The 133,011-nt window shown below is 54.6% G+C and overlaps 4 protein-coding genes and 1 long non-coding RNA gene across 35 annotated transcripts; 2 read left to right on the top strand and 3 right to left on the bottom strand.

The window, feature by feature from the left end:
• Window positions 1–11,802: 11,802 nt before the first annotated feature.
• On the bottom strand, window positions 11,803–46,966 carry BRD1 (bromodomain containing 1). Of its 13 annotated transcripts, none has more exons than XM_089921480.1 (13): window positions 46,817–46,961; window positions 42,469–43,846; window positions 34,318–34,474; window positions 29,323–29,454; window positions 28,844–28,972; window positions 28,193–28,505; window positions 26,507–26,710; window positions 21,212–21,706; window positions 15,178–15,313; window positions 14,652–14,779; window positions 14,226–14,335; window positions 13,885–14,039; window positions 11,803–13,243 (listed from the first exon to the last, which is right to left on the bottom strand). In XM_089921480.1, exons 2-13 carry the CDS (start codon window positions 43,830–43,832, stop codon window positions 13,060–13,062), a joined length of 3,507 nt encoding a protein of 1,168 aa, XP_089777606.1. In that variant the 5' UTR covers window positions 43,833–43,846; window positions 46,817–46,961; the 3' UTR covers window positions 11,803–13,059. The 13 variants fall into 13 exon arrangements, 11 of the variants coding, with proteins under 11 accessions (XP_089777606.1, XP_022452240.1, XP_089777608.1 ...); XM_022596532.2 differs by having other exon boundaries at window positions 26,450–26,710; window positions 46,817–46,960; XM_089921482.1 differs by having other exon boundaries at window positions 21,212–21,316; window positions 46,817–46,959.
• Window positions 46,967–48,022: 1,056 nt separating this feature from the next.
• LOC115802345 (uncharacterized) lies at window positions 48,023–70,456 on the bottom strand. Its single transcript, XR_004022796.2, has 3 exons — window positions 70,239–70,456; window positions 65,893–65,971; window positions 48,023–53,073 (listed from the first exon to the last, which is right to left on the bottom strand). It is a non-coding gene; the product is annotated as an uncharacterized LOC115802345 (long non-coding RNA).
• Window positions 70,457–70,803: 347 nt separating this feature from the next.
• Window positions 70,804–98,127, top strand: ZBED4 (zinc finger BED-type containing 4). 12 transcript variants are annotated; one of them, XM_089921489.1, is made up of 5 exons: window positions 70,804–70,924; window positions 72,870–72,948; window positions 78,236–78,316; window positions 80,237–81,014; window positions 92,989–98,127. In XM_089921489.1, the coding sequence occupies exon 5, from the start codon at window positions 93,329–93,331 to the stop codon at window positions 96,854–96,856; it is 3,528 nt and encodes a 1,175-aa protein (XP_089777615.1). In that variant the 5' UTR covers window positions 70,804–70,924; window positions 72,870–72,948; window positions 78,236–78,316; window positions 80,237–81,014; window positions 92,989–93,328; the 3' UTR covers window positions 96,857–98,127. The 12 variants fall into 12 exon arrangements, with proteins under 12 accessions (XP_089777615.1, XP_089777617.1, XP_089777616.1 ...); XM_089921491.1 differs by having other exon boundaries at window positions 80,871–81,014; XM_089921490.1 differs by having other exon boundaries at window positions 78,236–78,308.
• A 9,157-nt stretch (window positions 98,128–107,284) lies between these two features.
• On the bottom strand, window positions 107,285–121,448 carry ALG12 (ALG12 alpha-1,6-mannosyltransferase). Of its 4 annotated transcripts, XM_022596669.3 has the most exons (10): window positions 121,209–121,443; window positions 118,521–118,858; window positions 118,315–118,447; window positions 116,779–116,952; window positions 115,982–116,176; window positions 115,412–115,515; window positions 114,621–114,844; window positions 113,955–114,124; window positions 113,791–113,866; window positions 107,285–113,714 (listed from the first exon to the last, which is right to left on the bottom strand). In XM_022596669.3, exons 2-10 carry the CDS (start codon window positions 118,686–118,688, stop codon window positions 113,483–113,485), a joined length of 1,476 nt encoding a protein of 491 aa, XP_022452377.2. In that variant the 5' UTR covers window positions 118,689–118,858; window positions 121,209–121,443; the 3' UTR covers window positions 107,285–113,482. The 4 variants fall into 4 exon arrangements, with proteins under 4 accessions (XP_022452377.2, XP_089777618.1, XP_089777620.1 ...); XM_089921492.1 differs by having other exon boundaries at window positions 107,285–113,866; window positions 121,209–121,448; XM_089921494.1 differs by having other exon boundaries at window positions 107,285–113,866; window positions 118,521–119,145; window positions 121,209–121,448.
• A 101-nt stretch (window positions 121,449–121,549) lies between these two features.
• On the top strand, window positions 121,550–129,796 carry CRELD2 (CRELD disulfide isomerase 2). 5 transcript variants are annotated; one of them, XM_089921495.1, is made up of 10 exons: window positions 121,552–121,855; window positions 122,175–122,257; window positions 122,797–122,907; window positions 123,213–123,304; window positions 123,940–124,116; window positions 125,484–125,579; window positions 126,477–126,602; window positions 127,616–127,711; window positions 128,135–128,281; window positions 129,518–129,796. In XM_089921495.1, exons 1-10 carry the CDS (start codon window positions 121,733–121,735, stop codon window positions 129,565–129,567), a joined length of 1,101 nt encoding a protein of 366 aa, XP_089777621.1. In that variant the 5' UTR covers window positions 121,552–121,732; the 3' UTR covers window positions 129,568–129,796. The 5 variants fall into 5 exon arrangements, with proteins under 5 accessions (XP_089777623.1, XP_089777622.1, XP_089777621.1 ...); XM_022596670.2 differs by having other exon boundaries at window positions 121,554–121,855; window positions 126,519–126,602; XM_089921497.1 differs by lacking the exon at window positions 123,940–124,116 and having other exon boundaries at window positions 121,550–121,855.
• The last annotated feature ends 3,215 nt before the right edge of the window (window positions 129,797–133,011 follow it).

Raw genomic sequence — 133,011 nt, forward strand, 5'->3', positions numbered from 1 at the left:
GGCTTTTAGCCTGACAGGTAGCATTGGCTTCCGACTAGCAACGGAGATGATGGGTGGTGATCAGGGCTCCAGAAGGAAACCGTCCATAAAGCTGGTGCCCAAGGAGCCTTGCCGGCGTCCTCCACCATGCGTACCCCACGCGGGCCGGGCACAAACACGGACCCCGTAGCTGAGTGGGCAGGAGGTCCTTGGAGGAGCGGATGGGACTCGGGCACTCAAGCGCTCCTCAGCTTTTGCCCCAAAGCTCACCTGGTGGGTTTCACACCGAGAAGCAGAAGAATCGAGACCAAGTCCTCAGGTGAAGCCGCAACCTCTGAACCCGAAAGGGCTGCCCCTGGGGTGCGGAGGGGCTCCACACGGTGCCCCTGGCCCAGAGGTGGCTAACTGGCTTGCACCCCAGATCAACCCCAGAACACGGAAAGCACAGGCACAGAGCATACCTGGCACACGTGAAGGCAGCTAAGATGCTGGGAATGTTAGGACCAGCTGGCTGCCTGGGTCCTGGGTGGTGGACGGCTGGGTACTCAGGAAGACGGGAGGGACATGACCAGGAGGCAGCAGCCAGCCAGCAAGCCTGGTGGCCCTGGTGGGAGGAGGGTCGATCCAGACAGCTGGCACCTCAGGCAGACCTCACGGTCTGCCAGTGTCAGGATGGGGGTCAGAGAATGGACGCTCTAAGGATCCTCCCTGTGTCCAGCTTGGCTCCCCCAAGAAGGGGCCCTATTTCTGACCAGCCAGGCTCCGTGTGGCCCAGAGGAGGGTCTCCGTAGCTCAGGAGGGTAACCATAGGCCAGCGTGCCCCTCTGTCTCCAACCAGCCACAGCTGGACACCACGATCCTGGTCTGAGCTGCAGCAGAAGCAAAGTAAGCAGACCGCACTGCTGCTTTGCGTCTTCTGGTGATAAACTCTCTCGGGTTTGTACGTCCGGGAGTCTTTACTTTGCCTTCAATTTTGAAAGATATTTTCACTGTAGAGTTCTCAGTTCCAGTATTTTATTCCAATACTTTAACAATGTTGACCCACCGCCTCCTGGCTTGCATTGTTTCTGAGGCTAAACCGGCTATCGTTTTTATCTTTGTTCCTCTGCCTGCATTTAGGATTTTCTCTTAGCACTTGTTTTAAGCAACGTACCTGGTGTCATTTTCTTCACGTGCTTGGAGTTTACTGAGCTTCTTAGACATGTGGATGGACGGATGGATGGATGGATGGAGAGTGGGTGGGTCGGTAGATGGATGGGTAAATGGATGGACAAACGGAGGGATAGATAGTTGACAGTCAACATCGCCAGAGATTGCCCAGAGCTCATTATGACCCTGCTGAGTTCTAAGCCTGCTCTAGCCTGGCAGGTGGGCCATAAACACTCCCAAGTAACTGCTCACTCACCTCTGAGAACTCACTCTAAGAGTCGATCACCAGCTCCCTGAGGTGTGGTCCCACCCACCTGTCCATCACACACAGTTGCCCACACAGTGGAGGTGACAGCCACTGGGGACCGGCTGTCAGTCACTGGCCTGGATTCTGCACATACCTCAGCGATCAATCACGCTCTCAGTCACCCACCCCACACCCGTCGACCAACTTCTGAACTGTGCCCCTAACCCAGATTCGGCTCCTCCCTCCAAAAGCTCCTTGAGTGATGGCCGTCACTGCAGAATTTACTCACCCCACTTGTGTTGTTTCATCCTGGCTTCAGCTCACCCATGCAGCCCCTCGGCCAGACTTGGGAACAGTGAGCCTTCCCTCAAGGAGCTCACAGGTAGAGGAGCAGCAGACACGTGGAGGGGCAAGTCGAGATTGCACCAGGAGCTGTGGACCCCAGAGAAGAGGCCCCTCACTCAGGAGAGGGAGGGAGGAGTCCAGAAGGCTGCCTGGAGGAGGTGCCTCTTCACTGAGCCATCAAAAATGAGTGGGAAAGCATCTAGTGTTTCACCATTGAGTATCATGTTCCCTGCAAGGGTTTTTGTAGATGTTCAAGTTGAAGAAGTTCCCCTCTATTCCTATTTTGCTGAGAACTGTTATCAGGAACGGGTGTTGTATTTTATCGAATGCTTTTTTTTGCATCTATTGATATAATTGTGTGATTTTTGTTCTTTAGCCTGTTGATGTGATGGGTTACATTAATTGATTTTTTAATGTTGAGCCAACACTGCATACCTGAAACAAATCCCACTTGTTCGTAGTCCCAGTGTATCCTTTTTATACGCTGTTGGATTCAACTTGCTAATGTTTTGTTGAGAATTTTTGCATCTTATGTTCACGGGGAATATTGGTCTATAGTTTCCTTTCCTGGTAATTAATATCTTTGTCTTGGTATTAGAGTGACACAGCTTCATAGAATGAGTTACGAGATGTTCCCTCTGTTTCTATTTTCTGGAACAGCTTGTAGAGAATTGGTATAATTTCTCCCTTCAGTGTTTGGTAGAATTCACCAGTGAAGCCATCTGGGCCTGGTGCTCTCTGTTTGGGAAGGTTATTAACTGTTAATTCGATTTCTTTAATAGGTATTTAATTTGCTCTTCTTTTTCTAGTTTCCTAAAGTGAGAGCTTAATTATCGGTTCCAGATTTTTCTTCTTTTCTAATGTAGGCATTCTTCTGTAAATTTCCCTGTAAGCACGACTTTCACTGCATCCTACCAATTTTGATAACTTATATTTTCATTTTCATTTAATTCATAATATTTTTCTATTTCTTTTGAGATTTTTCTTTGACCTGTGCATTGTTTCTTCTCCAGATATTTTGCAACCATCCAGCTATCTTTCTCTTATTGATTTCTAGTTTAATTCCACTGTGGTCTGAGAGCATACTGTATCTGATTACCAGGCTTTTGAATTTGTTAAGGTGTGTTTTATGGCCCAGAATGTGGTCTATCTTGGTGAACGTTCCATGTGAGCTTGAGAAGAATGTGTATCCCGCTTTGTTGGATGGAGCGGTCTGTAGGTGTCAATTAGATGCAGTCGATGGATGGCGCTGTTGAGCTCAGCTCTATCTTTATAATTGTCCGCCGGCCGGAGCTGCCCACTGCTGACAGGAGCCCAATGTCCTACCATCACATCTGTGGATGTGGCCATTTCTCCTTGCATTTCTATTGATTTTTGCCGCACCGTTTTGATGCTCTGTTGTTGGGTGCAGACACGTCTGCCTTTGCCCAGGTGGTCAGGGACAAGGAGGGGAGGGCAAAGGCCCAGGGAGTCTGGGAGGTCAGGGAGAAGGGGCCCGACAGAGGGGAGGGAGGCGAGGTCCAGGCCAGTTTGGCAAACCCCGCGAGGGGTGCCTAGACTTCTCTTCCCCAGGAAGCACGCACAGCATGTGCTGTGGGGCTCAGACCCCTGGGGAGTCTCGGCCGACAGCCGCTGGCTGGTCCTGGGCCTCCCACATCCAGGTGTCCACGCTTTGCGTGGCCCCTCCCCGTGAGTGTGGGCGGGACCCGTGACTTGCTTCCGAGCAGGAGCACATGATATGAATGAGGGCGCCCATGACCACGGGCACATGACTTCCTTACGTGGGACGGTAATCCCGTCTTGATGGATCAGGGGGGAAAGCAGCCGCATTAGGACCACCGCACACCAGGACCCAAGGGTGGCCTCTGGCCAACAGCCAGCAGGAAAGGAAGCCACAGTCCCACAGCCAGAAAAGAAGCTGGACGGTGCCAACTGCTTGACTGGCGTGAAGCACTGCGGCCGCGCAGGCCCTGAGCCGAGTGCCCAGCCGTGCCAACCTCTTCCTGCACAAACTGTGGATGACAATAAATGTGTGGGGTCTGAGCTGTGGTGGTTTGCTCCACAGCAGGGGACAATAGCACGACAGCTGGCACAGCTGGCCCCCAGGCCGGGGCTCTAATGCCCAGGAGCCCAGGGGACAACATCACCAGTGGCACCGTGCCCACAGCACTGAGGGCCGAGCTCGGTTCTGAGACCTCTTGGGAAGGAAGTGGGTCAGGACCATCCTCGTGAGCAGAGCGACAGGCATGGGTGGGCAGCAGGGCCAGTGGGGGTCCCGCGAGGCTGGGGTGCATGGCCCCCGCCCCAGCCGGCCAATGGCTCCAGCTCCAGGCTCCCAGTCTGATTTCCTGGGGACGGTCAGTATAAGTGGAAAAGCAAATGGCACGGTAATGAGTTGTGATGACAACGGACCCCGGAACTGGCAGTGTTGGAGAGGGGCAGTGCCTCGCAGCCCAGGTATTAATACTCATAATGCACGCGGTTTGGTGAGAATTACCATGTTTTTCACGTGCCTTCAAACTTTCATTTTCCCTCTACCGTCTCCAAGTTTCTCCAGCCCCATTGCTGGAGCATTGTTCCAGCTAAATCTGCCTTTTCTCATCAAAAGAAAAGATCATGCATTTTATTTTCAATTAACTTTCAGGAATCTATCAGGAGCAAGCCAGCGGAACCTCATCATTCACAATCCAATTTCTCAAAATGCCAGGAGCTGCCCGGGGTCATCAAGGGTGGGCCTGGCCTCCTGCCCGCCTGCCCAGGTCAGCCGAGGGGCCGCACCAACCCCACTGTCTGGGTCGGGGCTGCTGTGGGCACAGGAGGGTCCCCATCACCACGTCTAACCAAGGTCCACGAGGCGCTCGTGGACCTCCCTGGCAGGGCACGGGCCCTGGCCGCCCACACAGGAGGGCCAGCTCTCAGAACGCAGGCGGTGCTCTCAGGCAGGTCTCTGGCCTCCCGGCCCCCCAGCAAGACCGGAAGCAAAGCAGTCTGAGGGGCCAGCGGTCCCGTGGCTCCTGACCCCACGTCCCAGGGACATTCGATGGGGGCCTGCGGTGGGCTGTTGCTTCCCGTGGCCTGTCCCCGGGTCCCTCTGGACAAGACCTTCCCTGTGCCCCAGGTCCCCTCTGATCTCGCACCTGCGCTCAGCGCGGCCACAGAAGACTGACCGGCTCTCAGAGGCCGCCCTGTGCACCCCTCGGGTGCAGCCGCCCTGGGCACCCCAAGCCCCTGCCCTTTAGAGCCGTAGCCCCTGGGGCTCCACATAACTCGGATGATGTCGCCCCACTGGGTGACATCCCAGTTCTTGGAGCACGGACGCCCAGCACCTCCCCCTCTTCATCTGCCCCAGCCCCACGGCCCCTTGCCAGGTGCCCAGGTCTCTGCACTTGCCTGACCTCCACCGAGGACTGGCCACGTAACATGCAGAGCCTGCAAGACGGAAAGGCCCCTTGTTCAGAAACAACAAAGGCTTCGGGACGCCTGCCCCGCCCCGCCCCGCGTGTCCTCTGAGCCCCTGTGCCCGGGAAGCCCATGGGGCAGGACTGTGTCCGCAGCCCGGTGCCTCAGACTGGCCTCCTCTACAGCTCAGTTCAGCCACGTCACGGCCTCCGCTTCACCTGACATGCACAACTGCCCGGCCGGCACGGTGGCCCGCCTGCCTGTCCAGGTGGCCTTCCCGCCCTGCTGGGACTCTCTGAGGGGTTCCCCCACCCACCCCAGCCCCTCCACCCCCCTTGACCTGGTCCATTTCCTGACCCCTCCCTGCCATGCACCCAGGAGCGCCCCGTCCTGGGAGGTGCTATGAGACACCTCCTCCAGGCAGCCTGCCCAGCATACCTGTGACTCCTCACCCTTGTTCTGGGCACTGCCCAGCTCCTGCCTTGGGGATGGGGGGTGGGCGGGAGTCAGCAGGCTCTCACCCATGTCTTGTCCGACACAGAGCCTGGCACACAGCAGGTCCTAGGAAACATCTGTGGACCCAGGCGGATGCATGAAGGAAGGCCCTAGGGAATGGACGGCACTGAGGAGGGGAGGGGAGGGGAGGCAGCCAGGGAGCTCGAGAAAGAGCCAGAGGTGGAGGCTGAAGGGAGAAGGGAGGCAAAGCAAGGAGGCCAGTGAGGCTTCCCCAGGGGGCCCTGCCAGGCACACAGCCCAGGGGTCTGCGAAGGGACATGGGGAGGGCATGGCTGGCAGGCAGGAGTGGAGGGGCAGCTGGGTGGCGCCCAGCAGGGCTGCTGACGCCCAGCGGCGCCCGACCGGGGACGTGCAGTGAGGTCTGTCTCTGGGGGAAGGACAGAGGAGGTCTGGTGGCAGGCCTGAGGGGACCATGGTGGGGCCCCTAGCGCCTGCAAGCCAGACGCATCTCCCTCCCAGAAGGCCACCGGCTCCCCAGGGCCCCCTCCTCCCAGCACTGTCCACAGAGCCCGTCCATCTTGCCCTGCGGAGCCCTCCTGGCCAGGCGTCCCTGCGGGCGGCAGGTGTGGGGCTCGCAGCCCTCTGGGGAGGCCCCGGTGGGGGAGGACTTGCTCAGGGGGCACCCGGGGCCTGGGGCACAGGCGCACGTCAGGCTCCCAACGGGGGTGGGAAGCCAAGCAGGGAACCAGCAGCTGCTCCCCAGCCCACGGTGCCAAGCCCCCGGGTCCACAGCAGCCCCCAGCCCCGGGGAGCCCAGCTCCGGCGGGCGCACCCACAGCTCGGAGCACCTTCCTGGCTCCGGCCTGTTTAATATGCACAGAGGCCGCGATTCACCGGGTGAGCCAGCGAGGTCGGAGCATCTGCTACGTATAAATTAAAACAAATCTGCTGCTTCTCTAAGGACGCTCGGCTGTAATAGGCATGGCCAGCACATCATACATGGTGATTTATGTGCAGAAAGCTTCACACCGAGCGCAGAGTCGTCAGCAAACGCCAGGAAGACGCCACTGCCCGGGAGCCACGGGCCAGGCTGCCCCTCACCAGCGGTGCCAACTGGGCGCAGAGGTCCGTCCTGCAGTCGCCACCCCAGGGCCGCAGCCTCAGCCCTGCCGACAGAGCTGAGCAGAAGCCCAGACGCCAGGCTCAAGTTCACCCACCCACACACACACCCACCCACACACACACAGTCAACACTGGTGTGCGTATATATTTATGTTTATATGTGACTATTATTTATTCATCAAACCATCACTTAAAGGCCAGAAATGCTCTCCTCGAGGGAGACAGGCAGCTTCGCCTGCTGAGCCGAGCGCGGCGCGGAGGTGCCTCGACTCCTGGCTTGACTCTAGGGGCTGAGCGGTCAGCACGGACCGGCCTGTCCACAGACCTTGTCCGTCACCCGACGGAGACCCCACACCCACCGCAGGGACAGGTCACGGAGGCCGGGGGGTCACAGAGCCAGCGTGGAGGCGGAGGGGCAGGGGGAGGGGTGCAGCGCCACTTTCCCACTTGGGCTGTTTTGTTAATACCGGCAGGAGGGCCTGGGCCTCCCGCCCCCGCCAGCCCCTCCCCCGGCCCAGGGCCCTTTGCACAGGGTCCCCCCACCACCCTGGACGTAGCCACAGACCTCGGACCTCTGTCTCCCTCCACCCTGGGGGGCCTCTTCTGGTCGACCAAGTGGAGGGAGGTATGTGGGCCTGGCGCGTCTGGGGCTTCAGGTTGGGAGCTGGTACCACAAGAGATGCTCTTCACGTGCAACAGAAGTATTGTAATGAAATAAGGTAACAGAACCCCGTTAAAAGTGACAAGAAGAACATTTTAAGCGCATAACGGCCCCGTATCTGTCCACACCAGCCAGCAGGCAGCCAGGAGCCGGGGCACCCGCTTCCTGCTTGGGGCCTGAAGCATCACTCTTTGTCCTGGGAACGGGAGCCCAGCCCTCCCAGGTGCCTGGTCGCAGTCAGATGGATTTCCCAGGGAGCCTCTCTCTGTAGTTTCTCCCCAAACCTGCAGCAAAGGGCCAAGTCCCCCACCCAAGCTTGACAAATCACCACTTGTGTCTCGGAGAGCCACAGATGGAGTCTCAGAGCACTGATGAATTTTAAATTTTCAATATCTTTGTGTATATTGCTTTTTAAGACCAAAGAAAATAACTCCACCAGGATATCAAAGCATTTATTTTTAAATACAAGTCTCGTGTGTGAACTGGCGGAGATAACCATGAAATTGTGCCCACGCTGAGCCCTGTAACTCAGCAGCAATCAAGTGTTTTGACCACACCACAGCCGAGTTTTTTATTGAAATGATGCATTTTTAAAGTGAGCGTCTGGGTTATAAACAGCTGGTGTGGGAGAGTAGAGGAGGCAACATGATGTGCCCCGAGGAGTTCCCCCCACCCACCCAGTCAGCCCAGGCCCCTCCGGGCCATCCCAGTGTCCCCCGACCCGAGGCCGATTCCCTGCAGCCCCTGCTGCCCAGCCATCCAGGGGAGCACGTCTGTCCATTCGGCATCCCCATCCTTTTACACGGAGACCAGGCGCGGCTGCGCGACAGCCTTCATGGGACCCCAGGCTGGGTCCCGCCAGCCTCACTTGGAGGGACCCTCTCAGCCACCTGGCTCTGGACACACTCAGTTCCCACAGATGCAAGCAAGTCCCCTCTTCGGCACAAACAGCGGCATAGCCTGCCCATTCTTCCCCGCTCTGCTTCTTACGCTTTATTTCGAAGATTTTCCACATCAGTACATACAGCCCTTCCTCTCTTTGCAACAGCTGCCGAGGACTCCGCCACGCGGCGTGTCTCCGTTGATCTTGGCAATCCCCTGTGGACAGACATTTAGGTTGTTTCTAACCTTTTGCTTTTACCGAAATGCTGCCACCTGACAGAGTCATGTCACGCTGGTGAGAATATAACTGAAGGATAAATGCTCAGAGGTAGAAGCACTGGGTTAAAGGGCGTTAGTCTGAGGACTGGTGTGGATTCCTCCCCAGGGGGATCAGCTCAGCCGCTCACCCACCAGCAGCGTCTGAGAAGGCTCATCCCCCTCCCTTGGACAGTTCCTGTGGTTTTGTTTTCTTTGCCAACCTGACAATTTAAAAATGGCCTCTAGGGAGCAGTTTTACTTTGCATTTCTATTACTATGAGTGAAATGAAGCATTTTTTAATATGTTTAGAATCATTTGTATTCACTTTTCTGGGAAATGAGTCCATTGTTGGCCCATTTTTTTCTATCCTTATTGGTGGTCTTTTTAAAACTGATTTGTAGGACTTTTATTTCTTAAGGAAATGAGCCCTCTTTCTGTGGTTTGAGTTGCAAATATTCTTCCGAATCGGTCTTTTGACCTTGTGAGTGATGGGATGTTTTTGACCACGCCCACAGGAACTTTCTAAGTTTACATTGTTAAATACGCTGATACTTTCTTTTGTGATTTCTGGAGGCTGTGTCATATTTTAAAAGATCATCTTCACTCCATGGTAGTAAATAATCACTCCACGATTTTTTCTGGAATTTTAATGATTTCATTTTGACCGATGTGAGATTTACCTGCTCTAAAGAAAACAGCTGTGGCTTTAAAAGGTAATGTTCCTATCACATAAAAAAATCTTCAGGCCTGGTAGTGTCGACAAAAAAGTTAATCAGTCGAGGGCTTCCTTGGTGGCGCAGTGGATAAGAATCCGCCTGCCAATGCAAGGGACGCAGGCTCGGTCCCTGGTCGGGGAACTAAGATCCCACATGCCGCGGGGCAACTGAGCCCGCACGCCACAACTACTGAGCTCGCGCGCCACAACAAGAGAGCCCACGTGCCACAACTGCAGAGCCCATGCAACCTGGAGCCCACGCGCTGCAACTAGAGAGAAGCCCGCGCATCACCGCGAAGAGCCCCGCGCGCCACAATGAAAAGATCCCGCCTGCCTCAGTGAAGATCCTGCGTGCCGCAACTAAGACACAATGCAGCCAAAATTAAATTAAATTAAATTAAAAGTAAATAAAGAAAAATTAATCGGTCGATCTACAAAAGAAATGGAACATTTTATTCGAGCCAAATTTGAGGATTATAACCTGGGGAAGAGCATCTCAGAAAGCTCTGAGAACTGTTCCACCCACCAGAAGTCAAGGCACAGTTATATAAGGTTTTTGAGACAGAGGGCTGTACATCAAATGACGTATTATTGACAATTTACACAATCCCGATCTAAGCGTCATCGGGCCCTTAGGAGATTTATCTTTAAGGAGTTGTCTTGTTGATGCTGGGAGAATACTGCTCTTTATGGTTGAGCAGGCATTTCTGCCAGTGGGGAAGGTGTGGTCGATGCAACATGCAGATACACAGCAAGGGGGAGAGAGGGGGCCAAAGGGCAGAAAAAAATTGTTTAAATTTTTTTTGTCTTGCCATAAAATATGAATTGCATTTCATAACAGGAAAGCTCTGTGCTTACATCAAAGGCCCAAGCTCCATCAAGCCTGTGGCTCTGCCGCTTTCCACATGGTCCAAAATGGCTGCTCCAGTTCCAGCCACCACATCCACATTCCAGCCAGCAGGAGGAAACTCCTCCCACATGGAGGACATTTCCTGGAAGTGATGCTCCCAGTTACTTCCCATTGATCTTGTCTCCTGGCCTCACCTCACTGCAAGGGAGCTCCCCTGGGGGTCCCAGGAGGGGCCGGGGTCCGAGCAAGGGTGGCAAGATCTGACCCCACAAGTCTGTGGGGTGCAGGGGTGTGTGGACAGTCCCTCCCCAGCCTGGGGTCAGCCCCTGGTTTGGGGGGAAGGGTTTGGGGGAGACCTCTGCCCCCCATCCCCCAAGAAGCCAAACCCACCTGGCCCAGGAGTGGGGAGTCTGCCCTACCCGCAGAGCACGCCTGGAAGGGGGACACCGAGAGGACACGTCTGGGGTGGGGGACCCCAGAGAGGGCTTGTTGGGGGTACGTGAGGATCCCTGTCTGCTTCGGGGAAACCCTGAGTGCCGCCCACAGAACTGGGGAGGAGGCCACACCGCGTGGTTGGGCCCTGCCTGGGGGGACAGGGCCGGGAGCCCCGGTCACACGATGAGCACCGTCCACACTGCCTTGGACACGAAACGCCCCAGCGCCGGGCTGTAGCTCTGCCCCTGCGCTGGGAGCCAGATGCCGGGCCACGCAGGCCTGCCACGTGGGCACTCCGGAGGCTTGGGCCCCACTGCTCAGACCACAAAGACCCCAGTGTCCCCCAGAGTCCCCAGCCCTGCGTCCTCAAGTCTGCAGGGCCAGGGCCCCAGGCAGCGGGTCACACGGGACTAACTGCAGGTCTCGAGGAGAGACCACCCGCCTCCCGGGGGGCTGGGCTCCGGCCTGAGGCGCCCCAGTGCCCCTACTGGGTCCTCGCCCCCAGCTGCCCTTACAGACCCCCCTGCGCTCTGAAGCTGCCACTTCTGCCCACCTGCCCAGAGGCCCTCCAAGAAAGAAGGAAGCCACAGCCAGGAGCCCCAGGGCCCCCGGGGCTGGATCCAAGAGGGCAGTGGGACCCAGGAGGTCCTGCTAAGGACACGGGGCGCCCTCAGCCCCACCTGCCAGGGGCCCCTGCTCGGGGTTGGGGCCGCGGCACAGCCACGCCCTGGGTGGGGTCGGACGGCCAGTGCTGGGTCGAGTGAGCTTCTGAGACGGGGGATCCTTGGGGCTGCCCCGGACTGGCAGGGGCCCCAGGTACGGGTGAGGAGCTCCCGAGACACTGACTTCGGTGCTGACACCACAAAGCCCCAGGGGAACGGGGACAGGCTGGACGCCCGCCCAGTGGGCCCGACCGGCGGCAAGGGCCAGCTCCAGCGGGGCTGAGCTGAGCGCGCAGGAGGCCCCACCACGAGCCCGGACACATCCTGGCGGCTAGGATGGCGGGGCTCCGTGGAAACCACAGCAGCAGGACTCAGCGCCAGCGGACGCCGCCAGCAGAGCTCAGGCCGCGGCAGCCCCTCGCGCCCTTCGGCGTGACCGTGACTTGGGACAGTGGGGGCAGAGGAGGCCACGGGTGCAGCTCCAGGCTCCGGCGTGAAGACCCCGTCCCTCCATCCCTCCCGTCCCTTCTCCGACCACAGCCGGGGGCCTCGCCCGCGGTGACGTGGCCCCAACAGGCCTTCCTCGAGGACCCCAGAACCACAGCAGAGAGAAAGCGTCCGTCAGACACGGGACAAAACTATCAAAGGAAGATGTTTTATTTTCAAGTTTCTATGGAGATGTTACAAACGATGCAGACTTAAAAGAAAAAAAAACATTTAAAAATTTTAAACTACCATTTTAAAATAAAAATATGATTAGGTAAAATAATAAATAATGACATCCCGTGACACTTTTTGAGATGAAGGTGTGTCGCGTGCCTCGGCTGCAGGGACCCTCTCGCCCCAGCCCCGGCCCGGCCGCCAGGCTGCACGCCCACTCGGCATTCTAATGATGTAGGAATGAAAGGGACACACCGTCCAAATCTTGACTTTATTTTTTAATATAAAAAATGCCATTTTGGAAACCCACCCTACCTTTTCCCCTAACATAATGCTTTACCTCTTAAAAATAAAAAATAAAGTACTAATTCTATATACATCACGTGTACCATACAAAAATGTATCCAAAGTTTCTATTGCTACCAAAGTGTTCTAAATTAAAACAAGTTACAGAAAGCCCCTCATTGTAAACAAAAGATTACAAGTTACAAAATCAAAGAACACAGCCAGAGTCATTTGTACAACAACCAACACATCCTGCTCCCGAAGCAAGTTGAATTTTTATGTGCCTGTATAAAAATGCATATCAATATACTTCTGCCAATTTCTCTCTCATTATAAAGCAAATGATACACTTTCTACAATAAATAATCCGCTGGGAGGCACACCCGTGGGAGGCTGGAGCGGACAGGCGGAGGCTGGCGAGTGGTCGAGGCTGGCGAGGCCCAGAGGAGGCGCCTGCCCAGCCCTCACGGGGGCGGCGGAGTGTTTTTGGTGATTTGCAAGTGATGCGCGCGGCATAAATTTATTCTCCACCTCTTTCCACAAAGTACCATTCAAAATAATGTCATTTTCTTTCTTAAAATACACATTTGTCATTGTAAATTTACATCCCATCTATTAAATAAGTGGTACTCTGTGTAAAGAGCCTGATTTACAAAATTATTAAACATTCAAAAGTCTTTAAAAAAAAAAACAAAAACAGCTACAGATCAAAGGAAGCGACGCTGGCAGCGCCCTCTGGAGTGACCCGTGAGGGGCACAGAGCTGCACTCGGGGGACGCGCCCACGCCATTCACAGCGCGCCCAGGCGGGGATGATTTCGTAGAAAACTGGGAAATAAAACCTCCCCCTCCCTGGGAGAAAGAATTAAACTACACCTAAAAATCAGAATAAGTTAAGTGGTGAATATACAGTATGTACAGCGTATCAACACTATGGACAAGGCCACAGCCGCGTCAGTCTATGTCGCTGAGGTCACTGGCCGGCTCCCCGTGCACGCGGCTCAGGTGGTTCATGGCGCGGTCGAAGGCGATCCTCACCGCCTTCCGGATGCTGGAGTTCCTCCCCTCCATCATCTTCAACTTGTCTATCGTCTCGTCAATGCCAAGGGGAACCATCTTGGACTTCGGGAGCCACTGCCTTTGAAGGAAGAGAATGCACTGTGAGGCTGCGCCAGTGTCAACCTGCCCCTCGGCCACCGCACACACACCCAGCCTCCACGCCGTCGGGCACTTCAGGCCAAGTGGCATCTCGGAAAGCGCCCGAGCACGGAATCAGTGGTCACCTCCTCTACTCGGCGTCACTTCCCGGGGGGCCGCTGCAGCCCTCGGCCGTCCACGCCATACCTGAGTGGCCACCAAGGGGCACGCACACGCGCCAACGGGCACAGACACACGCACGACACGTGCACTCACACGGCAAGGAGTGGAGGGCAGGGCCACGGGTCCGGAAGACCCACTGAGCCACAGGGAACGCAGCAGGGGGGTTGCCCGGGTCAGGGGGCAGCAAGACACACAAGCCCAATGGAGCCGCACGGGACACTGCGGCCGGCTCCCCACCGAGCAGCCTCGGGCACAGAAAGGGCCACAGTGCAGAGGACAGACGAGCCTGGCGCCAGAAGGGCGGGGGGGCAGTTCCCGTGAGCACTCAGGTCAGGGTCTGGACCGCGGCCCGTCGGGGGCCAAGGCAGGGGCATCCGCTGGCAGAGCACAGGGGTCTGGGAGCCCGTGGGAGGCCCGTCGGGACCACACAGACCCACCCAGGGCCCGGCGGGCACTCACCAGCTTCTCTTGTTGTCGAAGAACAGGACGAGGAAGAGCTTTTCGTCCGCCTTGGTCTGCATGTGCTCGCCGACCTTCAGCACGTCCAGCGGCGGCGCCGGGATGGTGACCCCGTTGTGGTGGCCAGGCACACGCGGCATCTTGGGGTCGATGATCTGCCGAGGGAGGACACGGGGTCGCGGCGGAGCCCTCGCACCCCGTGCCCTGAAGCAGGCCAGGGTCCGACGAGAGGGGGGTCTCAAGGAACTCCGCCCACACCCCGACACCCCCGTGTGCGTCTCCCGGCAAGTGGTCACAGGACGCCTGTCCCCAGGGCCCGGGGACACGGCCACGTGGCTCACCAGGGCCGGGTACGAGGGGTAGCCGCTGCACTTGGCCCACACGACCTTCAGGGGCTCGAGGACGGAGGCCGCAGCGTCAGTTGAAATCCACATGCTGTTCTGACCAACTTCTGAGGAGAAGAGGGAGAGAAAGGAGTCAGAAGGGCAGGGCCCCCGGGACCCAACACGCTGCACAGCTGAGGCCGCCCCAGGGTGGCAAGACGGGCCTTGGGGGTGCGACCGGCCCGGCCTGAGGGCGCGAGAGCCCGGGGGAGGCAGAAGGCCGGCCCAGCGCCCACAGTGGTGCTTAGGGCCTCCGCACCCGCCCTCAAGCCGCGACACCGAGTCGCCCTGCACCCCACCCCTCCCCCAGCTCTAAGGCCTCCGGCCCCCAGGTCCCCAGCATCTCCCACTCCGCGCACAAGGCGGTGGCGGGCGTGGACGCACCGGCCGCGATCCGGGCTGCCTTGGCGTAGTTCCCGTTCTCGATGCAGGAGATCAGCGCGCTGCGGTCCTCCAGCGTGTGCCTGCGGACCAGGGCGGGCTTGCCCCGGCCGCACGGGGGCGCGCTAAAGCTTCAGGAGGGAAAGAGGGGCCCATCAGAGCCCGGCCGCGGGCCCTGCACGAGGGGAGGCGGGGAGGGGTCAGGAGGGAAGGGAGACGGCAGGGCCGTGCTGGCCACCTTTTTTCTTTGGGCCCCACTGTGTGGGATCTTAATTCCCCGACCAGGGATCAATCCCGGGCCCGGGAGTGAGAGTCCTAACCACTGGACCACCAGGGAATTCCCAGCCACCAACTTGGTAAAGGCAAGACTCAGCAGGAAAACACCAAGTATAGACGTAACTCAAGTTAGACTTCTATGGGGTTTGCCTTCCCACTTCTGGTGAAATTCTACAAAGCAGATCACTGCGGAAGAGACACTGCCCCCGAGGGAGGGAGGGAGGGTGGGCGGGCAGCTCGGGGCGGGGCCCACCTGGAGTCGCAGAGCGGGCTGCTGCTGGAGGAGACGCTGGACTCGGAGGCGCAGCGGCGGCGGGGCGCGGCCGTTCTCCCCGGGGCGCCGCCCAGCTCCTGCTCGCCCCTCGCGGCCCCAAAGCCATTGGTGAGCCCTGCAACACAGGCGCACGCGGCCCTGAGCTCAGCTCCCCGCGGCAGGTGCCCGCACCACCACCCTCTCTAAACCGGGGACAACGCCAGACAATCGCGCCCTGCCCACCCCAGCACCCAGCACGCTCAGAACACGGGGACAGGGGCACAGGGGGCACCGAACGGAGATGACAAGCCACGGCGAAGTCAGGGCACACTGGTCTCCAGAAGGTGCTCTTAAAAACAAGCCCCACAAAGGCAAGGAGGGCCTCCCGCGACTCCTTCCTGAACGGTCAACGCCCGCCGACAGAGGCCCCAAGTCTGGGGGGGGGGCGCCCGGGGGGTGGGGGGAGGGGAGCCACGGGCTTCTGGGGGATCAGCACGTCCATGTCTAAGGAAAACCTTCTTTCAAAACAAAGCACTAGCAGGACCCCCCAAAAACGCTCACGACCTCCTGAAATCCAAGATAGGCGTCTCGCTCACGTGGGCGCCCTGTGTCCAGACGCCACCGAGACCAGCAGCACCAAGGCACACGGGTGAGGACGCGCCACCAGGGGGCCAGAACCCCCAAGCAGCCCAACAAGCCAACGGCTTCACCTTAGCACCTGCGAAATGTTTTAATCGAGGCAAATCTCAAAGCCAAACCACACATCCTGCCCCCGAAAAGTCTGACGCCAGCAGGAGGCAGGAAGGACACCCCAGGTCAGAAGGGGCCGCGAGCTGCCGCCTGTGTCCAGCGCTGCCAGGCCCAGCCCGGCCCCTCTGGGTGCGGCGGCTGCAGGGAAGGCGTGTTTTTTCGCCAGAAAAGAATCCCACTCCTCGTGCTTCAAAATTTTTTAAATCCATTTTTTCAAAAAATGTTTGAAGTAGTTAAGCCAGATTACAGAGGTTCTCATCTGCTCCACGTTACTTTCCTGTGAACAAAGGGAGGTGAGCAAACCTAGACAGACAGCCGCTGGCAAATACAAATGCAGGAACCGAGCGCGCTCTGCTGCACCCGAGGAGAACGAAGCCCCCGACTCTCCTTAAGCGAGCCAGTCAGACGTCCTACTCCATCTCCGTCAGACTTGACACCACTGGCTACAGGAGAAGCTCAGCGTTTCCGTTTCAACCCTAACTCACATTTATAAGTAGTACCTGCAGGCAGCGGCGGGTGCTGCACTCATTTTCGGAACCGGACCAAACCACCTCAGGAAGGCAGGCCCATGAAACAGGGCGGCTGGGCCACGGCCGCTTCTGGTGGTCCCAGCCCGTGGGGCCCAGGTCCACCAGGAGGCGCCGCGCTCACGCAGGCGCAAGCCCAACACCAGCGCTGCTACAAGATCCCACCTGTACCCCCCGGGGAGGGCCCAGGACAGCACCCGACACTGGGCCAGGTCCAGACGCACCGTGTGGCGACAGCCCAGGGGTCAAGGTCACGCAGCCACCAAGCTGCTCCAAGCACAGCCAGCGTGGACAGCCTCCCCCTGCGCCCAACCTCCCGCTGGCAAAGCAGGCTGCCCATCCGCCTGTCCTGGCAGAGCAGGAAGAGGGACCCTAGAAGGTGACGGGGAGTCTCACCACCTGTGACAGGTACCCGGCGCCTGGGAAGAGCTGGGGCGAGCAGTGCATGGGGCCTGCCATCCGCGACCCCCCCCATCCCAAGACAGGAGGCGGCAGCCAGGAAGGGCAAGAGGAAGGGCAGGGCGCCCGTCACAGGACACGCGTGGTGAAGGTCAGACGAAGAACAGGCCTCCTGACTGCGGAGAAAGGAGAGGGGAGAGCGGCCCCGGCTCCAGGGCACCGAGCAAGCCTGCACTCGTGTCGTCCCCGGGAGGCGGCACAGACATCACCCACATGGCACGCATAGTGACAAGTGACACCAGGGGAGAAGACCCAGAAGTGGGGAGTCCTCAGCTGGGAAACAAGAGGACACACGCCCCCCCAGGGTGACCAGCTAGTCACGTATGGTTTTCCCCGTGTCATGCACTGAGCAGCAGACAAGCCCAAGGGCACGAGGCCGCGTGGCCAGAGCAGGGCCAGCCTCTGCAAGCCACCCCACGCCACCCAGAGACCTGCAGGGACCTGAAATGCCACTCAGTAAGGCAGGGTCACAGGTCTGCACAGAAGTGGGCCCAGAACCACAGGCAGACACAGGTGCCCCCGCAGTGCCTCCGAGAGCCAGGTTAGCGCCCGGTGAAAAGTGCCTTCAGGGACCGGCCAACGCCCCCTAGACATGAGCTGCACCCCCAGAGCCCCTGGGGATCAGGGCTGACGCCTCGGGCGATAGAAGAGGCACCCCGGAGTCTAAACTCCCTTCTCTGCCCCAAAAGAGGACATGCCGAGCGGGGAGCCCCGGCCCAGCTGCAGCTCAAGGCCGTCCAGGTGCCCCCAGGCCTCCCGAAACGCGGGTCGTTAGTGGCTACAGCGACCTCCATCCTGAACGCCTCGCACCTGCCGGGTGGCAAGAAGCCTCCAGGTGCTCCCACAGGGGTGCCGGGCACCCGAGGTCCACCCCGCCACGCCCTCGCCGGGCAGTGAAGACCTCCTGGACGGCAGCCCAGCAAGAGGCACAGCGACAGGAGCGGCTGCGCCCCCTGCCACCACACGGTGTGGACGCAAGGGGTCCCCTCACACGACACAGTGCCAGGGCCAGTGGGCACAGGGACTGCAGCCAGCCTGTCGGAGCAGGGGGCATGCCTGTTATTTTGGCTCCAAGATTTTATTTTTACTGTTGGCAACAGAATTGCATTTTTTATGCGTTTTTCCACTTTTCAATAAAAACACAGAAGCACATCAAGTAAGATCCCAACACCCTGCTTTTGCCCAGACCGGCTCCAAGAAGACGCAGCAGCGTGCAAGGCTCGCCAGGACGCCCAGCATGGGACGCCCCCAGGCCCGCAGCCAAGACGTCCGCTCGTGGCGACCAGAAACAGAACTGTGCCTCCCCGAGAGCCCCGGGACGAGCGGGAGAAGTAGCCAGAGGAGAGACAAGCGAGGGCGGGCGGGCCCGGCGGGAGCCAGGAGGTGCTAACAGCACACAGCGAGGGGAGGCGGGGCTGATGCCACGTGGTCCGGCACCGTGTGTGGCCTGCACAGTCCTTCCCGAGCCCAGCGCCCAACCCAGGGCCCCTGGTCATCTCAGACCGGTCCTGTGCCGGCCGAGGGCGGGTCAGAAGCTCTATCCACGCGAGTCATCTGTGGACGCAGCACGCTCTCCAGGCACCTCGGCCCAAGGCTTCCTTCTGCATCGTCACCCTATCCACAGGGAGGCCGAGCGACATCCCAGCCAGGTCCCAGACAGCTGGAGGGCGGGCACCGGCCCCGGCACCTGCGGGCGTCTGGCTGACTTACAGAGAGGCGGGGGGGGGGGGGGCGGGGGGCCGGGGGGCGGCACGGCTCCTCCGAGGGCTGCTGTTTGTGTTTGGAGGGCGGCTGAACGGATGCTTCCAATGTCATCCACAAGAACTGGGTGAAACGCAAGGGTGCAGGAATCCTTCTGCGTTCCAAAATGACCGCGTAGCAGAACTCCAGTCCAAGGTAAGAGAAAATAATTAGGATTCAAAAAGTGAACTACCCAGCGTGTTAGTAAGTAGTTAAAACGAGAACCTGAAAACCAGCGAAAAAGCCGTTCAGTCGGAGCGCAGGCCCCGCAGAGCAGCCTCCTGCCCGAGCAGCCTGCAGACACGGCGACAGACGCAAGCGCACACGACCCGCCACGCGCACGACGGGAGCCGCGTGCAGGCATCTCAGGCGAGGAGACGGGCAGCACGGTGTCCTGGCCTGGGGCCCACGAGCCAGCGGTCACAGAAGGAAGCCGGGAAACCACGCAGGGCCTGGCGGCACGGCTCCAGGAGCAGCAGCCAGCGTGCCGACGCCGCCCGCGGGCGCTTCCGAAGAGAGGCCTGAGTGCCCGGAAGGAACAAGGCGGGGTTCACCCTAACCTGGAGGCCTTGCAGCACACTGTGGACACCCGCAGGCTCCCTATGAGGCAGAGCACGCAGACGGACCCTTGGAAAACAGAAGGTTCGGAATACCCCAAGTCCCGAGACTGCAGAGACTGCCGCTCGGGGCAAGGGACCCGGCCGCGGAGCCCACGAGACGCCCGGGCGACGGGCCAGCCGAGGGTCGAGCAGACCCTGAGGACTCACCGCACACCACTGCAGGCACCGCCGTTCTGGAATGGGAAGCAAAGGGCTCCGTCTGAGCCAGGCCGTAGGGGTCGACGCCTCGGACGCACCCCGGCCCTCATGCAAAGCCTGCGGGAAACCCCCGGCCTCAACCATGACCACTGAACACCTGCAAGATCCTCGGCTCAGCCGCGGAAACCGGAAGGAGCGGACGTGATTTTCTACACACGGAAACCGGAAGGAGCGGACGTGATTTTCTACACACGGAAACCGGAAGGAGCGGACGTGATTTCCTACACACGGAAACCTGAAGGAGCAGACGTGATTTTCTACACACGGAAACCGGAAGGAGCGGACGTGATTTTCTACAAGGGACCTTTGGTGAGGGAGTCCAAGAGGGCCCCGAAAGCCCGGCGGTTGAAGGCCCACGGCGGGGGGGCGGGCAACGGTTCCAGAAGAACGGCCGGGCGGCGAGGGCCACGTCGGGGCCTGGCAGCCCACCCCCCCGGACACCAGCTTCGCCAGGGACCCCTGACCGCAGTGCCCTGCGCACGCTGCACCAGAACACTACGCCCTGACTCGCCTCCCGGTGCAGATGCCGGGACCCTCCAGTGCGCTTGAAAACCAAGCCGAGGCTCTTTCGCTAAATTCGGCCGAGAAAGGCCCCAGGCTAGTTAAGGAGCCCCGAGCACTGACACAGGCTCCACTGTATCTGTACCCTGGACACACTCAAGCAGCTGGCAGCACTCAGAAATAAAGTTTTAACAAATTATCAAAAAACACCAACTTGATATTGATCCATCGAACTAAAAGCACAAAATGTAACGTTTCAATAACCCTAATCACGTGTGCAAAAGTTTACTGTGGAAGGACAGCCAGCCAGGCGACACACCTCCCCGCACGCCGGGCTGCAGCCGCCCGCCCCTCCAGGGTGGACGCCCGGGACCGAGGCACCCAGCCGGCCCCACGAACCCGTGGCTCAAACTGAGTCAAGCGCCGGAGGAGGAGACGCACTTCTCTGTCTGGATGCGGCAGACAGAGCACCAGCAGACACGAGCCGGCTCTGGTCCACGTCCGGGACCAAAGGGAGCTCAGACGGCCCCCAGGAGACAGCCCCGCGGACCCGCCGCCGTGGAGGGGCGCGGATGGCAACCGGCTAGGCGACCAGCACAGACACCCCTCGCCTCCCGGCGGGAAGGCTGGAAACTGGCTCTGAAAGAGCAGGAAGGTGCCTCCTGCAAACAAAGCTGGAGGGAAATTCCTGACGGAGCGCCAGCACAGGGATGTCTGGGTGAGTTAATTAGACGAGCTTAAGCCATAAAAGCTTAGTAGTAAATGAGAAACTTTCAAGTGTTACCTCAGCAGGAGATAACCCATCGTGGGGTGTACCAACCAAGCCACACAGGACAGCGAGAAAATGTCAAAGTACGCTTTAAGCAAGTGGGTGACACGCCGCATTTAGCCCAGACCCTGTGGACCTCAGAAGGGAGGCCTGTGGGACGCCCCCCGTCACCTGCTGCACCTGGACCCGCCCACACGGACAGCACAGCCAAGCACCAGCCACGCTCGGAAGCCGGCCTGGGTCCAGACTCTCCAAGGGGAGGGACGAGCAGGGCCCCCAGCCCCCAGGCCCCCCAAGGTGGTGCCACCTCAGACTTATGATTCAGGGCTTCTCAAAGAAAAACACCATCTGTCTTCTTACGTGGACAACAAAGTGCAAAACACCGAAGCTGCTGGCACACCCCACCCCCCCACCCCCGCCCCCCACTCCCACCCCGCCCCGAGACAGAACGCGGCCGGCGCGGCATTTACCTGTGTCCAGGCGCTTTCCCGGGGACCCCTCCTCCACCTCGGAGTCGCCGCAGGTGCTTCGCGACCTTTTTCTTGGCTGCAGAAGAGTCTCCAACCTCGGAAGGACTACAGACAAAAAGGTTTTGGTCCCTAGCTGAGGAGAAGTTGGCTGGGTCTCAGTGTTCTTGGCAGACTTTGGGGGGCTTACACTTTTCGATTTGCAGAAGAGGACAGAAGTGCGTCTGTTTACATCGCTTGATGGCTCCGCCACCGCGGAGGCCGCCGCCGGCGCATCGCCACTACTGGCGAGGGTGGGCTCTGGAGGGTGTCCGATTACCAGTGCGCTCTGAGTGCAAGTGCTATGTGATTCATTACCAAATGTGACTCTTTTGAATAGTTTACTCTGCTCTGGGTTGAGTTCTACTGGTTTGAGGGTTGGTGGTTCTGAATTAGTCTCCGAGTTTGAAGGAAGAGGTAATGCATCTGATGGTTCAAGTTTAGGGGGAGATTTATCTCCTGAAAAAATTATAAATAAAGTGATTTTTGAAAACTGATAATTATAAAATCTATTATAAAACTTACTATAAATGTGAAGTCCACCAAAATACTAATTCAATTAAGGAAACACAGCATCACACATAACTGTCTGCAAGCAGCCGCGGGTTACCATGTGTGCGCTTCCCTAACACCGAGGCCGCGGCGCCTGGCGCCCAGGTGTCCAGAGTTACCCTCTGAAGACAACCCTGAAGACCACCGCACGTGCGCCAGCATCAAGTCATCATTCGAGTTCATGACAGTTTCTGCAATCAACATCCACTTACCTTGAGGAAGAAAAATATTTCACGTAACTAAGGGGCTCTAAGCGGGCATTCCCACAGTCCTGACCTGGTCCACAAGGTTAGCAGACAGAGGAAACAGCACGTAGACCTGACTTCTGACCAGGGCACTCTAAGTCGTGTCAAAACCAGGGAGTGGTTGGTGAGTGGCTGCGAACGATCCAGGAGAGCAGGAACACTTCCCACTCTGTTCTCAGATACACTAACTTCTGTGCCACCTCCAGAGACATTACAACCTAAGTTCTTTCTTCTAAGTCTGACTTTAAATATAAAAACACAACCTCTGGACAAAGACTGCTTTAACCTTTTAAGAAAAAGGCTTTAAAAGTTACTAACATGGAAATAAGACGCCTGAGAGCCGGCCTGTCAGCCCCGGGCCCCGAGAGGCTGGAGAAGCCTCTCCAGGGAGGACGGGGCTGGCAGGGGCGGGCACACCCTCTGGGATAAAAGCCACCGAGGTTTCTCTCCAGGCAAGGCTGATACTGGCTTCAGGATGTATGACATAAAACCAGAAGGACACTAAGTAGTACGTATCATCACAAAGTACAGTTTCTATTTTATGAAACCTGCACATCTCCCCAAAACCGTCTAGAACACATAAGGTTAATATTTTAAATCCAAAGTCATTCTGAAAATGAAAAGCTACACAACTTCTCAGGTTCGTTTACGTCTCTGAGCAAACGTTTCGAGAATTCTCCCAACTTATGGTGAGGAGAGCCAGCCAGGCTCGGAGCCCAGGAGGGTGGCACGGAACTGCAGGAGCGCTCTGCCCAGGCAGCTGTGGTCAGGCTCTGCCCCAGAGGGGCCTTCGCTTTCAAACGCCACTCAAAGCCTGTTAAAGCACGTGACAGCGACTCAGAAAATGAGCAGAGAGCCTCTCCTGGACCAAAAGCTGTTAGAAGCTTTCAGAAGCAGACACTGACTCATCTCGCGCATGTGTGCAAACGCTAGGGCCTGAGGCCCACTGCCGTCATGTCACGAGGCTGGTGAGGAACCTCCCCCGCCCGCTGCTCGTGACCACGTGGGGAACACTGACCAGGTGGGAACTAGGGACATGCAGAGTGACCGCTGAGAGGCTTCCTGTCACTCACTAGGAACGCCAAGGGCATCTTCCCAGGGGCGGGGCCCTCCTCCCTCCCTTTCCCGCACCCGCCCCCAGACCCACAGGGGCTCTCCTGCTGACCTGACACCAAGGTGTCAGCACCTGCCGCAGCCTCGGCAGGCAGGGGGACGCAGGGGTGGCAGTGCCGCCCCCCGCCAGGCCCCCCCACTCAGCAAGCGGGCTAGGCGGCCTCAGGCCCCACCCCCAGGCTTGGCCGCTCCTGCTGGGGCAGCCGCCGCCCCGCAGCCCCCCGCAGGCGCCCACGGCCCTGGCCGCCCGCACACGAGGCCCGGGACCACGTGGTCCACGGCGGACTGCGCCCACACCCAGCCTGTGCCAGCCGCGGGGAACGGGGGGGCTCTTCAGAGGGGCCACCCGACCCTCCCCCTCCCTGAAGGCTACGCTACAGCACAGGGCCCTGCAGTCTGCCGGGGCGGCTCACAGAGGCATGTCCCAGGCCTCTGGGGGCCGCGCAGATGCAGAGTGGGCGTCAAGGACAGAAGCTGCTCAGGCGACCCGGTGCAAACCACCCCCACCACCAGCTGCGGGACCCTCGCAGGCCACTGGCCCCAAGCCTCCGTTACCTCGTCCGTCAGACAAGGACAGACAGCACAGTGACCAATGACCCTGCCGCGCTCACCACGCTCAGAGCAGGTCCAAGCAGGGCCCTGGGGGGGCCATGGGGGGTGCACACGGAGCCGACACGAGAGCGCAAGTCCCTGTACAGTCACTGGCTGCGAACAGTCACACGCCGCTTAAACGCTCGTGAAAAACGCTCGATTAACTTCCAGAACCAACGCTCTTCGTTCGTGGCATAAACGAAGAATGCAGAGCACCTGAAATCCTGTTCACAGGAGCTCATCACACACAGAACAGCCCGGCGGCTCCACTCGGGGCACCCCACCTGCCCCACTGCTTCGGGGCGTCTGCAGGGCAGCTTCTCCACCGTCCAAACCCGTGGCGCCAACCCGCCCAAGAGACGCTTCCAAACCAAAGCCACAAACGGCCTGGGGACCCAGCGAGGCACCTGTCTGGACGCCGTGCCACCGACCCTCCCGAGTCAGGGGCCCCTGTCCTCACTCGAGCATGACTGCGCCGTCCAGCCTCCGGCTGACCCTGGCAGCCCCTCTGGAGCCTCCAGGGAGAGAGACGGGCGCAGTCTTAAAACAGCGGGGACAGGGCTCGAGCCCGACACTGGGCCGAAGCCCCGACAGCTAGAGGCAGAGGCCCCTCAGCGACCCAGGCCCACGGCCTCGGCCACGCCGTCCTCACTGCCCTGCCCCCCCCCCCCCCCCCACTGCTCGACGGAAACCTCACCGTGTGTGAAACCGACGACCCGGGCACGAGGCTCCCCGGCTGACAGCCCCAGACCAGCACCGCACAGACCGCGGGCAGAGTCCGCGGGCACCCGCCCCAAGGTGCGCGGAGCCCCACGCCCGCCGCCCCTGCCTGGCGCCTGACGCCAGCGTCTCCTCCCTGCTCAGGTTTCCAACGGAAACCCGTGAACATTAAATCACAACTAAGACCGCGTTTGATGTTAAGAAATCACCACTCTTTCAAGCGTGACGGATTGATATTGTGGTCCTGAGTCTTTCAGAAGATTCTTGAGTTTTGCCCCGGGACGGTGATCCCAAGTACACGTTTCTACACTCGCTCACAAACGGCTGCTTCCGCCGCCTCCGCCAACCTCTGTGTCATCCACACGACCCCAGCCCCAATGTCTGGAGGCCATGCCGCTTCTTCACGGGGGGCGCCCCCCCACCCTCCCTGACAAGCCCGGCTGTTTCTCCTCTCCACCCACACCTCTCCTTCCACGTGTCGCTCCTAACCAGCACGGCTCCAGGCCTCCCTGCTCATATCTGCCGCGCCTCCACCTGCTTCCTCCGATGTGGGCCAGCCCCACGGAACAGCGAGAGGGGCCGCCGGGGACGCCCGCCCAGCAGGAGAGCTCAGAAGCTGATGGCGGACCAACCTGTCGACACATTCTCCCCCCAACCCACTCTTTTGCACAAGAAGAGAAACGCATGCCCTCAGCCAGAGGGGCAGCTCAGGCAGCGGGAAGGGGCCAGCTGGCAGGCAAGCAGGTGCCCATGCCGGAACCCACGCTCCAGGCCCACCCTGCACCCCGAGGACCCCTGAAGGCACAGAAGAGGGCACAGCCCGGGAACCCAGGTAGGCCCGGCTGTCGAAGGTCCCCTTGGGCAAGAGCTCCTCAGAACCAGAACCCCAAGAGGCAGGGCCGGCGCAGGTGGTGGCAGGGAGGCTCCCCCAGACTCTACGGACCTAACGTAACTCCCAGAACCCAGGAGAAGCTGCAGAGCCTGCAGCTGACAGCGCAGCCATGCACACAGAGAGGCCATCGCGAGGAAAAGTCTGCAGGAGCGACTCAGGGTCGCTCTCTAAGGGAAGAGAGAGCTCAGGGTTCCAGGTCCTTCCTGCCCCACTGCTGCCTCAGGCAACTGGATAATACAGGAGGGGGACACGCAGGACACTGCTCCGCCAGGGGGAGGCCCAGCGCCAGCCCACGGGTGCCCATGCAGAGGCACACGCGGCCACTGCCAGGACGCTGCAGGCCCGCAAGGCTGGCACCCGTCCGCAGCACACCACAGCTCTTTTAAGAAGATAAGCTGTAGAACAACTTGGCGTCTGGTTTGATCAACGTCTTTGTTATTCTTATCTGGACGCGGTGGGGAAAAAAATCAGAAAGACCGTAAAACAGCTGCCAACTGCTGTGTTGGCAGGGAGTCTGACTCCACGGCCTGTGTCGCTGCCTGAAACGCGCTGACCCTCAGGTGAGGCAAGGAGAGCATGAGGGGGGGCCCTCGGCCCGCCCTAGAGCTCCAGCCCCCGGAGGGCACCTCCCAGAGCCCAGGCTGAACTGGCGTCCACGGCCCGTCCTGCCAGGGAGGGGGCTCCTCTGGGCGTGCGTCCGGCCCAGCCCTGTGCCCCACACGCTCGGCCCACGACGGAGCACGGGAGGGACCTTCGCACCCCCCAGGCCCTCCGCCCTCCCAGAAGCGAGCCAGTGAGGGCTGAGCGCACCCCGCGCAGGTCACCAGGCACCCGGTGCAACGACTCTGCTCCACTCTCCTGACCCGACACACAGTCGTGCCCCCGTCACTCTCCAACTACCCTGGCAAGGCTGCGGACGACATAGACGGTGCTCCTGAAATAGTTTTCCGGAACCAAGCTGAGAAAAAAGTCTCATTCCACGCCCCAGACTCTCGTTAGTGCCCAAACGCGGCGCGGACGGCACGGACGGACCGGCGTGTGCCCGGAGGTTTCCGAGCACTCCTGGCCCGCGCCCCCGAGCGTGCTTACCTTCCTCCCCGGTCTCCTGCCCCAGCTGAGCACCGTCCTCTTCAAAGCCTGCAGTACCTGACTCGGCGGCCGGGGGCTGGCTGTGCTGCTGGCTCAGCTGGCTCCGAAGAGCGGCAATCTCCTTCTTCAGCAACTTGGCCCGCTTGCTCCGCGACCCGCTGGACTTCATGGAGCACGTGAGGTCCAGCATGTCCAGCAGCTCCCGCAGCTGCTCCTCCAGGACCATGTGGGCCCTACTGGCCGGGCTCAGCAACCTGTCCACTGGAAGCAGAGGCACGGCCATCAGAAGCCTCAGACCACCCGGCCGGCCCCGCCGGGGAGCCCCGGGCCCCCATCTGCGCGTGGCGCCCACGAGGGCCGCCGCCAGGGGCGTACACGGGAGCAGGGGCGGCGCCCAGGGACGCCGAGCCCTCCTGCTGAGGCCAGCCGCCCAGGCCGAGCGAGGACTCCGAGAAAGGGCCCAAGGGAGGTGTGGACTCCCTGAGGGCGCCAGCGTGGGGCGTCTGCGCATCGCGACTGGTGTCTGACCTCAAGTCTCGGGCCCAGGCTGCCGTCTGGCTTTTCTAAAACTGGGCTGCAAAATTCACAGATAATTTGGAGTTTGGGGCACATTTACTACAAAAACCGCTAGCAATTTCCATTTCAGCCAAACACCAAAATTCATAAAGCACAGATTATCTTAAATCAGTGAGAAGCGGGCAAGAAACAAAACGAGTCTACAGAAGCCCCTGCAGATAAAAACTAGGACAAAAACGGCAGTGCGCGGCCATCCAGACAAAGGAACACACCTCCCCCCACAGGCAAACCTTTTACTAAAGCACCACCTCGTCCATGAAGGGAACGAGATGACGGTATAGGGAAACACAGCAGAAAGCATCCTGACAAAAGCCCGCACATAAGAAGGTTCACGGAAACAGAAGGCACGTCGCTTGAGGAGCCTCACCACAGCGTCTGGTCCGCCCTCGTGCCACCCCAATGCTGAAGGAGGAGCGGATTAGACTTTGCATCCCTAATTCTATCCTCAGTGAAACCTGGGTGCAGAGGCATACGCAAGCACTTGTGGTGGCTCGCCCGGCTGTTTCCTGCAAGGCCCGACCTCCGCAGTCCCGCGCCCCTGCCCGCCCAGGGCTCCTGTGGGGGCAGAGCCGTGCAGCAAGGCAGCAGCTTCCAAGGGTCGGACGAGTCAGCGGACGGCAGGCCCCCCCAAGGCCACGGCGCAAGGAGTGCACCGCCGGGGAGAGGGCCCCGTGCCTGTGCCCTGCTAACTTCCAAGCACAGCGACAGCCTTGCTCTGGCCACAGACGCCCTCCCAAGTCCGTAAGGGCCCACATGGGCCCAAGGCCCCGGCTACACTGCTTCCTGGTCTGTATCAGGCCGACCTAGGCCGTCCTGCTCGGGGCCACAGGCCACGCGTCTCTCTCAAGTGGGACCCTGAAACGTGGCTGCCCTGAACAGAGATGCACTGACTGTAAAATACACACTACGTGGCAAAGAGGAAATGAGAAGCCAGTGGACGCAACCCTCCGCAATCTTTATGTCGTTTACACGTTAAATTCGCCACATGAGACACGGTGGGTTAAAAACACATCACTAAAATAAGTTTCGCCTGTTTCCCGCTTTTTCACGAGGCTACTAGGAAGCCTCAAGTCAGTGTGTGGCTCCCACCCGCTTTCTCCTGGGCCTACCCGCACGGCGTCTGTGGGGGGAGCACCCTCCCGCCTGTTCCCGGACAGCCGCGCTTACCGTCGTCCCAGGAGAAAGGCCGCCGGGGGGCCGCGGGGGGCCGCTCGGGCAGGTGCATCCCTGAGGCCTCCTCGAAGCCGACGCTGTCGGCCTGGCGCCTGGCCTGCCTGAGCACCACGCCACCCTGGTCACGCAGCCGCACGGCCGCCCGGTAGAACACCGTGTCCTTGGCGTTGTACTTCATGCAGTTGTCCACGATGAGGTCAAAGTCCTCCTCCAACTCCCTGAGAGTCCGGTACCCTTGCGCTTCTAACCGTTTCCGCATCGTGGCAAAGTCCATAGGGTGTTTAATGTGATCCAGATAATCCGGAACCTGATTCCAGGGAAGAAAACAGCCGTTTACAGACAAAACAGGATTCATTCGTGCTACATAACCAGCACAGCTGCCACGTAGGGCAGCCACACGTGCACATACACATATGAACACACGCACACACACAATGCTCACACAGTACCGAGTGGCAGCAGTGAGACACACCAAACTGAAGCCTGGGTCCTTCCAAGGACCCTCCCAGCCAAGGCCCCTAAAGCACAAACGCAGGAACCCGTCCCCTGGCCGGGCAGACACGCACTGGGAAGGGCTCTTTCTTCGTCCCTTTGGTCACCGCAGACGTGAGGAAGGACGGGGAACGCGAGGGCGAGGACACCCACCTCCTTCAGGCTCACTGGCTGGGCAAATATCCGGGCCGGGTCCTTCTCCTGCAGCTGGTCCAGCACGGAGCGCAGCAACACGGTGAGCGGGGTCAGCCGCAGCTCCAGGGCCACCTGCTCCAGCTTCACCTGGGGGCCAGCGCACGCGGTCTCAGGGCCCGAGGGGACCCTCCCGCTGAGAAGCCACTTCCTGCCTCAAGCGCTCAACACCGCCCTGTGGCCGACGGGGCCCACTTTACGGGCACACACGGTGCCCCTTCCTGCCCGTGCTTCCCGGGACCGCAATGGACACCACACCACCCCAGGCCAGCCAGCCTCCTTCAAGACAGGTCAGGGCCACCCGGCCTGCACCCCTCACCAGGGAGGACGGCTTGGAGGAGGCAGGGGGCGAGGACTGCGGGCCCAGGGGACAAGCAGCTGCACGCCCCGCCCCACCCCCGGACGCCCCGCCCCCGGACGCCCCTCCCCCGCGGCCTCACCTGCTCCCTCTTGAGCTTCTCGCGCTTGCGCAGGAGCTCAATGAGCAGGCGCGCGCGCTCCAGGTCGTGCCGCAGCCGCTGCCAGTACTTCAGCTTCTCTTTGGCAGCTTGAATCTCCTCGTCGTTTTCTCTCTGAGGAGAGGAATGGAGTCGGCCTCGTCCCCCCGCACAGACCCGCCGAGCAAGGGCTCCAAGGCCCAGGCGCCACCTCCCCAGCGTCTCGGCCCCGCGCACGTCTTTCCTGGGGACACGCGTGCGCACCCTGCCAGCCCATCTCCAGGCCAGCGCTGGCGGGGAGGGATGGGGCTGAGCAGCGAGGGCTGGGGACCAGGGCACGCCGGTGGAGAGACCTGGCCGCCCGGGCGGCGCGCCCTCCGAGCAGCCTCGGCTAGGCGCTCCCAAGACCCTCGCCCAGCCAGGCCGCCCAGCCCCCCCACGCGCACGTCCTCACTTCCTTCCCGCCCCAGCGCTGCGCAGGCGCTCGGGCCCTCAGCGCGCTCCTCCCGGAGGGTCAGGACTGCTGCCCGTCCCCAGCCCCAGGCGCCCACCCTCTACCGCCTGCGCCCGACACCACCAGGAAGCCCACGTGCCCAGGCTCAGCCCACCCTGTGCCGGCATCTCAGCTGAAGGCTTGCCTGACCACAGCTCCGGGAGGAAGGGGCAGTCGGGCTCCTCACCTTCCCACACCAGCCCCGCTAAGGCTCCCAGCGGGTGTCTGGGGCCCTCCCGATTACAGCAGTCCCAAAGCCAAGTCCGACTTTATGCACGGGGCTCCCCTTCCCTGTTGCCGTCGTGGACACACGCACCTCCAGCCTCAGCTAAGACAGCAGCGCCGGCACTGTTGCCAGAACACTGTTGCCGGCACAACTCTCAGGCCCTCTTCTCTCCCCGGTCCCTTCTGCCCCTCGGGTTTCCACCCCCCATCCAGACGGAGCGGAAACAGCACAGCCAGCAGGCGGGGTCCGGCCCCCGACGCTTATCGCAGTCCTATCCCAGTCCGAAGCCTGAACCTGGCAGCACGGGGCGCTCTGCCCCGAGGGCGGAAACGGTGAGGATCAACCCTGAGGCCACCACACAGGGGCTGACACTGCCCTCTAGGACCTTGGCGTCTGAAGGCAAAGAACCAATGACGAGCTGCAAGGCACCTCTCTTCTCGCTCTACGGGGAAACGCAGCAGAGCGAGGCCCAGGAGGCCGGGTGCGGGGACATGGGCTGGCCCTGGGCCTCCTCTCCGCCAGGCGTCCTCCAGGCTCCACCAGATTCCAATCACTGGGCTTGTTTTTACGTTATCTGAAATTCTCAGGCATCAACCAGGAGTTAACAGTAACATCGGCTGTATGAACAAAGCCAGTAAATAAATACACTGAAAGGTGGGCTTAGAAAACCAAATTCCCCAAGAGCATCTGAAAATCACCTTGTCCGTTAGTCTGAAATAGACACTGAAAATATCAGCTAACAGGATGTTTAGCTGATAATGAGGGAGAGGAAGGCAGGTAAGCCCCAACAAGCCCCTGGTGCCCGTCTGCTGTGCGCACTGCCCGCTACCACCCGCTGCAGGACTGAAGGGCCGCCAAGGGCGGCTCTCCCCGCATACAACGGCCCCACCACGCAGGAACCTGCTGGCAGGACCTGACTGAGGCCCACGCCTCTTCTGCACAAAAGGGCCTGAGTTTCTGACTCTGCTCAAGTGGTCTTACTTCACCTAAAACCAACCCTGGGAAGTTCCATAAGCTGGGGCAGTAATGAAGCCATTTCTGGTTCCAAAAAACTCTCAGGAAAGAGGATCTTAAGAGGACGGCTTGCAATCGAGCCGAGGTCCACCCAACAAAGGAGGGGAGGACACCCACTGCCTGGAAGGGAGACGGCCAGGACCCCCCCCCCCACCAGGGTCAGGACCACCTAGGTCGGATCAAAACCCTGTGCTGGAGGCACAGGGCAGGCCAGCTCTGCGGGGTGAGGCCCTGGCACACGCACTCGACTCCCCAGACATCACCAAGGGCCTAAAGACCCTGAGGGACAGCCACCCCGGCCCCTGAAGCTGACGCCAGCGGCAGCAAGGCAGAGAGCCGAGTGGCCCTGCCCCAGCAGAGCAGGACAACCGTGTTGTCCCAAAGCCACCAGACAGCGGGCAGGGGACGCTCTCCCGCCAGGGGGCGCATAGGGGTGAGGGGGCGGGCATGCTCGCTCAAAGGCAGGACAGGAGGGACGGGAGCCACACCCCACCCCAGCACTCGCTGCAGGCCCTCACCCCCAGCAGGCTCTGCAGGATGGCGGAGGACAGGCTCCAGGGAGGGTCACCGCCAAGGGGACCCGCTCTGAACACACCACCGAGGAGGCAGCATCCAACAACCCGAGGCGTCTCGTCTGCCCCAGGCCAGCTCATTCCATCTGTCTGTCTGTCCCCAACCAGAAGGCGGCCACGGGAGGGAAGGGCTGCACCTGCCCTCTTCCAGGGCCCGGCTCAGGGCTAAATGAGTCAGCTTAACTTCTAATACCAAGTAATTTTAACGTTTCAAAGAACATCGAAAATCACACCAAGCCTTGAACGTCCCGTGTGGGACGTTAATGTTTCGGACGTCCGCACAAGTCAACCTTTGCTCGAACGCGATGGAAGAAGGAGCTGGGTGCCGCCCTTCCACCCGTCCGCCTCCTGACCTTCCCACGAAGCGGGAGCTCACGCCCCCAGCGTGGCGGGTGGCAGGCCGCCCCGCGTCCGTGTCCCTGCCCACACAGGCCACACAGCTGGGCTCTATACGACCCAGTCAGAGCCCTCTCCTGGCCAAGCCAAGGTACACATCAGGGCTCAGTGTAAGTCATAAGGACCCAGATCTCTGTGGTTCCTCCCAATTCCTTCTGCCAAGAGAGCTGACGCTTCCCTTTCCCGTTTCCTGTGGGTGAATCCTCCCATCGTTACAAATCTACCTCGTGTGGGGCAGGATGGGAATACAACACGACTGGCCTCGAACCCTCGTGCCGGCCTCCTGAGAGCACATGCTCCACCAGGAGTGACCCCCCACCCCGCTCCCGAGGTGCAGGCAGGCCCCTCGCGTGCACACGCCAACCCCCCAGCTTCCTGCCCCCAAACCCAGCCCAGGTCCCACCGGCAACCACATAGGCCCCGGGCCGCCACTCCCAGCGCGGTTCACCCCGCGCCCCCCCCAGGGCCCCGAGACGAGACTCCTGGGGCTGCATTCTCCACGTCTCCCATTTCTCTGCCGTCACCCAGGCGAGGACGAAGCCCTCCGTCCTGCCTCGCTGCCCCGATCTTGCGACGCCTGCTTACCTGCCACCCCAGAGGCCTGCAGACTCTGGGCCCCCGCCCCCCTTTCCTGGAACTCCCGAGACAGCACCCAAGCAAACCAGCCGACCTCAGTCCCCATGGTTCCAGCCCTGCGGCCTCCTGAACGGCCCCCAGCCCACAGCTGGCCCTCCCGGCCCACGGGCACGTGTTCCGACACAGCCCTGACCGAGACCCGAACTCCGGGCCCGATGCGGAGGAGGGAGGAGCGCGCAGGGCGCCACTAACTAAGGCCCGGGTCTGACGGAAGGCTGAGGGTGAGCCCCAGGGGCCAGGCCCCCACCGGTGAGCACGGGCGCCCCCGGCCCGCAGGGTCGGCAGCACGACCAACACAAGCAGTCAGCGGTCCCGACGCTGGATGGAGCGGGCAGGCGGGCGCGGGACAGCTGAGCACCCGGCAGGCCAGCAGGGCTCAGGACGCGGCACCTCCCGGCCCCTCTGTGCGCACGTCCACCGTAGCCGCAGCCCAGGGTTCAGGGAGCCGCTTGGTGTGCAAGGTCCACCAGAGCAAACAAGGGCAGCAGCACTGTGTCTGCACAGAGGCCTGTGCCACGTCTCGGGGGAGGGGACTCAGATGGCACTGCGGGCACCAGGACCCCCAGGGGAGAGACGGCCCCAACAGCACACCCTCGGGGGCAGCGGGTCTGAGAAGCACACCCTGTAGCCTTGCGGTGCCTCCTTTCCTGGGGATGAAGGAGGGTCGGGGACACAGCCCACCCCACAGAGGCCCAGGATCTTAACGGTTCCTCTGGATTCCAGAAAGCCTTAAGAAGACGTCAAACTGAGCGTCTAAGTGTGTTAGTAACGTTCAATGACCTACGCTGTCAGCACGACAGAACTGGGAAGATCGAGAGAAGGGGCTCCCTAGCAAGGACGTCGCCGCTGGCGAGGTGCAGAGGGCAGCGCTCAGCCCGGGCCTCACGCCGGGACCAAGGAGAAGCGACAGCAGAGTCGGGAAGCAGCAACTCCCGGAACACCGGGATGAAAACAGCGGCTGATTCCCTCGACGTGGGGACCCCAGGGATGGGGACCCTCACAGCTGCCAGGCAGCCCTGCCCCGGCCAGAACTCAGCGGAGGGAGCTCCCTTCACGCCAGGAACCCAGATGCCGGACGCAGCGCCCGGGCCGCTCTGAGTGATGATCCACAGGGACAGACGGCAGAGCCTTCAGGGTGCGGCGGGAGCCACGGCGATCCAACAGGAACCGGTCGGGAGGGCCCCCGCTGTGCGCCCGAGTCTAGGAGGCTGCGCCCCTCAGCACACACGGGCAGACGACTCTTGCTTGTTTTGGGGCATCGCAGGGTCGACCCCTTCCTTTCTAAATCCATCCTTTCAGAGAAACGCTCTACAACACCAGATGGGTCTATGAACGCAGATCAACCGCTAAGACGTAAGCGCTAGTCTGGTTTTGTTCTTTGCTCCCCCCCTCACTTGTCTTGGCCCTCGTCGCCCTCGGCATGGCCCCCAAGTTACATCGCTCCCACACGGCGCCCCCTGTCCCCTGCCGCTCCACCCCCGGCAGGCATCCCCGCGTGCAGGGTTGGGAAAGAGGCAGACGAAGGCACTGCCTGCACCCCCCGGGCTAACGCCAGCACGCGGTCCCCTGGCCCGAGAGGCCGGCCACACACCTGAGCCTGCATCCTCCGAGCTCCTCGGAGGCACTGGAGGCTGAGGGACACCGGGGGCGTGGGCACGTACCTGCTGCGTGTTTCTGTGGGACTGCAGGCTGGACTGGAGTCTGCGCAGCAGGGGGGCTCCGTTCCTCGACAGCCTTTTGAGGAGCCAGTAGCTGTGGGCGCGCTCAACAAACTGCTTCTTCCGCTGAATGGCCACCTGATTCGCAATCCTATTTAATCTAGAACACGGAAAAACTCAGAGTTTAGCTGTAAAGCAAGACATGGGTGCGCTCTCATCATGGAAACGAGAAACCACAGCGTTACTGTTAACACACCGCGTGCATCCCACCGCACCTCTCAGCGGCGGTGCCCTCACGGCCACCACCGCCTCCCTGGTTCTCCGCCTACCCGCAGGCTGCGTCCACCCGTGGTCACTCCAGCGGCCCTTGGAGCACACATCTAAGAAGAAAAACGGGTGGAGCCCTGGGTGTTTCCGCTTTCTCTGAGTCGGGCATCCACACGCACCGACCTCCACCAGGTGTGGCCGACCCTGAAGAGTCACCCACTCTCACGGGGTTCAGGGCCGTGGCGCCCTGGTCCCCTCAAGAGGGAAAGCAATGGCATAAATGGAGGCAGAAGCAGCGGAGGGGGACAGCTACCCTTCACCAAAACGACCGTGAGCGTCCCCAAGCCGCCTGCGAAACTCCACCCTTTCAAGGACTGCAAAGCGTGAAGGATTTGTAACAACACTTGCACGAGGGGACGCGAAAACGGCGTAAAACCCTTGGAGACCAGCAGGACAGCTTCCCGGTCCCTGCCGTCACCCCTGCTGCTGAAACATGCCTCAGGAAGACGAGCGAGGCAGCCGAGAACTAAACCTCGACAGGACAAGGAGGCTTCCCCACTGTGCACCAAACATCAACATTTCAGGTCAGAAATTAAGGAATTTCAAGAGCACATTTTTTGAAAAGCACGACCCTGAGCTGCACAGAACTGTGCCGACACCCTCGGCTCTGCCGCATCCAGACCCACGACGGTCCTCCTCCTTAGAGCAGTGGATGCGGCTCGAGCCTCGGTGCCGAAGGCCACGCGCCACACAGGGCAGCCCTGCCCAGGGTGCCCGGGGGAGACCCACCAAAGGGGCAGCTCCACACCAAGCACAGGCCAGGGGTCAGCGAGAGCAGCCAGGCAGACGCAGAGCCCAAGCCCCAGCGTGCCCACAGGCCCACCCGCTCGGGACACCTGGTCACGCGTTGCTACCAGAGGCAAGGCTGGAACGCCTGCCAGCAGCGGCCAGAGCATCTCCGCTGTCCCATGATGGCTCCAGCAGAGGGCACCAGGGACCCCAGGGCTCCTCGTCTGCGGACGGGGCTGTGTTCACCTTGGGCACCCCGGAGTCGCCCTTCTGTTGGGGGCTGTTTTCACCTTTTTGACAGCGGCTTGACGGAGGGGCAGCAAAGTGCATGCATCTTAATGCACAGAGCTCGGGGGTCTCTACACACGCAGACGTGTGTTCGAACACGCACTCAGTTATTGCAACAGTCAAATGGGGCAGCACAGATACAAGGCTGACTCGTCATGTGCTGAGCACCCCACTGAAGAAGTCAGGAAAAGACAAGACAGGAAGGTCCCAGGACCGCACGCAGGTGGCGGCAACTGCCCCAAGGCCGCGCAGCGCCCTGGAAAGCCGCTGAGGGGAGCTTCCATTTTCTCCCCACCACAGCAACAGTACGGCAGGTGAAGGATGAGCGAACCGACCTCATCCTGCCAACACTACAACGTATAAGTGATTCGAATCATCGCACTTACAATGTTATGTGTCAATTAAATCTCAATAAAGCGAAGGAAAACAAGACAAAGAGCAAAAAATCATGAAACGGGAAACAACACACAAGAAAATCTCAACAAGACCAGAACCGTGCTCTCTAAAAAGACTAGTAAAGAAACAAATGGGGGGCTTCCCTGGTGGCACAGTGGCTAGGAATCCGCCTGCCAGTGCAGGGGACACGGGTTCGAGCCCTGGTCCGGGAAGATGCCACATGCCACAGAGCAACTAGGCCCGTGTGCCACAGCTACTGAGCCTACGCTCTAGAGCCTGTGAGCCACAACTACTGAGCCCACGTGCCACAACTACTGAAGCCCACACGCCTAGAGCCTGTGCTCTACAACAAGTGAAGCCACCACAGTGAGAAGCCTGCGCACTGCAACGAAGAGTAGCCCCCGCTTGCCACAACTAGAGAAAACCTGCGCGCAGCAACGAAGACCCAACGCAGCCAAAAATAAAATAAATAAAAAATAAATTAATTTTTTAAAAAAACAAACAAATGGGACTTCCCTGGTGGTGCAGTGGTTAAGAATCCGCCTGTCAATGCAGGGGACATGGGTTCGAGCCCTGGTTCGGGAAGATCCCACGTGACACAAAGCAACTAGGCCCGTGCGCCACAACTACTGAACCTGCGCTCTAGAGCCCGTGCTCTGCAACAAGAGAAGCCACCGCAGTGAGAAGCCCGCACACTGCAACGAAGAGTAGCCCCCGCTCGCCGCAACTAGAGAAAGCCTGTGCAGCAATGAAGACCCAACACAGCCAAAAAAAAAAAAAAGAGAAGATAAGCTGAGGAAAAACACGTGATGAGCACAACCAAACAACCTGCCACCCACAAGCTGAGCCCGGGAAGAGAGAGACCCAAGAGAGAGACCCACCACCGGGAGAGCTGGGACTGACTCTGGTGTGCTGGCACTGCATCCAAGGGCATCGCCCAAGCCCACACCAGACTGCAAGCCGCCCAGGGCAGGAAAACCAGAGGAACCCACCCCCATTTACAAAGAGTGGTTGCTGTGACTGACGAGTGGTGGGCTGATGTGACAGGAGGGGTCCCAAAAGCGAGTGGTCATTTAACGTTTGTTTCTTTTTTTTTTTTTTTTGCTACATTTGATAAACGATGTTACTATCTTAGTTTTTTGTTTTTAAAGTTTTTATATAAAAGTCACGACAAACAGGCACAAATGGCATTAAGAGCCATCCCCACCTGACATGCAGACACGAGAGGAGCACCTGGGCCACCCGGCCGGCGTCTGCAGGGAGCGGGGCCCACCCTCCCTTCTCAACACCTGACATGCAGACACTGGAGGAGCACCTGGGCCACCCCGCCGGCGTCTGCAGGAAGCAGGGTCCACCCTCCCTGCTCAGCCAGCTGGGAGGTCGGGGTACGTGAGTGAAGTCCACCCGCCAGACACGAGGAGCCCCGAGTCGGCCTCTGGAGGGAAGCGGTTCTGGGCCACACTGGCTCCGGGGTGCCCCCGGCCCGACCGCATGGACCATAGGCAGGAGCCCCAGGACCACATCCACACCTCCCAGCCAGACCTCACCAGCACCCATGGCCACGGCCACAGCCACACAGCCAAGGCCAGGCGGCTGACCGCCCCGGAGGCCCTCCCCTCGACCACTAAGCAGGTTGACAGTGACAGTCAGCTGGGCAGAGCCTCCTTTCCTGAGAAACCCCTCTCGAGCTGCCCACCTCAGTGCCCGGACCCACAGGACAGACCCCTCTGACACCCACACCTCCCAGTCCACGCCGGCGGGGAGAGAAGGACCCCGCTGAGGGGGATGCTCCCTTCCAGCCCTCGCGGGGAGGAAGGCCAGGAAGAAAAGAGCGACAGGCCACGTGGAGAGGAGCCGTCGCCTCCAGGGGCCCCCGGATCCGACGCCAGAAAAATCAAGAGCAGAAATCATCTGGTAGAGGCACTGGTGACACCTCGGTCACCAAGGAGCAGGGGACGTCACTCCCTTCAGGTGGGGACGCAGGGGCCCCGCAGTCCCAGGCACACCTCTGTGAGCCGCGAAGGCCTGTCGCAGGGGACACAGAGGTCTGGGGATGCCCAAATCAAAGGAGGCTCAGTGGGACTGATCCCGACTGGAGGCAGGAAGGCTCCAGGGGAGGCCGGCCCCACCCTGGGAGACACGCAGGGGCGCGTGGAAACCACCCCCAAGAGGGTAAACGGGTTATTGGCAAGAGGGGACTCTGGGTAAAGAGCGTTTGGGTGGGGTTTTTTTTCGACTTTTGCAACATTTTATAAATTTGAAGTTATTTCTGAACAAAAAACTGAAACTGAAATGAAGACAAGACGAGATGCAACGCCGGTCTCTGTGCCTTGGAGGGGGAGGGTGCCCAAAGCGCCAAGGTCCATCCCGCCATCCACTCCAGGCAGCGACTCCAAGTGCTAGGATGAAAGAAAACTTCAATGCATGTCCGCCCCATCTCTGCGGAAGCAGATACAGTGAACGCGACCAGAAACTGCCGTTTCCCACAACCTCGGCAGACCCTCCCCGTGGGCCCGGGATGCCCGGCTGCGGGACGTGTGAGCACAGCAGGCCTGCTGAGCGGGGGTGACGCCAGGGCCGGGCCCAGCAGAGACCACCAGGAGGAGGGGGGCGGGGGTAAAGCGAGCAGGACACCAGCCAGGGGGCCGCACGCCCGAGGGACACGGGGCGTGGCCCACGGCACCGCGCCCAGCGCTCGCTTCAGTCCTACGCACACAGGAATCCCCGAGACTGACACGCGGCAGGAGAGCCCGCAACGCAGCGGAGACACGTGGCGAAGCATCCAGAGTCCTCCCCTGCGCTCCCACGCTCCCTGCCCCGCCCCAGGAGGGCCCTCGCAGGTGCAGAGCCCAGAGCTGGCAGCCGGGACGGGGCACCTGCCCGGGGAGACGCCAGTCCCCCAGCCCCCAGTTCAAAACCAAGGAAAGCAGCGAAGCCACAGGAGGGTCGGAACTAGAACACTCAGAGCAGCTCTGGGGAGACACACTGCTCGGCCCCACATCAGGCGGCAAGAGCCGCCAAGGCCGCCTCCGCTGGGCTCGCCCGACGTGACCGGGAGGGACACCTGGAGGGACACCTGCAGGAGCGGGACACGCGGCCCGGCTTCTCCACACCGCGTGCGTTTCACGACCCGCACTTCTGACTTCTGGCTGGGTTTGTAGGGCTTCTCTCCAGGAGTCGCTCCTTAAACAGTCCTTCCCCGAGGACCCGGGCAGGCGGGCGGGAGGGCTGCCCGGCGGCGCCCACAGAGCAGACGTGGCACCCACATGCACGGGGCGCCCAGAGCCAGGCTCCCACCTGCAGAGGCTGACAGGCTTCTCCCATTTCCCCAGGCCACAACCCATGAGAACTTCCATAACACGTAATAAACTTAACTGCCAGAAACATGAAAAAAGACATACAAAACTCAAGTGCAAACTTCTTGCTGTTAAGTTCAACAGGCATTAAATTTGTCTGCCCAATGGCTCCCAAGCACCCGCTCTCCAGCCGCCCTCACCTGGTGTCCCAGCGGCGCCCTCAAGGGGACAGAGCCGTGACCCGGATCCTCCATCCCCATCACGCACTTCCGGTTACAGCTCATTACGTGTGCAGGAACACGCGTATCACCGAGGCCAGGCCAGGCCGGATGCTCCTCCCTCGAGGCCCCTCCTCCCCAGATACACTGGGACACCCATAGCGCAACCAGAGAGAGCAGAGTGACCAGGTTAATTACCCCAAGGGACCCAGGAGGCTCCAACTCCACGAGTCTCTTCACCTGGCCTGGCCCCTCCCCGGTGCCCACCTCCACTGGCCCCGCCCTTCCCCTCACGAAGCAGACGAAATGGACGAAGAAGCAGAGAGGATCCAATCAGAAGAGCGGCTACTCAAGGAAAAGGCAACACTTAACAAAGAAAGAGCACAGCACCAGCGCAGGCCAGAAAACGGAGAACACACGCCTGTTCTCCCTTCTTCAGCCCTGGCTTTTCATATCTCCCCCAACTTTAAATATGCTGCTTCTGGGCTGGGAAAAGCATTATTCTGGTTTGAGAACAGGTGCAGGAGGAGAGACACAGACAGGCGGGCACAGCTCCACGCCACTGGGACAACTGCTCAGGAGCAGCTCATCCTCGCTGAAGGCTGAACCCTCACAGGCAAAGGGACCGAGCGGCCGCGAGGACCCCGCCGGACCCAACCCACCCACCCAGGGCAGAGCACAGCATCCCATCAACGCGCCCGCGCCACTCCTGGCCATGCGGCAGCCTGCAAGGCCTCGACCGCCCCAGCCAGCCGGCCTGACCACAGGCTCGGAGTCCTCGAACTGGTGGGCGAAGCCTCAAAACACCCGCATCTTTGTTCCAGAGTCTATTACTGAGAGACAAGAAAAGTAATCTTTGTAGCTCAGAAACACTAAACAATAAAACAAATTAAACCAACCATCTCCCTCTTGTTGAGAAGACTATGATCTCAAAATTAGTTGGTCTGAGTTATCTTTCTTACTTGAAAGCTTTTAAACCCCTCAAGTCACAAAAGCACTTACAGTTCCTGCCACACCCCCAGCCTTCTCACAGCCAACCCTCCTTCCTCTCTGCAGAGAATAAGGGGGATCCTCCTCTTCTTAGATCTCCAGAGCCCCTCTTCCAGCCCCCCTGCCCCGGGCCGGCTCCCAAGCTCGCTCAGAACGCCCACCACCCTGGTGGCAGCTCTAGACGGGTCCTGAGCCAGAGGCCGTGGAGAGCATGGAGCTTTACTCCCATCTACACGCCACTGTGCCGGGGTCCTAAGAACGGGACCAGCAGCCCAGCCGCAGCTCAGGCCACAGCTTCGGGACGAGAGCAGTGGCTGTGAGCCTGGGCCTCCCAGCACCTGCCCCGACACGCCACAGGGTGGTCTGATGTCAGGGTCTCCCGGAAACTCTGGGCAACACTGACAGCAAAGCCTGTGGCCGCGAGCACTCATCCAGGTGCGTCGTTTACGTCTGCTCCAAACCGAAGTCACAGTTTGTTCCTAAATTAGGAAAGGACAAGACGGAGCATGGCCCAGCTACTCCTCCAGCACATGGATCAGCTCCGTCACCTGAGCTTAAGTGTTTACTCCAAAGCAAGTCGTCCTCTCCACCAGACCGGGTCATCTCAGACTCCAGGTGCCCACGTTTCCCAACCGCAGGTGCTTTCTCCTGCGGACGGGCTGGCAGACCCTGGGGCCGGGAACCAGGCAGGGCTGGACAGACAAGGCAGCACCTCAGACTTCTGGGTTTTCAATTTACTAGATCACATTTTTTGTTTCATTTACTTCAATTTCAGTAAAGCTGAAAATTTCGGGCTCTTAAGATAGAAGCTCTTGATACAAATCCTATACTTTTTGACCTACAGGTAGAAATCCAAGTGAAACTGTCTTTTAAAAGCGAGACTGGCTTATTTGCAAACAGACACCTTGATTTTAACAGAAGGCTTCTCTGGATAAGAGGGATTATAAGCACTTTGTATTCGCTTTGAATTTACTGATTCTGTAACAGAGGTACTGTTCCGTAAAGACAAAAAAATGTCATCCTGGGAAAAAGGTCACACTTCTTCAGTAGCAGTTCCCACCACATCTCACGACCTGACAACATCCCAGAACCGCTCTCGGGAGCAGACACCCACTTACGTCTTCCCTTCATCATCCTGATGCTTTGTTTTCTTAACCAGACTGTTCTAGAGACCCGTGCCCTCCCATACAGGGCTTCACTTCCTCAAAGCTCAAGCAAGTGTCTGCGTCTCTCCCAAACCACACCCGGAGAGAAGTTCATCAAGCCACTTACCTCGTACTCCAAACAAGAGCGTTCTCAGGCACAACAAGTCAGTACCAAGGAGAACCAGCAGAGGAGGAAACAAGTCCAGGGATGGGGGTGGCCAGCGGGGTCCTGACCCCACCACCGCGCACGGCTCTAGGCAAAGAACCCAACACTGACCAGGCAATGCCGATACCACGAGAGAACAATCAGGAAAACCAGAAAGCCTGTCCCACGACAGGAGGGAGACCAGCACCTCCCGCCTCACGGCTCCTGTCGCCCCACTCTGATCTTTGCCCCAGGGTCAGCCTTACCCAGCCATGCTGCTTAAGTTTCCAGCAAATTTAAAAATCCCACAAGATTCCCAAATTTTAGGGAGGGAGCAGGGTGAGGAACGGTGTTCTGTCGCGTCAATGACAACAACTCCTGGGGCGCCGCGGGGCCCCAGGCCGGGGTGGCTGCAGTCGGTGTGGCCGCGGGCCCGCGCGGGCATCGAGGAAACCAGACAGACTTCCCCGTCTCACAGACTCAAGTCTTTTGCAACATCCATGCTCCCATGAAGCGGAGACTGAAGGAGGCCACCTTGGAGAGGACCGTCAGGGCCGCACAGACAGCACGCGGTCAGACCCTGCGCGCCCTCCCAGCAGGCCCGGGCCCGCCACGCTTACCTCTGAGGGGGAATGTAGGGCGCACACACAGGCGGCAGGGCCGCACAGGGCTCGCGGAGCGTCTTCTTGGCCTTCTTCGCTTTCTTCCTGACCTTGGACGTGGACCTGACCGTTTTGGCTGAGCTCTCCTTCCGGCAGACGCCGTTTTTCACCTCGACGTCCCCGTAAATGTTCAGGGGCCTCCGGGTGCAGCCCGGGGGCGTGTGGACGTCACAGTACGCGGTCTTCCTGACGGAGAAGGTGGCCGCGCCGCCGGCCAGCTCCTTCACGGGCTCCATCTTCATGTAGAGGCCGGCCCGCTGGGCGCACGTCACGTGGAAGGCGGTGTAGCAGTTGGCCTTGTGGCACTGGATGCAGGCGCCCACGCCCTTCTGCTTGCAGAGGTAGCACGTCAGCTTCCAGCGGGCGGGGGGAATGTTCCGCACGCCGTCAATGGGCTCGATGAACACCGTGTTGGCGAAGCCGACCTCGGGGATCCACAGGGCACACACCACGTGGCCCCAGCGGTCATCGTCCGTCTTCTTGAAGGCGCCGCCCTTGTTGGGGCACAGCACGCAGTCAGCCGGCCGGGCCCGGGACTGCAGGCAGTGGCGGCAGAGCCACTGGCCCTCGGGGATATAGGGCACGCCGTAGCACTCCTGGTGCACCGCCAGGTTGCACATGTCGCAGAAGAGGATGGCGTTGCTGTTCTGGCACTCGCCGTCCATGCACACGCAGCACACGGCATCCTCGTCGATCAGGCACTGCTGCTCCCCTTGCTTCTGCTTCTCGCAGTGCGACGCCTTCTCGAAGCGGTCCATCAGGAACTCGAACGCGCCCTGCGACACAGCCGCCACGCAGTCGCCCCTGCGCTTCTCGTTGACGATCTCCAGCCAGGCGTAGTCCTCCTCGTCCATGTCGTACTCCACCTCGTCGTCCAGCTCCTCGGCTGACTTCTCCACGAACTTGTAGTACACGGGGGGCCGCCGGGGCGCCGCCGGGGGGCTGTACTCCACCACGCGCACCTTGGGCTCGGGGAGCGCGCTGGCCGGGGTGGGGGCGCCGTGCGCGCTGGGCGGGGCTTCGCTTTTCTTCTTGACCCTGTTGTTCTTGTGCCGCTTAGTTCTCAGGCACACGGGCGGCCTCTCGCTGTTTTCTTTGTTGCTGTTGCACTCGCTCATCTCCTGAGCAGTGAGGTCATCTTCTAATATGATCTCCAGAGGGTCGAAAATACTGATCCTGTGCAGGCGGCCCTCGATCTCGATCTCCACCATCCTCTGCGCTTGCGCGTAGGTCAGCGTCTCTCGCGTGGGGGAGTGCTTAGTGCTGCCGGGGGAGGAAGGGTGCCTCGCTGCAGCGCGATGACCTCGGCCTTTCCTCCTCATTTGGTACTGACTCCCTGAAACGGACGCAGAGGACACGTTAACTCCACACAGAGGACACGAGAGGCGAAAGCCACCAGGTACGCTTGGGCAAACAAAACTCCCGGCAAACCTATCTCTGAGGTTTCCAGAATCACTCATCCCGGGACTCACAATGGTATCTCAACAACCTCCAACAGCCCGTTGCCCCGAGGCTGCCCCTCCCCAGGGACGCCCGGGACCAGAGGAGAGGGCAGGCGGTGAAGAGGGGCTCCCAGAGGCACACGCGATGACAAGTCCTTCCAGGATGCTGACGCCCACTGCTCGCGGGTCACCTTCTTGGATCCACAGGTCACCGAGCCGACTGCCACATCCCTCACAAGCAGGGGTCGCAGCCCTGAGCTCAGGACAGCGCACACACAGGGCTGGACCCCGGCAGGCTCTGGCCCCTGGCTCCCCGCCTACTGCTGCCCAGGAGAGAGCCCTGAGCCCCGAAGTGGAGGTCCCGTCAGCACCCCTAGGGAGCCTGGAAGCCTCAGCAGCCTGACCACAGCCCCGTCCACCCTCTCGACGAACGCGTCCTCCACAACCGTGTTAGGGCACAGGGCCACCAACCACTCCGGGGCTCAAGAGGGAAGCCCCGTACTGGCCTGGGGGCAGGCTTCACCCCTGGAAGGCCTCCACCCAGCCTCTACAGTGCTCAGGAGTGGCCACCACGAAAAGCCCCCACGGGCCAGCCACCTGCCCTGCCCCTCAGAGCACTTCTCAGCTGCTGGCTTGACCACGGTGCCGGGCCCGCCTCCTGCCACAGCAAGGGCCACCCCAAGACCCCCTGCGCCGCCCGCAGAGGCGCCCCCAGCCCCCCCATTCTCAGGTGCCAGCACAGGCTCAGGTGCCCGAAATCTGGGCCACAGAGACTTATGAGCATTTGCTCTTTTCAGACGTCTGCCGTCTGTCACCAACCGCATCTACTACAGGTCTCACTCGTGTGATGACTCCTGACTCTGGACCACTGCGCGCCAAGCAGGGTGGCACCTCGGGAACTGATGACAAGGACCCCTCCTCCCTCCAAACGACCACACTTTACTAACAGGAAGCAGAGTAACATTTAAGAGACTGGCTGACAACATTCCAAGGTGGAGCCCAAGGCCCACCACGGGATGGGGCCCCGCGGAGCCGGCACGGGGCGCCTCCGCACAGCGACCCACCTGGCCTCCAGGAAAAGTCCTCCCAGGGCCAGCTTCGCCATCTCAAACCCGAGCGGAAACCCCAGCGGACCCTAAAAATGCACTTTTTAAGAGAGACCCTTCCGATTGTGGTTTTCTCTTCTGTCAAACAGAAATCCACGTTTTACGTGCAATTTCACAGGCACGGAAAACAGCACGAGCAGCCGACCCGCCGCTCACCTGCATCTCGGGGGTCTCCAGGGGCCCACGCAGCCCTGGACTCCTGTTGTGCGGTCAGCCAAGCCGCTGCCCAGCTAGCCCTGGCCCCGCCATCCCTTCTGGGGGAGAGGGGCACGGCCCCCCCACTGTCAGCACCGCAGCCTGCACGGAGGGGACGCCGGTGCGCCAGGGCACAGCGCACAGCTTCAGGGGTCCTTACTGGGGTGGGGCAGAAGCGACAGTCGGTTACTCGGCAGATGCAAAGCGAACGTGTAATTTTCTCCTCGGAAGCAGAGAACCAACAGTACTATGCAAAATCGGCCCTTCAAAACCCACGCTCTCCCAGAGGGCACTGAAGCCCTGGACACTTAGTACCCGGAGAACAGCACTTAACGGTCGTGCAGCTCCGCAACTTGAAAGCTAGATGGTGACAGGGAAAGGAGGCGTGGGTCACTCTGCAGACCACCTCACCCGGCCATCACTTCCCGATCTCTGGCCCTCGGGCTCCACCCACACTTGACCCTTCCGCGCGGGGACAAGCGTACCCACGAGGAGGCGATCAGCAGCCTCTCCAGACCCTACTGATAAATGCACCTTGAAAAGCCATGTGGCCGTAAGAGACGCAGTCGGCACCCAGGGCCGGCTCACCTTCTCAACCAGTGCCTTTCCCGCCTGGCTTTGGACAAACCACTTACACCCTCGTGCAGGGACGGGACTGCAGGCAGGTGAGTGCACGCAGCGCCCTCCACCCACGACCCTTCCCGGGCGGTGGGCGCCTTCTCCACGGAGGCGCGGCCTTTCGTCAGAACTCCACTGCGCACCCGCAGCGCGCGCGTCCTCCGTAAATTACGCCTCAATCAAGTTACTTCTTCCAAAGGGCCCCGGAGGCCGCCGAGTCCAGCACCGGCTCTCAGCGCGGGGTGGTGGGAGGAGGGGTCGGCGGCCCGGGTCCGCGCGCCCCTCGAGTCTTTCAAACGCGGCCCTGGAACGGGGAGTTTCCCGTCCGGGCTCAACGTGCCCAGAGCGTCCGTTACATAACGCGACCCTCGGGCAAACGCTCGGCCGGCGGACCCGAGACCCAGGCCCGCTCCCTTCTCGCCGGGCGGCCGGGCGGAAGGCGCGGCGGGCGGGACGGGCCCCAGCGCCCAGACAGCCCGCACTCCCTCCCCGTCCGGCTTCCCGCCTGCCGGCCTAGCCTCCCTCCCCGTCGGCCTCCCCGGCCGCCCAGCCTCCCGGTCCGGCCTCCCTCCCCGGCCTTCCAGCCTCCCTGCCCGGCCTCCAGGCCTCCGCACCCGCCGGCCTCCCTCCTTCCCGGCCGCCCAGCCTCCCAACCCGACCCGGCCGCCCGGCCCGGCCTTCCAGCCTCCCGGTCCGGCCTCCCCGCCTCGACAGTCCGGCCTCCCCTTCGGCCGGCCTCTCTCCTTTCCGGTTCCCCGGCCTCCCCGCCGCCGCCCTGACACCGCGGCCTCCCTCGGCCCCGCCACCCGCCGCCCGCGGACAATGCGCCGCCACGGCGGCCGCCAAACATGGCGGCGGCACCAGCACCGAGAGGCCGGCGGCGGCGGCCCGCGGGAGAGGCGGGCAAGGCGGCGGCCCCGGCCCCGGCCCGTCCGGCGCACTCACCTTCGGGGCCGCGGCCGCAGGAGCCGGGCGGCGGGCGCGGGGGCCGGCGCGGCCGAGGCGGCGCTAATGGCGCCCGCGGCTCCTCCGCCAACGGCCGCGCAGGCCCGGCCCGCCGCCGCTCTGGGCGCGGGCTCCTGGCGGCGGCGGCCCGGCCCGGCTCGGCTCGGCGGCCGCAGGCTCTCGGGCGGCGGCTCGCGCGGGCGGTGGGGCCGGACGGAGGCCCGGCGCGGGGGCCCGGCCGGCGGGCGGCGGCGGCGACGACGGCGACGGCGACGGGGCGCTGGCGCGGGGCTGCTCGGACGCCCGGGCCGGCTCGCTTGCTCCCCAGCGAAGCAAACAATGCGGCGAGCGCTCCGCCCGGCGCGCTGCGTGCGAAACGCGCCCCGCCCGCCGCCGCCATGACGCGCGGCCGCCGCCGGGGCCGGGGGGAGGGGACGGGAGCGGAGGGGAGCAGAGCGGAGGGGAGGGGAGGGGAGCTGAGGGGAGCGGAGGGGGGAGGGCCTGGGGGGAGGGGCGCACGGGCAGAGGTGGGGAGGAGCGACCGGCCAGAGGGGCCACCGGCCGGGCGATGGGGCGCCGGACCCCGGGGCTGGGGGATCATCGGAGGTGGCGCGGGGTTCAAGGGAGAGGGGCGCCGGGCGGGCGATGGGTTCGCCGGCACCGAGGCTGGGGGGGTCATCTAAGGGGGCGCCGGACACGGGGGCTTGGAGGCCTGAGGGGGCGCGGCGTTCAAGGGAGAGGGCAGCTGGCGCTGGGCAGAGGGGCTGGGACGCGCCTGAGGGGGCGCGGGATTTGAGGGAGGGGTGCCGCACACCGGGTCTGGAGGCATCTGAGGGGGTGCCAGGCGGGGGAGGGGCGTGAGGGGAGGGCCCTGGGGAGGGGATGAAGAGGTGGGGGCCAGAGCGGGAGAAGAGGGCACTGGATGGGTCAGGCCCGGCTGAGTGTTCGGGGGACCTGGGGGAGTGCCGGGCGTGGGGCAAAGGGAGCCCAGACCACAGCGTGGTGGAGACCCGAGTGGGCGCCCCATGGGGTCGGGCTGGGCCAGGCAGGGGATTGGGGGGAGCCTGAGGGGCCCGTGCTGGGCAGGATTATTCGCTGGTGGAGAGGAAGCGGGTGCTGGTAGGGGTGGGGGAAGCAGCGGGGCGCACTGGGGAATGGGGGCTGCAGGGCGGCTCAGCTGGCCCTCCTTCAGGAGTTACAGGCCTGGCATGGGGCCTATAGGTCCGGACCACCCGCTTGGGCTCCAGGTAGAACAGAAAGGGCCCCTGTGCAGCAGTAGTTTAGAGACCTGAGTCTTGGTCGCTGCCACTGGCTGCTTCCACTGTGGCCTTTGCTTCAACGCCAAAATTCAGAGGTTTCATGACAGTTTTCATCCCGAGATTAGTCCCGAAGGGCTTTGGGAGGAGGGAGAAACCTAGATGTTTCCTTGGTTTCCGTGAGGATTTGAGGTTAGTGCAGTGGCCGTGAAGGAGCCCAGCCCTGGGGAAAAGGAGCAGCAGGTGCCCCCCTCCCCGACAAGCAGGGGAGGCCCCTCAGTAGGAGAAGGAACATGCCCCCCAGGCAGAGGCTGGGTCCTTCTGAGCCGGTGAGACCTTACCCCGCGTGGGCAGGCAGGGCGGGCTCCGCTGCTTAGGCTCTTCCAGCAAACGCGCTATCGAGAGCAGGCTGGCCATGTCCACCCAAGTGTCCTAGCTGGGGGCCCTTTGCTGACCAGAACTTGTGCCCCATTGCATCCAGTGTACAAGTAGGAAAGTGAAGGCTTGGAGGGTCACTCAGCCAAGGTCACCCAGTGGTCAAGTTCCTGAGCAAGGTCCCACCTCCAGACACATCCTTGAGCCAAGGTGAGGCAGGCCCAGCAGTGGGCCCCGACTACGTCTGCACCAGAGGCAGGAGCCGCAAGTATGTCCTCCGCTCTTCCAGATGTCTGCTATCTGAGTCAGTGGAGAGCAAGCACACGGGGCCTGCACCCTTCTCCACCCCAGGCAAGGCAGATGCAAACCAGGAAGCTGGAGGCCGTGTTGTGAAAGAAAAGAGACAGGAAACAGGAGAGAGGCGGAGAGGATGGCTTCTCCACCAACCGAAGTGACGCCCAGCAGGAGTGAAGGCATGTCATAGTGGCCTTCTGGAATTCCAAGGATGAAGAGACTAGCCTAAAAACCGTCAGAGGGCGACTTCTCTGGTGGTCCAGTGGGTAAGACTCTGCACTGCCATGCAGGGGGCCAGGGTTTAATCCCACATGCATGCTGCAACTGGAAAAAAAAAAAAGATCCTACACGCTGCAACTAAGACCTGGTGCAGCCAAATAAATGAATAAATTTTGTAATTAAAAAAATTAAATTGGAAAGAAGAATAAAGTTATTTTCTAAAAACCCTTCAGAGAGGAAGGATCTTCTTTAATCAGACTGAACCTGATTGTCAGTTGGCAAAGGGGTGAAACTGTCAAAATCCTAAGAGAATTTTTTTTGTTGTTGTTGTTTGTGTTGGGTCTTCATTGCTGCGCTGGCTTTCTCTAGTTGCGGTGAGCGGGGGCTACTCTTCGTTGCAGTGCACGGGCTTCTAATTGCAGTGACTTCTCTTGTTGCGGAGCACGGGCTCTAGGCACACGGGCTTCAGTAGTTGTGGCACGTGGACTCAGTAGTTGTGGCTTGCGGGCTCTAGAGTGCAGGCTCAGTAGTTATGGCTTACGGGCTTAGTTGCTCCGCTGCATGTGGGATCTTCCTGGACCAGGGCTCGAACCCATGTCCCCTGCATTGGCAGGTGGATTCCTAACCACTGCGCCACCAGGGAAGCCCATCCTAAAAGAATTGAACCTACAATTCCATACACAGTGAAACTAGCATTCAAGTGAGACAGCAAAATAAAGGTGTCTTCACAACCTGAAAATATCCATACACTAAGTCTCAAAAAGGACTGAAAGACATTCCCAAGCAAAATGAGACGTGAACCCAAGAGAAAGACCTGGACGCCAACAAAGAAACTAGCTTAGACTGCTCAAAGAAAGTCAAATAACAACTTGAGAGAAAATCCCGCATGAGCTCAACATTGCATATGGCAAGGGGAAGGAGGAGCAGGAAGGAAAGGTGCACGGAAGTTCTTGTATAGCTAGAGGATTTTAGAATCGATAGAAAAAAAGTCTGAAATACCCAAGTTTCCATGAGAAAAATGGATACAGAATTTACAGATTTCAAAACAGCTGGGAGAAAACTGAAATGAAGAAAAATTGACAGTGCCAACAAAAAGCAGAAAAGAGAGAAAGAAAAATACATGATAAATGAAGAACACAGCATGAGGTGACAGGAGTAAATTCAAACGTTTGAGTAATCAGAGACATGATGGAATTAAAAATTCATCTATTAAAAGCAGAGACTCGGTCTTCCTTGGTGACGCAGTGGTTGAGAGTCCGCCTGCCGATGCAGGGGACGTGGGTTCGTGCCCCGGTCCGGGAAGATCCCACATGCCGCGGAGCGGCTGGGCCCGTGAGCCATGGCCACTGAGCCTGTGCGTCCTGAGCCTGTGCTCTGCAACAGGAGAGGCCACAACAGTGAGAGGCCCACATACCACAAAAAAAAAAAAAAAAAAGAAAAAGACAGAGACTCTCTAATTAGAATGTAAATACTGTTAAATACGAGAAACAAACCTAAAACTGTGGATGGAAAGTATGTGTCATACAACTTATGTTCCTCGGAAGACCATAAAGAGAATGAAGAACCAAAAGCTAGGAAGTATTTGCAACACATACACCTTGTAAGTGATTAGTATCCAGGATATATAAAGAACCCTTCCAAATCCATTGGAAAAAGAAAAACATGCCAAAAGAATGATGGACAAATCCTGTGATCAGTCTCCTTGCAGAGAAGAACGTGGAAAGGGCCAATAACCTCACTAGCAGTTTTGGAAATGCAAACTAAAACCACACTGAATGAGCACAACCGTTAAAGTTGGACACATACCCTGCTAGCCAGAGCATCAGGCGGTACAATTATCTTGTAAACAATATGGCATTCTCCAAAGAAATCGGGTGTGTGCATCAGTTAGCTGTTGCTGCATAACAAACCACCCCCCAAACTTTGTAGCTCGAAACCACAACAATCGCTTCTTTCACTCATGGATCTGCTATTTGGGGAAGATTCAGCAGCACAGCTGGTCTACTCCACGCTGCAACCGCTGGGGCATCTCCACTGGGGGCTGGACAGGCCACATCCAAGATGGTGCACCCATGTGGCTGGCAAGCTGGTTCAGGCTGTGGGCTAAGGGCCTGGGGGACGTCCTCGAGGGAGGGTGGCCAGGTTCCAAGAGCAAGAGTCCCAAGAGAACCAGGTGGGCCCAGTATGACTTTTTATATCATAGCCTCAGACATCATGTAGCATCACTTGTGCACAAACCTGTCCAGATTCAGTAGATAGGGGGACAACAACCCCTAGTTCCTGTGGAAAGAAGTGTCAGAGTCACATTTTAAGAGGAGCACGTGGCAGGGAGAAGTGACTGTGGCCGTTTGGGAAGATGCAAGCTGCCTCGATGTGCACACCTGTTCCCAGCTCTAGGGTTAAGCCAACATACATTCCTAGGTACATCCTCTGCCTAGCTGCATGCCAGAGAAACCTGCACTGACCCATCAGGAGACCCGTCAACATTCAAAGCAGCACTGTTTTTAATAGCAAAACTACTGGGGGGGAACCCTTAAGTGTATGTGGACAATAAAATGAATAAAGTGAGATACGTCTACACAATGGACTAGCATGCAGCGATTGAAATGAATGAATTGCACCACTTGGATCCACGTGGCTGAATCTCAGACGCGTGATGCTGAACAGGAGAAATATAATGTCATAATGATAATACAAAGTGTGATTCCATTTGCACTCAGCAGAGAGAGCTTGGAGTGTGTAAGTGTGTGCACACGCAAACACACACCTGTATCTTTTCCGATATCTATAAACAAGCCTTGAGCTCATACTGATAGCTTCAGTTCTAACATGACAGATCTCATTCTGTCCTTCCCCCTTTCTATGTTTATAACTCAACAGGGAGAAGCCTCTATGCTTTCACCTGGTGGCTCCAGCCCGATTGTCTGTCGGGCTATAGCAGCCAGACAGTTGGCCCCAGACGCATCAAGCAACACGGCCCTCAGTTAGATGCATCAGCCCAGAGCTCAGCTCTGGGGACGTCCCTGCCTCCTCTGGCTCTGTAGCCCTCCCACCCCCACCCCATTATATCTGCAGCGGAAAGCTTGGGCCCGACAAAGGCAAGGACACAGGTATTGGTGCTTTTTCGTAAGTTTCTATTTTCTGGCAGAAGTAAGATAAAATCCTTCTTCTTTCTTCTATCTCTAACCTTACATTTAGTAGACTGTGCTTTTGCAAACAAATGAAACTTTTTTTTTTTTTTTGCAGTTCTGTTATTTATTTATTTATGGCTGTGTTGGGTCTTCGTTTCTGTGCGAGGGCTTTCTCTTGTGGCGGCAAGTAAGGGCCACTCATCATCGCGGTGGGCGGGCCTCTCACTATCGCGGCTTCTCTTGTTGCAGAGCACAGGCTCCAGACACGCAGGCTCAGTAATTGGGGCTCACGGGCCTAGTTGCTCCGCGGCATGTGGGATCTTCCCAGACCAGGGCTCAAACCCGTGTCCCCCGCATTGGCAGGCAGATTCTCAACCACTGCGCCACCAGGGAAGCCCAAATGAAACATTTTTTAAATGGTATTTTCCTACGTCGGAATTCAGGAAAAATCGTTTTTACTGACTATTCAATTTTAATAGAAATCTAGTTATTTGCATAGGTTCAATAGAAATCAGTCCTCTTTTTTACCAGTATATAATTAGACAAAATGATTGTGCCGCTGCGGCCTTAAGCGGGTGTCGTATTTGAGAGCACGTCTCCTGTGATTCAGGGTGACACACCCACCTTCGGAACAAGGATCGTAACCTCTGCGTTGACCCAGTGCCCACAGACCCACACCAGTGCCCGAACGACGTTGTATCAGGTCTCAGCTTCACAAGTAGTCAGGCAGACAGGAACTGTGGCAGACACCTAGGTCCTTGTGAAAAGAGAAACTCACCTACACGCACAGGTGCTGCAGGCAAGACCAATGTGAACCTCAGACATGCTAGCGGCTCAGCCGTACATTCCTCATGATGATGTCTCCAGACAGAAGTGGATTTTGCGGCCTTGGTCCTTGGGAAACCCCACGTGGCTTAGTTGTACCAGCCCAACAAGGAGGCTCAGATGTGCTAATCGCCACTTCTTTCAGCACCTGTGGGGACTAATAAAAATTTTCCAAAACGTGAATGGGTAAGAGGATGGCGGTGGGTCCTTTCGGTGGGAGGCTGAGTGTGGTCCAGCAGACCCACCACGGGTACTTTTTGATTCTCTAGGGTGTGCATCTGTTTTACTGCCTACTTACTATTGATTATGATTTTTAATAACACGGTAAGGGTAGATTTTAACTTGTAGAAAATGGATGGCTAGGCAATGTGATTCTTGTCTGATAGCAATGCAAATGAACTTTGCCCAGCGGTAAGTGACAAAAATTATTTCTGTAGAAAAGATTAGTTGGAAGAGGTTGCAGTTTTACGGCCCTGTAGAACATTAACCAGCTTTTAATCTACATTGGTGAACTTACTCAAGCAAGCTTTTCTTCAGCCACTACAAATCCTTCCCTCTCCCCAATGTTTTCAACCAGCTTCACCATTATGCTGGTTTCCTTGTTAATGATTTAAATAAACCTTGGACACATCCTCACTTTAGAGCCGTAGAGCCATATTTTTAACTTTTGAAAATCATGCTTTGGCAGCTCCTGCATCTTGCTGCCTCCTCAGCGTCTCCGCTGTGATGGCTGACGGACATCCCAAACTTAACATGCCTGATGCTCAGCTCTTGGCCTCCATCCCCAAACTGCCCCCCTGTTGTCTTCCCCATCTGTTACGGGTTGAATTGTGTCCCCCCCAAAAAAAGACAGGTTGGCATCCTAATCCCCGGTACCTGTGAACGTGACCCTACTTGGAAATAGAGTCCCTGCAGGTGAGCAGGTTAAGAACTCACTGGAGTGGGCCCTGACCCAATGGCTGGTGTCCCTATAAGTAGAGGGAACTTCAGACACAGGCTCCAGGGAGAAGGCCATGTGACAAACAGAGGCAGAGGCTGGAGGAACGCCAAGAGTGACAGCCACCAGAGCCAGAAGAGGCAGGAAGGATGCTCCCCGACAGGCTTCAGGGGGAGGCAGCCCTGCCGACACCTTGATCTCAGACATCCAGCCTCCAGGACTGGGAGACAACGCGCCTCTGGGGTTGAAGCCGCCGGGTCTGTGGCGCTTTGTCACGGCTCCCAGGGTACTAATCCACCTTCTCAGCTAATGGTGATGCCATGCTTCCTGAGTGAGAGGCAGTCCTACTGTTCACATCTGATCCATCAGCAAAGCCTGATAGCTCCCCCTTCAAAACATGTCCAGAACCAGCCCTCTGTCACCACCTCCTGTTACTACCCCAGGGCCAATCACTGTCATCCCTCACCTAGATTATCTAGGTGTCCAGACTGGTCTGTCTGCTTCCCCCTGGCATCTCTGTAACTTTTCTCTGCAGAGCAACCCACGTGATACTATCACTCCTGCGCTTGGAATCTCCCAATGGCTCCCCATCTCTCTCAGAATAAAAGCCAAAGTCCTCAACTCAATAACCAAAAAATAACCAAATTAAAGAATGGGCAAAGGACTTGAATAAACACTTCTCCAGAGAAGACATACAGATGGCCAATAAGCACGGGAAAAGATGCCCGACATCATTAGCCATCGTGGAAATGCAAATCAAAACCACAGTGAGATATCACCTCACACCCTCTAGGATGCCTACAATCAAAAAGTCAGGGGAATTCCCTGGCGGTCCAGTGGTTAGGACTCCAATGCTGGGGTGTGGGTTCGATCCCTGGTCAGGGAACTAGGATCTTGCAAGGCAAGTGGTGCAGCCAAAAACAAAACAAAACAAAACAAAAAAAGTCAGATAATAACAAGTATTGGTGAGGATGTAGAGAAATTGGAACTTGCTTGCATTGCTGGTGAGAATGAAAAATGGTACAGCTGCTTCAGAAAACAGTTGAACAGTCCCTCAAAATGCAAACCACGTGACCCAGCAATTCCACTCCTAGATATGTGCCCGAGAGAAAGGAAAACACACGTCCACACAGAACTTGTACATGAACATTCATAGCAGTATTGCTCATAATAGCCAAGAGGTGAAAACAAACCAAATGTCCATCGACTGATCAATGGATAAATAAAATGTGGTCTATTCATAAATGGAATATTATTTGGCAATAAAAAGAAATGAAGTACTGAAATGTGCTACAACAGGGATGAATCTTGAAAAACGTCCTGCAAAGTGAAGGAGACAAAGGTCACATATCATATGATGCCATTTATATGAAATGCCCATAACAGGAAAATCCATGGAGACAGAAAGCAGGTTAGTGGTTGCCAGGGCCTGGGGCAGCAGGAGGGAATGCGGAGCGACTGCAAGTGGGTGCGGGGTTTCTTGGGGGATGATGAAAATGTTCTAAAATTGACTGTGGTAAGAGTTGCACAACCCTGTGAATATACTAAAAACTATTGAATTTTAGTTTTTGTTTGTTTGTTTGTTTGTTTGGCCACACCACATGGCTTGTGGCATCTTAGTTCCTTGACCAGGGATTGAACCCAGGCCACAGCAGGGAAAGCACTGAGTCCTAGAAACTGGACCGCCAGGGTCCCTTGAATTGCACATTTTAAATGAGTGTACTGTAGGGTATGTGAGTTATATCTCATTAAATCTGTTTTAAAAATACATTGAATAAATAATTACATACATTAAAAAATTAAAAATAACACCAGAGAGTAGATAATGTAGACTCATCTCTTCCTGCTCCTCCAATTAAATATAACTTTAAAAACAGGGAAATAATACAAGAGACCAATTATAGACCTCTGGTAGGAAGAGAAAGGTAGGCTGGCTGAAGACCTCGGATTGAGGAAAAAAGACTGCAGCCTGGAGTCTCCCATCCCCCCACCCCCCAGTAGTATAAGGCTGCCCAGGTCCAGCAACTCCTGGCCAACCAGTGGCAGAAAGCAGCCCAGGCCCAGTGTCTCCCCACCCTCCCACCCAGCAGCTAGGAGAAGTCCATCTATCCTCCCATGCGGAAGTCAACAGAGATTGAGCAGGAACCCTGGAGGTACCAGGTCTCAGAAGCATCCTCTATCCCATGGGTGCAACCTCTCCCACTCCCCACCCACTGGCTCTAGGCAGCCTGGAGAATCTCTGTTCCCACAGGCAGCACCAGCCGAATTAAGTGGAAGCTCCAGTGGCACAGATGAACAGAACATACCAGAACAGAAATGCAAGGGCTCTGAAAACTAAATTATCATTGGAACCACAACCCACAAAAGTAGGCCAGGATGTGCTGCACCTGAACACAAGCAGGATGACTGCCTGCTAAAACAGAATGTTTCAATAGGATCCAGAGGCTCCCAACATAATTTCCAAACTGTTTAGATTACAATTTTGAAAACCACTCGTCAAACCAAGAATTTCAATGAGAGGAAAAGCTACCAACAGATGCCAATGGTGAGATGAATCAGATATTGGAATTATCTGACAGGGACTGTGAAGCAGCCACCACAAAAATGTCTCAACAACCAGTTACAAATTATCTTGAAACATCAGAAAAATAGAAAATCTTAGTGCATAGAAAGAAGTTATTTAAAAAAACAAATGGAAATTATAGAACTGAAAAATACACCAACATTTAAAACTCAATGAATGGGCTCAATAACACGGTGAATATGACAGAAGAAGGAGTCCATGAACTAGAGGACAGAAGAGTAGAAATTACCCAATCCGAACAACCAAAAGAAAGTAGACTGAAGGAAACAAATAAACAAACAAACAAAGCTTCAGGGACCTGTGGGAGTATAAAAAAAAATCAAATAAATCTAACGTTTGTGGAATTGGATCTCAGAAGGAGAGGAGTAAGAGCAGCAGGCTGAAAACAATATTTGAAGAACTTATGGCAGAAACTTCCCAAATTTATAGAATAGATAACCAACAAGGACCTACTGTAGAGCACAAGGAACTGTGCTCAATATTCTGTAATAACCTATAATGGAAAATAATCTGAAAAAATATATATATATGTATGTACAACTGAATCACTTTGCTAACACAACATTGAAAATCAACTATACTTCAACTTAAAAAAAAAAGAAACTTTCCAAATTTAGCAAAAGACATAAACCTACACATTCAAGGAATTGAGTGAACCCCAAATTAGATAAATCCAAAGAAAACTATACCACACACATGATTAAACTTCTAAAAACTAGTGGCCAAAAAAAAAAAAAAAAACCTCTTGAAAGCAGACAGAGAGAAATAACACATTGCCTATAAGGGAAAAACAATTGGAATAACATTGGATTTTTTATCAGAAACCACAGAGGCCAGAAGGAAGTGGCACATTTTTCAAAGCTGAAAGGAAAGGACTGTCAACCATGAATTGTATATCTAGTGAAAATATGCTTCAAGTATGAAGGGGAGGGAATTCCCTGGTGGTCAAGTGGTTAGGGCTCTGTGCTTTCACTACTGAGGGCACAGGTTCAATCCCTGGTTCAGGAACTGGGATCCCACAAGCCACGCACGGCCAAAAAAAAAAAAAAAAAAAAAAAAAAAAAAATGAAGGGGAAATGAAAACATCCACAGACAAAGAAAACTAAAAGAATCTGTCACTAGCAGAGCTGCCCTTAAAGAGTGGCTAAAGGAAGTCCTTCAAACAGAAAAGAAATGATAACAGAAGGCTCAGAGCTTCAGAAAGGAAAGAAAAGCAATGGAATGGGTAAGATAGAGGCAAATATAATAATTACCCTTCTCATCACCAGTTTCTTATGTATGTTGGGTGACTGAAGTAAAACTTGTAACACTGTCTGATGTGGTGTTAAATGTATGTGTAAGAAATATTTTAGACAGTTATATTTTGTAAATGGGGGTGGTAAAGGGAGTTAAATGGAAGTAAGGTTTCTACACGTCACTCAAAGTGCTAAAATTATATCAATAGACTCTGATACCTTAGGTATGTATAGTGTAATACCCAGAGAGTCATTGGGAAAACTATACAAAATGTTATACTCAAAAACACTATAAAAAATCAAAATGGAATTCTAAACAATGTTCAGTATCCCATAAGAAGGCAAGAAAAGAGAAAGAAAGGAATGATTAAGAGGGGAAACAAACAGAAAACAAATAATAAAAGGGCAGACTTGAGCCCTTATATATCAAAATTGTAAATGTAAATGCTCTAAATACAGTGAACAAAACACACAGATTGTTAGAACGAATTAATAAAAAATCACAACCCAACTATATGCCATCTACAGATGGCAAACATAATGACATACGTAGGGTAAAAATAAAAGAATGAAAAAATATTTATAATTCAAATATTAGCCAAAAATGTAGGAGTGGCCATAGTATATTATTTTTTACATATTATTATATACATTATGTATTATTTATTATATATTAAAATCAGATAAAGTAGATTACAAAGCAAAGAAAATTACTAGGAACAAAGAGGAACATTACATAATGATAAAAGGATCAATCCACTTGGAAGACATAATGATCTTAATTATTTGTGCACCAAATAACAGAGTTAAAAATATATAAAGCAAAAAATGATAGAGCTGAAAGAAGAAATAGACAAATCTAAAATTACAGTTAGGGATTTCCACATCCCACTCTCAGCAACTGATAGAACTTCTAGACAGAAAGTCAACAAAGATCTAGAAGAACATGACACCATCATCGAGCAACAGGATCTAAATGACATTTACAGAACATTCCACCAAACAACAGGAGAATGAACATCATTTTCAAGCACGCATGGAGACCATATCCTGGGTCATAGGACAAACTTCAACAAATTTAAAAGGATTGAAATCATATAGAACGTGTTCTCTGATCATAACAGAATCAAACTAGAAGTCAATAGCAGAATACCACAGGAAGATATCCAAATACTTAGAAACAAAATTAAATAAACTTCTAAATAATCCATGGGTCAAAGAGCATTCATTGTTCAAGGAGATTTTAAAAATATTGAACTGAATAAAACAGAAATACACTATATAAAAATTTCTGGGACACAACTAAAACAGTGCTGAGAGGGAAATCTGTAGCACTAAATACATATTTGAGGAATGAGGGAAAGTCTCAAATCAATAATCTGAGCTCCCACCTAAGAACCTACGCTTGCACACACCAAAAAGAGCAAAATAAGCGTAAAGCAAGCAGAAGGAAGAAAATAACTAAATAAGAGTAGAAATCAGGACTTCCCTGGTGGTGCAGTGGATAGGACTCCATGCTCCCAATGCAGGGGGCCTGGATTCGATTCCTGGTCCAGGAACTAGATACCACATGCGTGCTGCAACTAGGAGTTCACATGCTGCAACTAAGGAGCCCACGTGCTGCAACCGAGACCTGGCGCAACCTAATTAATTAATTATTTTTTTAAGAAAAGTAGAAATCAATGGAATTGAAAACTGAAAAACAAGAGAAAAATATTTTTTTTAAAAATCTGGTTCTTTGAAAATATCAATAAAATTGTCAAATCTCAATCAAGACTGACAAAGAAGTTAAAAAAAGGGAAGACAAATTACCAATATCAAGAATGAAATAGGAAGGACTTCCCTGGTGGTCCAGTGTTTAAGACTCCACGCTCCCAACGCAGGGGGCATGGGTTCGATCCCTGGTCAGGAACTAAGATCCCACATGCCACACAGCGTGGCCAAAAAAAAAAAAAAAGGGATGAAACAGGAGATATCACTCCAGACCCTACAGATGTACAGTAACAAGAGAGATGTGATGGTTAATTTTATGTGTCAACTTGACTGGGCCACAGTGCCCAGATATTTGCTCAAACATTATTCTGGAGGTTACTGTGAGGGTGTTTTTGGATGAGATTTAAATTCAGATCAGTAGATTCTGAGTAAAGCAGATGGCCCCCATAATGTAGGTGGGCCTCATCCAATCAGTAGAAGACCTGAATAGAACAAAAGGCTGCCCCATACAAGAGGGACTTCTTCAGGAGACTGACTGCCTTCTGATTTCATCTGCAACATCAGCTTTTCCTGGTTCTATGGTGGACTACCTTTGGACTTGAACTTTAACTCCTTCTTGAGTCTCCAGCCTCCCTCATCAGATGTTGGGCTCACCAAGCCTCTACAATCTCATAAGCCAGTTGCTTAAAATAAATAAATAAACACACACACACACACACACACACACACACATCCTATCAGTTCTGTTTCTCTGGAGAACCCTCATACAAAGAAGAAGAAAAAAAGAAAGACAAATTAACAATATTAGGAAGAAAATAGGGGATGTCACTATGCGCCCTCATGCAGTAAAAAGATAATAAGCAAATACTATGAACAACTCTACAGACATAAATTTGACAACTGAGATGAAATGAACTAATCTCTTAAAAAACACGAACTACCACTATTCACCCAAAATAAAAGATAATTTAAAGAGCCATATAACTATTAATGAAGTTGAATTCATAATTTAAAGCTCAGAAAAGAAAAGAAATCTCCAGCCCAGATGGTTTCAGTGGAGACTTTTCCCAAATGTTTAAACAAGAATTGACACCAATTCTACACAATCCCTTCCAGAAAATAGAAGAAAAGGGAATACTTCCAAATTCATTTTATGAAGCTAGTATTATCCTGATACCAAAACCAAATGAAGACAGTATCAAAAACGAAAACTACGGACCAAAGTCCCTCATGAATATAGACACAAAAATCCTCAACAAAATACTAGTAAATATAATTCAGCAATGTGTGAAAAAAAACTATACACCATGACCAAGTGGGGTTTATTCCAAGGCTGCAAAGATGGTTCAATATTCAAAAATAAATTAACGTGATCCATCATGTTAACAGTCTAAAGTAGAAAAATTACACAACATCAATCAAATATATTTGATGGATAAGAAAAGGCAATTCAGGGCTTCCCTGGTGGCGCAGTGGCTGAGAGTCTGCCTGCCGATGCAGGGGACACGGGTTCGTGCCCCGGTCCGGGAAGATCCCACGTGCCGCGGAGCGGCTAGGCCCGTGAGCCGTGGCCGCTGAGCCTGCGCCTCCGGAGCCTGTGCTCCACAACGGGAGAGGCCACAACAGTGAGAGGCCCGCGTACCATAAAATAAATAAATAAATAAAAATTAAATAAATAAATAAACTATAGCTAACATATGTCATGGTGAAAGACTGAATGGTTTTCTCCTAAGATCAGGGATAAGGTACGTATGTTGCTCTCACTACTTTTAATCAATCACAATCATGCTGGAAGTATCATCCAGTGCAACATGACAAGAAAAGGAAAAAAATGCGTTTATCTCTGAAATGAAGAAATAAAACCACCTCTATTTTATTTGCAGATGACATGATTATCTACATAGAATATCCCAAGGAATCTACCAATAAAACTCCTAGAAATAATAAGTGAGTTCAGGGAGGTCTCAGAAGACAATATAAACATTTTTAAAGAATCATTTGGGGACTTCTGTGGTGGCACAGTGGTTGGGAGTCTGTCTGCCAATGCAGGGGACACAGGTTTGAGCCCTGATCCCAGAAGATCCCACATGCTTCAGAGCAACTAGGTCCATGCACCACAACTACTGAGCCTGCACTCTAAAGCCCGTGTGTCACAACTGCTGAGCCCACGTGCCACAACTACTGAAGCCCGTGTGCCTAGAGCCCGTGCTCTGCAACAAGAGAAGCCACCGCAACGAGAAGCCCGTGCACCACAACGAAGAGTAGCCCCCGCTCGCCGCAACTAGAGAAAAGCCCACGCGCAGCAACGCAGACCCAACACAGCCCAAAATAAATAAATAAATATTTTCAAAAAATCATTTGTATTTTTACATACTAGCAATGAACACAAGGACACTGCAATTAAAAATATAAGGCCATTAACAGTGTTTCAAAATAAAATTAAAATGCTGAAAATGATAAAATCCTGATTTGAAAAATCACAGATCTAAATAAATGGAGAGACATATCACTTTCATGGTTAGCAGACTAACACTAGTGAAAATGCCAGTTCTCTCCAAACTGATAGACAAGTTAACACAATTCCTATCAAAATCCTAGCAAGGTTTTTTGTAGATACAGACAAGATTATCCTCAGACGTACATGGACTGGCAAAGGAGCTATAATCGCCCAAAAATTTTTGAAAAGAAGAAAAAAGTGGGGGGACTCAGTCTAACCAATTTCAAGACTTATTATCGCTATGGTAATCAAGACGGTGGTAATTGCAGAGGGATAGACACACAGATCAATAGAACAAAATAGAAAACCCAGAAATAGACCCACATAAATGTGTCCAACGATTTCTGACAAATGGGTAAAAGCATGTCAGTGAAGGAAGGATAGCCTTTGCAACAAATTGTGCTGGAGCAATTCGACATGCATAGGCAGGGAGGAAGAGGGGCCGGGGTGGGAAGGAGAGGAGGGGAGGAAGAGAGGAAGGAAACCCAAGGGTTTCACAACTTATACAAAACTCAAAATGGATCATGAACTTCAATGTAAAGTTATAAAACATTTAGGGAAAAATGTAGGAGAAAATCTTTGGGATCTCGGGCCAGGCAAAAAGTTCTTAACTTGACACCAAAGGCAAAAGACGTAAATGAAAATATTGATAAAGTAGATCTCACAGAAATTTAAAACTTGCTCTGTGAAAACCCTCTCAGGAGGAAAAGACAATCTGCAGACTGAGAAAAAAATATTTGCAAGCTGCCTATCTGACAAAGGACTAGGAGATAGAATGTATAAAAACTCAGCAGTAAAAAAATAAGTAATCCAACTTTAAAAATCAGCAAGAGATATGAAGAGACATTTCAAGGGAGAACATATACAGATGTCAGTTAAGCATATGCAGGAATTCCCTGGCGGTCCAGTGGTTAGGACGCCACGCTGCCACTGCATGGGGCACGGGTTCAGTCCCTGGTCGGGGAACTAAGATCCCGCATGTCGCATTAGCCTCTAAAACGCGATGAGATATCACACCTATTACAATGACAAAGTAAAAAGTTATGACCACAAGTGACGCTGGCAAGGATGTAGAGAAACTGGATCACTGATACATGCTAGTAGGGATGTGAAAAGGTAGAGCTTGCAGTTTCCTCAGGAAGTAAACATGCAACTACCGTATGACCCAGTTGTTGCCCTCTGGGCACCTATCCCACAGAAACGAAGACTTCTGTCCTCACCAAAACCTGTACACAAATGTTCATAGAATCTTTATTTGTACTAGACCAAAACTGGAATCAACCCAGATGTCCTCCAGCAGGTGATGGTTGAACCAACGGTGATCCATCCACATCACAGAATACAACGGAGCATCGCAAAGGGACGGGTATTGACACCCACACGACGCGGATGAGTCTCCGCGGAATTATGCTGAGCAAAGTAGCCAATCCCAAAAGGTTACTTACTATCTGATTCCATCTATGGAACACTAAAATGACACAGTTTTAGGAAGGGAGGACACGTTAGTGGTTGCCAGGGATTAGTGACAAGGCCAGGCAGGAGGGAGGTGGGTGTGGTTATAAAAGGACAAAATAACAAACCTTGTTGGAACTCTTCAGTATCCTGATTGAGATTTCACAAACCAACCTGGCTGATAAAATTGTACAGAATTTAATACACACACACACACACACACACACACACACACAAGTAAAACTAGGGAAACTGGAATAATATCAGTGGATTGTATCAGCACCACTCTCCTGGGTGTTAGCTGCCACTGGGGAAACCTGGCTAAGGTGTCCAAGGGCTCCTTTGTATTATTTGTGAGAATTGCATGTGAACCTCTAATTATCTCTGTAAAATTTTCAATAAAAAAAAATTCCTAGGGCTTCCCTGGTGGCGCAGTGGTTAAGGGTCCGCCTGCCGATGCAGGGGACGCGGGTTCGTGCCCCGGTCTGGGAAGACCCCACATGCCGCGGAGTGGCTGGGCCCGTGAGCCATGGCCGCTGAGCCTGTGCATCCGGAGCCTGTGCTCCGCAACGGGAGAGGCCACAACAGTGAGAGGCCCGCGTACCGCAAAAAAAAAAAAAAAAACCTATTGCTAGTAATGTTTTCTGAAGAAATAACCAACTGGCAAAGAGCATAAGAGCATCGTGCTCCTCTGAGAACTGTTGATGCCGGGGTACAGGGCACAGCTGGCATCCTCCCGCAGAGTCGTGTGCTCGCCGTTAAAAATGACCCCATGCGTGGCCATAATCAGTGTGTCTACGTGTAAGGAGCTATTTTGTTAAGTGAAAACAGTAGCCTCAAAAAGAGTACATATAGTAAAATCTTTTTTTTTTTTTTTAATCAACAGCCTTGTATATAAAACCTGGGCAAGATATAGTCTAGTTGTTTTCAAAGTTATCTTGTCCGGGGTATGATCATAGTTAGTTCTCCAGTTTGCTTTATTTTGGTGTTGGCGGGACTGTTAATAGGGGACAGCATTCCTGTTATGATTAGGCTTGCTAGATGAAATACAGTATATCTGGTTACTTTTTTTTTTTTTTTTTTTTGGCTGCGTTGGGTCTTCGTTGCTGCGCGCGGGCTTTCTCTAGTTGCGGCGAGCGGGAGCTACTCTTCGTTGCTGTGCACGGGCTTCTCATTGCGGTGGCTTCTCTTGTTGCGGAGCACAGGCTCTAGGTGCGCGGGCTCAGTAGTTATGGCTTGCGGGCTCTAGAGCGCAGGCTCAGTAGTTGTGGCGCACGGGCTTAGTTGCTCCGTGGCATGTGGGATCCTCCCGGAGCAGGGCTTGAACCCGTGTACCCTGCCTGCATTGGCAGGTGGATTCTTAACCACTGAGCCACCAGGGAAGTTCCCTGGTTACATTTTTAAATCAAGACAAACAACAGTTTTTTCATATGAGGATGTCCCAGGCAATACTTGCACTTCTACCTGCTAATTCTGGCACTCCTAGTTATGATCATAAACTGAGTCATTTCCATCTTGGAAAATAAAACACAACTAGCCATCACGGACTGGTGGCCTCCATGCCTGACGTCTGGGGGCCAGGGTGTGAGCTTTCCTGAACCCTCTGCCTCAGTCAGGGCCTGCTCCCACCTGGGCATCCCCTTCCCAAGCCCTGAGTCCCACGTGCTCTCCCCAAGGACGCCTCCTGGGATTCCCTCGGCTCTCTCCAGCAGCCTCTCTCCCACGAGGTCATCCTGTCTCCATCTCTTGCCCTCCCTGGACCCCAGGGCCCTTGGTCCTCAAGTCCTCCAAGCCCCTCCTTGATCTGGCCCTTTCCTACCCGGCTCACCGTCCCACCATTCACACGGATGTCTCCCCTGCCCCAGGGCCTTTGCACCTCAGCACTCTGCATGCGCCCTCCAGCACCCATCCCAGCCACACTGCCCCTCTTTCCCCTGACTGGTGGTACTTACTGCTGTTATGTTTCCCTGCCGCCTCCCCTCAAAAAGGTAAGTGAAGCTCTGTTCCCACGCACTCCTGTCCCACCGGGGGTCATCACCACTTGCTAGGCATCCCACCTGCAACTTCTCTCCAGATCAGTGCCTTACTGAACCCTGCCACTTTCTCTCCAACGCTCTCTGGAGTGCCTCCTGCAGGGACTATGGTCCGCACCTCACTGCCACCCCAGTCCTTCAAGTCCCCTCCTCTGCACCCCAGGAAGGGGCCAAACTCCAGCTGAGCACCCCGGGATCTGTCCCACCGCCACTCCCGCGTCCTCACCTTCTGAGCCGGCTGGGTGGTTCCACCCTTGGGCCCCGACCTGGGCGGGCTCTCCCCATCCTCTGCGAGGGGGCACCGGTCTGGAGGAGCAGGACACCTGGCAGATGCGGCTCTCCCCCCCCACCTCTCACTGTCCTCCTCTACCCCATCCGGAGGTGGTGGTACTACCATCATTCCCACTTCTCAGGTGGGGGAGCGGGGCCCCCAGAGATCCTGGCTGCAGGGTCGACCGGGGGCCCGGTGGGGGGCCCGTCACGCCATCAGTAAGGGCTCGGGGTCACTGTTCCTTGCATACCTACCCTGTGCCGGGGTCCCTGGATCGCCTGTTTCCGGTCTTCACTCCCCAAGCTGGCAGCACCATGACATCAGCAGCACCTCCTGCGTGGAGACAAGGACCGTCTGGTGCCGCTGTGAGGTCCCAGGGCCGGAGGAGTTAAGTGCAGGCCCTGCAGCTCCTCAGCCCCAAGGGAGGAAGGCCACGCCCGGCCCTGCGCTCCCTCCGCCCCAGAGAAAAGCCACCGGGACACGTCACACGTCTACTGCAAGGGCTGGAGCTCTCCTGCCTCCCACAGCACAGCACGAAGTGACGATGAAACCGGCTCAACAGTGGAAGCCGCAGAGGCACTTCCTCTCTGCTGGGCCCGGGGGCCTGGAGCCCCACTCTAGGCCCCGCCCACCCCAGGAGGCCGGAGGGGTGCTGAGGTGATACCTGGATGCAGGGGTACCTGCGTGGGGATGGTACGGAGCCTTGCCCCCTCCCCGGCTCTCCGGCTGGCTTACTGGGGCGTGGAGCCTGGAGCAGGGTGGGAGTGAGGCCATGGGAAGGCAGGTGGGCCAGTGGGGGGGCAGGAGTGAGTCTGTGGCCTTGGCGTCCTCCCTCCCATCCCCTCAGTCCCTCCCGTAGCCCGGACCCAAGCCTAGGGGGGCTCACTCTCCCCCCGTCCCTCTTCCACCCCGCCCCCCCACTCCAACCTTGCAGCCCTCCAAACCCTGAGGGCATCATCCCAACTGGACTGGGCGGCCACAGAGCACCCAGGGAAAACTTCTCCTCCCCAACCCAGGCTGCCCAAGGCCCCCTTGGGCTCCAACACCCCCGCACCCTTCCTTCCAACCTGCCAATGCCCCAGCTCCTGGGAGGCCTAGGGTGGGCGCAGGGTGGGGAGGGCAAGCCTGGCCTTGAAGGGCCCGCCCCCAGGTGAGGAGCTGGGGTCAGTGTTGCAGAATGACTCAGGGGTTCCGTTCAGAAGAGCCTTGTGGAGGGCCCCCCAGGGGACCCCGCTGATGCCTGCGTGGCACAGGTGGTCCTTGCAGGGGTTCCCAAGCCCCTGCCCACCTGGACCCAGAGTCACACCCGAGACCGCGGACGAACTCGCGAGCTCGCCCGTGGCTGGGGCTGTTCTGTTCCCGCTGTCCCTATTCCACACCAACTTCAGGGAGACGCTTCAGAACCTCCCCTTGGGGCCCCAGCATGGTGCCCCAGACCTCGTATGAACCAGCTCCGCCCCTGCCGGCTCTGTGACCTCGGGGAAGCCCTCACCCCCCTCCAGCTCGGGGTCCTCTTCCCTGACGTGAGCAATGACACTGCCTTCTGTGTGGGGTGGGGGGTCCCACGGACAACGGGGACAACGTGGTGAGGGCCTGGTACGTGCTTGGCACCCTGGAGCCCCCTCCTGCAGCCTGATGGCTTCCCTTCCACCTGGACCCACCTGGGGTGTTCCCCACATGGCCTGCTGGCAAAGCTGTCCCCCTCCTGCACGCACACACACACACACATTCTTGCTGCCCTGAGGGAAAGGCAGGGGCGTGTGCTGAGGACAACAGAGGTGGACCCCTTTCACGGTCCCGGAACCACAAAGCCCCGCACTCCAGGAGGAGGTCCATGGACTCTGAGTTCTCAGCTGCAGGGCTGCCCACGGCACCCGCAGCAGGAGACAGGCAGGTGTCCACCCCCAAACCACGGCGCTCCATGGTGCAGCTGCCCTCACTTCAGGCCTGGCCCTCAGGACCCTAGATGCGGTCACCAGGGCCAGGGGGCCCAGCTGCTTCCACACGTGACACCATCAACCTCACGGTCCCCGAGCTGGGCTTGCAATCTCAATTCACATTTGAGAAACTTGCCCAAGGTCACGTGACGGGAAGCTGAGCATGGGGTGAACCCCCTCCAAGGACCACAGTGCGGCCCACACGGACAGAGAGCCATCAGGGCCACCAAGGGTGCTGCAGGTCAGTCCTCTGCCTCGGTGGCCTCAGTGACCTCAGAGCAGGTGGTCAGTCACTCTTTATTCCCCATGTTGCCTGAGCGTGGACTACACATCGCGCCCAGTACCAGGCAGGGCACAAACCCCTCCCTCTTTCCCGGGGCTCCAAGTTGGTGCTCAAACTTGGATAAAATCCAGGAGGTCACACTTTTGTTCAGTTTAAATTAAAAATAAGATCCAGCATCTTGGGCACACAGAAAGTGCTCATCGAGGATTTGATACATGAATGCCCCGCAGCTGCTGACAAGGCCACACGTCGTCCTGACTCACTGGAACGGTCCAGTTTATGTTGGTGCCAGTCTCATGAGTGTAGCGCCCCATTTCATGCCCCCAGTGCCCCATTTGGGCATTAAGTTATATGGCCACCCTGGGTTCAGAACAAAAATCCTTCCTAGGTGAGGTCAGAGCAGGCCACACCTGACCGAACTGCAGGATGTGAAAGGTACATGTGGATGAAGGACAGAGGGTGGGCCTGGTGAGTCCCTCGGGGAAGAGCTGTCGCCATTCTGCCAGGAGAATCTTTTATGTCCACGTCAGATTAGTGCCGGGCAATGGTGGGGACTCAACCAACCCATCCCGCCAAGACTAAGGGGGTGTTCCCTCTTCTCAGCGCTGGGCATCGTACATCGCACGGGAAGAGAAGGCCCTGCTCTCCTGGAGCGTTCATTCTACTCAGGGAGGCTGACCATGAACAAGTCAACGTCAGAGAAGAATGAGGCTGGGTGGGGCACTGCTTTACAGGGAAAGAGCAGGGAGAGCCCCCCGCCCCAGGACAGTGACGTGTGGGCAAAGATCTGAAGAGGTAAGGGGTGAGATGGGCAGACATCTGGGGAGGAGCATTCCAGCGGGGACACAGCCAGTGCAAAGTCCCTGAGGTGGGACCCAGAAGAGGACGGTGTGGCTGGAGCAGAGTCAACGAGGGCCGGGCAGTGCCAGGGCAGTAGGAGTCAGGCAGTGTGGGCCTGGCCACCATGGCTGTAAGAACTCTGGCTTTGACTCTGAGACAGGGACCCCCTTGAGAGAGTCAGTGGAGGAATGACCAGCGGGGGAACCAGGTAAGAGGCTGCTCGTTCATCTAGCGCAGGAGTTGGCAACTTTTTCTGTAAAGGGCTGGATAGCAAATATTGCTAGCTTTGCCAGTCATAGGGCCTCTACTGCAGCTCCTCAACGTGGCCTGCATGGCAAAAGCAGCTAGGTGGTCCGTGAATGGGTGGGCACGCCCGTGTTCCAGGAAACCTCGAGCGAGCACACCGACATTTGCATTTCACAGAATTTTCATGTCATGAAATATTATTATTTTTTCCCCCAGCCATTAAAGACTGAGAAGACATTCTTAGCCCGGAGTCTGAACCAAAACAGGTGGCGGCAGGATCTGGGCTGTGGCCATAGTCCGCTTCCCCCTGAGCTTTACAACAAACACCCACCACTGCCCTGGGCCAGGCAGCGCCAGCAGGCAGCGCCAGCAGTGAGAACAAAAGAGCAAAACCCTGATGCCGCTGAGATTTGTAATAAATAAGTGAATTAGAGAGGGTGTGAGAGGTCCTACGTTCTCCCCTGCCTGGCTCAGGCACAGAGGTCAGGTCCCTGAGGCTGGGGTACAACCAGTGGCCAAGGAGGCAGCCAGAGTTGGGAGCGGGTGGTGGTCGCGGAGGCCGCGGGAGGGTGGCGAGGGGAGCCGAGCCACGGAGGAGAGGGAGTCATGGAGGCCGCGGGAGGGTGGCGAGGCGAGCCACGGAGCGGGGGGTCACGGAGGCCGCGGGAGGGTGGCGAGGGGAGAAGGGCTCTGGGGAGAAGGGCCCCTTACACGCCCGACTCACCCCTCTGAACTAGGCCAATAATTGTTGAAAGACTTCCTAATCATTACAATAAGACTTAAGAGATGAACATATTTGTCTCGTTTTCATACAAAATAAGCTGTAGTCTAAAACAGGGTGACAAAGGAGAGGCCTCTGGGCCAAAATCACTCTGCAGAATTTATTTGGTCTGCGCATAAATTTGTATTAGGAAACTGTACGTGAAATGTCCGGATCTTACAAAAACCGAAAGCGAGCCCGAGTTCCGTGTGTTCAGCACCTGCTGCGCTGGGCCTCTCCCGAGCGGCTGCTCGGAAGCCCCAGCCCGCCGGCCCGAGGCCCCTCCGGCGCCGGCCACTTCAGAGGAAGGGGCTCTGTTCCCCCAGCCCCCACAGGGGTTAAGTTTTAATCCCTGTTCTCCGGCGAACGAGGCCGCGCATGGCAGCACCTTATCGCCTTAGACTTAAGGGCTTAAGTGCACCCAGCACGTCGCGCAGAGCCCTTCGGAGCCCCTCTGCGGGAAGGACGCTCGGCGCTGTTCCGGGGTAAGCCGAGCTCAGGGCTCCCGCACAGATGGGCTCCCCGCCCTCTCACCTCCCGAGGCTCCGCGGCCGGCCGCTCTGGGGGTCGCGCCCCGCGCACCTGCCGGCACCTGCGCGCACCTGCAGGCAGAACCGGGCGCCCGTCACGCCGCAGCCCTCGGCGCCCCGGCACGTATGCGTCCGGTCCGCCGCCAACGGCCGAAATACCAGCAGCACCGCAGGAACCCAACCCGCCGACGACTCCAAACCCGCAGCCGCCCGGCTGGCCCGACCCGGGGGCGGAGCCCGGCGCGCTGGAACTGCGCCTGCGCGATCGGCCCGCACGGGCCGTGGGATGGGATTGCGCCTGCGTGGTTGACCCGCACCGGCCAGGGGGCGGGACTACGCCTGCGCAGTCAGCAGCAATTCGGCCCCTCGAGCGGCGGGACTGCGCCTGCCCCGTCAGCACCGCCTCGGCCCCTGGAGCGGCCGGACCGGCCGGGCCCCAGGGAGGGACAGGCATATGGGCACTGCGCCTGCGCGCGCTGGTCCCGCCCCCTTCCCCGCCCCGCGCCGCGCGGGGCCCTGGGAGGGGTGCAGCGTCCGGCGGCGTCGCGGGCGGGCGGGCGGGCGGTGGTGGCGGCGGCGGCGGGAGGGGCGCGGGGGCAGACAAAGCCGCGGCTAATGAATGGGAGTGAGTCCGCCTGCGCGGCCGTCGTCCGCAGCCGGGTGGGAGCCGCCCCACGCCCGGCGCCCGCGGTGAGTGCGCGGCCGGCGCCGACTCTGCCTCAGCCGCGAGCTCGCGACCCGGGCCCGGCCGTTCTGGCGCGTCGTCGGGCCGGGGCCGGGGTCGCGGGGGTCGGGGCCGGGAGTCCGGCTGGGGGCCGGAGGTCGCGGGGGTCGGGGAGCCGGGCCGGGGCCGCGGCCGCGGCCGGGGTCGCCGCGATGTCGCCTGAGCCGGGCCGGGGGTTGGGGGGCGGGGGCGCGGCCTCCCGTCGCCGGGACCCCGCCCGGGCCGCTCGACTCGACCACGGTGCCCGAGCGCCGGGCCCGCGCTCCCGGCCCGGCTGACAGCTGGCGCGCGGTGGGCCCGCGGACGGTCGCACCCGGGGCGCGTGTTCCGGGCTGCAGGGTTTGGTGGAGGAAACACCTGAAGTGGTGGAAAGTTGGTGCGGACACCCGGCCCGGCCGCAGCCGCGGGGATGGGATAGACGGGGCACGGGCCCAGGGACTCGGGAGAACGCGGGGGCAGAAGTGCCCGGCCGGTGTGAAGTTTACGCGCTGACCACGCGGGCGCCTGTGCGCGCGGGGCGGGACCGGGCGCCGCAGTCGTGGGGGAAGCCCGGTGCTGGGATGGGGGGCGCCGGACGGCGGCCGGGCAGCTCCGCGCAGCAGCAGACAGGTGCTCTTTGGGCGTCTTGCCTGAAGTCCTTTGCCCTCCGCCACTACAGCGAATCGCCTTACAAGTTACGTTTTTAGGATTTTCCTCTAGATACAGTATTTTATTTTCAGTGCACTTCCAGGAAGAGGCACCCAGGGGCCTTATTTACGTATGTCTTAGGAAGCAAATGAGACCTTCCTTATTACTACATGCTTCTGATGCTTTTTAGCTATTGTACGTGTTTCTGGGTAGGACCATTCAAGTTTAAGTAGTGAAAATATGAATCAAATTGCAAAGCATAATTTCAAGTGTTTTTTCCAATTGCGGTTGTTTTTCTAGACCGAAGTGAAGGTGGAGTCATTTGTGTATCTTCTTTTGTGTTTTTTCTGTGACCCACACCATCCCTGTTACTTAAGAGAATTGCCAGCCCCCTTGACTCTCCTTGTATTTTGGGCGAATTTCAGTAGACAAATACATGCACCTCTCTGGAAGCAAGTCCCTGCCAAGCTGAGCCATCAGGAGAAACTTCTGTTGGCATTCTCATGTTCCTAAAAAAGGGAAGTTATTTGCTTTGAAGTTAACTCTGATCAGATCAGTCCATAGGTTTTTTTTTCTTCCAGCTTTAAGATCAAGTCCATAGTTTTGAAGAAGCCACTTTAGATTTTCATGAGACGAGTGTGATAACGCACCATGATAATGGCGCATCCTTGTGACTTTTTATATTAATTTTTTATGTTTTCTCTATATCATGGTGATAAAATTAGGAGACGATGAAGGATTTAGTTGGAGTTTTTAGAAAGTGCTCTGAATAAGACAAATTTCAATTATGAATTAATTTCCATACAAAGTTATCTTGTGAGAGGAAACCGTACTCAGGGTTTTCCAATGGGCTGTCCATGCAGGGATGCACACTTCCTGTAATCCTTAAACAGATTATATCTGCTCATCATGATTTACATTTTCTCAGGAAAAGATCTAGAAATCTTAAGAGAGAGTCTGTGACTCTTCAAGAAGGTAACCTCCTATCTTGGAAGAAAGCTCAGACTTGCGTTCACTTCACAGGTGTTTGCTTGACACCCCTTCCTCCTCCACTGTTCTGGCTAATTCCTGATGTTTTTGGACATGAAAACTCTGCCCTGTTTTTCAGTGTCACCACACAGAGGAGGAGGTTTGTGAGTAACTCAAGCTGTGCAAAGAATGTTCCTAACGCATTGGGAAAGGTTTTAAGTGAATTATTAGGGTCACCGATTGAATTCTGTGTCTGCGCAAAGGAGCCGATGCGGCATTTACGTAGCAAAGGAAACGTGTGTACCTGTATTTCAGATCCCTGTCTGGCGAGGAGTTTGGAGCGTGGCCAGCACCGGGCAGTGGAGCTGTTGCGGCATGAAGAGCGGTGACGGCGGTCAGTGCTGTCCTTCCCTCTGTGTGTGTGTTTCTCTTTGCCTGGCTTCCGCTCCTTCACCATCTGAACTCTGGTCTGATCTCCTCCTTCAGTGTGAGGACTGCCTGGCGAGGGGAGGGGGGCAGGTGAGCGACTCTGGGGCACAGTGAGGAGCCTCTGATGGTTGGTTGGGGGCCCCCGTGACTCTCCCTCACCAGCATTGTGTTTCCTTCTGAGCTTCTCTGCACAAGGCTTGCGACTGAGAGACAGCGACTGTTATTCTTCTAGGTACTGTTTGATATTTAAGGTGCTGTTTACATCTCAGGACTTGACATAAGCTGTAGGAACCATCATTCGTATATACGTTTTGTGTTGGATGAATTTAGCTGCATAAAAAGGCACAGTTTGCCTCTAGCCCCGACCGTCCTGCAGCCTCTCGGTCAGGCCTCCCTTCAGTGTCTGGGTCACAGCGGATTTCTTGTCAGTCACCTTCCAGGTGCTCAGCCCTTTCCACAGCCCTGTCTCTCCTGCCCTTCTCCCTCACCCTACTTGTCATTGCCTGACTTTGCATCATTCTGGAATAGTTCACATCACTTCCTAGCTAATTGTTTGATGTGTGCTTTTGGTAGTTCAAATCCTGGAAGGCGTTGTTAGGAATAAAATAAAGTCTTTTCTTCTCACGCCCCCTATTTCTGAGGTAGAGGGGACCAGGAGAGACAGAGGCGCCGGACTCCGCATGAGGTTTTCTCACCTCTCTACTCTGCACCTGGCGCTGTTCTACCTGCTGGGGGCAATGGTGGTTTTTAAAAGAAGGCCCTGCCATAGGAGAACTTAACATAGTGATGGTGGGATGGACTCAAACCAGAGAAGGGTACTCCAGGAAGAGCACAGGCAGGCGGGGGCGGGGGTGATGGCAGTGTGAGAAGCATGCTCCAGGAAGACCTCTTTTAGGGGGAGAGGACCTTTGAGCCCCGCCCTGCAGGGTCTGGGGGTGATGGAATGGAGGCCCTGAGTAAGAAGCAGCAGGGCCTCCACTGCTGTGGGAGAGGTTGGCCCCTCCGTTTGAGCCCATGTCCTGTCGTAAAGCCCCCTTCCCAGCCTTGATCAGGTGCCTGCTCTGCTTGGTTTCTGCTCGCATTCAGGTGAAGGCCTTCCAACCGCCGGGCCCCGCCCTTTCCCCCCCGCAAAGTCTGTGTCGTAGAAACCACTGATGCTGGGCTGGGCTGGGGTGTCCCCTGTTGACCCACCCGGGTGCTCTGTGTGATGGCTCTTTGATCTGTGTGGCCTGCACGCCGCCCCCACAGATGTAAACCAAGGGACTGCGTTTTCATCCAGGGCCACGGCTAACTGAGCCTTACCTTGTGGCTCTCGTGCCACAGAGGCAGCAGCGGAGGGAGCTGTGTGCTGTTTGGTGAGAGCTCCGGTTACTCTGCCGCAGGCCATGTGCCACATCTTGGAAGTAAAAGGACTCTCAACACTCTTCCAGCAGCTTCCAGCCACAGCAGCAATTTCAAACCTGTCACTGGTGGGACTGCCCTGTACGCCGGGGGAAAAGGTGCTGGTATTGGGTAAAGGGACCCTCAAAAAGACAGAGCGGAGCCCCAGATAGCCCTGGTCTGTGACCCAGAACATTTCAGGGGTAGAACAGGGACCAGCCGCCCCGAACGGAGTCTGTTTGCCTCCTCTGGAATGTGCTTTGTTTCCAGGGTGGCCTTATCAGGTTTTCTGACCATATCTCGTGGAAGTGGCTCCGGTTCTAGGTTTCTGAGTTCGCCTCTCTGCGGTGGGCTCTGGCTCTGAGTCTGGGTCCTCCGCCTCAGCTCGGCCAGGCCTGGGGGGTGGTTTCTCCATGTGAGTGGGTGCTGGCACTTCTGCATGGGAGGTAGTTGACGCTGTTGCCACCCCTGGAATATGTGAGTCATGGCTCTCCACCCTCAGAAGGTGCTACGGTTACTCTCAGACGTGGACCAGATCTTAATTTATAGCCTTGGTGGAAAGACTACCACGTCCAAGGGTGAGCCAGGCAGCGGTGGCGGCGGCGGCCCTGATGCCCTCGGTGTACTTGGCAGCTCTTGGGGAGCACCTGGACTTTGAGTTGAAAGCAGATACGCTTCTGTATTTTAAAGGCTGTGTTGTGGAGCGTTGGAAGAACAGTCCGTGGCACTCTCCGACCTGCCCCAAGATGGAGCACATGTCATGACATTGCCATGGCACTGCCATGGCTGCCACCTTCGCCTGTCTGGTGCTTCCAGACTTTCTCTAAGGAGATTGCAGATATCACAGCACTTCACCTCTAAGTGTCCTTTTCTTCTAAGGAAAGGCAAAGGGAGGAATTCTCTGGCGGTCCAGTGGTTAGGTCTTGGCGCTTCAGCACTTGCATTGCCGTGGCCTGGGTTCCGTCCCTGGTCAGGGAACTAAGATCCCGCGTGCCGCAGAGCGTGGCCCCCCAAAAAAAGAAAAAGAAAAGGCAAAGGGATGTTCTTCTCTCTCACCAGCAGTCCAGCTGTGAAGGAAATGAACGATAATCCCTCATCACTTTCAGTGGCCAAGCCGCAGTCCGATTTCCCTACTTGTGTTTATTAGCTTGTTTGTTCCAAACCAGAATCTAGTCCAGGTCACTGCACTGAGTCTGTCTCTTTAGACTTTTTTATTCTGGAACAATAACCCGCCCCCATTTTTTTCCGTGACACTGACTTTTTGAAGAGACTAGGCCAGTTGTCTCACGAATGTCCCATGTTCTGGGTTTGTTTGCCATTTTCCTTCTTTGTCGTTTACAGTTGACCCTTGAACAACACGGCAGGCGGTTGGGGGCGCCACCCTCCGCATAGTCGGAAATCCGAGGATAAGTTATAGTCGGCCCTTGGTGTCCACAGCTGCTTCCCATCCTCGGATGCCACCAGCCGGGGACCTGCATGTCTTCACGCGGGTGGTGCCGGGCTTCCTGTTTGCCGCCCTCAGAGGCTGTCCTTTTGGGACTGACGCCCACTTTCTAGGGCTGTTCTTTCTTTCTGTATTTCATCTGTGTTTCCCTTGTCCGTTACATTCAAGGAAGACAGGAAAAATGCTGAATTCTCTCCTTGTATTACCTCTTTCTGGGGAGCAGTGGCTGTAATATTCACCTGCGTTGTGGCAAATGTTTTTATTTGTCCTTTTTCTTCTCTGAGTATCAGTGCTGACTAACAGGTTTTCATTTATTCGTTACATCGTAGTCTAGTAAAGTCCTCTGGTTCTGTTTTCTGGTGTTCAGATGGTTGTGACTGACCCGTCGGGAGCCCCGGCGAAGCCGGCTCCGGGTGCTGCTCCGGCATCATCCTGGCAGCACTTCCCTTCTGCCACCTTCCGTTCCTTTGCCAGAGCTGCAGCCAGCTCTTTCTGCAGAGCACTTTGCTTCCCTTTAGTGCAGAAGGTATTTAGAAACCAAGACCTAGGTATTAGATCTGTTTGTTGTCTCTGGGTATTATTGCAGCTTTAAGTGTTGGTCTGGTGCACAGAGCTAGGAAATGTATTTTTACAACATCAAGAGTTATATTTTCAATGCAGATTTAAAATTATATAGTTTTACTTAATTTCTTTGATTTTTAAAAAATGTCTTTTTCTTTTTTTTATTAATTTATTTTTGGCTGCATTAGGTCTTTGCTGCTGCACGCGGGCTTTCTCTAGTTGTGGCGAACGGGGGCTACTCTTCATTGCAGTGCGCAGGCTTCTCGTTGCAGTGGCTTCTCTTGATGCAGAGCACGGGCTCTAGGTGTACGGGGTTCAGTAGTTGTGGCGCACGGGCTTAGTTGCTCCACGGCATGTGGGATCTTCCCAGACCAGGGATCAAACCCGTGTGCCCTGCGTTGGCAGGCAAATTCTTAACCGCTGCGCCACCAGGGAAGGTCCCTCTGTCTTTTTCTTTTCCTGAAATTTTTGATTTTTTTTAAATTAATTTTTGTTGGAGTATAGTTGCTTTACAATGTTGTGTTAGTTTCTACTGTACAGCAAAGTGAATCAGCTACAGGTATACATATATCCCCTCTTTTTTGGATTTCCTTCCCATTTAGGTCACCACAGGGCATTGAGTAGAAAATTATGATTCCTTAATGCCATTGGCATAATTTCTTATTTGTTTTATGCTAAAGTACACAAAAACTGGATAAAATGACAATATTATGTTATGACTGCTAATGAAATCACTTAGCAAAATTTAAGGTGTTTTTTTGTTTTTAAGTTCTTTTTGAAGGTACGATCAGAAATCTCACTTGCATTCCTATCTCCTCCACTCTTTATAGGCAACACTTTTTTTTTTTTTTTTTTGGCTACAGTTGGTCTTCGTTGCTGCGCGCGGGCTTTCTCCAGTTGCGGCGAGCGGGGGCTACTGTTTGTTGGCGGTGCGCGGGCTTCTTATTGTGGTGGCTTCTCTTGTTGCGGAGCACGGGCTCTAGGCATGCGGGCTTCAGTAGTTGTGATACACGGGCTCAGTAGCTGTGGCTCGTGGGCTCTAGAGCTCAGGCTCAGTAGTTGTGGCACATGGGCTTAGTTGCTCTGTGGCATATGGGATCTTCCCGGGCCAGGGCTCGAACCTGTGTCCCCTGCATTGGCAGGAGGATTCTTAACCACTGCGCCACCAGGGAAGCCCCTATAGGCAACTTTTTTTTTTTTTTTTTTTTGCAGTACGCGGGCCTCTCACTGTTGTGGCCTCTCCCGTTGCGGAGCACAGGCTCCGGACGCGCAGGCTCAGCGGCCATGGCTCACGGGCCCAGCCGCTCCGCGGCATGTGGGATCTTCCCAGACCGGGGCACGAACCCGTGTCCCCTGCATCGGCAGGCGGACTCTCAACCACTGCGCCGCCAGGGAAGCCCAGCAACCGTTTTTATTTCTACTTTATCCTGCAGAAATAAGCACACACGCATATATTTGTAACTAGCCCATGGAAAGGATCCTCTGATTAGCTACCTCTACTTTTAGGTGTTTTCGGCTTTGAAACTAAAAACTGCAAAGTGAATTTCAGAAAATGTGGGTTTTGGATGCCTCCTTTCTACCCCTCATCATCCTCTCCCTCCAGTCTCTGCTCATAATTTAGGATCGCCGTGCTCACTGTTCAAGTGTACCTGTATTTTCTTAATCTCCTCAGTGCTTCAGAGCGGTCCTCTAGCTATCAAGAGATGAGTGGGGCTGAGTGAGACTGGGCACCCTTCGCCTTGGGGGGCCAGGGGCTGCGGGCAGCACCCACAACAAGGAAACTGATGGGATTTGTTCTAGAAGGACCGTTTCCCTTATTGTCATTGATTGCCCTATTTAATACTCATGCTGATTGATTTTATTTTAGACTAAATCTGATTTGCTGGAGAACAGAAGCAGAACCACGGAAAGGCTGGTTCCAGATGCCGTCCAGATGCACGGTGAATAGGTAGCCCTCACCTTTCAAGGCCAGAGTAGCCTCCAAAGTTTTAGGACAGGTGACAAAAACCAAATTGTTATTCACACACATAGAAAATTATCAAAAATGCCTCAGCAACATAATCCTTTTGTGGTTGGAAAACTAAAGCTAACGTGCTTTTTTGTCTTTTTTAAAATTTGGTGCTAAAATAGTAGAAAAATTATTTTCTTTAGTAGTAAGCTGCTAGAGCAAATGACAGCATTTTTCCTAAAATAGAAACAACAGGGACTTCCCTGGCAGTCCAGTGGTTAAGACTGCATGCTTCCAATGCAGGGGGCCCTGGTTCCATCCCTGGTCAGGGAACTAAGATCCCCCATGCTGTGTGGTGTGGCCAAAAAAGAAAAAAGAAAAAGAAACATCTTTGTTATCTATGATTTTGAAATAATATGTACAAAACTAGCCCAGTAGTAGAGAAATACATAAAATAGAAGGTGAAAGTCTCTCCTGATGACCACGTTCCAGATGCACATTCACATGTGTGGGTGCGTTTACACCCCGGGCCTGCCTGACCCTCCCGTCTGTGCCGAGGGCAGTGGGGTGGGGCCTCCCTCCTGCTGGGATGGTCCTTGCCTGTGTCACGATAGTTTCATGAGGTGTTTTTTTGTGTGTGTGTTTTTTTAAAGTTGGAAAAAATATTTTATTTTATATATTTATTTATTTTGGCTGCGTTGGGTCTTCGTTGCTGCACACGGGCTTTCTCTACTTGTGGCGAGCGGGGGCTACTCTTCGTTGCGGTGCGCGGGCTTCTCATTGCGGTGGCTTCTCTTGTTGCGGAGCACGGGCTCTAGCCGTGCAGGCTCAGTAGTTGCAGCTCGCGGGCTCTAGAACACAGGCTCAGTAGTTGTGGCGCACAGGCTTAGTTGCTCTGTGGCATGTGGGATCTTCCCAGAGTAGGGTTCAAACCCGTGTCCCCTGCATTGGCAGGCAGATTCTTAACCACTGCACCACCAGGGAAGCCCCTCATGAGGTTTTTAAAATCCTTTTTATCTTTTTTTTTTTAAATAAATTTATTTATTTTTGGCTGCTACTCTTCATTGCGGTGCGTGGGCTTCTCATCACGGTGGCTTCTCTTGTTGCGGAGCATGGGTCCTAGGCGCGTGGGCTTCAGTAGTTGTGGCTCGCGGGCTCTAGAGCACAGGCTCAGTAGTTGTGGTGCACGGGCTTTGTTGCTCCACAGCATGTGGGATCTTCCCGGACCAGGGCTCAAACCCACGTCTCCTGCATTGGCAGGTGGATTCTTAACTGCTGCGCCACCAGGGAAGCCCCTCATGAGGTTTTTAAAAACCTTTTTATCTTAAAGTATAGCACAGGGGGACTTTCCTGATGGTCCAGTGGTAAAGAATCCACCTTACAATGCAGGGGACTCAGGTTCGATCCCTGGTCAGGGAACTAAGATCTGACATGCCACGGGGCAACTCCTGAGCTCATGCGCCTCAACTAGAGAGCCTGGGTGCCGCAGACTATAGAGCCCATGCACCCTGGAGCATGCGCGCCACAACTAGAGATGAGAAAACCCGCACACCACAACTAGAGAAAAGCCCGTGCATCCCAACGGAAAAGATCCTGCATACCTCAACAAAGATCACGCGTGCTGCAACTAAGACCCAACACGGCCTAAAATAAAAATAAAGTATGGCACAGAGACAAACTGCATAAATTAATAGCTTGATGGATTATGATAAGGTGGACACTTTTGTAACCATCCCTTGGGTCAAGAGAGAAAATTTTGCCCTCCCTGGAATCCTTCTACGTGCCCTATCCCAGCCACATCCCTCCCTTTGATGCCAAATACTTCCCTTTCTTCGTAGTTTTATGACGGGATTGCACGTCTTTAAGCAGTAGTTAAGTGTTGCCTGTTTTTCACGTGACGTTTCAGTCCCTTACCTACAGGGCACCCCCTCCTCCTGTGGGAGTTTGGTGTGGAAGAAGCCAGGTGGCTGCACTCATGTTTCTCAGTCTGGATTTTGCCAGCCACGGCCCTCAGGTGTGGTTTAATGTGTTTGCCTGCTCTTGGTTCCTTTAAATTGGTGGTGGATCTAAGGCCTGATGAGGTTCAGCCTCCTTCCTGGCTGCTGTGTTGCTCCCTTAGGAAGGACCTCGTGTGTGAGGCTCTCGCTCTCTTTGCTGTTGGCAGCCAGCGATGCACAGACCTGCAGGCTTTAATCAGTGAAAGTTATGGGACAGGGACGTTCCGGCTCAGTTACTGCGTCTTTGTTCATGAGCTGGGCTTGGAGTAAGAGGACCCTGTCCTTAGCTCCTCCGTGGTTATCTGGTGCTGTAGTTTATGTAGGAAACTGAAGAAAAATGCTTGCTTCTTTATCAGTTTCCTATCATCCTACAAAGGTGACCAATTGAGCCTTTTATCTCGGTGTCATGCATTCATAGATTTAACATATTTGATGTGCTTTAATGCATTATTATGACGGTCCTCATTTACGTTCAAATTATCTCATTTTTTTGGACAGTGGGAGCCCTTACAAGTTGGCGCCTAGATCCTTCTGACACAATTCTCGTCCTCTCTCAGAGGTTCCTTGCTCTCTGGTGTGCCAGAATGTTCTAGGCTCATTTTGTATTCTTCCTGCCCAAGACCTGCAATCAGCCATTCCTTCAAAAGCCCTGGTCTTCTTTAATGGGAAATGATGTTTCACAACTATAGTCCGGATGTCAGGTAAGCTCATTCCCATTGGGCTGGTCACTGTTTTTAGGCCTTTGCAGTGAGCAGAGCTGGGGTAGGTGTCCTGCTCACCGACTGTAGGATGTGCATTTGACCTTTCTTGCCCTGGGTCTCTGTCTCTGTCTGAGGATGCTGGTTCTCAAGGACATGGGAGGTGAGAGTCTTGTGCTATTGCTGGTCACTCCTCTGCTTCACTCTCACTGTACACACCTCAGTCTCTGAGTAACAGTGGCTGTGTCGTTACTGAAAACAGGTTGATACTTTTTGCCAAAGACTTCCCATTGTCTTCCCATCCCTCTTTGCAGTGATTCGGGCTCTACGTGGAAGCGCGGTGACCATTGCCTACTGTGCTCTCTCCCGGAGACCCTCACTCGGTCTTAGTCCTGCAAGGAAGTGTATACAGAGCACTCACACGGTCCTTTCATCAGTGTTTCTCTAGACTTTTGGTTGAGCTTCGTTCTCTGTTAGATTTCTCCGGGAGGACTCAAGGAAAAATATTTCCTGAATTCTTGCACATTGATAATAGTTTTTCTGTGTCCCTTATACTTGTAAGCCAGGTTGACTGTATATAAAATGCTTGGCTCACATATTTTTTCCTCAGATATCTTAAATATGTTATTCCGTTGTCTTATAGCATAAAACATTGCTGTCAAACTCATGACAATTTTATTTTCTTTCCCTTGTACGTGACCTTGGTTTTCCCCTCAATGGCATTTCTTTTTTTTTTAAGTCCAGTGGTTTTCCTAGAATATACCTCAGTGTTAATTGTTAAGGATGGATTTTCTCAGCTTTACCATATGCTCTTTCAATATACGTAGTTTTACAATTTTTATTTCAAATTGTTTAGTATTCTCTTCTTTTGCTTTGTGCCCTCCTTTTTCTGTGGGGGATGCTCTGATTATACATGTGTTGGATCTTCTTTGCCTGTGTTTTCAATTGGCCAGCTTCTCCTGAGTCTGTTTTAGCTCTTCATTTCTTCTTCATTAAAAAACTTTATTTTTAAACTCTTCTGTTTATCTTAAGAAATCATCTGTGGGGTTTATTTGTTATGTTGCTTCTAACTTAGTCTTTATTCTTAAAATGGCATTTTACTTTTTGTTTTTGAGCGTGTGTGTTTATTTTGCTGAAGATTTCAGGTTACAGGGAGGCCGTATACACAGCCCACGGCCACCACCCACCACCCCTTTTTGCTGGCTTCATTCTCTTGTTTGAACAGATAGGGCTCTTTCTCTTTCTTCCCCCTCCAACTTTCGCCTTTTTCTCTCCTAGCCTCATGATTTGCAATTTGTAAAATGACATTTTACTTTTACTTGTAATATTTTCTTAGGATCCATAACCTCATTTCAGTGTTTTTCTATTCTGATTTATTTTGTTCTTTTGTATTATTTTCTTAATTTCTTTAGCTTCTTTTGAAATAAGTTACAGTTTTCATGTAATTTGTGCTTATATTTTTCTAGTGTGCTTTCATTATCTATAGAGATGTTTTTCTGGTCTTCATTTTTTTTTCTCTCTTATCCTTTTGTAGGATTTGACCTTAATTCTTTTCTGTTGCTTGTTGTTTTAGTTTTCTAGTGCTGCTTTAACAAATTGTCACCGAGTGGTTGAAAACAGCATAACTGGAGGTCAGAAATCTGAGGTGGGTCTCACTGAGCTTAAATCAAGATGTTGGCAGGCTGCCTTTCTTTCTGGAGGCTCTAGCAGTGAATGTTTCCTTGCCTTTTACACTTTCTAGAGGCTGCCTGTGTCCTTGGATGTGGGCCCCCTCCCTTTGTCTTCAAAGCCAGCAACACTGCATCTCTCTGACCTTGTGAAGTCTCTCTTCTGCCTCTTCTTCCCACTTTTAAAGGTCCTTGTGATAACATTGGGTCCACCCAGATAATCCAGGATAGTCTTCTTATTATCCTGGATCAGTAACCTTAATTCCATCTGCGTCCTTATTAATAATCCTACTTTGCTGTGTAACCTAACACAATCACAGGTCTGAGGATTAGGACATGCACTTCTTTGAGGACCGATCACTCTGCCTGCCACACTCATTTTTATCTGATACTAGTTTTGTTTTGTTTTGTTTTTTAAATAAATTTATTTATTTATAGTTTATTTTTGGCTGCATTGGGTCTTTGTTGCAGCGAGCAGGGTCTACTCTTCATTGTGGTGCACGTGCTCCTCATCATGGTGGCTTCTCTTGTTGTGGAACACAGGCTCTAGGTGCACGGGATCCAGTAGTTGTGGCTCACGGGCTCAGTAGTTGTGGCTTGCGGGCCCTAGAGTGCAGGCTCAGTAGTTGTGGCTCACAGGCTCGGTAGTTATGGCTCGCAGGCTCAGTAGTTGTGGCTCATGGGGCTTAGTCGCTCCGCGGTATGTGGGATCTTCCTGGACCAGGGCTTGAACCCATGTCCCCTGCACTGGCAAGCGGATGCTTCACCCCTGCACCATCAGGGAAGTCCTGATACTAATTTTTCACATTCAAGGAGGAGAGGTGGCTGAGGATAACTTGTCCTAACTCATGGTGCTTCCTATTCTGCAGTCTTTATCTACTACTGAAAATGTGGTGGCTTCCATTTTTATGTTTTACGTTGTATATCTAGGAATATCTGTAGTTTTCTTGTTATGTCTTTGGCTTTGGTACCCAGGTGATACTGACCTCTTAGAATAAACTGGAAAGTATTCTATCCTCTTTCAAAGAGTTTATGGAGTATTGATATCATTTCTTCTGTAAATGATAAAATTCACCAGTGAGGCCATCTGGGCCTACATTTTTCTTCATGGGAAAATTTTAAGTTACTAATTCAATGTCTTTACTTGCTATAGGTCTATTCTGATTTTGTTACTTCTTGAGTCACTTTAGTTAATTTGTTACTTTGTAGGAATTTTTCCATTTCATGTAAGTTGTTGAATTTGTTGGTAGACAGTTGTTCATGGTCCTGTCTTATATTTCATTTAGTTACTTTTTGTTGTTGTTTTAAGGTTTTTTGATGTGGACCATTTTTAAAGTCTTTATTGAATTTGTTACAATATTGCTTCTGTTTTATGTTTTGGTTTTTTGGCCGTAAGCCATGTGGGATCTTAGCTCCCTGACCAGGGATCAAACCCACACCCCCTGCACTGGAAGACAAAGTCTTAACCACTGGACCACAGGGAAGTCCCTCATTTAGTTTCTGAGGAGGCAGTGGTAATGCTCCCAGGTTTTCGCAATCTATGTCTTCTTTTTCTCTTGGTTAATGTAGCTAGGGATTTGTCAATTTTGTCAGTGTTTTCAAAGAACCAACTTTCAGTTTCATTGAAGTTCTATATCACTTTTCTGTTTTCTATTCCATTAGCATCCACTCTAATCTTTATTATTTCCTTTTTCCTACCTTGGTTTGGTCTGTTCTTTTTCTAGTTTGCTTTTGTTTTCTTTTTATCTGGAGGTGAATGTTTACATTATTGATTTGAGATCTGTCTTCTTTTCTAATACAGGTGTTTAAAGCTATAAATTCCTCTCTGAGCACCAATTTAGCTGCATCTCATGTATTTTGGTTTGTTGTGTTTTTATTTTCATTCAGATGAAAATACTTTGTAATTTCCCTTGTTTCTTTTTGACCTGTGGATTATTTAGAAATGTGTTATTTCCAAATATTTATTGATTTTTCAAATTTTCCTCTGTTACTGTCTTGTAATTTAACTTCATTCTGGTTGAAGGATATGTTTGTATCATTTCAGTTCTTTTAAATTTATTAATACTTGTTTTATGGCCCAGCCTCTGGTCTGTACTGTGGAATGTGTTGTGTGCAGTTGAAAAGGGTAAGTATTGTGCTGCTGTCGGATGGAGCCCTGTGTAGATCTGCCAGTTCAAGCTGGTTAACAGCACTGTTCAGGTCGTCTGTGTCCTCACTGACTTTCTGTCTTGCTGTTCTAGTTGGCCTCCCTTCAGGTTTGCTGGTTCTTTCTTCCGCTGGCTACCAAGCCCCTCTAGTGAATTCTTCGTTACAGTTATGCATTTCAGCTCCATAATTTCAAAGTTCATAATTGGTTCTTTTTCATAATTTTTCTCTCTATACTGATACTTACTTGGGGAGACATTGTCCTACTTTCCTGTAGTGTCTTTATATGTGGTTTCCTTTAGTTCTTTCAGCTTATTAGAGTAGCTGATTTAAAGTCTTTGTCTAGTAAGTCCAACCTCTGGACACCCTCGGGAACAGTTTCTTGGTTTATTTTTCCCCCATGTGTGGGCCATACTTCCCTGCTTTTTTTGTGTGTGTGTCTTGTCATTTTTTTGTTTTTGTGGAAAACTGGACATCATTTGTTATTGCTGGGGGTTTGTTCTGTTTTTGCCTGTTTGTTCCCTTAGTGACCTTCCTGGACTAATTCTGAAAAGGCTGTACTCCTTGTAGTGTTTGGACACTTCAGTCTCTGCCTGGTTAGCTTGGTGTCAGTGATTTCCTGAAATCCACTGAGCTGAATGATTTCCTTAAACGCTGCCAACAGATGCGCCCGCCATCTTTGCCAAGAGCTGCCTGTGCCTGTGCCTGTGCGTGTGCGTGTGTGTGTTGGGACAAGCATTAACCTTCTCCTTGCACAGGGCTTCAAGTTCAGCCAGAGGTGAGAGATGGGGTGGCCCCGCAGGTCTCTCCTGGGCTTGTCCTTCTACAGCTGCAGGGATGTGTCAGAGCCTTTCACAGCTCCCTGCAGACATCTCGTCCCCCCCATCTTCCTTCTCAGCCTTTGGCCAGGCTCTCGTTTGCCCCACTGGAGTTGCAGGGTTAGGCAACTGTGATGTTACAGAAGTGCAGCTGTTTGTTTTTCAGCAGAAGCCCAGGGAGAGGGCTTTTCCCTCTGAAGGCTCTGAATCGGGTCAAATAACTACCGTGCCCTGTGAGCAGGGCTTTTCCAGGGACCTGTGACGAAGGTCACGTGGTGACAGTGCTGCAGACAGTGGGACTTTCTGAGGGACCGCAGGCCAGGTCTGCCCCTCTGGTGGCTGCGAGGCTGCTGTTTTCACAGCTCCCGTGGTCCTGTGGTTCCTGTGGGGAAGGAAGGATGGGAGTGAAATGTTCTAACGAGCTCCCACAGTTTTGCTTAAGTAAATGCCCCTCAGATCGCCGCAAGCCTTGGCTTAAGCCCAGAGTTGTGAACAGTTTGATGTTGGCACTGCCTAGCACTGCCTTTGCTGTCCCGCAGCCACTGGGTCATGGAGGTCCTCACCTGCCACTCTGAGCAGTGCCTGCGTCGTGAGAGTTCTCCTCCTTCTCTACCCTTCCTTTGCTGTTTCTTTTGTCCCTGAACTGCTCAGTTTAGAGTCTGTTCCCAGCAGTTCCTCTTTGAAATGGGTCTTTGTCCTGGAGGAGGCATGGGCTGGGTGGTTTTTCCCCAGCCTCTGTGGACCCTACGCTGGACCCTTGACATACGTCCACTCTGATGAGTGCAGAAGGCTCCTCCCGGTCTAGCAGCTTGGTCCTCGGGGCTTCGGTGAATACCTGTTGGCTGCTTTGGGACTGTCAGTAATCACATGCCCAGGGCTGCTTGCTTTTTCTGCCTGTACAGATCTAAGCATGGGCCTTGCATATATTCTTGGTTTGTCCTGTTGGTTTATATTTTGGAGTGAAGGAAATCCCTCGTAAGGTTTGTCTTCTTGTTGGTCTCATCCATGAGATTGTCAGTTTGCTCTTTTAGTTCTGCGCTGTATTACCAACTGAAACAATGAACTTAACTGAAGTTCAAGTGAATAAATAACTACACTTAAGAGAAAAAACTGACCCAAGAAACTCTTGGACACAGTGCTTGTTTATATACCCTCAAGCCCCAAGACAAAAATGTATAAACTAATATTTCTGTTCAAAAGCTTGTGTTTCCTTGGTATGGGTTAGCATTCTGAAACTACTTTCTGAATATTGAAGGATTGAGCAAATAAGCAAATCTTTTAAGGCTAGTGGGAGCCAGATTTCTTGCAATTGGAGAAAGAAGTTACAGATACGGAACTGGGGAGGCTCGGGTGATCCTGGGATGTTGGATTGAAATTGGAGGCGTCAGCGTGAACATGTGGTTTTCATCCACCTGTGCGTGTGCATGTAGGCGTACGTGTGTATTAATGGTTTTTACTTAATTCCATTGAAAGGGCCTAGAAACAAAGGCACCGCAGTGACAGCGGGCACACCAAGCACCTCACTCTTTACCCACCGTTATTGTTTTGTTAACTCTTGTCGTTTTCTGTGCGTCACTGAATTTCCAGGTGGGATTATTTCTGCCTGAAGAACACTCTTGCATTTGCTTCAGTACAGGTCACCTGGTGACACATTCTGTGTTTGATTTGTCTGACGGTGTTTTTATTTCATATTAATTCCTGCAGGAGTATTTTTGCTGAGTATTGAATTCTGGTTTGGCTTTTATTTTTTTCACAACTATGAAGATAGCATTCCTTTGTCTCCTGGTTTACGTTGCTTCTCTTGAAAGGTCAGTAGTCTGTCTAGTTATGTTTTCTTAAAATAATTCCTATGGAAGTGGTGTAATATATACTAGTGTGATGACCTGTGCACTCATCGCCTGGCTTTAACAATTACCAGCTCAGGGCTGCTCTTGTTTCATCTGTGTCCCTCCCCCCACCCAGTTATGTTAAAGCCGGTACCGGAAACCATATTTCATCGGGATAGTTTTCAGTAAGTATCTTGAAAAGATGGGATCCTTTGAAACGTTTTATCTACAGTATTTTTATACCTTGATAAATGAAGAATTACTTAATATCGAATGTTACTTCAGTATCCAAGTTTCCCACATAGTCTAAAAAATGTTCTTATACAGTTTGCTAATTCAGACCAGGATTCAAGTATAATTTGTTAAAGAAGCTGGGTTGTTTGTCCTGTAGAGTTTCCCAGAGTCTGGATTTCGGTGGTATTTCCATGTGCGCCTCCCTCCCTGGTCACTTTTATCTGCTTTATCTCTTGTTTTTAACACTGTTTGTTTCTTTTTCTTTAAATCTTGCTTGGGGTTTGTAGGGACTCTCGAATCTGTGCTCTGAAGTCTTTGATCTGAACTGCCTTTTTTTTTCCCCTGGTTTTTCTCTGTTGTGGTTTATCACAGCATACTGAATAGAGTTCCCTGTGCTATACAGTAGGACCTTGTTGTTTATCCATCCTATAGATACTAGTTTGCACCTGCTAATCTCAAACTCCCAATCCTTCCCTCCCCTGCCCGCCCTCCTCCTTGGCAACCACAAGTCTGAGTCTGTTTTGTAGATAAGTGCACTTGTGTCGTATTTTAGATTCCACATATAAGTGATCTCACGTGGTATGTGTCTCTGTCTCACTCACTCAGTGTGATCATCTCCAGGTCCGTCCATGTCGCTGCAGTCACAGCCACATCTCTTCTTCTTCCTGCACTCCTGTCTTCTGTGCACCGCTCTGGCCCCCCAGGGCTTCCAGTACTCACTTCTGCATGTGAGCAGTGGCCTGTCTCCACCCGTGTGCCCTGGACGTGTTTCTCACCCTCTCTAAACCTCAGGGTCCTCGTGTGTAGAAGGAGAAATCGCAAACTGAATCTTCCTCGAAAGATTTTCATGTGGTTTAAGTGAGACAACGCAGGTTGAACCCACGGTAAACAGTCACTGTTGGCTCTCCCATTCTCGTCACGCCGTGCTCTTGCCCCAGGAGCGTCTCCAGAGAGAGTCAGAGTCAACCGGGGATGTAATGTTTGCCATGAAGGGAGAAGAGCTGGTTTCTCCCAGACCCGGAGAGAGGAATGAGGACAAGGCTGCCCAGGACTGAGAAGACATCCGGGCGCCGAGGCCGTAAGGGAAGGAGCTGCAGGGCAGAGTGACCTTGAGCCTGTGACCTTCCTAAGCGTACTGAGGTCCAGCACTTCCTCACAGAGGCCTTATAACCTTTATTACATAGGGGACTGTGTCTTCCGTGACTAAAGCAGTGTGACCTTTCCTTCCTGACCTGCCTCTTGCCTGGACCCCCAGTGTGACACTGGGTGCAAGTGTGAGGCAGGGGTGGGGGGGTCCTTGCCTCGTTCCTGAGCTTTCCCTGCCCAGCGTGACGGTAACCGTAGAGTGCTCCTAAAAGCCCTCGTAAGGTTGAGGAAGTTCTCCTCTCTTCCTACCTTGCTGAGAGTTTCTGTCGTGAATAGGAATAGAAATGATGTTAAATGTTCTTCTGCATCTAATGACATGACTCTATGGTTTTCCTCCTTTTTTCCATTAATGTGGTGAATTCTGTTGGTTGAACATAGAAGGTTAAACCAGACATGCTTGTGATGAACCCCTCTTACGATGTATTATCTTTAATGTGCTGAATTTGATTTGTTAAATTTTTAAGAACTTGCTACATTTTCTTAAGGTTTTTCTATGATCATAGGGATATGAATCTGATTCTTTTCTTCTAATGTTTTTGCTTGTTTCAGAGTCAGGGTAATACTGCCTCATAAAAAAGAGACTTGGGACGTGTTTCTTCTATTTTCTGGAAGAGTTTGTGTTTCACCAGGTTTTTTTTCTTTAATGTTTGGTGAAATTCACCAGTGAAGCCATCTTGGCTTGGAAGTTTCTTTAAGAGAAGGTTTTTAACTACAAGTTCAGCTCTTAAAAGAGATAGAGGGCTGTTCAGGTTATCTCTTTCGTGAGTTTTTGTAATGTGTGTCTTTCCAGGATTTACCCGTTTCATCTAAGCTGCTGAATTTACCATCATAAAGTCACTCATCTATTTCCTTACTATCTTTTTGCATCTGTAAGATCTTTGGTGAAAAATCCCCTCTTTAATTCCTGCTATTGGTAATTTTATGTCTTTACCATTTTTTTCTTTAATTAGTCTGTAGAAGTTTGCCAATTTTGTTGATCTGTCGAAAGAACCGGTGTTAGGTTTCATTGATTTTTTTTTTTCCTCCCCTGCCTCTTCCCCCACGCCCCCAATTGCAGTGATGTCAAATCTTTTCTTTATTGTTTCCTTCCCTTTGTTTGCGTTGGGATTAAATTTGCTTTACTTTTCCTTGTGATTTTTTTCTTTAACCCTCGGCTTCATATAGAAGTGTTATTTATTTGAAGATGTTTAGGATTTTTCCGGATATCGTTCTGATGTTGATTTCTCATTCAGTTCCCTTATTGTCAGAGACCATTCTTTGTTTGACTTCAGTTCTTTGAAATTTACTGAGACTTGCTTTACTGTCCAGAGAACAGTCTGTGCTGACGAGTGTTCTGTGCCCACCTTTAAGTGATGTTCTGTCTAATTGTTAGGTAACTACTGAATGGGGGTGTGAAATCCCATCTGTAATTTTGGTCAAGTCTCCCTTTAGGTCTGTCGGGTTTGCTTCATGCACTTGGAAAGTCTGTTGGTAGCTGTGTGCGTGTCTGATGAACTGACCCCTTTGTCCTTTTATGTGAGGTCCCTGTCCTCCTTCTGTGTCGTTCTGACACCCCCGTCTCACGCTGACTTAGGCCAGCTTGCTCCTGGTTGGTGTTACTGTGCTGCACCTCTTCTGTCCTTTTGCTTTGAACCTATTTGTGTCTTGATGTTTAACGTGTTTTTTGTAGGCAACATATAATTAGTCTTAGTTTTTTACCCAACCTGACAATCCCTGCCTTTCTTAAAATACAACTTTATTGGTTGTGTAGGCTGTGTCCTGTGTCTTCTTTCCTCTGATGCTCTGCTCCCAGAATGCTTCACGTCTGGCCACCGATATGTGGTCTTGTGTCCACACTGGCCGTTCTCCAGCACCAGCTGGCTGTCCCTCAGTTCAGTTCTGACACCACCACCTGAAGTCATCCTCAGATCCCCCGGGTCAGGGCCCAGTCCCACAAGACCGCTCCCATTCAGACACCAACCGCAGTTGTCCCCTGTATTTCTGACCAACCGGCTTAAGTCTGGGTTCCCACAATAAAGTGCTAGGGTGGCTCACAGAACTCAGGGAACCCTTACTGACATGTATTGGTTTACTGTAGGAAAAGGATACGATAAGGGACACAGGTGAACAGCCACGTGAAGATGCACAGGGCGAGGTCTGGGAGGGTCCTGAGCGCAGGGACTTCTGTCCTCCTGGAGTTGGGGTGCGTCACCCGCCCGACACGTGGTTGTGTTCACTAGCCCAGCAGTTCCCCTAACCCCCGGACAACTGGGATTCTATAGTCGTTTCATCACATGGGCGTGATCAGTATTAACTCAGTCTCCAGCCCATCCTGGGGTGTGGGGGTGTGGCTGAGAGTTCCAAGTTTCTGGCCGCGGCTCTTTCTGGTCATGGGCCTCCATCCAGGAGTCACCTCGTTAGAACAAGAGATGTTCCTGTCACTCAGGAACTGCCAAGGGTTTTAGGAGCTCTGTGTCAGAAACTGGGGGCACAGACCAGTGTACATACGTATTTCATACTTTTTCACATTGGGTGTAATTGACATACAATAAACTGCACTTATTTAAAGGGTACAATTTGTTCAATATACACACACACTTATATCATGTTTATATACATAAACAGTTTGCTGCCAACATTTGTGGACAAATCGTATGAGCATAGGCACTCACATGCAACTAATTTTCAGCAAAGTTACAAAGGCATCCTTTTGTTGAGAAGGATGGTCTTTTCAACAAATGCTGTTTGAACAATTAGATATTCATATGCAAAACAATGAATTTGAATCTTTCAAAGATCTAAGTATAAAATATAAAACTTCTAGAAAACACAGGAGAAAATCTTTCTTAGATACAACCCCAAAAGTACAGTCCATGAAAGAACAAATTGGTAAATTGGACTTCACTAAAATTAAGGGCATTTCTTTTCCAAAAATACTGTTAAGAGAATGAAAAGACAAGCTACAGACTAGAATCATATACCTGAAAGAGGGCTTCTTTCCAGGCATGTAAAGAACTCTAAGAAAATACACAATCTGTGAAAACGTGGGCAAAACACGTGAACAGATGCTTCACCAACGGAGAGAAGCAAATGGCAAATACACACGTAAAATGTTCAACATTATCAGTCATTAAGGAAATTGCCAATTAAGGCTGGAATAAGATACCTTTACATACCTATTAATTAGAAGGGCTAAAATTAGATTGATGGACCTTACCAAGTCTTAGTATTTTCTCTTTACCATCTTTTTCTCACTTTTTGGATATATAGTAATGTGTATATGTTACTCCCAAATTCCTGATTTTCCCTCCCCCCTACCTTTCCCCTTTGGTAACCATAAGTTTGTTTTCTATGTCTGAGAGTCTATTTCTGTTTTGTAAATAAGTTCATCTGTATCATTTTTTTAGATTCCACACATAAGTGACATCTTATGACATTTGTCTTTCTCTGTCTGACCTCACTTAGTATGATCATCTCCAGGTCCATCTATATTGCTCCAACGGCATTATTTCATTCTTCTTTATGGCTGAGTGATGTTCCATCGTGTATATGGACCACGTCTTCTTTATCCATTTTCTGTCGATGGACATTAGGTTGTTTCCACGTCTTGGCTACTGTAAATAGTGTAGCTGTGAACGTTGGAGTGCCTGTATCTTCACCTATGGTTTTCTCAGGGTATATGCCCAGGAGTGGGATTGCTGGATCACATGGTAATTCTATTTTTAGCTTTTTAAGGAACCTCCATACTGTTCTCCATAGTGGCTGCACCAATTTACGTTCCCACCCACAGTGTAGGAGGGTTCCCTTTTGTCCACACCCTCTCCAGCATTTGTTATTTGTAGACTTTGATGATGGCCGTTCTGACAGGTGGGAGGTGGGACCTCATTGTAGTTCTGATTTGCGTTTCTCTAACGATTGGTGACGTTGAGCATCTTTTCACGTGCCGTTTGGCCATCTGTTTGTCTTCTTGGGGGACATGTCTATTTAGAGGGTATTTTCATTGTGTAACTGGTTTGTAAAAAAGTCAAGGAACAGACTTTTCTGTTTTAATTTCCCATTATGGAATTCCTTTCTCTGCATACACTGAGGCTCGTATATCCATGACAGTGTAGATTTGAAATGTGACTGGGTCCAGTGTCTGACTTGATCTCCTCTTCTGTAGATAATGCAGAAGGATCGCTGTGCCACCAAGATGACGGCGATCCTGTGTCTGAGACAAGCAGGTCCCCGCTGTGTGAATGCGTGTCTGCACCGTGGAGTGTTTAAGAGTAGAACTTCTGGAAGGCAGCGGTCTGCACCCTGATGACGCGCTCACCAGTTCCCTGGTCTACTCCTCAGTGAGATGTATGATTAGCCATATTCATAAGCATCCCGGAAGATAGGATTCTCTTGAAAGAACTGGAGATAATGTACATTTGGAGGCACAGAGGAGCATTTGCATCAGTTTTCTACCAACCCAGGCGGTCAGCATCGTGAGGCAGCCAGAATAGTTATGGTCAGTCATGGAGAATCACCAGGAGACGCGTCCCGAAGCGGGTGGGGATTTTGTTTCTGATCAAATACATTTTAAAATAGAAGAGGAAGATGACGATCACATCGCTGATCACAGTTTGGAAAGAATGGACTTTAGAAATGAGCAGGAGAACAGGAAACGGGCTGGCAGTGGGGATGAACGGGCAGAGGGCAGAGAGGCGAGCTGTGGCTGCCAGCCCCCGGGGAGGCGTGTCTCTCCTGACCCCGAGGACGACTACGGGGCCCTATTGTCACAGTATAACAGCACCCTGTACAGCGTGGCCATGGAGGCCGTGACGCAGAGCCTGCTCTCCGGCCGCGGCATCAGCTCCAGGAAGAAGTCCCCGGCTTGGAAGCATTTTTTCATCTCACCCCGGGATAGCACGAAGGCCATCTGTACGTACTGCATGAAGGAGTTCAGCAGGGGCAAGAACGAGAAGGACCTGAGCACCAGCTGTCTGATGCGGCATGTGAGGCGGGCGCACCCCACTGTTCTTGTGGAGGAAAACGGCAGCGCGCCGGCCCCGGCCCCCCTCCCTGCCCCTCTGCCGCGGCTCCCGCCACCGCCCACTGATGCTGGAGACCCGGGCACCGTCCTGTCACCTGGCAAACTCGTCCCCAGAACGGCCTCTAAGAGCCCATCTCCCCATCAGGTGACAGAGGAACTTGGCTCTGTGGTTTCTTCCGAAGAGGCGCCCTCCGACGTGTCAGTCTCTGAGAGGTACAGCAGGGATGAAGCCCTGGCGGGGCCGCCTCCCCAGCCTTCCAGCCTCCACTGCGATGAGCCTGCAGAGAACGGGGCTGAGAAAAACCTCCCCCTGCCCAGGAGCGCATCCGGGTCCAGGAGGAGGTCTGCCGTCTGGAAGCACTTCTACCTGTCGCCCCTGGACAACTCCAAGGCCGTGTGCATCCACTGCATGAACGAGTTCAGCCGGGGCAAGAACGGGAAGGACCTGGGCACCAGCTGCCTCATCAGGCACATGTGGCGGGCGCACCGCGCCATCGTGCTTCGGGAGAACGGCGGGGGCGCTGGCGTGCCACCCCCCTACTCCGCACCTCCAACCCTGCTGCCCACCCCGCCGCCGCCTGACGGAGAGCCCAGCCCCACGTCCTCGTCTCCGGGGAAGCCGGTGCAGGACTCCGCCTCTGCGCCCTCCTCCCCCGACCGGCTGGCGGAGGACCCGCCAGCACACTGGAACCTCGGAGACACGCAGGTGGAAGACGTGTGGGCGTTGTCCTCCTCCTCTGACGTGGGTGAGGCCTCGTGGGCGTCCTCTCCCGAGAAGCAGCCGGGCGACACACCCAGCCCTCGCCCACTCGAGTCCGGTGCCGTGTTCCAGCAGAACAAGAAGGTCATGAGGAGGCTGAAGTCGGAAGTCTGGCATCACTTCTCGCTGGCCCCCACGGACAGCCTCAAGGCCGTGTGCAGGCACTGTGGCTGCGTCATCAGCCGGGGCAAGAAGGGCGACGTGGGCACGAGCTGTTTGATGCGGCATCTCTACAGGCGCCACCCGGAGGTCATTGGGAACCAGAAGGGCTTTCTGGGGGCCAGCTTGGCGAATTCGCCATACGCCACCTTGGCTTCTGCGGAAACTTCCTCCTCCAGATTAACTGACCTGCCGACCATGGTCACAAAAAACAATCAAGTTATGTTTCCCGTCAACAGCAAAAAGACCTCCAAGTTGTGGAATCACTTTTCTATCTGCTCCGCAGACCCCACGAAGGTCGTGTGCTTGCACTGTGGCCGGACGATCAGCAGAGGCAAGAAGCCGACCAACCTGGGCACCAGCTGTCTCCTGAGGCACCTACAGAGGTTCCACGGTGGCGTGCTGAAGCCCGATGCCCCCAGGACGGCGCCACCCTCCCCTCCTGGTGCCCGTGGGCCCCTGAGCTCAGAGTCGGCAGGCGCCTCCTCCTGCGATGACACCAACGAGAAGTTTTATGATTCGCATCCAGTTGCCAAAAAAATAACAAGTCTCATTGCTGAAATGATCGCACTTGACCTCCAGCCGTACTCGTTTGTGGACAACGTTGGCTTCAATAGGCTGCTCGGATACTTGAAACCTCAGTACTCTCTGCCCCCTCCGTCCTACTTCTCCAGGACGGCCATCCCAGGTATGTACGACAATGTGAAACACATCATCATGTCACATCTCCAGGAAGCCGAGAGCGGTGTGGTCCACTTCACGTCTGGAATCTGGATGAGCAGCCAGACCCGGGAGTACCTGACCCTCACCGCCCACTGGGTCACCTTTGAGTCGTCGGCCCGACCGCACCGCGAGGACCACCACTGCTCGGCGCTGCTGGACGTGTCGCAGGTCGACTGTGACTACAGCGGTGGCAGTGTCCAGAAGCAGCTGGAGTGCTGGTGGGAGGCCTGGGTGACGTCCACTGGCCTGCAGGTGGGCATCACGGTCACCGACAGCCCCAGCATAGGGAAGGCACTGAACGAGGGGGCCCGCTCGAGCGTGCAGTGCTTCAGTCACACGGTCAGCCTCATCGTCAGCGAGGCCATCAAGAGCCAGAGGATGGTCCAGAACCTACTCAGCACCGCACGGAAAATATGCGAACGGGTCCACCGGTCGCCCCGGGCGAAAGCCAAGCTGGCGGAGCTGCAGAAGGAGTACGAGCTGCCGCCCCACCACCTCCTCCAGGACGTCCCATCCAAGTGGAACACGTCGTTTCACATGCTGGAGCGGCTTATCGAGCAGAAGAGGGCGGTGAACGAGCTGTCTGTCGAGTGTAACTTCCGGGAGCTCATCAGCTGTGACCAGTGGGAGGTGATGCAGTCCGTGTGCCATGCGCTGAAGCCCTTCGACGCCGCCAGGCGGGAGATGAGCACCCACGTGTCCACGCTCAGCCAGGTCATCCCCATGATCCACATCCTCAACAGGAGGGTGGAGATGCTGTTTGAGGAGACCATGGGCATCGACACCATGCTCAAGTCCCTCAGGGAGGCCATGGTGAGCCGCCTGTCCGCCACCCTCCACGACCCCAGGTACGTGCTGGCCACCCTGCTGGACCCGCGCTACAAAGCCTCCCTCTTCTCCGAGGAGGAGGCGGAGCAGTACAAGCAGGACTTGATCAGGGAACTAGAAACGCTGAATTCTACCTCAGAGCCCACGCCCGTCTCCAACGGATGCGACCCGGGCTCCCCACCGCGAGACTGTGCCGGCGAGGAGAGCCTGTGGTCACTCATGGCCAAGATGAAGAAGACCGAGCCCAGAGGGAGGACGAAGGTCCCGGAGGACATGGTGCTCGCGTACCTGGAGGAGGAGGTGCTGGAGCACAGCTGTGACCCGCTCGCCTACTGGAACCTGAAGAGGGCGACCTGGCCGGGCCTCTCCACCTTGGCCGTGCGGTTTCTGGGCTGCCCCCCGAGCATCGTTCCCTCCGAGAGGCTGTTCAGCACACCCACTGAGAACGGCAGCTTTGGCCAGTCCCGGCTCACGATGGAGCATTTCGAGAAACTTATTTTTCTGAAAGTGAATCTTCCCTTAATATGCTTCCAGTATTGAAGCTCACGGTGGAGCCACCAGACGAGAAGCAGCATCTGTCCCGGGCTGGCGGCTCGCTGCGGTCGGGGCCCTGCGGGACAGCAGGCCGGTCGCTCAGGTCCACATCCATGGGAGGTTCCCGTCCCGGCCCTCGCCGTCATGTCCACATGTGCCTTACCCAGTCCTTCAGGCCAGGTACCACGGTGTGTTTTTTAAGAAGTCCAGTAGAAACAGCCTGTCTTGTCAGTTATGAAATACAATGATTAGGTTTTCATTCGTAACTGTAAAATTTTTTAAAAGTTGGGGGTTAGGAGTTTGTTTTACTAGAATGGCAGAGGAGATATAAGCAGTTTTATTCAGTAGGCTTTTTATTCGATTATGTAAAAACCACAAATCAGGTACTGTACTTTAGTTTAAATGCAACAAAACCGCTCTTGTGGCTGTCAGACAAAACCTGTGTATAGGAGGTGGAGTTCAAGCCATCCCGACTGAGCCGTTCCTGGCTGCAGGCTCCAAAGTACGTTCAGGGGACGGCGAGTGTTCTGGGAGGTGACTGTTTACACGACAGAGACGTGGCTTTCGAAGACAAGCCTGCACTCACACGTATCCCGGAATGTCAGTCATGTAGGGTTCAGGGGAGAGAGCACTGCCGTTTCAGGGGTTTGCCCTCGGTGCCACGTGGGCTGTTAGCTCGGACACATCCCCGCCATTCACAGTGAGCGCCGGTGGTGCCTGCTGTGTAGCTAGTGCACGGCGTGACACGTTTACAGCATCCTGTTGATGGAATCTCCAAGCCTCTGACTCAGTGGCTCTACACCATGAAGCTATCTTGAAATTTGTGCACTGAACCCCAATTTGATCAAATTATGTATACAGTCCTTTTTAGAAGAGGTGGCTTATTAACAGGGAAGAAGATTGCTATAATACAGTTGTAAGAATAGCCTTAGGTGTTTAGATTTTCTTTTTGATAATAGGGAAGATTCAGCCATCAATGGGATATTTTAGAATCCCAAGGACATCAAAATGGAGTATCAGTCATCAGGTTTTTTTAACAATAATACGTCTTCAAAGTTTTTGCCTCAGTGTCTAGAAAAGGGTTCATTTTCTTATTTCGAACCAGGTAAACACTCTGGGTGAAACAAGTCACTGATTTGCCTGTGGCCTTTAGAAAAGGTGGCGTTTTGTTCGGATACTGTACCTGTTGTTAATCTGAACTTGCATCGACTACGTTTTAGTGTATTTATAAATGGTGAACCCCGTTTCTGAAATTAAACTTTTTATTTGCAATTTTCTACTGCTGGAGGACACTGGCTTTTTATTCTTAGGATAATAAAACAGTCCTACTCTTGGGGGCCAACATACACAGAAACCACATTCATGCAGCCTTTGGACTTTCACCTTAGCCCCAGGTGGGACCCAGGGGAAGTGGAGGAGTAATTCTTACAACAGCATTTCTGATAGCGGCAGTGATGTATGAGAACTCTCCGGGTCTTGTGTTCAGAGCGAGTGCTGTGCAGCCTGTGGTGCTGGAGGGGAAGAGCAGCCGCTGTGGAAAAGAGTATGGAGGCTCCTCAAAACAGCACATGCTACCGTATGACCCAGCATCCCACTCCTGGATATTTTCTGAAGGCAAAAACACTAATTTGAAAAGATATATGTACCCCCATGTTCATAGCAACATTATTTATGATCGCAAGATATGGGAGCAACCCAAGTGTCCATCAACAGATGAATGGATAGAGAAGATATGGTGTGTACATATATATACAATGGAATATTACTTAGCCATAAAAAAATCTTGCCATTTGCAACAAAATGGATAGATCTGGAGAGTGTTATGCTAAGTGAAATAAGTTGGACAGAGAGAGACAAACACCACATGATTTCACGCAAATGTGGAATCTAAAAACAAAATGAAACAGGAACACACTCATAGATACAGAGAATAAACTGGTAGTTTCCAGAAGGGAGAGGATGAGGGATGAGTGAAACAGGTGAGGGAGAGGAAGAGGCACAAACTTCCATTGACAGAACGAGCCACCAGGTTGTAATGTGCAGCATAGGGCATATAGTCAGTAATACTGGAAAAGCTTGGTGTGGCGACAGATGGTAACTAGACTTACTGTGATCATTTTTGTAACGTATAAAAATATCGAATCACTATGTGGTATACCTGCATCGTATGTCAGTTATAGTTCAATTAAGACAAATCCATTAGTGTCAGAATGAGAAAGGGTCTGGGAAGATGGCGCAGTAGGAGCACCGCAAGTCCCCATCCCCTGCCGGAACCGGTCTGCCGTAACTGTCGGGAACGCTGGAGAATACAGAAGGCTTGTAACCCCCAGGGGAGACTTGCAGGGTGGCAGCGCCCCACCCCCAGCCCCAGCCACCTGGCAGGCAGCTGTGCATGGGTCCTGGAGCAGCTTGCACACAGCTTACAGGAGCCAGGGCAGGGAAAGAAAGGACCCTGTCCTCCAGATATTGGGGATCTGTGCTCTGATAGCTCATCACTGCTCCTGATCTCACAGGTGCAGAGAAAGAGGCAGGCGCCATTGTTGTTGTACCGACCCCGACCCTGCACCCCTGCATTGTTGCAAGACCCTCTGCCTCTTCTCGAGTGTCTTCCGGGGGATTTAAAGGGCCAGAGCCCTTTTTTTAAAAAAATATTTTTTATTTATTTACTTTTGGCTGCATTGGGTCTTCATTGTTGCACACGGGCTTTCTCTAGTTGCGGCGAGTGGGGGCTACCCTTCGTTGCGGTGCGTGGGCTTCTCATCACGGTGGCTTCTCTTTTTGTGGAGCACGGGCTCTAGGCACACGGGATTCAGTAGTTATGGCACATGGGCTCAGTAGTTGTGGCTCACGGGCTCTAGAGTACAGGCTCAGTAGTTGCAGTGCACGGGTTTAGTTGTTCTGCGGCATGTGGGATCTTCCTGGACCAGGGATCAAACCCGTGTCCCCTGCATTGGCAGGTGGATTCCCAACCACTGCGCCACCAGGGAAGTCCCCAGAGCCCTTTTTTAATCCCCTGTATTTTTTGCTTTTCCCCTTTCAGGAGCCAGACATTAAAGACTAAGGACATATAAAAATAACTGCATATATGGGGAGAATTAGAATGTGACTACTTGTGCCCAGGGAACGGCTCAGAAAACACTTAAGAAGACATTAACTTTACGCCTCAGGCTGACCCTTGGCACAAAGACAATCAAAAACAAAACCTAGGGAAAGCACAAAGCCTAGGGAAGAGGAAGAATCTGATTTCCAGAGTCACCAAATTGTTAAATGAAAATGTCCAGTGCACAACAAAAAAGTCGCAAGGCATACAAAGAAACAGGAAAGTATGGTCAAAATACTTTTTACCTGAAGGAAAAAAATAATTCAACAGTCTCTCCCTGCAAAAAGACCTGATGGTGGATATACTGGACAGAGACTTTAAAACAGCAGTCTTAAAGATGCTCAAAGAACTAAATAGGACATGGAGAAAGTCAAGAAAATAATGTATGGAAAAGGTGGAAATATCAATAAAGACGTAGAAAACCTAAAAAACCAAAATGAAATTTGGAGCTGAAAAGTACAACTGAGATGGAAATTTTCACTAGAAAGATTCAAAGGCAGATTTAAGCAGAATGAATAAAGAATCAGCAACTAGAAATCATCAAGTTTGAGAAACAGAAAAAAGATTGAAGAAAAGTGAACAGAGCTAAGGGATATGTGGGCACCACTAAGCAAGCCAACATACATACTGTGGGAGTCCCAGAGGAAGAAGTTATGGGTGGGGGCAGAAAGAATATGTGAAGATATAATGGCCGATAACTTCCCAAATTTGATGAAAGACACAAATATAAACATCCAAGAAGCTCATGAACTTCAAGTAAGATGAACTCAAAGAGACCCACACTGAGACACGTTATATAATCAAACTGTCGAAAGGCAGAGAATCTTGAAAGCATCAAGAGAAGTGACTCACCACACACAAGGATCATCAATAAGATATTAGCAGATTTCTCACCAGAAACCTTGGAGCCCAGAAGACAATGGGCTGATATATTCAAAGTGCTAAGTGAAAAAAAATTGTTGATCAGGAATTTTATATCTGGCTAAGCTATCCTTCAAAAATGAGGGAGAGGGATTTCTCTGGCAGTCCAGTGGTTAAGACGCCACACTTCCACTGCAGGGGGCATGGGTTTGATCCCTGGTCTGGGAACTAAGATCCTGTATTCCGCATGACACAGCCAAAAATAAAACGAGGGAGAAATTAAGACAATCCCAGATACGCAAAAGCTGAGGGAGTTAGTGACCACTAGACCTGCCCTGCAAGAAATGCTCAAGGGAGCCCTGCAGGTGAGATGAAGGGACATCAGACAGTGACTCAAAGCCATGTGAAGAAATAAAGTGTTCAGAGAGGTAAATATATACGCAGCTACAAAACCTAGTATTGTTGTGAAGTGCGTTGTAACTCCACTTTTGGTGGTTTTCTCCCCCATGTTTAAGAGACTAATACATTAAAAAAGAAAAAAAAATTATACATATATATATATATATATACACATTCACACACATATATATATACTTCCAGTTTTGATATCTGCATGTGAGGAGCTTGGAAATTGCAACTCCATCCTAACAAGTAAAAAGCAGAACAATCTGAAAAATCAAAAACTCTTCCTGGCGGCCACAAGTCAAACTGTTGCACCCAAGACTGGGGAGACAGGCAAGTACAGTGAATCATGGTTTACCAGAGTAGAGAGTCAGGAGTGCAACCTGGCCTGGGAAACCAGTTCTGGGGCAGAAAAACTTAAACTGCAGTTGATGGATTTCAGGAGACTCAAAGTTGTCAGCAACTGTGAGAGTTAAAACCTATGGGGGGGCCTTCCCTGGTGGCGCAGTGGTTGAGAGTCCGCCTGCCGATGCAGGGGACATGGGTTCGTGGCCTGGTCCGGGAGGATCCCATATGCCACGGAGTGGCTGGGCCTGCGCATCTGGAGCCTGTGCTCCGCAACGGGAGAGGTCACAACAGTGAGAAGCCCGCGTATCACACACACACACAAAAAAAAACAAAACTCCAGGGGACCCAGTCATGAGGGAGCCCACACAATACTGTGAGATTTACCCCTGGAGCCTGAGCAGGTTCCCAAGTAAATATCAGCAAAGCCCCCTCAAGCTTTCTGCAGGGGGAGGGAAGGAACCATTTCCTACCGCGACAGAGCACTCTGCTCTCCTTAACAAGGCTGCTCTCAAGGGAAACTTGTTAACCAGAGCCTGACCTGCCGGGGTGTTATCAGAGCCTAACTGACCAGGGAAAGGGAAATGCCCAGCTCCAGCCTCTCTGGGCAGCCTGTCCCAACCAAGGGGAGATAAAGGACTGAGAAACACTTGTGAAGTTCACAGTCCAGAGGCACAGGCTCAGTAAAAGAACTGAGGCCTGATCACAGGACCATAGAAGGCGTCCCCTCTCCCACACCTCACCTCCACATTATTAAGGCCTATTTATAGCAGTTCCTTTCACCCAGTACATCATGTCTTGCTATCAGGAAAAAATTACAAGGCAAATTACACAATTAAAAGGCAAAAAAACACAATTTGAAGAGATAGAGCAAGGTTCAGAACTAGATATGGCAGAGATGTCGGAATTATCAGACTGGGAATTTAAAACCATTAAGTTCAATACGCTGAGGGCTCTCATGGATAAAGTCGACGACATGTAAGAACAGATGGGCAATGTGAGCAGAGAGTTGGAACTCCCCGAAAAGAGCTGAGAAGGAAAGCTTGAGATAAAGAAACACTGTAACAGAAATGAAGCCTTTGGTGGGCTTATTAGCAGACTGGACATGGCTGAGGAAAGAACCTCTGAGCTAGAGGATGTCTCAATAGAATCCTCGAAAAGCAAAAAGCAGGGAGAACAAAGACTGGAAAAAACAATGTCCAAGATCTATGGGACAATTACATATGGTGTAACTTGTATAATAGGAATGTTGGAAGGAACGAAAGAGGAAGAAACAGAAGATTTAAAATAACAACTGACAATTTCCGCAACTGAAATGTCAGACACCAAAACAGGAAGCTCAGAGAACATCAAGCAGGATAAATGCCAATAAATAAATAAATAAAACACAAAATCTACACCTTTACGTATCATTTTTAAACTAAAGAAAATCAAAGACAAAAACCTCAAAGAAACCGGCAGGGTTGAGGGGGGGAATACCCTACCTACAAAATAACAAAGATAAGAACTACAACTGACTTCTCAGAAATCGTGCAAAAGCAAGAGGAAAGTGGACTGAAATATTTAAAGTGTTGAGAGGAAAACCCCACCAACTTAGAATTCTATACCCTTTGAAATTATTCTTAAAAATGAAAGAGAAATAAAGACCTTCTCAGAAAAACAAAAGTCGAGGGAATTTGTGGCCAGTAGACTGCCTGGCAGGAAATGTTAAAGGAAGTTCTTTAGAGAGAAGGAAAATGATACAGGTCAGAAACTTGGATCTACATAAAATAAGGAAGAGCTCAAAGAAGGAATAAATTAATTTTTAAATTCTTAATCTAGGAATTAACTGTTCACAATAATACCAACAATATATTCAATTCTGTATGCTTATACATGTATGAATATATATGAGTGTATATTATATATACGTATATGTGTGTGTGTGTGTTTGTGTGTAGCTGCTATGTAAGTGGAATGAGTGCCAGCAATGATACAAGTGATCAGAGGGAGGAACTGTAAGTCTGCACGTTACACAGGAAGTGGCATAGTATTGGCTTGGCCAAAAAGTTCATTCGGGTTTTTCTGTACATATTTTTGGCCAACCCAGTAATTTGAAAATTGACTTGGATTAGCTGTAAATATATAATACATTGGAAACTCTAGGGCAACCACTAAGAAAAAAAAGTACAGAAGAAGTATAACCCATATGCTAAAAAGAAGAGAAAATGGAATCATATAAAATGCTCAATTAAAAGATTGTCCGAGTAGATTAAAAAAACATGACCCAACTATATGTTATCTACAAGAAATCCACTTCAAATGTAAAGACCCATATAGATTAAAAGTAAACGGATGGAGGAACGTATACCATGATAACACTAGTCAAAGGAAAGCAGGAGTAGCCATATTTCAGACAGCGGACTTCCAAACAAGGAAAGTTATCAGAGATAAATAAGGGTATTCTATAATGATAAAGGGGTCAGTTCTCCCAGAAGACATAATAATCCTTAATGTGTATGTGCCTTAACAGTGTGTCAAACTATATGAGGCAAAAACTAATAGAGTTACAAAGAGAAATAGATGAATCACTATCATAATTGGAGACTTCAGCAACACTCAGAAATGGTCAGATCCTGCAGACAGAAAATCAGTAAGGACATAGTTGAACTCAACAACACCATCAGTCAATTGGCCATCGACAGACTACTTTGTCCAACAGCAATAGAATACACATAATCTCCAGCTTATATGGAACATTCACCAAGATACATCACATTCTCGCCATAAAGCATACCTTAACAGATTTAAAGGAATAAAATTCATACAATGTCAGCTCTCAGACCACGATGGAATTAAACTAGAAATCAGTAACAGAAAGGTAACTGGAAAATACATGGAGATTAAAAACATCACACTTCTAAATAACACATGGGTCAAAGAAGAGATTTCAAGAGAAATTTTAAAATAATTATAACTAAATGAAAAACACAACTTACCAAAACTCGTGGGATGCAGTGAAAGCCATGCTTAGAGGAAAATTCAATGCATATATTACATTACAGCATTCAATGCATATATTACAAAAGAAGAAAGATGTAAAATCAGTAATCTAAGTTTCCACCTTAAGGAACTAGAAGTCCAGCATAAGCAGAAGAAAAGAAATAATAAGAATCGGAGTGGAAATCAATTAATTTGAAGACGGGAAATGAATAGAGAATATCAATGAAACCAAAAGCTGGTTCTTTGAAAAGATTAATAAAATTGATAAGCTTCTAGTCAGACTAAGAAAAAAAGAGAAATTATGCTAATTACTAACAACAGAAATGAAAGGAGTCATCATGACATCCCATGGACATTAAAAAGATAATAGAAGAATACTGTGAACAACTCCGTGAACACAAATTTGATAACCTTGATAAAATAGGCCAGTTTCTTGAAAGACACAGTCAGCCAAAAGTCACACAAGAAGTAGACTATCTGAATAGGTCTCTATCAATTAAAGCAATTGAATCAAGAATTAATAACCTTCCAAAACAGCAAGCACCAGGGCAGACGAGTGCGCTGGTGGATTCTATCAAACATTTAAGGAGAAATTACACAAGTTCTCTACAACCTCTTCCAGGGGATAGAAGCAAAGGGAATACTTCCTCTTTCTGTGAGGCAAGTATTACCCTAATATCAAAACCAGACAAAAATATTACAAGAAAAGAAAACCGCAGGCCCATATCCCTTAAAGAAACTATAAAACTCCTTGAAGATAACAAAGGAGAAAACCTAGATGACCCTGGGTGTGGTGATGACTGTTTAGATACAACATCAAAGGCACGATCCATGAAAGAATCAATAGCTAGACTTAGTTAAAATTAGAAACTTCTGTTGACAGTGTCAAGAGAATGAGAAGACAAGCCACAGACTGGGAGAAAACATTTGCAAAAGACACATCTGATAAAGGACTATCATTCAAAATATACGAAGAACTCTTAAAACTCAACAATAAGAAAACAAGCAAACTGACTAAAAAAAAGGGGCTTAAAAAAGCAGGAAGGGGCTTCCCTGGTGGCACAGTGGTTGAGAGTCCGCCTGCCCCGGTCCAGGAAGATCCCACATGCCGCGGAGCGGCTGGGTCCGTGAGCCATGGCCGCTGAGCCTGCGCACCCGGAGCCTGTGCTCCGCAACGGAAGAGGCCACAGCGGTGAGAGGCCCGCGTACTGCAAAAAAAAAAAAAAAAAGCAGGGAGACTGCTTCACCAAAAAAGACATATAGATGCCAAGTAATAAAATGAAAAGATGCTCCTCATCATACCTCATCAGCAAAATGCAAATTAAAGCAAGATACCACTACACACCTATGAGAATGGCCAAAATCCAGAACACTGACAACACCAAATGCTGACGAGGACGTGGAGCAACAGGAACTCTCACCATTGCTGCTGAGAATGCAACACGGTGCAGCCACTTGGGATGACACTTTGGTGGATTCTTACAAAAAACTAGGCATACTCTTACCATACGATCCAGCAATCATGCTCCTCAGTATTTACCCAAAGGAGTTGGAAACTTACGTTCACACAAAAACCTGCACACGTGTTTACAGCAGCTTTATTCATAATTGCCAAAACTTAAAATGTGGAAGTTCAGTTTGTGGCTTCAAATCTCAGAGGCCAAGATGTACCTTTAATAAGGTATGTTTGGAAAAAGATATGATTAGGCCTACCCCGCACACTGCACACAAAAGTAAACTCCAGGGACTTCCCTGTGGTCCAGTGGCTAAGACTCTGTGCTCCCACTGCAGGGGGCCCGGGTTCGATCCCTGGTCAGGGAGCTAGAGTTCACATGCCGCAACTAAAGATCCCGCATGCCGCAACTAAAGATCCTGTGTGCCACAACTAAGACTGGGCACAGCCAAATAAACAAATAAATATTCTTTTTTTTTTTTTTAAAGTAAACTCCAACTGGATCAGCAGGTCTACACGCAAAAATGAAAATATACAAGTACTGAAAGAAGGCAGAGCTGAGCTCCTGAGTGGGGAAGCTTCCCAACTAGGAGCAGGTAAAGAAAAGACTGATCAACATGAAAACATACAATTGACAAAAATTCTGCATGGGAAAAGGACTTCAGAAGCAGATTCAAAAGACAAATGACAAACGGGGAGAAATTATTTTCAATATATATTGGATATAAAGGGCAAGTACCCCTATTAATTGAAGAATTTTTATAAAGTGAGGGGAGATGACCAAAAATACAATGGAAAATGGACAAAAACTACAAACAATTTACAAAGACAGATGGCCCTTAAACCTATGAAGACATTCAGCTCCACTCATAGGGAAATGAAGATTAAAACTATACTGAGATGCTACTGCTTACCCATCAGACTGGCAGATTGAAAAAGGTTAACATATTCTGTGGGCCCTGTGGAAATGGGAAATGGTACCACCCTTGTGGAGGGGAATTTGGCAATACCTAGCAAAACTACCACGCATTTACCCTTGGCCTAGCATTCCCACTTCCAGGAATTTGCCCTAAAGATATACCTCAAACAGTTTGAAAATACAAATGCATAAGGTTATTCTTTGTAGCATTATTTGAAGTTGCAAACTATGGGCAACCACCTCAATGCCCACATGCAGGAGGTTGACCGAGTGCATTAGTGCACGTCCACATAATGAAGTACTGTGGTTCCAAAGGATGCGAGAAATCCCTGTGAACAGACGGAGCGATTTCTAGAAGATCTTCAGGAGATGTGAAAAAAACAAAGAGCGTATGGAATGCCACTGCCCTTCGGGAAGAACGAAGGGGAATAAAGAATACGTGTATCTGCTGGTCTTTACCAAAAGAAACACATGAAGGATAAACCAGAAAACAATGACACTCGCTACAAAAAACGGGGAGGAGTTATGGGAGGGAGGGAGCAACTTCCCTGAGCACGCCTTCAGGAAGAGTTCGGACATCTAGAAGAGTGTGTGGTCACGTTCTACCAATTAAACAGGAGGGGGAATCGGATCCTAGGGCTGAAAGCAAATGAAAAGTGAATCAAAAGAAAAACGTTAACACACTGAGGTGGGTAATCCAAGGAATTTATAAATGCAGTATTGACAGTCGTGGGCAAGGGAGCAAAGTGCATGAATCCAGACGTCTTGTTTGTATGGCAAAGGGATCCCGAAACTATTTATCATCTTGAGTAATCCCAGTTGACCCTTGAACAACACAGGTTCGAACTGCACGGTCCACTCATACGTGGATTTTTTTCAATAAATTGGAAAAGTTTTTGGAGACTTTCGACAGCTTCAAAAAACTCACAGATGCACCATGTGGCCTATAAATATTGAAAAAATTAAAAAGGTGTGTCATGAATGCATAAAACATATGTAGATGTTAGTCTATTTTATCATTTACTACCATAAAACATACATGAATTTATGATATAAAGCTAAAATGTATCAAACCTGAGGCACAGGACTTCCTTGGTGGCGCAGTGGTTAAGAATCCGCCTGCCAATGCAGGGGACATGGGTTCAGTCCCTGGTCCGGGAAGATCCCTTATGCCGCGGAGCAGCTAAGCCCATGCACCACAACTACTGAGCCCATGTGCCACAACTACTGAAGCCCGTGTGCCTAGAGCCCGTGCTCTGCAACAAGCCACTGCAATGAGAAGCCCATGCACCGCAACGAAGAGTAGCCCCCGCTCGCCACAATTAGAGAAAGCCCGCACGCAGCAATGAAGACCCAATGCAGCCAAAAATAAATAAATTTATTTTTTAAAAAAACAAACCTGAGGCACACAACACATGGCTCCATTTGAAGTGCAGAGAAAGGAAGCAAACGTAAAGATGCCGTATGAAGTCCTCACTGCATGAATTAACTGTAGCACCTACAGTAATAATGCTGCAGCCACCCCTGCTGCTGCTTCCGGCGCGCGTATTCCCCGCGTCCGCTTACAACGCCGTGTGCGCTCACCCCCTCCGGAGCAGGTGGTCTCTCCAGTAAATCGCAATCTCTTGTGGTTCTTGCGGATTATTTCATTGTATTTAGTGCAACACCAGGAACCTTGACCACCACCACGGGACCCACGAAGTGCCCTGGCTATGCTGCAAGCGCTCCCAAGACGCAGAGAAAAGGCAAGACGTGAAGAGAAAAAGCTGAATGGCTTGACGTGCGTCGCAGAGTGAGGTCTGCAGCTGCAGCTGCCGCCACTTCAAGATGAATGTAAAAAAGGAAAGGAAATCCATGAAGCTGGCACTGCAGCTACACCAGCAGGCAGAAAACCTTGCACTTCTTGTGAAATACCTTTTTATTTGAAAAAGCAGCTTTTAGGCGGGCGCAGGCTTGCCATAAGAAAGGTGCACCTATATAAAATCTAAGAATGATTCGAGAAAAAGCAAAGTCATCATACGACAACTTAAGCGAAAGGGAGGGGAAGGTTGTAAAGCTGGAGACTTGAATGCCAGCAAAGGATGGTTTGATGATTTTAGAAAGAGATTTGGCTTTAAAATGTCAAGGTAACGGGAGAGGTGGCGCAGACACGTTCTCAGACGCTGTGAAGAAAATCACTGGGGAGAAAGGACATCTGCCTGAACACGTTTTTAATACAGATGAGACTGCCCTATTCTGGGAAAAAATGCCACCAAGGACATTCATCAGTAAGGAGAAGCAAGCAGCAGGATTTAAGGCAGGAAGGAATGGGCTGTCTCTATTATCCTGCACAAATGTGGTCGGGTTTACGGCCAGGACTGCGCTCATCTGTAAAGCTGCTGACCCCCAGCCTTGCAGGGAGAAGATGAACAGCAGCTGCCAGTCTTTTGATTGGACATCAAAAGGGCCTGGGCAACCAGAACACTTTTTCTGGATTGGTTCCATCGATACCTTGTCCCTGAATTCAGGAAGCACCTTGTCAGGAAGGGACTGCCTTTTACAGTTCTTTTGATACTGGGCAACGCGCCTGCCCGCCCAGAACCCCATGAGTTCAACACCGAAGGCGCTGAAGTGCTGAAGTGGTCTGCTTGCCCCCAGACACAATGTCTCTATTCAGTCTCTAGGTCAGGGGCCCATAGGACCTTTAAGGCTCATTACACACGAACACTGTGTGGAAAGGATCGTCAACGCTATGGAAGAGAACCCTGACACAGAGAACGTCGTTGAGAGTCTGAGAGTCTGGGAGGATCTTACCACTGAGGATGTGATCGTTGTTATTAAAAAAAAAAAAAAAAAAGCCGTGAGAGCCATCAAGCCCACAACAATACATTCCTGCTGGAGAAAACTGTCCAGATGCTGTGCATGACTTCACAGGATTTATGACACACTCAATCAAGGAAATCATGGGGGGCTTCCCTGGTGGTGCAGTGGTTAAGAATCCGCCTGCCAGTGAAGGGGACACGGGTTTGAGCCCTGATCCGGGAAGATCCCACATGCCGCGGAGCAACTAAGCCCACGTGCCACAACTACTGAGCCTGCACTCTAGAGCCCGTGAGCCACAACTACTGAGCCCACATGGCACAACTACTGAAGCCCATACGCCTAGAGCCCATGCTCCACAACAAGAAGCTGCTGCAATGAGAAGCCCACGCACCGCAGCTAGAGAAACCCCACGCACAGCAACAAAGACCCAACACAGCCAAAAATAAATAAATAAATCAAGGAAATCATGAGATTGGGGGTTTGGCAAATAAAGTGGGCGGGGGGGGGTGAACGGTTCCGAGATATGGGTCTTCAAGAAATTAAAGGACTGGGACTTCCCTGGTGGTCCAGCGGTTAGGACTCCGAGCTTCCACTACAAGGGGCCTGGGTTCGATCCCTGGTTGGGGAGCTAAGATTCCACAAGCCACGTGGCACAGTCTAAAAAAAAAAAAAAAATTCAAGGGCTACTAGGCAGCACACCGGAGGAACCCACAGAAGACGACCTGATGGAGATAGATGAGGGCTTCTGAGCCAGAGGCAGACGATGAGACAGGCGCAGAAGCAGCAGCGCCAGGAAACAAACTGACATCAGACTGCCTGGCAGAATAGTTCCAATGAGTCAAGACGACTTTTGACTTGTTTTACAATATGGACCCTTCCGTGATACGGGTACTGAAGCTAAAGCAAACGGTGGAAGGATTGGTAGTAGACAGAAACACTCTAGAGAAATGAGAAAGCAAAAAAGTCGGCAGTTCTGCCAAGTTCACCGAGTGCACCGGCCTCCCCTGCTTCCACCCCGCACGGCTCTGCCGCCCGAGACAGCAAGACCTCCCCTCCGCTTCCTCCTCCCCAGCCTCAGCGTGAGGACCAGGGGGATGAAGACCTGTGACGACCCACCTCCGCCTAACGCACAGTGAACAGTCATCACGCTGTGGATGAGACCTCTCTGCTGTGTGCCTCGATGTGAAAATCTAACAGCTGTACACCGCATACGACACATACTGAAGTGGACAGTCCATCCTCACATAGGCATAAGCTGAGTGGTACTAAGTATAAAATTAACAATGTGGGTTTTATAACTTTGCTTTCAAAGAATTAGGTACAGTCTTCCTCCCTCCCTGACTCGTAATTGGAGAAACTGTGTAACAGTCTATCATCATAGGTTTTTTTTTTAATGTAAGTGTTCCCAATACTGTATTATGAATATGACTGCAATACTATATGTCATAAAAATTTTATGACGACCCATCCATTAGTGTATAGGCCGGGCTACCTGGGAGTGATCGTATCGATCACACTAGGCAACCATAAAGCAGCCATGTTGCTGCTGCTTCATTATCAATGCACATATCATTGTACCTGTAAATAAATGTGAACTTCTTTTTCACATTACCTTTTCATTATTGATGTCTAGTATTAGTTATATGTGTAACATCTACAGCCTTTCGTATCGTCTAAGACAATAATGATGTAGGTACTGACTATTCATCTTGGAAACAGATGACGAAAACTCATGCTGTTGATAAATACAGTACAGTACTATAAATATTTTCTCTTTTTTATGATTTTCTTTCCTTTTTTTTTTTTGGCCCACCGCGCAGCTTGCAGGATCTTAGTTACCCGATCGGGGATCAAACCCAGGCCCCCAGCAGTGGAAGCACAGAGTCCTAACCACTGGACCGCCAGGGAATTCCCTATGATTTCTTTTTTTTACTGAATTTGTTATAATATTGCTTGTTTTATGTTTTTGGTTTTTTGGCTGCGAGGCATGTGGGATCTCAGCTCCCCGACCAGGGATCGAACCCGCACCCCCTGCACTGGAAGGCAAAGTCTTAACCACTGGACCACCAGGGAGGTCCCCCTATGATTTTCTTAATATTTTCTTTTCTGTAGCTTACATAATTGAAAGAATACAGCATCTGACATGTAACATATAGATATGTGTCATCGACCGTTCATGTTATGGGTAAATCTTCCACTCAACAGGAGCTATTAGTAATTAAGCCTTGGCGGGGGGGCGGGTCAAAGGTTATATGCAGATTTCCAACTGCGTGGGGGTCGGTGTCCCTTGACACGGGTCAAACGTACGTTGATGTTGTCGGGGTCAGGATTCTCACTGCAGGGACAGGACATGCAGACGTGGAACGAGGGAGGCAAACAGACGCCCACAGAGATGGGGTGGAACTGGAGGTGTCAGCATGGTGCTGTGACCTCTCATGCCTGTGCGCGTGCGTAAGCGTGTGCCCACGTGCAGGCGCGCCTGTCCTCTGTCTCCGAAGAAAGGGCCTAGAAACACGGGCATCCTGATAGCAGTGAGCGCACTGTGCACCCAGATACTGGTCTCTGAAACCAGTCCCTGCCAGAAGGAGCCCGGGCCCTCCAAACGGCCGACTCCAGGGTGGAGACAGAGAGGCCCGAGGAGCCTGGGCGGGACTCCTTGTGCCAGGAGGCAGGGACGTGCTCAAAACCTTAATGACGCGGCACGCAGCCGGGACAGCACGGCTTGACAGGCCCCCCCAGGGGTATCTGCAGTTTGAACACCAAGGCAACCGACAGGGCAGCTCACGGCCCATCGGGATCCGGCAGCAGTCCATGCGTGCAGGCTGACGACTGGGGGCCACATCTAAACACTGAGAACTGCCGATGACAGGTAAGTAACAAACGCTCACGAGAAACAGGCAACGGGGGAAGGTGGGAGCCTGCTGAGTGGCGGGCGGCCGCAGCAGGAATCACCAGTGGGTGCTGTGTCGGGGAGGTTTGGGGAGGGGCCCGCACAGACTGCTTGTCAGCTTCGGTGGAAAAAACAGTAACTGAAGGTCAGGAAGCGCCACCTCCTTCCGAGGCACTCAGGCCAGAGGCCAGGTGCACGCAACTCCCTCTGGAATGGCTCAGGAAAGACTGCCTGTGTCCACGCACACGTGTGTAGCGTGTGCGTGCGTGTGCACGGTGTGTGTGCATGCGGGCAAAGCACACTCAGTTCCCTGCATCGTCTTCAGTGCCTGGTGAAGTCAGACACGTGTCAGGAACTCAGTAAACACTGTTCAGCAAAGTGGGAAAGTGCCCAAATCACTTAAACAAAACCCAGGTGGAAGCAGTCTCTGGAAGCATCACCGGAGATCAACAATAAGACGACATTTACAATTTGACTCTCACTCTTTTTGAACGAGTTTATCTCCTAAAGCCTCATCTGAAATGGAAACGGCTGAGACCACAGAGGAGGCCCCGCCCCGAGGGCTGGGTGCTGAGTTTCTGCGGTAACGCTGCCCCAGGGGGACGACTTTTCAGGGGCCGAGAGGCCACAGCCTGCTGCCCAGAAGCAGCTCCGCGGGCAAGATCCACATCCCGCTGCGGTCTGGACGGTAAACAGCATCCCACCCACCGTCACCCTGGCAGGGGTGCCAGGCCCCTCGTTCTCACAAGCGGTGGGCAGCGTGGACGTGGGTGCCCCGGCTGTGGCTGTGGACGCGCCCCCGTGAGGGCACACCCGTGGTCCTCTGCGCGTTTCCCGTCTCGTCCTGCCGATGTTTCTGGAGGGCCTCTGGCTCCTCCTCAGGAAGGCCCGAGAAGCCTCTCCAGAAGCACCAGCTTGGTCTGCAGGTTCACGTCAAAGGGGGGCAGCCTGCTCAGGTTGAGGCTCAGCCCGGTCGTGCCTGGGACGCTGGCCAGCACCCGGTGCGTGTCCCGGTACGGGGCCAGCTGCGCGGGGGCGGCCTCCACGAGGAGGTGCGTGTAGGCCAGCATGCGCTCGGAGCCGGGCTGCATGTCCTCTCTCTTCTCGTACCTGCAAACGAGAGCAAGGCTGTGCACTGCGGGGTCCGTGGCGGCCCCGGGTGCCCGTGCACGAGACGAGGACGTACCTCCAGGCACTGTTGACTTCCAAAAACCGGGACACACCTGTCTGGGCAGCGGCCACATCGATGTGCACAACGACATCTGTGGAAACCGCGTCTGCTCGGTTAGCGCTGCGAATCCGGCACCTCTGGCCAGAGCCGCAGCCGGTAGCGGGGGGCCGAGCGCCTACCTGTGCGGGAGGGCACCAGCTCGTGCAGCCTCTGCATCGCCACGCCGCCAGGGTAGTTGAAGTGGGACACGTACAGGCCTGTGGCCGAGTATGTGGCGTTCACCACGAGGTGTCCTATCACGAGGAGGGACCCCACCTTACACAGCCAGGACTTCTTATAGTTACTCAGCCTGTAAAGAGCAGTGCACCTTGCGGAAAGGCAGCGGCAGCAGCAGAGCAGAAACCGGTTAGGAGCAGAAGCCCGCCGCCCGCTGTCGCTGAGCGAGAGTCATCACCAAGCGACAGACGTGACACTGTCTCTCTGAAATTCCACCCAGATGCCATTTTAAAACTTAGATTACATTTTCAAGCATCCCACGTCATTACTTGGGTCAGAGCGTAGCCTCCGGGCCAAATACCGCGCTGCCTGCGTGTAGGTGAAGCGGACAGGATGAGGCCGCTGTCACAGTGCACAGGCAGGACCGCGGAGCCCACGGAGCGAGGCACTCGGCATCTGTCCTTTACAGGCCAGTTGCGGGCTCCGTAGACTCGGGCTGGACCCTTGACCAAAGCCTGGCCAGGCACCCAGTTAAACACATTGGTTTACCCTAAGCATCTCCCCCTTTGTGAACCGGTAAACCGCCCCCAGGGAAGCCCAGGCAGCAGCGTCTCGGTGGTGGCACTCACACACGGGCGCAGCCCCTGGCGGCCACGATATTGAGCACGGGGAAGGCATAGATGATGAAGCGCAGCTCCTTGTGCGGGAGAAGCGAGTACAGAGCCACGAAGCCCAGCGCCGGCAGGAGCAGTGCCAGGGCCCTTCTGTCCACGGCGCCCAGGGGCACGAAGAGCAGGCTGCAGCCCAGGCCGCGTGGCAGGGCCGAGTAGAAGTACCAGAGCAGCGGCGAGGTCTGCCGCAGGAGGGTTAAGGAGGCCACGCGCCAGCCACAGCTGTCAGTCCCCGGGCCGAGCTCAGGCGGGAGCCAGGAGCGTGCGGGAGATGCAGCCCTGATGGCGCCCCTGCCTGCAACACCCGGGACCCCCGCGCCTCGGGCCACGGCGTGACCGCTTCAACACGCGGACAGAGGCTGGGACTCGGGTGTCGGTGCCAGAGCCTGGCCGCGGATGGCGAGTGGGGCCGTGCAGAGTCCTTTAACTTTCCCTCCATCTTTCACCGTAAAAGCAGATTGTCCCAGAGTGATGGGCCCGCTCGGGACTCAGCATTCTATCTGCGTGCGCTCAACTACTCCAGAATAAACGTGAAAGAAAAGCAGATCACCACGAGGACGACGGAGACACCTCGGCTACAGACAACGGGTGGCGGCCACTGGACCAGGGGGGGCCCAGACTGCGGGGAAGAAGGCGCCAGTGCTGGCGCTGCAGCAGCCGCCGTGCTCCATCAGGTGCGCACACAGGAGGAGAGGGGCTCACGGCACAGCCCCGCCCTGTGGGCCACTGTGCGGACACCGGAAGGATACGCCCCAGTTGGAACTTTTGTTCAGGACGGTGTTGTACCAGAGCACCTTTCCTTCTGGCCATACGAGGTAGCGCCAAAAATAGGAGTCCACGGCCACCGTCAGCCCTAAGAAAAGAAGACCTCAGGAAAGAACACGGCCACCTGGGAAGCTCGGATCTCGACGCAGCTGGCTGAACGGCAGCTGCGGAGTCCTGGTCACAGGTGGATGTTCCCGAGACGCAGCCCCGTCAGCACAGAAACCAGGAGCCACCAGCAGCTTCACGTAAAGGAGCTGAGGCGTCGGGACCTACCCCCGAACGAGCCTCTTCACGCAGGTCCCTCGTGGCTGCGTGGCCTGGCTGAGACACACAAGGAGAAGAGCCCCTGATGGAGGCTCCGGGCAGCAGGGGGTGGGGGACCCTTGGGCAGAGCAGCCAGGGACCTGCACCGAGACATTTTACCACCACTGAAGGTGAAGGTAATTTCATTTAAGGAAAAACAAAAATAAGAAAACCTCCCAAGTTTTGTCTCCATAAAACAAGACAAAGAAAGCACAGGCCCCCGACAGCGTGGCCGCGGTGACCCGACTCACCTAAGCAGAGGATCCCAGCCGGCACAGCGCAGCGCAGGGCCCGGGCCACCGAGACCTTCCGCAGGCAGAGCGGCAGCAGCAGCGCCAGGCCCAGGAGCAGGCTCAGCTCGGCTCTGAGGACCAGGATGGCGAAGGCCGAGAGCCGGACGAAGCGCGTCCACCTCTGCTGCAGCCAGGCTGCGAGGGCTAGCAGGACTGTAAGGCACAGGCCAAGAGGCAGGCCGCTTACTCCTCCCTCGGGAAAGCCACACAGAACCCTCCAGAAGACAGCTAGCACCTCTCAGAACCAGACCCGCCAACGCGGGCCCGAGGCTGCACCGTGACAGCCCCCCCGCCCGGCCCGTGTCCTGTGCTGTGACATAGCCCGAGGCACTTCCGCAGGCCAGACGGCCCCAGACGGCCCCAGACGCCGGCGTCCATGCCGCTTCCCGCCTCCTCCTCAGCCTCGCGCTCGCACGGCCAGCGCCAACCTCGGCCGCCTCCTCCCCTCTCCTGCCGGCTGCCTCTCCCGCCCGGTCCCTCCAAGGTCCCTGCTCCCCGCACTCGGCCTCCCGAGGCTCCCGGAGCGTCCGCACCGGCCCCGCACGCGGCTTGCCCTCCTCCCAGCTCCGCGGACCAGCTCCAGCTCCGGCCCTGCTCAAGAGAAGCCGAACCCTGGCAGCCGGGCCTCAGTCCAGCACCGAGGACAGGGCCCTGCTCCCCTCGCAGGGTTTCTGAGACGCCTGGTGGGGAGCAGCTTTCGACGGGCAGACACCTCGGAGGGACCCCCCGGGCAGGCCGGCCGGGTGGCTACATACCCACAGGCAGGGCCAGCACGTTGGGGAGTGTCCGCGTGCAGTAGAACATCAGGTGGAACTGCGAGGCCGTCACGCAGCAGAACAGGGTGGCCACCGTGGCCCCAAACTGCCGCCTCACTTCTTTTTGTAAAGTCCAGAGTCCAAAGATCACGCCGAGTCCAAGGACGGCCCTGACTGAACAGAGAGGGCGCCGTGTGTGCGACAGCGGCGAGGCGGGGCCCTCAGCGACCACCGGGTCTCGAAATGGCCCTGAGGGAGGGGAGCTGCCTTCGGTACTAAAAACGGGCTGGGCGTACACAGCAGAATAGTACTCAGCCATAGCGGAGGAAACCATGCCACTGCAGCAACGCGGAGGAACCCAGAGGTGATCAAACTAAGTGAAGTCAGTCGCACAGAGGAGGACAAATACCACATGGACTCACTTACGTGTGGAATCTAAAACGTGACACAAATGAATCTATATACACAACAGAAACAGACTCACAGACACAGAGAATAAACGTATGGTTACCAAAGAGGAAGGAGGAGAGGGATAAATTAGGAGTTTGGGATCAACAGATACACGCTACTGGATATAAAACAGATAATTAACAAAGATACACTGTATAACACACAGAACTATATTCAGTATCTTATAATAACCTATAATGAAAAGAACCTGAAAAATATACACATAACGGAATCACTTTGCTGTACATCTGATACAATGCCATATTGTGAACCAACTACACTTCAATTAAAAAAAATAGACACGTAAAACGAATGAAACTAAAATATGTTAAAGTGACAGTGTATTTTTCACTGAAACTAGCATTAGGTGAATTTGTTCATTTTGTGTTTCACTCACTATTAACTGAATTCTTTTAATTTTGAGTGTGGTGGGCCACATTTCGTGTCCTGTCACATCGTTTATTAAACTTTTGAAACTGTCCAAAAAATGGGCTGGCCGTGGAAGACGGACAGCCTAGACCCTGGCCCCCGGATCCCAAGGCGGGGGCCTGCGGCAGTCAGCCGCTGGGCAGGCCAGGAGCATCAGGACGACAGCCCGGCACCGACCCCAGTGGCCCCGCCCCCTGGCCGATACCTCCAGGGCCACGTTTACCAAGGACCTGATGCTCAGACGTGGCCCCCGACTCTCCCGTCCAAGGCTTCCTGGCCCCCACCATGTGACCACAACAGCCTAGAGCGAGGGTGGATTTCCGTTTCTTCATCTTTCAAGAAGCAGAACTGCTTCTTCCCCAGGAATGTGCAATTCTTAAAGCTCTCCACACAGGCCGGACCAACCAGCCGTGAGATGTGTTTGACTCAGCTGGGAAACGTGCTGCTTCTGCTCGGGGGACGGGGCTCGGCCCCCACTGCAGTCACGAGGGCACAGCCCGGCGGGGCTGACGCTGTCCCCACTCTGAGTCCCTCTGCCGAGTGGCCGAGATTCCAACAGGTGGACCCTCCTGCACGAGGGACCCTCAACCTGGGTGACTGAGACCCTCTGACAACACTGCAGTTCTCCACCCCATCCCCGTTTGAAGACCCCCTTACCTACTAGCTGAGAATAGAACTTGGACGTTTCCAAGAGCGAAAGCACGTAAACGGCGGGGCTGGAGAGTGCCGCGATCACCAGCGGCCCGAGGAACGTCCTGGGGACCACGCCAGGGAACTCGAGATGGTCAAACTGCGGGGAGAAGGGCAGGTCAGCAGAGGCCCCAGGAAGCGGGGGTCGATGCACGGCTTGGGCGGGAACTCACCTTCTCCACATCCAGCCGGTGGTAGAGCAGGTCGTGCACGGCCTGCAGGTTGAAGCTCTCCTCCACTTTGGTGTAGGGGCAGGCAACCAGGTGGACGGCGGCTACCACCACCAGCAGCCCCAGGAGCCGGCGCTGCTTGCCCAGGCCCGACGGCCTCTTCCCGGCCATTCTGCACGTCAGCCTCACGGACCTTCATCCACCGTCGGCACCGCCACTCGAATCGTTTTGAGAGAATAGAGTCGCAGGTCCCCAAGCTTCAAAACTCACACTCGAGTTAACACCTGGGAAATGTGTTTGAAGGGAATGGGAATCCTTTGAACTGCTGCAGCTTCTGTAATCTGAAAACACATCAAAATAGAACGCTGAAAGAAAAATCACGCTAGAGAAGCTTTCGTACTTTAACCAGCCTTCTTACGCTTTAAGTTGTGTGAATACTTTTCCAGGAAGAAAGACCTGAGTTGCAGGACCCGAGTTTAGTCCACTGTGCAGCCGGGCCCTGGGCCAGCCCGGCGCTGGAGGGCAGCAGGACGACCCCCGTGCTCGAGAAGCTGAAATCTGGCCGGAGAGTTAGGAACAAGCTGGGCTCGGCCCGCACGGTACTGGCCGAGGGAGACGGGCCGGGAGGCTGTGAAGTAGAAGGGCGGGAGGGGTGCGCCTGGAGAACTGCAGAGGGACAGCCACGAGAGGACAGGAGGTGAGGCGCAGGGCTCGGGGCGCCAGCAAAGCCCTGCACCCCAAGGATGGTGAGACGGCCGCGGACACCCACCTGCTGTGTTCTGAACTTCACCCCCTGAGCCTCTTAGAGCCCCGGGGAGCACCACGCTGGGCATGAGCACAAACTCGTGGATATGGCAGAAAGCAAGAGTGTGTTCCTGGGAGGGTGGGGATGCAGACAGATGTGCCTGCAATGGACCACCCAAACACCAACGGCACTTTGGGGGGCACCCCATGCCACGAAGCTTCCTGAGAAAACCATGGAAGTGTCTGGGGCAGTTCCTACTCATGGAAGACCTCCATCTTTCAATCTGGCGAGGGAAGGAAGATGGCAAACTCTTCCTGTTTCTGGCTTGTCTGAAAACAGGTTTGCTTTTATTTGATCAAAACCAGAAGGGCAAGAAGTGAAAGGAGAGAACCACGGTGCTTACTATTTGTTAAAACTACTTTTTGGTTCGAGGGAGAGGTATGAAGTCTGTACTCTCCTAAGATAGCAAGTGGGGAATCAACAACTGGGGGAACAGGAATCCTGTCTGATATGGTGGTGAGGTGAGGGAAGTAAGGGGGGTCAAAGGGCTCTAAGAATTAAGAATTACCAAAATAACGTGCAGTTCCCAGGGAAGAAACAGAACTTTTCTCTTACCAAATGTAAGGGCGGGATTTTTCTGTCCCCCGCTGCCCACTGTAACCTCAGCAAGGATGGACTCTGGTCATCACAGGGGCCATCTGTCTCCCCTACTGGGCTCACAGCCTGAGGGCAGGGCTGACTCACTGCTGTATCAGCACAGCCTGGCGCATAGCAGGTGCTCAATAAACTACTTGAAGAAGAAATTCATAAAAACTAAGCGTGGATCTCATCACACCAGTTTACATTTTCATTAAAGAAACGTTCACGCTTTAATTTCCAGTGAAGCCGAAGAGACCACGGAACGTTCATATACTACTCTCTGTTCTCTTACTGTTCGAGGGGAAAAAGAGTCTAAAGAACTAGGAAGCATCTCTAAGGCCAGGCGGTTGGAGCAGCTGCGCAGGTGCTCCGTGGCAGGAACCTCGCTCGGGCTCACAGCTGTCCCAGGCCAGTCCCTGCACACCCCACTCCACACCTCTGCCCGGAGGAGGTTCCCCTGCGGGAAGATCTAGACTCTGTTATTTCACGAGCTGTGGGGTGAAAAGGTACCTGCCAAACCCCGCTCCGGGCCCCAGGAGCTTCTCACCCAGATGAGAGTGTGCCCTGTGCCGATGACCAACGGCAGAAACCAACCGGCAAAGCAGCTTATGTTGGAAGGCGCTAGCGGCACCCTGCATGCCCACCCGGGACCACGAGGAAACAAACAGGACATAAGCAAGTACAGAAACCATGGTCAACCCCCACCGGGCCCGAGACGGTGAGCAGACGCATGTGCACTGGTCCACACCTGCTTGCAGCTGTTCGGGTTGTTAATCTGAGGCACCCACAGGCCAAGACAGGCTACGACTTTAAAACACGTAGTTTATAGGATGGTGACCCCTCAGATTAGGTGCAAAGGGCTTCTTGTCCCCGTCTATTCGGATTCTAAGGTCTCTACTGAAACTGGTCAAGTCAGATGTTCACGTTATTAATCCCTGGCTGGAAACACAAAGGAACTGGTACATATTCGGCCAGAGAAAACTCTATCATTTGTGCTGCTTCCTTCTGGCAGTTCTGTCCTACTAGAAACCAGGTAATGCCCACCTCCGTTCCTCCTAACTTAAACCACGGGTTCCAGTGCCAACTGCCTCGGGCACGTGGGGAAATGCAGATGTCTGGAACCCCAGAAACACACTCATCAGGCCCCGGGCAAGGAGCCCCAACCCTAGGTGAGGAGACTGCCCCCAGGTGAGGAGCCCAACGGTCGTCCCGCGTGGCCACGCACGGTGAGGCCCAAGGAGCACCGCGAGAGCGCCGGCCCGGGGTCCCCGCATCCCGTCCCAAGAGCCCCAGCCGCGCACGCTGACCTCGCCAGCCCACGGCGCGGTCCCTCGAAACGCGTCCGCCTGGGCTGCCCTCAGCCGGAAGTCGGGTGGCGGAAACCGAGAATAGAGGCGACGCCCTTGCCCGAACCTAACATGGCCACTAAACCCCGGCTGCCGTCGCGGCGGGCGCCCTCTCTGACCGGAGTAAAGATGGCCGCCGCGGGCGGTGCAGGGGAGAGGCCGGCGCGAGGGGCGGGCTCGGATCTCCACGCCCCCTGTGCCCAACCCTCCCGGCGGGACGCTGACCCGGGGCCTTCCTATTGGTCGCCTCTCGTGGCGAGCCCGGATTGGGCCACATGGGGACGGGGTGGGCCCAGCCGACCAATAGCGATGGAAGGGCTGGCGCGGGGCGGGGCCCCGGCCGGCGCCGTCAAGTAGCCCCCGGGAACGGCCGGCGCTTCGGAGCCGGTGGGCGGCCGGAGGCCGGAGTGCTCGGCCGGTTCCCGCTGGACCTCGGCCAGTGCCCGTGCGGCCGCGTTCCGCAGCGCTGTCCACGTCGGCCAGCCATGCGCCCGCCGGCCCCGGCCGTGCTGGGGCTGCTGCTTCTGACGCTGCTGTCGCCCGGCGAGGCCACCAAGAAGCCGACGCCCTGCAAGCGATGCCGGGAGCTGGTGGACAAGTTCAACCAGGTGGGCCGATCACCCCGCGGGGACACGAGGCCAGGGGTCTGGCCGCAGTCGCCCCGCCATGGACCAGGGTCACCCCCCCATGGACTAGGGTTGTCCCGCCATCTACTGGGGTTACCCCCTCCGTGAACTGTGGTCACCACACCAGGGACCCAGGGTTGCCCCACCATGGACTGGGCCATCCCACCATGGATCTGGGGTCATTCCACCATGAACTGGGTCACCCCACCATGAACTGTGGTCACCCCACCATAGACCAGTCACCTCACCATGGACGGGGTGAGGCAGCAGTGCTGAGCTCTGTGCGGCCGTCTCCCCGCAGGGAATGGTGGACACAGCAAAGAAGAACTTTGGTGGTGGAAACACGGCTTGGGAGGAAAAGACGCTGTCCAAGTATGAATTCAGGTGGGCGCCCTGCTCTTACTGGCCCAGCGCCTGCCTTTGGTGCCTGACGTGTTCCTGGGAGCGTTGACAGACACAGAGCGTCTCTTGGGGCTTGTCACCTGTCCTTGCCTGGGGCTGGCACACTGGCTCCTGGCTGGCCTTTTGGCTCGCACACTTGTCCCACTCGCCCTCCACTCGGCAGACACGGTGGTTTCTTAAAAACATAGGTGGGGTAAATCCCTCCTGCCCACCCCCCCCCGAGCTCCGGCCTCCTCCGGCCCCATTGCAGGGCTTCCCCTGGCACACCCCACACCCAAAGTCCCACCGTGAGCACGGACAGGCCTCCCTGACCAGCCCCACACTCCATGTTTAGTTCTCTGCCTGGCACTGACTACCCCCGGCCCCAGTTGGGTGTTTGCTGAGGGTCTTTTTTCACTGAAGTGCCACTGTAGTCGTGGCCTGGCCGCAGGTGGGGCCTCGGGACATCCCTGGGGAATGGACGCTGACCACTGAGGTGCCCCTTGCCCCGGCCTCGCCGTGCTGACGGCCTTGTGTTTCAGTGAGGTCCGCCTGCTGGAGATCATGGAGGGCCTGTGTGGGACCAGCGACTTCGAGTGCAACCAGCTGCTGGAGGAGCACGAGGGGCTCCTGGAGACCTGGTGGCTATGGCTGTGAGTGCCTGCGTCCCCGGGGACCAGTGCCAGCGACTCCTGGCTTTTGAAATGATGTCAGGTTTAAAAAGCTACAAAAATAGTAGGGGTTTTCACACACCTGTTTTCTTCCGTACCCGTGTTCCCATCCTTTATCACCAAAGCGCGACCATCCAGACGAGGGTGTCAGCTGGAAGAGTCTTTTGGCACCCAGACCCTCGTCTCCCAGATCCCATGATACTCAGAAGCACGTTACATGTTCAACTGTGTGTTTGTTTTGAGGAAATCTGCCGCGTGAGATTTATTGAACACTTTAAAATCCTCAGGAAGAAGAAGTATCCTGACTTATTTGAATGGTTTTGTGTGAAAACACTGAAAGTTTGTTGTGCTCCAGGAACTTACGGGCCAGACTGCCTGGGTGAGTTTTCTGCGGGGACTCGTGAGCGTCCTGTGTGTTTCCGGTTAGCCCTGTCGTGATTCCCGGCTGGGCAGGAGCTCGGGTGGGAACGTGGGCCCTGTGCAGCCTCCTCCCAGCTGCAGCGATCTTCGCCTCTGGGTATCTGGTCCCAAGTATGCTCCTAATTCAGGGCTCCACAGACCCCCTGGTCGCCCACCTGGGTGCCGCCCTCTGGGTGCGGGGAGGCGGTCCATAAGCAGCGAAGCCTGTGTGAGAGGCCGGGGCCAGGGGCGTCCAGCCTCCGGGGGTGAAGAGACTGAGTGAAGCCATGGCTGCCGCCCAGGCGTCACCAGAATGTTCACGTGGATCAACTGGGCAAGGGGCACGATGCTGGCGCTCAGGCCCCACCCTGGCCGAGGCTGCCCCTGCCTGTCCCGCCGGTGTGGCGTCACAGCGCGGGCCCTCACTGTCCCGTCCTTGGCCCCGTGTCCCGCGTGAGGCAAGCCGATGCCTCCTCCAGACACCTCGCCAGTGTGGGGCTCCTATGCTCCCAGACAGAAGGGGTGAAGCAGGGCTGGGGTTTCAGCGAGACGCAGAGAGCTGTTTTTATGAATGTGTCGCGGGGTGCGCTCTGAGCGGGCTCGGGGTCCCCGCAGCATGCCAGGGTGGGTCCGAGCGGCCCTGCAGCGGGAACGGCCACTGCAGCGGAGACGGCAGCAGACAGGGCGACGGGTCGTGCCAGTGCCACCTGGGGTACCGGGGACCGCTGTGTGCCGACTGCGTGGACGGCTACTTCAACTCACTGAGGAACGAGACGCACAGCCTCTGCTCAGGTACCCGGAGCTGCCTGTGTAGATGGGAGGCGGGCCCGGTGACCGCTGACCCAGGCTTCTGGGAGCTGAGGGGCAAGGCGTGGGCCCTTGTGCGACGTAAGAAGGGCCATGACAGGGCCAGCAGCCGGGGATGGTCTCACTTCCTGTCCCCAAACAAGCCCCGAGAGGGACGTGTGAGTTGCTTACCCGCGATGTCCTTCTGGAGAAGGGCTCAGAGGGTGGACAGTGTGGCACCTCCAGCTCTGTGACGTCCACGCCGGTCCCGGGGCCCCGGACCTGCACCTGGAGTGTCTGGCCCGAGCTTTGCTCTCCTCGCGGCTGTCCCAGCAGGAGGCTCGGGTGTCCTTGGGCGCAACTTGGGGATCAGAGGCTGGTGTCCCCGCTGTCACTCAGGCTTAGGGTCTCGGAGTGAGCAGAGGCAGGGCCGAGCCTGGCCACGTCAGGGCACCAGCAGGGTGGGGAGGTGGCCCAGGTGAGAACCGGGACAGCGGAGGCCACGCAGTGTGACCTCCTGGCCCCAGGTCCCCGTGTAGAGGACGCACCGTCTTGGTCACCCTGGTGTTGGGTAAGGTGGGCTCTCCCACCTGGGTCTTCAGAGGTGCCCTGGCTGTCGTTCTGGGCGCCCCCGTGAGTTCTGAGATGGGCCGTGGGGTTGCACGGATGGAGCCTTCTCGGCTGTGATGGGCACACTTCTCCCTTCTGGTTGGGGAGACCCACGCCCTGCTCGTGAGGCTGCGTCAGCCCAGGATGGCGTCCTCTGACGGGGTGTAGATGTGTAAGTCCGGGGAGGAAGCCACGAGGCGCACCGTCTCGAAGTGTTTTCTTGTTGGTTGTCACTGATGTACAGGAAGACCTTTTGGGCGTCAGCAGGCGTGTTGAATTCTCCCGTCGGGGCTGGCGGTGAGGCTGCGCTCCCTTGGGCATCCCCGTGGAGAATGTGCTGGGTGCCTGGGAGGCCAGCCCCTCCGATTCCTACCCCCAGGCCTTTCCCGGGCCCAGAACGTCCACGCGTGTTGGCGGGCGGCATGCACACACCCAGCTGGGTGTGGGCTCCAGCATTTGGGAGGCTACCTCTGCCAGGTTACGAGCAATTCCTCTGGAGTCCTCGTTTGCTGAGAATTTTATCACCCCTGGGCGTGGAAATCCCCGTGTGTTCTCTTCTCTCCTTAAGTTCAGGGATGTTGTGAATCACACGAGTTTCTCTGTCGTTGAACGTATCTTGCTCCGCTGGGATTTTTTGCTGGTTTGCGGTTTTTGTTTTCACCCTATGAATGTCAGCTCCTAATTTCCGAAACGCCCTTTGCATCGAGTTCACTCCTGAGACGGGATCCCCACCTACTGACGGCTGTCCCACCTCTGCCTTCCAGCCTGTGACGAGTCCTGCAAGACGTGCACGGGCCCTACCAACAGAGACTGCGGCCAGTGCGAAGTGGGCTGGGTGTGGGAGGACGACGCCTGCGTAGGTGAGGCTGGCGGCTGCCCTCCCCCACCCCTTCCCCCCACTCTCTCGTGGCGTCTGCGCAGCCCCCAGCTACCCCCAGGAGACCCCACTCCTGCCCCCTGCCCCCTTCTTACTCGTGGGGAAGCAGCCTCTGACGTTCCAGGCTGTATCGTAACGGGCCACGGCGTGGAGGCTGGGCTTGCCTGCCTGTGGGCTGGTTGCTGCACGTGAACCCTCTGTGGCCTGGACTCTGGGCTGGGAAGGTGGCCCCTGTCCCCCGTCCTTGCCATCAGGTGGCCCCGGTGGTCCTGTTGGCTCAGGGCCCGGGAGGGAAGCCTGGGACTTAGGCGCAATCGTGTGTCCTCGGGCCCTGGTTTCATAAAAGAGACAGACGTGGGGTGGGGGGCTCTGGCCGGCAAGTGGACACTGCAGGGCGTGGGCAGCCTCTGACTGTGGAGGACTCTGCACGGCCCCTCGGTCTGGAGGCCCTAGCCGTGGCGCGTGGCTCTCCCTGTCCACCGTGCCCAGCCAGCTGGGGCCCCGCCTGTTCCCGGGGTGTCTTCTCGAGCTGCAGCCCTACAGCCCGGCCGCCAGCATCTCGGCCCTGCCCGAGTCCATGCAGGCCCAGGTGCTGGCGGGGACGGCGGGTTGGGGGTGGGTGGCCGCCAGGCTGCCGTCCTCCCGCCAGGGCCTCGGTTTTGGTCTCATTCTCACAGCTGCTCAGCTTCAGGCAAGTCAGGAGCCTCACGTCCCAAATTGAATGGGGAGGGTGGTGCCCCCCCGCCCCCAGCCCCACCTTGGAGCTTCACCGAGGCCCCGGGGAAGCACTCACGGGTCAGCCGCTGGTCCCACCTGCACACGGAGGCCCCCGAGGATGACTGACCGTGTGTCTCCCCACGGCGGTCCCTCTGGCCAGCAGTTGGGGCGCGGCTGCCGCCCACAGCTGTGCCGTTCTCTCCAGATGTGGACGAATGCACGGCAGAGCCGGCCCCCTGCGAGGAGCAGCAATACTGCGAGAACCTCAACGGCTCGTTCGTGTGCCAGGGTGAGCGCGCCGCCCGGCCTGCCCGCTGCAGCACTCCTTCCCCCGAGATGTTTGTGGTGTGTCCGCAGGACCCCTGTATGCTCTGCCTACTTAAAACATTGAAGGTGGCAACACAAGTGATAGATGTTTCCTGACGAAGAATCAGAGAATTCAGATAAGTTGAAAAAAGTTGACAAGCATCCAGTCCCTGGGGAGGGCCCCTGGTAGGCCGGTCGAGGCAGTGCTGATCTGAGCGGTGCCTTGCTACCTGTCTGTTTTTCATTCAACAGTATCGTGACCGCCTTTGCACGTCACATTTCTGTACATCGTGTTAATCATTTTGGAGCATGCTGTTATTTCACAGTTTTCTTCAACAATCTGTATCATTGAATATTTGTCATACACGGTTTCCCACAGTTACAAACTTTGAAACCCCTGTAGGAAAAGCTTTTTACATTCTTCATTATTTTCTTTGGATGAGTTTCCGAGTTGGTCAGTTCAAGGGAATGTGGATTTTAGGGCCACCCAGCCCCCGAAAGGTTGAAAGGTGGTGCCGATTCCTCGCCTTCCCCCCGCGTGCCCCCTCACCGTGTCCGCGGCCATGCCGTCCTGTCCCCATGTTTGTGGACACACAGCTTCAATGAGACGCTCCCCAAAGCATCACACGTTCTCTGCCATTGTTGGCACCAAGCTCCTAGCAATGTCACAGCTGGAGGCGGGTTTTGTTTGCGAGAAGACGCTGCCCCCCATCCTTCCCGTGACAGAGGTCATGGAGGGGCCCCATCACTGCTGCTCCCGCAGCCCGGCCTGCACCGAGGTCCCTCAGCAACACAGGACCAATGGTCAATCGGTCAATCGCAGCAAGTGTGCACTTTGCCTCAAGCGCACGCTGTCTGCTCCCCAGCGCCCCCGGGATGGGGACACTGGGCTCTCCCGGCCGCAGAGCCTCCACCATCTCGTGTGTGGTTCCGGGTCGCACTTTGCCCACAGGATGGGGGTCTCATGTCGTCATCTCCCTCCCCTCTTGTTTCCAGAATGTGATTCTACCTGCGTAGGCTGCACAGGGAAGGGTCCTGGACAGTGTAAAGAGTGCCTCCCCGGCTACTCGAAAGAGAGCGGCCAGTGCGCAGGTCAGCGGGCGCATCTGCATTCAACTCGGGGGTGGGAACCTTCCCAGAGGCCATGCGCGCTGGTGGGGACGGGACCCTGGGCTGCAGACTCCAATTCTCACGCGCCCATGGGGGTGGGGGCCGAGCAAGGGCCTGCAGGCTCCGTCTGGGCGTCCACCTCGACAGTCAAGCCCGGCTGGAACCCAGGTGGAGAACCACCGGGCTCCCGCCCTCACGTTTGCCTGGACCGTCTCTTCTTCCCGCCCCCGACGGCCTGGCTCTGGGGCTCCTGTTAAATCCTCCCCTCTGTCTCCTTTCTCTAATGGGATGGTTCCATCTCTGCACTTTCTGTGTGTGAGGGAATCACGACGTGTGAATCCCTCGATCCCCGATGTGCATGTTTGCTGAACGAAGTCACCTGGTCAGTGGAATGTGTTTATTTAGACATTGACGAGTGCTCGCTGGCGGAAAAGCCCTGTCTGAGGAGGAATGAAAACTGCTACAACACACCCGGGAGCTTCGTCTGCGTGTGCCCCGAGGGCTTCGAGGAGGCCGAGGACATCTGTGTGCAGACGGGGCCGGCGGGGGCCGGTGAGTGACTGCTCACCCCACGGCCACCCTCTGCCCTCTGCCCTCGGCCGCGGGGCCTGGGTGCGCTGCCACCTGTCCCCAAGTTAAGAAATTTACACAAAAAGTGGCCCTGGGATGATGGGAGCCGGGGTTCCTGGAAGACAAGAGCGTAAAGTCCTCTATGGGGACGAAGCCCCGGGGGACTCCCTCTTGTATGGTTGGAGAGAGACGCAAAGGAAGGTCAGCAGATGGGCCGCCAGCTGAGCAGCCCCCCGGTCTGCCTGAGACAGACGTGCAGGGAGGCAGCGGGAGGGGCAGACGGCTCCACGGGGGCTCCTGGGAGCCGTGACAAAGCGCCACAGACCCGGCGGCTTCAACCCCAGAGGCGCGTTGTCTCCCAGTCCTGGAGGCTGGATGTCTGAGATCAAGGTGTCGGCAGGGCTGCCTCCCCCTGAAGCCTGTTGGGGAGCATCCTTCCTGCCTCTTCTGGCTCTGGTGGCTGTCACTCTTGGCGTCCCTCCAGCCTCTGCCTCTGTTTGTCACATGGCCTTCTCCCTGGAGCCTGTGTCTGAAGTTCCCTCTACTTATAGGGACACCAGCCATTGGGTCAGGGCCCACCCCAGTGAGTTCTTAACCTGCTCACCTGCAGGGACCCTATTTCCAAGTAGGGTCACGTTCACAGGTACCGGGGATTAGGATGCCAACCTGTCTTTTGGGGGGGGACACAGTTCTTCCCACAGTCATCTCATACAAGTTCTAGAACAACACGGAGAACGGGAAAGAAGCCACGTTAAAAAAGACAATGGCTGAGAGTTTTCCCAAAGCAGTAAGATTTGGCTGAGGCTCCAGAAGCTCCCTGGGTCCCGGCAGGATAAAGAGAAGCTAATCCACACGTAGATGCCCTGTAGGAACCGAGGGGCCTGACAGTCAGCGAGGGCCGCGAAGGGGCCACAGCCACGCACTGTCTGTCCCCACACATCACGCAGGCTGTTGTCTCGTCCCAGCTGGTTCTGGGGGCACCTCATCGGCTCCCATTGCCCGTCTCTCCCACAGCGGTGTGGCGGCTCTGGGGTGCCGTCGGGACACCCCAGCCGTGGGCTGCTTGGGGCTGCTGCATCCAGAGGGAGCCTGGCGCCACCCCACGGCCATGGGCAGTGTGTCCACGCGTTACCACGGCCCCAGCGCCTGCCTCGTGGCCGCGTCCTCAGGACCTTTCGTGCTAGGATTTTACGGACCGATCTGTTTGTTTTCTGACAGAAGTCACAGAAGCAAGCCCAACGCAGCCGCCGTCCCATGAAGATTTATGATGTGCATCCACGTCAGAAGTCACACCCTTCCTTTAAATTATTCAGACTGTCGTCCTGGACGTGGCCCTTCACGTCACGCCGTCGCTCCAGGGGAAGCTGCTTTCATTGAAACGGCTGATGCCTATTTGACCCTTAAAGCTGCATTTCTTGGTTGTTCTTAAACAGATTTGTATATTTTGATACCGTTCTTTATAATAAAATTGGCCACTGAAGGTAGTTGGGCAGACAACAGGTGTGCGTTTGTCTCCTTGGAAGCGTGTGGACCTTTAGAACGGAGTTTGCCCCGTCCTGCTGGAGCCCCCAGGCCTGCGGGGGTTTTTGAGGCAGCACAGCCAGGCTGTCCCCAAGGGGCTCCTGCCACCACCCCCCAGGCTTGCAAGCACCATCAGAACCTTAACTGGGTGAGTTTCAGGGCCCCACCTTTGGGCCGCTAGAGTGAGTGTCGCCAGGGGCCCTGGGGGCTAAGCTGGAGAAAACGTCAGTCGTGAGCCCCAGGGCCAGGTCGTCACGTGGGAAGAAGGCTGCATGGACCCCCCGCAGCCCAGCCCAGCCCGTTCCCACCAGTCCGTGTGGCGGTCAGACCATGGCTTCCGCTCCAGCCCCCCAGGGCTGCCCCCCGGTGATTGCCCAGTGGCCACCACCCCACCCGTTCCCCTCACTCATGCTCCCCCAGCCCCTCTGGCCTCCTGTCCCCCCTGCCCCCGCCAGGCCTCACGTCATCCCTGTAAACGTCTCCCACTGTCCTGGCGCCAGTGACCATCCACCTGTCCCCTTGCTGCACCTGTGCTCTCCGAGCCCGAGCTGGGCCCTCTCACCTGGGCACTGGGACAGGGCACCTGCAGGTGGGACTCTGCCCCAGGGGTCCCTGCTGGGAAGGGGCGACCACAGCACCCAAGGGCCACAGGCGCTGGCCACACCCCAGTGCACCTCGGGCTCTCCCCGGTCTCTCGTCTCTGCCATGGCGGAGGTGGAGCTTCCAGTGCCAGGCCTGAGGTTAGGGGGCCCGAATCCCTAGAGGGGGCGTGGAGTCCAGTGGGCTCAGCAAGGCCAACGAGCAGCACGGGTTGCAGGCTGCTGTCGTCTAGTCCAGGCCTGGGGGGTCCACACTGGGGGATGGCCAGTCATCAAGCTGACACAGTCCTCTTGGAGATGGACACGGCTGTGCAGGCCGAGGGGCAGGGCACATGGGAGGGCGCGGCCACCAGCGGGGGTGATGGGGGTGACGGCTGCGTGTGGAGGGCAGCGAGGGGCCAGATGGAGGTGAGGGGACGGGGGTCCCTGGGGAGCCTGCAGTTTGGGGGCTTCCAGGAAGCCGTGTGGGCTGGGGCCCTGCGGATGGATGTCAGGTGGGTGTGGCCAGGTGCGGTGGAGGTGCTGACCAGTGCGTGGACGAGGAGAGGGAGGCCTCTGGCCTGGGGCACCTCAGGGAGGCGCGGCTAGAAGGCTCCCAGGAGGGGGAGAGAGGGGAAGCCTTCCCTGTCAGCTGGGGGCGGGGGGGGGGGGGGCGGGGGCAGCACCCTGGGTGGGTGGTCCCTGCCAGGCTCAGGTCCTGCACGCGGGGCCCAGGCTCAGGTGCCAAAGCCATCCCGCGGGTGGGGCCTCGTGACTGCACTGGGGAACTGACCCCCTCTCCAGCTGGAACCGGATGGCCCCCGTCCTCACTGCAGGCCCTGGGACCGAGCTCACGGTCCTTGGGTGGCACTGTCCCCCCACACACACGGTGGGGTCACCTGGGTGGCTGCCCTCCCCCCACCGGAGCTCTGCGGGTGCCATTGCCCCCTCCCCCCTACAGGTGGCATCAGTAGGTGTCCTGAGGGCGCCGGAGAGTCACTTGGCAGTGGGGAGGGGGTGGGCCCCGCTGCTTTGGACACTCGAAAGCTGGACCCCGGCCTGAGCCCTGCAGCTGGCTCCCCTGCGACCACTACGCTGGCCCATGGGGCCCGAGGGGTCCCCTACCCGGCCCCTACGCTGCCTTCCTGCTGGTAGACCACCTCCACTATCGGGCACTACTGGCCCTGGGTGGCTTGGAGAGGGATGAGGCCACTGGGCACCTCTGTGCCGATGGCAGCTGCGGCCACAGCCCAGGGGGCTCCCTTGGCCCTCACGTCGTTCTGCTCTGGGACCCCCGCTCAGGCCCCCCAACCCTGCCCCTGCCCCACTAGGGCAGCGCAAGTCAGGCTGACCTGGTTCCTTGAAAGCGCCGTGCACGGTCCCACCCCAGAGCCTTTGCACTTTTGTCCCTCCTGCTGGGGACACGTGGGAGGACCCTGCTCCTACCGCTCCCTCCCTCCAGGGGGTCTCTGCTCAGCTCTCACCCTCAGAGGTCGGCCCTAGCCCCTTGCCCACGTTGCACCCTTCTGTGAGCCCCCGCCGCTCCCCAGGGCCGTGTCTCTGCACCCAGCAGGGGATCCTGGCCCCCTCTGAGCCCGAGGTCTGGAGTCAATGGTGGAACAGCCCCAGTCTCGGCTTTCTCATCTGTAAACGGGAGGATATTCCCAGCCCGGGAGCTGGGCCGGACAAAGCGGAGGTGGGTGCTGCGGATCGGGCAGGGAGGGGGACTCGCCCCCAGCAGGGCCACACCAGGCCGGGCTAGGGGCTCAGGATGCAGGCAGGGTCCCGGGACTACCGTGGCTGGGGGTCCACGTGCAAGGGTGTGCGGATGTGGGCGCGGGGGCTTGAACGATGCTGTCCTTTCAGAGGCTCTGGCTCCGCCTGGGGCGGGGCGGGGGGGTGACTTGGCGGTGACCCCTGCCCAAGTCCTGCGTCCTCCCCTCTGGCCAAGCAGATGGACAGGTCCAGCCCCCTCGGTGGATCAGCCACTGGGCCCGGGGCCAGAGCGGCGGGTGCGGCCAGCAGGTGGCGCTGTGGGACCACCCCGGGCCCCTCGGTCTGGACGGCCGGGGGGTGGGGTGCTAGCCCTGGGCCAGGAGGTCCCGGGAGTAGAAGGAAGCGGGGCTGGGGCGGGGCTGGGACAGAGCCGGAACGTCACACTGGAGCCTCAGAGGCCCCCCCGCCCCGGGAGCCCGGACCCCTGGCCGCTGGAGTGACCCGGTTCCAGCAAGGGCCGCGCCTCTGCTCCCTCATCCCACCTCGGGTGCTGCCCCGGGACGGGAATGGACGGGGCTGCCAGGGCAGTGAGTTACAGCGCCCTCCACGGTCCCACACTGCAGGGACCCCTCCGCACACCCCCTCAGGGTCATGGCGTGCAATGCCGTCCTGCCAGTCAGGGTCAAGGACCGTGCCCCGGTGGCACTTCTGCTCGCCCACGGGGCCCTGCACGAGGTTCCTGGCAGCCCAGCGGGGGCACTCTGCTGCATCCCTTGAGGGAGCCAGGACCTCGGCTCTGCGGGCCCTGGAGGCCCAGACTCCCGGGGCTGCTCCCACCCGCCCTCGGCACCCGGGCCCAGGTGCGCACCACATGCAGGTCCTGGGGTGGCTTCCCTC

This window comes from Delphinapterus leucas, chromosome 11, assembly GCF_059928025.1.
Source record: "Delphinapterus leucas isolate spDelLeu-1000000601 "Yukka" chromosome 11, BTC_Dleu_Yukka2, whole genome shotgun sequence".
NCBI lineage: Eukaryota > Metazoa > Chordata > Mammalia > Artiodactyla > Monodontidae > Delphinapterus > Delphinapterus leucas.

Bases quoted from the DNA above. Each gene is read 5' to 3' on its own strand.
- BRD1 (XM_089921483.1), bottom strand. From the start codon at position 43,970: ATGAGTGATTCTGGAAACCTCAGAGATAGGTTTGCCGGGAGTTTTGTT. The intron at 28,973-29,322 runs GTGAGGCCGCGG...GCTGGCCCCCAG, and splicing joins AGAAGCTCAAGAGGGAGCAG to GTGAAGCTGGAGCAGGTGGC. The intron at 14,336-14,651 runs GTGCGTCCACGC...TCTTCTCCTCAG, and splicing joins GGCAGCCCGGATCGCGGCCG to AAGTTGGTCAGAACAGCATG.
- ZBED4 (XM_089921487.1), top strand. From the start codon at position 93,329: ATGGAGAATCACCAGGAGACGCGTCCCGAAGCGGGTGGGGATTTTGTT.
- ALG12 (XM_089921492.1), bottom strand. From the start codon at position 118,688: ATGGCCGGGAAGAGGCCGTCGGGCCTGGGCAAGCAGCGCCGGCTCCTG. The intron at 115,516-115,981 runs GTGAGTCGGGTC...TTCTTTTCTTAG, and splicing joins GGCTGGGATCCTCTGCTTAG to GGCTGACGGTGGCCGTGGAC. The intron at 113,867-113,954 runs GTAGGCGCTCGG...CGGTTTCCACAG, and splicing joins GCTGGTGCCCTCCCGCACAG to ATGTCGTTGTGCACATCGAT.
- CRELD2 (XM_089921495.1), top strand. From the start codon at position 121,733: ATGCGCCCGCCGGCCCCGGCCGTGCTGGGGCTGCTGCTTCTGACGCTG. The intron at 122,258-122,796 runs GTGGGCGCCCTG...CTTGTGTTTCAG, and splicing joins CTGTCCAAGTATGAATTCAG to TGAGGTCCGCCTGCTGGAGA. The intron at 122,908-123,212 runs GTGAGTGCCTGC...TAAAATCCTCAG, and splicing joins GAGACCTGGTGGCTATGGCT to GAAGAAGAAGTATCCTGACT.